This window comes from Brassica napus, chromosome C5 (genome assembly GCF_020379485.1).
Source record: "Brassica napus cultivar Da-Ae chromosome C5, Da-Ae, whole genome shotgun sequence".
NCBI classification, from domain to species: Eukaryota; Viridiplantae; Streptophyta; class Magnoliopsida; order Brassicales; family Brassicaceae; genus Brassica; species Brassica napus.
The window spans coordinates 15,997,126-16,139,636 of NC_063448.1; the positions used below are offsets into that span (position 1 = coordinate 15,997,126).

General features: G+C 38.0%; 13 protein-coding genes, 2 long non-coding RNA genes and 1 pseudogene across 42 annotated transcripts in view; 6 read left to right on the forward strand and 10 right to left on the reverse strand.

Moving 5' to 3' along the window:
• Positions 1 to 12,817: 12,817 nt before the first annotated feature.
• LOC125587111 lies at positions 12,818 to 13,992 on the forward strand. Its single transcript, XM_048757258.1, has 2 exons — positions 12,818 to 13,562; positions 13,715 to 13,992. Exons 1-2 carry the CDS (start codon positions 12,818 to 12,820, stop codon positions 13,990 to 13,992), a joined length of 1,023 nt encoding a protein of 340 aa, XP_048613215.1.
• Positions 13,993 to 29,317: 15,325 nt separating this feature from the next.
• On the reverse strand, positions 29,318 to 30,788 carry LOC125587658. The gene is made up of 2 exons (XM_048758535.1): positions 30,360 to 30,788; positions 29,318 to 30,042 (listed from the first exon to the last, which is right to left on the reverse strand). The coding sequence occupies exons 1-2, from the start codon at positions 30,462 to 30,464 to the stop codon at positions 29,428 to 29,430; spliced, it is 720 nt and encodes a 239-aa protein (XP_048614492.1). The 5' UTR covers positions 30,465 to 30,788; the 3' UTR covers positions 29,318 to 29,427.
• Positions 30,789 to 34,089: 3,301 nt separating this feature from the next.
• On the reverse strand, positions 34,090 to 35,047 carry LOC125587660. The gene is made up of 2 exons (XM_048758538.1): positions 34,756 to 35,047; positions 34,090 to 34,651 (listed from the first exon to the last, which is right to left on the reverse strand). The coding sequence occupies exons 1-2, from the start codon at positions 35,002 to 35,004 to the stop codon at positions 34,370 to 34,372; spliced, it is 531 nt and encodes a 176-aa protein (XP_048614495.1). The 5' UTR covers positions 35,005 to 35,047; the 3' UTR covers positions 34,090 to 34,369.
• Positions 35,048 to 35,057: 10 nt separating this feature from the next.
• Positions 35,058 to 37,162, reverse strand: LOC125587659. Of its 2 annotated transcripts, none has more exons than XM_048758536.1 (3): positions 36,278 to 37,162; positions 35,597 to 36,196; positions 35,058 to 35,528 (listed from the first exon to the last, which is right to left on the reverse strand). In XM_048758536.1, exons 2-3 carry the CDS (start codon positions 35,804 to 35,806, stop codon positions 35,157 to 35,159), a joined length of 582 nt encoding a protein of 193 aa, XP_048614493.1. In that variant the 5' UTR covers positions 35,807 to 36,196; positions 36,278 to 37,162; the 3' UTR covers positions 35,058 to 35,156. The 2 variants fall into 2 exon arrangements, with proteins under 2 accessions (XP_048614493.1, XP_048614494.1); XM_048758537.1 differs by lacking the exon at positions 35,058 to 35,528 and having other exon boundaries at positions 36,025 to 36,196; positions 36,278 to 36,484; positions 36,564 to 37,162.
• Positions 37,163 to 53,017: 15,855 nt separating this feature from the next.
• LOC125587112 lies at positions 53,018 to 53,873 on the forward strand. The gene is made up of 3 exons (XM_048757259.1): positions 53,018 to 53,118; positions 53,441 to 53,599; positions 53,675 to 53,873. Exons 1-3 carry the CDS (start codon positions 53,018 to 53,020, stop codon positions 53,871 to 53,873), a joined length of 459 nt encoding a protein of 152 aa, XP_048613216.1.
• Positions 53,874 to 54,362: 489 nt separating this feature from the next.
• LOC125587113 lies at positions 54,363 to 55,814 on the forward strand. The gene has a single exon (XM_048757260.1). The coding sequence runs from the start codon at positions 54,363 to 54,365 to the stop codon at positions 55,812 to 55,814; it is 1,452 nt and encodes a 483-aa protein (XP_048613217.1).
• Positions 55,815 to 62,483: 6,669 nt separating this feature from the next.
• Positions 62,484 to 67,539, reverse strand: LOC106401427 (disease resistance protein RPV1). Its single transcript, XM_048758534.1, has 5 exons — positions 66,959 to 67,539; positions 65,414 to 66,530; positions 64,939 to 65,346; positions 63,235 to 64,824; positions 62,484 to 63,161 (listed from the first exon to the last, which is right to left on the reverse strand). The coding sequence occupies exons 1-5, from the start codon at positions 67,429 to 67,431 to the stop codon at positions 62,502 to 62,504; spliced, it is 4,248 nt and encodes a 1,415-aa protein (XP_048614491.1). The 5' UTR covers positions 67,432 to 67,539; the 3' UTR covers positions 62,484 to 62,501.
• Positions 67,540 to 70,976: 3,437 nt separating this feature from the next.
• LOC125587114 lies at positions 70,977 to 71,826 on the reverse strand (annotated as a pseudogene).
• A 7,745-nt stretch (positions 71,827 to 79,571) lies between these two features.
• Positions 79,572 to 84,902, forward strand: LOC106446721 (U11/U12 small nuclear ribonucleoprotein 35 kDa protein-like). Of its 14 annotated transcripts, XR_007323938.1 has the most exons (12): positions 79,617 to 80,453; positions 80,528 to 80,647; positions 80,727 to 80,904; positions 81,109 to 81,155; positions 81,224 to 81,297; positions 81,625 to 81,691; positions 81,769 to 81,884; positions 81,971 to 82,172; positions 82,253 to 82,323; positions 82,445 to 82,538; positions 82,832 to 82,909; positions 84,378 to 84,902. XR_007323938.1 is itself a non-coding variant. In XM_048758540.1 (11 exons), the coding sequence occupies exons 5-10, from the start codon at positions 81,275 to 81,277 to the stop codon at positions 82,854 to 82,856; spliced, it is 594 nt and encodes a 197-aa protein (XP_048614497.1). In that variant the 5' UTR covers positions 79,574 to 80,453; positions 80,528 to 80,647; positions 80,727 to 80,904; positions 81,109 to 81,155; positions 81,224 to 81,274; the 3' UTR covers positions 82,857 to 82,909; positions 84,378 to 84,902. The 14 variants fall into 14 exon arrangements, 2 of the variants coding, with proteins under 2 accessions (XP_048614496.1, XP_048614497.1); XM_048758540.1 differs by having other exon boundaries at positions 79,574 to 80,453; positions 81,625 to 82,050; positions 82,165 to 82,172; positions 82,498 to 82,538; XR_007323945.1 differs by having other exon boundaries at positions 79,597 to 80,453; positions 81,224 to 81,691; positions 81,971 to 82,050; positions 82,165 to 82,172; positions 82,253 to 82,538.
• Positions 84,903 to 94,395: 9,493 nt separating this feature from the next.
• Positions 94,396 to 99,931, reverse strand: LOC106398772. Its single transcript, XR_007323948.1, has 2 exons — positions 97,496 to 99,931; positions 94,396 to 97,391 (listed from the first exon to the last, which is right to left on the reverse strand). It is a non-coding gene; the product is annotated as an uncharacterized LOC106398772 (long non-coding RNA).
• Positions 99,932 to 103,229: 3,298 nt separating this feature from the next.
• Positions 103,230 to 108,164, reverse strand: LOC106399518. Of its 2 annotated transcripts, XM_048758549.1 has the most exons (7): positions 107,511 to 108,162; positions 107,387 to 107,438; positions 107,219 to 107,308; positions 107,056 to 107,140; positions 106,906 to 106,970; positions 105,271 to 106,801; positions 103,230 to 103,817 (listed from the first exon to the last, which is right to left on the reverse strand). In XM_048758549.1, the coding sequence occupies exons 2-6, from the start codon at positions 107,426 to 107,428 to the stop codon at positions 106,718 to 106,720; spliced, it is 366 nt and encodes a 121-aa protein (XP_048614506.1). In that variant the 5' UTR covers positions 107,429 to 107,438; positions 107,511 to 108,162; the 3' UTR covers positions 103,230 to 103,817; positions 105,271 to 106,717. The 2 variants fall into 2 exon arrangements, with proteins under 2 accessions (XP_048614506.1, XP_048614507.1); XM_048758550.1 differs by having other exon boundaries at positions 107,387 to 108,164.
• On the reverse strand, positions 107,624 to 108,019 carry LOC125587115. Its single transcript, XM_048757261.1, has one exon. It carries the CDS (start codon positions 108,017 to 108,019, stop codon positions 107,624 to 107,626), a length of 396 nt encoding a protein of 131 aa, XP_048613218.1.
• A 4,392-nt stretch (positions 108,165 to 112,556) lies between the features above and the next one.
• LOC106397845 (tetratricopeptide repeat protein 38-like) lies at positions 112,557 to 121,148 on the reverse strand. Of its 13 annotated transcripts, none has more exons than XR_007323950.1 (14): positions 120,676 to 121,135; positions 120,449 to 120,601; positions 120,279 to 120,377; positions 120,104 to 120,205; positions 119,877 to 120,020; positions 119,702 to 119,796; positions 119,490 to 119,619; positions 119,298 to 119,405; positions 119,091 to 119,197; positions 118,963 to 119,014; positions 118,797 to 118,886; positions 118,609 to 118,706; positions 118,417 to 118,506; positions 112,557 to 112,831 (listed from the first exon to the last, which is right to left on the reverse strand). XR_007323950.1 is itself a non-coding variant. In XM_048758542.1 (14 exons), exons 1-14 carry the CDS (start codon positions 120,808 to 120,810, stop codon positions 112,748 to 112,750), a joined length of 1,443 nt encoding a protein of 480 aa, XP_048614499.1. In that variant the 5' UTR covers positions 120,811 to 121,148; the 3' UTR covers positions 112,557 to 112,747. The 13 variants fall into 13 exon arrangements, 8 of the variants coding, with proteins under 8 accessions (XP_048614499.1, XP_048614498.1, XP_048614500.1 ...); XM_048758542.1 differs by having other exon boundaries at positions 118,442 to 118,500; positions 118,609 to 118,693; positions 120,676 to 121,148; XM_048758541.1 differs by having other exon boundaries at positions 118,442 to 118,506; positions 118,609 to 118,693; positions 120,676 to 121,146.
• A 5,493-nt stretch (positions 121,149 to 126,641) lies between these two features.
• LOC106399271 lies at positions 126,642 to 127,797 on the forward strand. The gene is made up of 2 exons (XR_001279983.3): positions 126,642 to 127,180; positions 127,281 to 127,797. It is a non-coding gene; the product is annotated as an uncharacterized LOC106399271 (long non-coding RNA).
• A 10,081-nt stretch (positions 127,798 to 137,878) lies between these two features.
• On the reverse strand, positions 137,879 to 138,836 carry LOC106401988 (glutathione S-transferase U13-like). The gene is made up of 2 exons (XM_013842617.3): positions 138,466 to 138,836; positions 137,879 to 138,301 (listed from the first exon to the last, which is right to left on the reverse strand). The coding sequence occupies exons 1-2, from the start codon at positions 138,793 to 138,795 to the stop codon at positions 137,945 to 137,947; spliced, it is 687 nt and encodes a 228-aa protein (XP_013698071.2). The 5' UTR covers positions 138,796 to 138,836; the 3' UTR covers positions 137,879 to 137,944.
• Position 138,837: 1 nt separating this feature from the next.
• The window catches only part of LOC106401989, a 5,438-nt gene continuing 1,764 nt past the window's right edge, over positions 138,838 to 142,511 (forward strand). Inside the window, exons 1-2 of the mRNA XM_013842620.3 lie at positions 138,838 to 138,965; positions 139,368 to 142,511. The exon at positions 139,368 to 142,511 is cut by the window's right edge and continues 1,764 nt beyond it. Coding sequence (XP_013698074.2) covers positions 141,889 to 142,511 — 623 coding nt within the window. The 5' untranslated portion in view covers positions 138,838 to 138,965; positions 139,368 to 141,888. The remainder of the gene's footprint in view (positions 138,966 to 139,367) is intronic.

Here is a 142,511-nt window from a genome sequence, read left to right on the forward strand (position 1 = left end):
TTAAATTTTTACTTAGGCTAAAGCACGTTACGCCATCTTCGTGAGTTGCCTAGCGTGAGATAAAAGCATCTTCTCTAAATTCTGGCGCCACTTGCTATGGTATAAAAAAAAAGGTAATGTTATTGAGTATTTGATATGGAAAACAAATACACTTATTGCCGAAAATATCTTAATGATTGTTTTATGAATTCAATCATAATATACCATGTATTTATACTCTGTTTACATAAAGAAAATAAAATATATGCTAGCCCGATATATAGGGATTATGTAATCGTCCAACTATATAAGTGAAAATCAATTATGACTTACTTAAAATAGAGAAAGTTACATTCATACGAGACATGAATAATTTTGAAAACATCTTATCTTAGTGGACTGTTTAGTATGAGCCTATGGTTTAGTCTATGTAATACGTGTCTAGAAATAATAAATTTTTAAAAACACATTATAATCTTTTCCAAAATAAAAAGGATTTCTGGTAAAGTATATAATCAATCTCAAAAGTATATAATTTGCAGAACGTTCTTTCGAAGATTTTACAAGCATAATTTTAAATTAAATAACACATTAATTAGGATTTAGCATTTAGGAAGTAGGTTGAGTTTATAAATTTTTATAAATAATTTTAAAACATTAATAAATGATTTAGGAAAGTTAGTTTATTTTTTTTATCATAAATTTAAAAATATTTATCATTTAAAAGTAAATTTAAAAAACGTATTAAATTTATGATAGAGTTATAATTTCTCCCAGACTTATTTGTATGTTAAAGTAGTTATCGTAAAAGTTAATTTATATTTTCAACTTCTTAGTTTATAATTAAAAATATAATTATTGTTATATGAATCTTACCCCGCGCAAGAGTGCGGATAATTACCTAGTTTTCTATTATAAAGAGACGGTACGTAGAAATAAATTTAGTGGCTATAATGGAAACACCATAGTAGTCACATGATTTGAAATCATACTAATTAGGTATCTCGTCCGAGCATGTGGATATAAGTATTTATAGTTACTTATTAATACATACATCTATATTATTAAAACAGAAAGTCTTTTAAAGTCATCTTTTGTTTTGCAAGTATTTACAAGTGTGCGATTAGAATATATCTAAACATTAACAAACTAAATTGCTTACAATATCCTGACAAGATCTTTAGAATATTTTAACAAAAAAAATATTTTTTAAATAACTAAATGTCAATATCTTAAATTTTTAAATTTCCTAATATATATGGTTTCATGTATGATTTGCATTAGATATAGTATTTTTTAAGAAAATGTATATGTAGCGGTCCGTCAGCTTTTTTTTCTGTCGGACTTAGGTGATGATTAGTTCGGCTGTGGCAGTAAAAATTTAGTTGTAAAAGTTTAGATGTAAGTAAGTTGATTGTAGTTGTACAGTTGCTAATGTAGATTTTTTGCAGAGATTTTTGTTATAACTAAATTTGTTGTAACTGTAGATTATATGTTGTAGATATTTTAAAATAAAATATGTGAAATATGTGATATATATATATATATATATAATAATTGTTTTTATCAATTAAAATAATTTTTATTAATATTTTTATAAGTTATCAAAGTTTACTGTTATTTAAAATGTGCTATGTAAATAACATTAATGCTATTAGAAATATTTCAATAATTTTAAACACCCAAAATTAAATTAAAGTATTTATCGGTGTTTGTTATTATGATTATCTAATTTATTTGATATTTTAGATAGTTTTTTTCATTTTAAAGATTCTAAAGCTTATAAAAGAAAGATGTAAGGCTTTTTGCCTAAAATGCATAAGAAAACAATTGCTTATTTTTTTTAGTTGTAGCTTAAAAAGTAAAGCTAAAACATAATTGGTAAAAATTAATAGAAACTTGACGTATATTTTAACTTTTAAAAATAAAGGTACAACATGATGGTAAAGTTTAGTGCTTTAAAAATAATTAAAGCTAAAGTAGCTAGGAAGTTAAATTCCAGCCAATCGACCCCCTTACTTTTATTTCTGTTATTTAAATATATATTGTACTCATAATTAGATATGAATATAACATACACATATCAGTTTTTATTATATGAAAATATATTTGAAATCATATATGACACTATAAAATATGCTATTAATTTTTTTTACACATTCCAAAATAGGTGTTCAGTTTCTATTCTTAAATCAAAATTGGAAGTAATATGCTTAGAATTTTAATAAAATCTAAATTAACATTTCTAATAAATGATTTCTCGTCTAACTTAAAATTGGAAGAAAAATTAGAATATGTCACCTAAAATAACATATACAATTTGTTAAAACAGAAAAAGAAAAACGTTATACTTAAAAAAAGGGTCTAAATATTTAAATTTTCAACCCAAATTTATCAAAATAAGACCTCTAATCAAAACACGGGTCACCAGTCGCCAAAATAAGCCATTTAAAAAAATGTTACATGGAATCGGAAGCGGGGACGCGGAAGCGGAAGAATATGGAAGTGCAGAAGCGAGATTTTTCAAAAAATTAGGAAGCATATACGTGTTAGAAGCGTATATTCACACACTAACACACACACACACACACACACACACACATATATATATTAGAATATAATAAAATTTTATAAACTTTATGACTAAAACTTATATCATTCAAATTTAAGATAAATAATTTATTCATTTATAATAATTTCAGATGATTTCATACTAAAACTGTGAAATAAACATAGATAGTTTATATGAAATTGTTATATTAATTATTTTTAATATTTCATAAATAGTTTACACAATATATTTGAATATATTCTATATATTTAATAAGAACCTCAATGCATAGATATAATTTATAGTATTAGTTTTAATATTGTATATTTCTATTTTCCTATTTTATTACTATTAAGGTTTGGATTTTATATATAAAAAACATGATTTTATATTTTTATTGATTTATGACATTGTGTTATTAAAAGGGAAATTTGGACGCATATACATAGTACGATTTATATTGAGGCACTAACCAAAGGTAAAGTCATGCTATGATATGTTACATATTATAGCAAGTGTGGACAAAAATACCCTTACATGTGCGTAGAAGGGTGAGAACAATATTCTTTTATATTCAGGAAAAATGAGAGGTCGCAATCATTTTGTTAAGAATAGGTTTTCTCAGGAGAGAGGCAAAAATAGGAGGAGGAAGAAGAAGTAAAAAAAAAAGAAGAGACAAGAAAAAAAAGAAGAGGCGGAAAAAATTTCAAGAGAGGGAAAAAGAGGCGGAGAAAAAGAAGAAAGAAAAAGCGAATAGAAGGGAAGAGTTCAAGAACAAAAAAGAAAAAAATAAGGGGTAGAAAGAAAAGAGGGGGAAGGAAAGAAGGGAAAGGGGAAGAAAAAAAATGGAAAGAGAATAAAAGAAAAGAAATGAGGGGAGAGAAATGAAGAAAAGAATAAATGATGGAAAAATAAAAATAGGATCGAAAAAGAATAAAAGTTCTATTAGAGGGTCTAAAAGGGTATACCAAGAGCATATAAGAATAATTTAGAAGGATACCTAATGGGTAGAAAAAAAAGATGTAGGAAAAAAAAAGCAATAAAAAAGAATTTCTAGGAGGAAAAAAAAAATGGGAGGAGAAGAGTTTAAAAACAAAAAAAAAAGAAGAAAGACGGGAAACGAAGCAAGGATAGGGATAAGATTAAGATAACACAAAGAAAAAAAAGAAAGAAGAAAAAAATATTGAAGAAGAAAAAGAGGGAAGAGAAAGGAAGAAAAAAGAAGGATAAAATATGGAAAAGAAAAAAAGAAGAAATAAAAAAAAAAGAAAAAAAAAGATAAAAAGAATAAAGGAGAGAAAGTGAGAGAAAAAAAAAAGAAAAAAGGAAAAACGAAGAAAAAAATGTAAAAGGAAGAAAACAAAAAGAAGAAAAAAAAGAAGAAAAAGAAATAAGGGAATAAAAGATGTTAAAAGGAAAAGAAAGGGAAGCAGTAAAACATAAAAAAAAAAAGAAATAGAAGAATTAATAGAAAGAGAATAGGAAAAGATATTAGTCAGCATAAAAGAAGAAAAGAGGAGAAGTCAGAAAAAGGATAAAAGATAAGAAATGAGAATAAGAAGAGAATAGATGAGGAAGAGAGGAAAAAAAGAGAAAAAGTTAAAAAAAAAAGTAGAAAATTAAAAAAAACAAAAGTATAAAAGTGAAAAAATAAAAGAAAAAAAAAAAACAAAGAAAAAGGGAAACAATAGCTAAATGTATCAGGAATAAAGGATAAAGGTCGCGAATCAGGCTTGGTTGTGAAGTAAGAAGGGAGGACGCAGCACGAAACTAGGGGAATTTCAATGTAGGTGTGAAGTTTTCATGGAAGTTAGAAACCTTGGAAAGGATTGGAAGGAAGTATACCTCAATTCGCGGCTACAGAAACGAGAAAAGGTGGTTGAAAGGAGAAGCGGAGGCCCGACATATGGAGTTCAAGTGTTAGGGTTTTCACGGAGAAGACGCGTGAGACAAAAGCGGCGAGGAAAGGAAAATAAACGATTTCAATAGCAAATATGAACCGGGTTTTTGAGGGCTGAGTAACACAAAATCTTTTGTTGTTCAAAATATTTGGGAAACCAGATGATATTGCAGAGTAAGCTGTAGAATCAGTTCGACGGGGTGTACCGGACGACGGCGCAAGAGGGAATTTGCGAAGAAGAAAGGTATGTATGGGACCTGTTTTCAGTGAGTACTATACTATTCTATACTCGAAAATTGTATAGTATGTGTTGGATTAGTGTTACCTTGAAATGGATACAATAGTTGTAGTGGTATAGTTTTAAGAGATTGAAATGGTGAAGTCGGATAAAATATAACATATAGAAATCTAGTATAGTATGAAGAGGAGGTTTGAAACGCTGACGTTGATGGTTGCTGCTGTTGTATTATATAATGTAGGTTTCGTAGTGTGGGTTTGGACATATTTAGTCTATAGCAATGTTGCAGAACTGAGAAATGTATTTTTTTTTTGTGTAGGATGGAAGAATTAGGTTTGCCGGAACAGTTGTATCAGACAGGGTACAACCAAGCGGACGTAAAAGAATTAATAATTACTTCAGTTTAAGGTAGATAGACGTTATCAAAGAAGCACTATCTGATGCCACAGCAGGAGATGTTAGCAGAATCGCAATTCCGGCTGATAATGCTAATGGGGGGGGGGGGGATATACCTTTTCAGTTATGTTTGCACACCAGTTGTTTTTTCGTTAGTTGGTTACCCGGAAGAAGTATGAACTATGGTGTCGGTTTGCGGGAAAGCCAATAAGGTATGCAATAGGGGACTTCACTTTAGTGACTGGGCTTAACTGCGGAACTTGACGGATGATTCATTAGCGGTTGCGCCGAAGTCATATGCAGTTGCTGCATTCATAGCTTTTAACCCAGAAAAACTAGCGTAATTCTAAAATTATTGGGTCTATGTATTAGTTACTTTCGTCTGTTGTTTTACTTATATAATTTTCGGCACCAAAATTGTTACTTTGGGCTCCCTAAGTTTCGGGGTTCCCACGCAGCGTCTATGTTTTTCAACCGAATCATCTTACCTCCTTTCATTTGGATCTTTCATTTTTATGGTCTAATGCTTGCATCAAGGGGCTGTCTGTCCTATCGGCGAATGGTGCTATAATCAGATCCTCGAGGAATTAAGAGCTTTCCGTGTAGACCGTAATGTGTTAATAGTTAAAGACCAATGCAACGGATGCCTCCTAAGTTAACAGTACGATTCTATACTACACCGTATATAGTATGGAAATGTCAAGTAAGTGGCATTCCTCACATCTCTACCCCCAACACCCACCTTCCATAGTTCGAACTTTATCCCCCTCTTACATCGTTCTCATGCTGGATCCCAAATTTTATCCATTCGGGCACCAAGTAGGCCGACAATAAATGGTGTTGCATCATCAAGCTTTTCAGTTTCTTATAGGACATGATTCACACCAAAGTGTAAGCCACATTCGGGAAACAACGATGCAACCGATATGTTTCATATCCACTACACCAATTACACACACCCTGAACCGAAAGCGTAAAATATTATTGACTTCCAAATTATACTGCACCAATTGCACACACCCTCTGATAGTTTCTCTCTATTTTTATTGGAGAAGAATAGCACAAGTGATATTAATACCCATACTATAAATGCTCCGTAGTATAGCACCGGGTGGGAAAGGCTTAATTTCTAATTATTTGTGTTTAGTGATATGTTAGAGATTAGACTGGCTAAGTCTATGGCATAGGTTTGGTACAAAAAAATAGAACACATGGGTTTATAGTTCCTCCTCTAATCTCACGCTTCATGCGCGACCAGGGAGCGAAACGGGAAAACGTGTGCGTAATTGTCCCATCCCACCAACGATACTATTACATGGCTATATTCTTCATTAATGGGCTTCCTATGAATATTCAGCAAAATGACCCTTATTAAAAATGGAAGCGTGATTCCAAAACGGAATCATAAGCTTCCAACGTGTTTTTAAAGGTAATATTTTGGAAGCGCTTTGAAAGCGAGATTACGTAAGCTTCCACAAGGTTCAGATTCGATTGTGGTTCCGAAGCAGGAAGCAGATGTCCAATGAAGCTTCCGTGCAACCTACTTTAGATATATGGTATGAGAAACTCATTTTCATTTTGAAATCGATAATCCATATCAAAATTGCATTACAATAATGAAAAAAAAGTTTATAATAAAAATGCATATCATTTTAACATCTTTGAATTAGATTATAACATAAGAAAAACCTGCGCTTTCAACGCACGGATCAAAATCTAATGTTACAATTATTTCTAATGAGTTGTGGATAAATCCAAACTTAAATGACAATTTTTTAAATAGATAAAAATCAGGACTATAAATTAATAGATTAGATGTTGAAAACATTTCCAAAATTTATTAAATAATTGACATAATTACAAATTGTCTTGAACCTCCATAACATCAGGCAGCTGGTAGTCATCTATGCAGTCTTGGTTAAGAGCCACAACAACGGCCAGGATTACGCCTCTGAGCTCTCTGTTGGGTTGAGGTGAGAATGTGAGAGGGCCTTGTGAGAACCAGTCAGGGATTCTGTTTCCAGGTAAGCTCAGATTCACCATAATTTTAAAAGAAGCCTGCAGTGAGAGTTCAAAAGATTGTTAACAAACCTGAAATACAACTAACTGAGATGGTCTAGAGTTTGCAGAATCAGCTTGGAGAGTCTTTTCTTGACTGCAACAGAGAACCTAGAGTTACAGCCGCTCATGTATAATCTTTTCAGAGCCTTCAAGTGCTCTAGGCCTGGAACATCATCCACTTTCTCACAGTTGGTGAGATTGAAATCATCCAAGATCTGCAGCTTTGAAAGGTCGGATATACTCTCCAATGAAAAGCAGTTTTCCTGGTTTACCTTCTCCAGCTTCCACGGAAGAGGAGGGACACGCTTCAGCTCTTGGCAGTCATACAATGTAAATACTTTAAGATTCCATAACCCCTCAAGGCTAGATGGAAGACTGAAAATAGTTACTTATTATAGAGATAGTTTCTTAATTTAAATTTAAGCCAAAATATTTTGTGCATGTAGCTGTAAATTTTCTTGTTTTAGAATTATTTCAAAGATTTAAAAATACTAAATATAATCTGTAGAATAAAATAATTTCCAGAACTATCATATTTGTTTAAAAAAAAAAATTGAACTGTTAATTTACATTTTACTAAAACATGATTAATAATTAAATTGGCTCTGAAAGTTATAGTTGTGCAAGAAAATCATAACACTTACCAAATCTCTTAATATGAACATGAGTTAGGTGAATTGATTAGATTTTGACATCCATAAAAAATAAATAATAGAAAATATACCTAAATTGAAAAGGTAAAGTTTATTAATAATATATATTTCAGGATAACAAATGAAATGATCACAGAAATCATAAAATGACATTACATAATATACACTATATATTTCAATAAAAATAATAAACTAAGATGATTGTGATATATGTGAGATAGCCGGGGAGATTTTTACATGTATAAAAATTGCATCTTTAACGCACAAATAAAATATATAATTGTATAGATTAAATTATATAACTAAAGACAGAAATTAAATTAAATTCCTTTTTCTTTATTACCCAAACATGAGATAAATTAAAATTAAGTCTAACCAGATCAAACAAAAAAATGATGAGACAACAATTAATTTTAATAATAAACCAAATCATATATACTTTAACATAATTCCTAAATATAAGGCCACGTTTTTTTTTGACAACAAAAAGCTAGTAACCTAAGCAGATTCCAAACCCGTTAGCCACCTCGGGAGAACTGAATCAACATAAACCATAACAGAAGACAGATTCCGAGCACCACGTGCCAACTTATCTGTCATTGTATTTTTTGCCCTTGAAATATGTTGGAGAGAGAAAGTTTGAAAAAATTCCAGGCCACGTTTATGATGTACATTTTAATGAATTATCCTAGATTAGGAAACATATTTTTTTTCTTTCTAACAAAAAAACGGAATTTCATAAAATTAATGATTGTAATTTTCTTTTGTTACGAAAATATTTGTTACCGTAATTAAAGATGTCATCCAAGACCAAGATTCTCACACAAGGCCAAGATTCTCACATCTTTCGGTAATAATTGCAGTGGTCAATTAGTAATTTATTCTTTTAGCAATTTTTATTATTTTGGTAACATATTCAACAGTAATATTTGATATTTTTCTTTTTATTTTAGGTGGTCAAGATAGATTTTGCAAAATTGTATAAATAGGATTATCAAATCTAACAAACAATCACAAACAAAAAATCACAAACAAAAAATCATAGTACATAAATTCAATTAAATATGTGTAGTTCAGCTTTCATGGAGGTTTGTGATCATTTCATTTGTTATCTCGTTGCATGACACCATCTAAACAAGGTTTCACTGTGTCTTTCATCATTGCACAAGTGATACTACACACCATTTCATTTGTTATCTGGTTGTCTGACATCATCTAAACAAAGTTTCACTGTGTCTTTCATCATTACACAAGTGATACTACACACAATTTTAGCATGAAGAATTGGAGAAACAATGGTCATTAAAACGACATAAACTATGAAAGCTGATCTACACATATTTAATTGATTTTATGTAGTATGATTTTTTGTTTGTGATTTTTTGTTAGATGTGATTTTATGTAGAATCTTGGTCTTGGGTGACATCTTTAATTACGGTAACAAATATTTTCGTAACAAAAGCAAATTGCAATCATTAATTTTATCAAATTTCCTTTTTTGTTAGAAAAAAAAGATTATGTTTCCTAATCTAGGATAATTCATTAAAATATACATCATAAACGTGGCCTTATATTTAGGAATTCTGTTAATGTATATATGATTTGGTTTATTATTAAAATTAATTGGTGTCTGGTCTTTTTTGTTTGTTTGATCTAGTTAGAGTTAACTTTAATTTATATCTCAGGTTTGGGTAAGAAAGAAAAATGAATTTAATTTAATTTCTGTCTTTAGTTATATAAGTTAATCTATACAATTATATATTTTATTTGTGCGTTAAAGATGCAGTTTTTATACGTGTAAAAATCTCCCCGGCTATCTCACATATATCACAATCATCTTAGTTTATTATTTTTATTGAAATATATAGTGTATATTATGTAATGTCTTTTATGATTTTTCTGTGATCATTTCGTTTGTTATCTTGTAATTTATATTATTAATAAACTTTACCTTTTCAATTTAGGTATATTTTCTATTTTTTTTTTTATGGATGTCAAAATCTAATTGATTCACCTAACTCATGTTCATATTAAGAGATGATTGGTAAGTGTTATGAATTTTTTGCACAACTATAACTTTCAGAGCCAATTTAATTATTAATCATGTTTTAGTAAAATGTAAATTAACAGTTCAATTTAAAAAAAAAACAAATATGATAGTTCTGGAAATTATTTTGTTCTACAGATTATATGTAGTATTTTCAAATCTTTGAAATAATTCTTAAACAAGAAAATTTACAGCTACATTCACAACACATTTTGGCTTAAATTTAAATTAAGAAACTATCTATATAATAAGTAACTATTTTCAGTCTTCCATCTAGCCTTGAGGGTTATGGAATCTTAAAGTATTTACATTGTATGACTGCCAAGAGCTGAAGTGTGTCCCTCCTCTTCCGTGGAAGCTGAAAAAGCTAAACCAGGCAAACTACTTTTCATTGGAGAGTATATCCGACCTTTCAAAGCTGCAAATCTTGGATGAGCTCAATCTCACCAACTGTGAGAAAGTGGATGATGTTCCAGGCCTAGAGCACTTGAAGGCTCTGAAAAGATTATACATGAGCGGCTGTAACTCTAGGTTCTCTGTTGCAGTCAAGAAAAGACTCTCCAAGGTGATTCTGCAAACTCTAGACCATCTCAGTTAGTTGTATTTCAGGTTTGTTAACAATCTTTTGAACTCTCACTGCAGGCTTCTTTGAAAATGATGAGGAATCTGAGCTTACCTGGAAACAGAATCCCTGACTGGTTCTCCCAAGGCCTTCTCACATTCTCACCTCAACCCAACTGAGAGCTCAGAGGCGTAATCCTGGCCGTTGGTGTGGCTCTTAACCAAGACGTACTGCATAGATGACTACCCGCTGCCTGATGTGATGGAGGTTCAAGCACAAATTCTCAAACGTTAGGACCGGATCATGTTTTCTTATTCGGGCCAGGGCGTCGATTGCAGCTTCGATTGGGTCAGTCGGGTTTCCTTGGTGAGGAGACCTGGTGGAAGATTGGTCATCCCAGTCCTAAGGTGAGCAATTGCTCTTCGAAGCAAATTAATCTCCTCTTTTTATGCAGGATTTGAAGAGTATGCCCTAGGTTGTTGCTTTCACCGCAGCCCGTGTTAATGGATGTGTGAGTATTCATCCTTTAGTCATTGGATGTTCGCGGCTCATAATGTCTACTCACGGGTATGCTATCTCTACCTCCCTTCCATTCAGCCGTAAGAGCATAAGTTTCAGTAGAGAGTGACACGAGAAGTACCGGCATCCGAGGCAACGAGACGAGCGCAACCCGGTAATCATTGACGGTTGAGAACATGGATTGGTAATCTATGAATTTCGGATCTTGCTAGCTGAACGCGCCAGTGTGGTGGTTGAGCGAAGTTAGTTATGATATGTTTGAGTTAGGTCATTTTGTTAAATTTACACTTGTAATCAAAACTTGAATCCCTGATTTTTGGGTTGTTGAATAAAGTATATGTATATATGTATATATGTATATATATATATATTTTTTTTTTTTCTTTTTTAAAGAAAAATGTTTCACTTCTCAGAATAAACCTATGATGTATAACCTAATTGTGGCATTCTCTAGGGGGACGGTTTCTTTAACCTGTTTCTCTAGAGTGTCACTCTAGCTGGCGATTCCTTTGTCTGCGGTATTTAACACCTGAAATAGTATAAAAAGATATTTAAACAAAACATATTCCAAAAATCTTTAAAACATATAGAAATAACTGGAAACATTCAAAAATACTCAAAAAGTATTAAAAATACCAAGAAATACTAAAAAAAAATTGAAAGAAAACCCAAAAAGTTACTAAGTTATTCGAATTTATAACTGTAATTTTGGATGATTAGATTATTTCAAGTCTGAATATAACTAATTTTTTTGAACATGGTATACTCATTATCCGTAAGAGTTATTGATCGCTACAATTTGGGTACTGGTTTGAGTTGGTGAGATAATTCATTGGTAAAATCCAATGAATTATGGTGATGAAACCGAACCAGTAATAAAATGTATTAAAATCATGACCGGTTCACTTTAGATAACCGAAATGTCCGAGAAAAAGAGCCATACAAAGTGACGGTGGAAACACATAGCCCATACAAAATGTTATTCTATAAAAAGTTATTACGTCTTGTTTCTAGCTCGAAGATTTTCACTAGGGTTCCTTATTTCGCTGGTCAACCATGTCTAGTTATTCGGCCGCAGAAGCTAAATCATCGGGTAACAGTCTCTTACGATTTCTTATCTACTCGATTTTAACAAACATAGTCTCTTACTTGTCTGAAGAGGGTTTTGGTTTTACAGGCAAGCGAAAGAAGTCCGAAGATGATTGGGAGCCACGTTCGGGAAAGGAAGCTAATTTATTAGGTAACACTCTCTTACAATTTTTTCACTAATAACAAATCTACTCTGAATAGGAACCTTTTTTTTGTGTGTTTAGCGCAAGCTGGAAGATGATTTGGAGACCAAACCTATGATTCTGACGAAACATAAGGTAACCGTAAGATTTTTGCACGGTCCCCAGATTTTTGCTCAGATTTTTCCTTCTTACCGTCCTCCAGGACCCAAGTAAATTATTGATTTTCCATGTTAATATTTTACCTGATTGGTTTTGATGCCATTACACAATTCTAATGCTATTATATATGTAGTTTAATTTAGGTATTGCAAAGATCACAAAATTTGGTAAGAAGATTACATTCTAAGAACTTTTAATTATTTACCCTTTTGAGTGTCAATTGAAGAGATTATATGGTTTTTTTTTCCATGTTTCAGGAACAAAGAATACATTCTTTTTTTTGAAAAGGGGCTTTCTATTTAAAATTAAAACTAAAGAGTACGCTTACAAGCCATGATCCATGGATCATGCAGTGATATCAAAGCTTTAGAAAGACAGCAACGTGAAGCACTTAAGCCACGAACAAACATAAAGATAAGAGTAGACAACTGTGTAGAAGAGAAGAACATAGTAAATTAGCCTCCTCCTCCACGGCCTCTACGCCCTCCACGACCGCGTTTGGCATATAGATGATTGTCTGATGTTTGTTTCATCTTGGAGTCCTTCGCCAGTAATTGGTCTCCCTGAAATTTGTACAATTCCAGTTTGGTTAACCTTGAAGAACATTCCGTTCCAGTTGTATTCTATTAAAGGCATAGACTGGATTGCTTCAGGCATAGGAGAGCTTATGCTAACTAGTAAACCATGGTTTGATACAACTTTAGTGGGAGAAGCAAAGATTCTAGTGGAAGTCAAGTTAGACAAGCCCTTCCCTGTGAAGGTAGCTCTAGAAGATGAGAGTGGTTCTATCTCAATGGTTGATATTATGTATTCTTGGCTTCCTTCAAAGTGTAGTACTTGTGGCCATATTGGTCATAAAGCTTCTTATTGCCTTGGTATCTCTAATTCTGTACCAGCTGCAAAAACTTACCCTAATATCCCAACCTCTGACCCTCCCGCTACTAAAGATCATGCTGCTCCTATTGGATCTATAACTACTTCTGCAGATACTGCTATTGCAACAGCTACTGATGTGTCTGCTAAAACTTGTATAATGGAATCATCTAGTGCTCCGGCCACTCCTGTTTTTGGCTCGTTATATGAAGAATCTGTTACTGCTGGTGTTTCGGTTGTTGCATCCGTTACAACTTCGGCTCCTCCAGTATTTGTTTTTACGTCTGACATTTCCTCTCCTGATAAGAAATCTGAAACTCATAAACCTCCTACTACTAATGCCTCTAATGTGCTTACTACTGCAATTCCAGAATCTGATGGAGCAGTGGAAGGTATGTTTCCAGTCTTCCAGAGTTAGAAGTTTCACACGTTTCTGAGGTTGTCCTCCCCAGCAAAAATTTACCTGGAGTCATCGAGACCTCCCATAGCTCAGAAAAAGCTTCAATTAGTGATGAGTTTAATGTTGCCTCTTCTTTAAGAGAAGTTCCTATGTCAGATGGAATTTCAGTTGGTAAACATGTACATGGCGATGGTAAAGTTTTGGATAAGATTGTGGTGGGTGCGTATGGAAGTAATTCTTTTGCTGCTTTAGAATCTACTGGAGAAGATGTTTTCTCTCCTGATGATTCAGAGGAGGATGAATCACTTCCCGCTGAAGATCCTTTGACAGTTTCTGGTAAAAGGTTTTTGAGAGATCGCCCTGTCAAACCTTCTCAAAATTTTCAAGATATGTCCTCTTCTCCTTGTTATATATTCAAGTGAATGGGTGCAATATTATATATGAACCATTGCAATTGTTTATATGAACAATTGCAACTTTTGGTAATTAACCATATTGATAATTGTAACCCTTGGTGATTAACCATTGCAACTCTTTACTAACCATTGCAACTCTTCATTAACCTTTGCAATTTTTGGTTTAACCATTGCCACTATTGGTTACAACTCTTCATTCTCTATATAAGGAGGTGTAGGCATTGGCAAATGGAGATAGAAAAAAATCAGAAACTAATAGTTAGTAAGAAAGAGAGAGAGAAAAAGATTCATTGTTCAAAAATCATCAAAGACTTTGAAGAAACACATATAAGCACTAAAACTTTATTTGTTACTCTTATATCTTAGCCTAGAACAAGAGTGAGACTTTGATTGTCTTATCCTACAAAGGGATTTCGTGTAACCCAAGGTTTGAAATAGGGTCAAAATACTCTTTAAGGAAAGCACGACGATTCAATCATTATCCAAGTATATAATTCACAATTATTCGGGTTACAACCCAAATAACCAACAATCTTAAAGAGTATCTACTTGTGAATTATGGCTGGTGTATCGGTGCGAGAGAAGACATCAAAGTTTGGAAAGTTAGATAAGTTCGAAGGAGTAGATTTCCAGAGATGGCAAAAGAAGATGCATTTTCTCCTCACAAATCTGAATGTAGTGTATGTTCTAAACATGCCTATGCCTACTGTACAGGAGGATGCTGAGAACGATTCTCTGGATGAGACAAAGAAGCAACTTAAATGGGAAAACGATGATTACATATGACGTGGCCATATTCTCAACGGTATGTCAGATCCTCTCTTTGATGTTTATCAGAATGTCGAATCCGCAAAACAGTTGTGGGATGCGTTAGAATCAAAATACATGGCTGAGGATGCTTCTATTAAGAAGTTCTTTGTTAGTAATTTTAATAATTACAAGATGTCTGATTCTAGGCCAGTTATGGAGCAATACAATGAATTGCTTCGTATACTAGGTCAATTTGCACAACATAACATGAAGACGGACGAATCCATCTCAGTATCGAGTATCATCGATAAGTTACCACCTTCATGGAAAGATTTTAAACATATGTTAAAACACAAAAAGGAAGAGTTGTCTCTTGTACAACTTGGCAGCCATTTGCGCATAGAGGAATCTCTAAGGGTGCAAGAGGGAGAAAAACCCAAAAATAATGAGGCTGGTACTTCTTCCATCAATATGATGGAGGAAGGTGTGAGTTCTAAGAATAAGAATAAAAGGAAATGATCCTTTAATAACAACACTTACAATAGATCTAACAAAAAGTTTAAGAGCATTTGTTGGAATTGTAACAAGCCGGGTCACTTAAGTCGTGATTGCCAAGCAGAGAAGGATAAAAATAAAACGGGACAAAACCGTTTGGGACAAGTGTCTAAGGACCAAGGTCCATCCACTCATCAAGGATGTTGAAGTGGCATGGTGGATTGACTCGGGTGCAACAACACATGTTTGCAAGGATTGTGAATGGTTCACTACATATGAGCAAGTTCAAGATGGATCCGTACTTCATATGGGAAACGAGTCAACTTCCCCTATCCTAGGTCGTGAAAAAGTGGTGTTAGAGTTTAGTTCTGGAAAAACCCTTGATCTCAAGGATGTATGTACTTCATATACCTGGAATTAGGAAAAATTTAGTCTCTGGTAGTGTTTTAAATAAATGTGAACAACTGTATGAATCCGATAAGTATATATTATCGAAGTGTGGTGTATTTGTTGGATTTGGATATTTCTGTAATGGAATGTTTATGCTTAATATTAATAAAGTTGTCAATTCTGTTTATATGGCAAGTTCTAGTAAAAATGATTCATCTCTGTGGCATGCTAGATTAGGTCATGTACATTATAATCGTATTATTAATATGTCTAAAGAAGGGTTAATTCCTACTTTTGATATAAAGTTAGAAAAATGTAGTACTTGCATGTTAACAAAAATAATTAGGCAACCATTTAAAAGTATTGAAAGAAATTCTGTAGTGCTAGGACTTATACATAGTGATCTATGTGATTTGCATGCTACACCATCTTTAGAAAACAAGAAGTATTTTGCCACTTTCATAGATGATTATTCTCGTTTCTGTTACGTGTATTTATTACATGCTAAAGATGAGGCCCTAGATAAATTTAAGATTTATAAAATTGAGGTTGAATTGGAACAAAATGGTTTGATTAAGAAGTTACGCACTGACAGAGGTGGAGAGTATGATGATCTTGTATAATTCCAGTCCGTAGGCATTTTTCATAAAACTACGGCTGTAACATCCCCGAACCGTTCTAGACATAGGTCGAACCACCGGCCAACAATCAAACAAGAATATGACCGACGGCCCGACCATCTACCAAGGTTCGGGAGCGCTACAAGACGGGTTAACGGGCGCTCCAGCCAAGGTCACAAAAAGTGCAATTCATGACTAGGCCAGCCCGCCCACTAACACGTCCCGTCAGGTCAAAGCCTAAGGCTTCTCAACCCGTACCTCAACCTGACATTGTGTTAGCTCGGACAAGCTAATATCAGAAACAACAAGGCATTTCCACAAAACATCGATTTTATTTATCTTATATAATATCTGGTTCACAACACACAAAATATTATACAAGTAGTGTCATACCAAGCGAGAAAAAGTACATACTTATACTCTGAAAGTGTCTTAAGCAAAAAGTTGCAAATCTACACCAGCCGGCCTAGCTTTCCGCGACCTCTACAAGCTCACTACTGGTCACCTGAAAGAACAACGAGTGAGGAGTGACAAATCTAGCATTACTCAGCGAGTTACAATCCCCAACTAACAAATACAACCTCTCGCTATCCCACCAGCCATAGGACATGACCCCGTTCGTCTGAGTCTTCCCGATCCAGCGAATAAGGGGTTTCCTTAAACCCGATGGGTACGAGGTCTAAAGGAACACAAACTCACCCTTAATATGCCTAGCATTGTGGGTTACACAAATGATGTCGGCCAAAATATAACCAATACTAAACCCGGTAATATAACCAAGGTTCCAAGTAATAATCATAACACAATCAACCACATTCCATAATCTAGCATAAAGACTAATTCCAGAATACCTAACTATCCACAACTTAGCGATATCATCTAAGCATTCAGCATTCGCTAACTAACCAATCAACCTAACCATTAGCATGCTACTACGATTCTTAAGCAATAACAAGCATGTTATCAACTCAATCAACAAAACCTCAACTATTAACTAATCAAACCGTTACTCAGTTAGACCCGGCCTCCTGCCATGATCCAACTTCCAAGTGACGGGAACCTGCATGAAAACAACTCAGCAATCAATTGATCATAACTCACAGTTTTTGGTTAACCGCGGCCTTGACCCCAAACCCGACTTCTGCGATCCGAACCCTTTCCCGACCTTCTCAAGTAGACCCACGTCTGGACTGATCTTCACTCGACTGATCTTCAGCTGAACAGAACCTTCTCCATGTGCTGACTCAAAATCGGCAGAGTAACTGTTCTCCAAAACTGCCTAAATCGCTCGAAAACTATCGAAACTCGATCTTTCTTTCTTAGCTTTCTCTCTCACGTTTTAAACTGACTTTGAAGTGTTCTGGATGTGTTGAAATGAGAGGGGGTCGTGGGCTATTTATAGGAATCAACAACCAATCAGAAACAAGCCGTGTGGCAGCCCGTGTGTCGCTTCGCATGGCTCCGGACGCATGCGCAGCGGCATCTCGTGCTCCACTTGTCATTCAGCATGGCCTGCTCACATGCAAGGTGACACCACGCCCTCTACCTGTCTGGATGCATGGCCTGGCTCCATGCAAGGAGACACCACGTCCTTTGAAGTGTTCTGGATGTGTTGAAATCAGAGGAGGTCGTGGGCTATTTATAGGAATCAGCAACCAATCAGAAACAAGCCGTGTGGCAGCCCGTGTGTCGCTTCGCATGGCTCCGGACGCATGCGCAGCGGCACGTCATGTTCCACTTGTCTTTCAGCATGGCCTTCTCACATGCAAGGTGACACCACGCCCTCTACCTGTCTGGATGCATGGCCTGGCTCCACGCAAGGAGACACCACGTCCTCCACATGTCAGACCGCATGCTTCGGTTGCATGCATCGCGACATCTCGTGCTTGGCCGTTCCACCTCGTGCTTCTATGTGTCACTCCGCATGCTGTGATCATTTTTACTGCAACACCTCATGCTTCCCTTGCCACATACCATGCCAGGCAGTTTCCACCACGTCCTGATCTCATTAATAGAGCCACCTTGAGCTTCTCGGTCCATTCGTCCAATTTTGGCCTTTCCGGTGAATTTTTCATCCCGCGATCAAACCCAATATTTTTCGACGCCAGTTCTGATGATCTGAATATTTTTAATAAACTCCAAATGAATCCTGACCTGACGGAAAAATATTTCCCGAGCCTCCGGCTTCCCCGAAAAATTCATAATACCGAAATTAGGGTTTCCGCCCAACTTTGGGTTTTCCCGTCGTGCTTTGATCTCGTCCTGCTTACTTCTCGTCCTGCTTGGATTTCGTCCTGCTTCCGACTTATGACGTCTCCGAATTAATATTCCGCTGATACGAAGTTTCGTGGATTACTTCGTGGTTAAGAAACGTCGTGCTTCTAAAACGTCGAGCTTCTAAAACGTCGTGCTTCCAAAAATGTTATGCTTCCAAAACGTTCGTTTGATCAATCTAAGACATCTTTTAACTATGGTCGAGCAGCTTATTCGACTCATAGTTCACTCACGATGAATTCTTCGACCACCTCGTACTTCGAACCTCTCGATCGATCTAATCGCTCGCGACTTGACCACCAAAAAGACCATTCTCTTTTTTTTTTTTAAGAGTTTTTGCATTCTCCCCCCGTTAACAGAATTCGTCCTCGAATTCTAAGGTTCCGAGGGGCCTCCTTCTTCCATCACAACGTCCTCTCGGAAAAACTTCGGGTGATCGGCCTTAAATCTCGCTTCATCCTCCCAAGTAACATGAATCATGTTTTGTCTTCCCCAGAATACTTGTACTTGAGCAATCTCACGATTCTTCAGCTTCCGAATACGCCGTTCTCCTAATCTGATTGGTCCTTCCGGATACGTAAGGTTCGTCCCCAACTCCTCTAGTCGCTCGGGTTCAACAGCACTTGAATTCTGTATATGTTTCCTTAGCATGGAAACATGGAATACAGGATGTAGATGCATATCCTCAGGTAGATCCAATCGGTAAGCTACCTCACCAACTTTCCCGATGATCTTGTATGGACCAATAAATCTGACCGCAAGTTTCCCGACCTTGCCAAATCTGTCCTTCCCTTTCTGTGCAGTAACCTTCAAATAGACCAAATCTCCTATCTCAAAAGTTACCCCTCTTCTTAACTGGTCCGCGTACTTCTTCTGGCGGTCCTGAGCCTTCTTCATGTTAGTCTGAATCGTCTCTAGCTTAATCATGGTCTACTGAACGATAGGTGACCCAAACATTCTCCTTTCGCCCACTTATGTCCAACACATAGGTGTTTTGCATGGCCTTCCGTATAACGCTTCATAAGGAGATATCCCTATTGTAACACCCCCGAACCGTCCTAGGCATAGGTCAACCCACCGGCCAACAATCAAACAAGAACATGACCGACGGACGACCCACACCAAGGGTTGGAGATGAAAGGCCAACCGGCCAGCCAACAATCAAACAAGAACATGACTGACCGTCCAACCCAACACCATGGTCCGGAAGCGCTACGTGACGGGTTAGGGACGATCCGGCCAGAGTCACAAAATTTACTCCACGACCTCGACCAGTTCGTCCACTAACACGTCCCGCTGCGTCAAGGCACAAGGCTTGGCAACCCGTACCTAGAGTTAGCATTTTCCGTTAGATCGAGGCCTAAGACTTTTCAACCCGTACCACGACCTAACGTTGTGTTAGACCGGACTAGTCAAATATCAGAGTACTCATGAAGCGCATATAAAACAATTACTGTTATTGATTTAAGAAATATTCATACATTGAATAATTCAAGACTGGGCCCGGCCTAATGCCAAATCGAGTCAATATAACACAATTCACAATACCGTTTACAAAAGGCATGAAAATCTACACCGGCGGTCCTAACGTCCAGCACCATGCTATCCAATCATCCTTACCTAAAGCGACCTGCAAAAAGGACAACGGAGTTGGATGAGTAATCTAGTATTACTCAGTGAGCTGGCGGCCTCTACCCGCAACCTAGACTCTAACCCAGACAACCCAAAATAACAATCAATCTAGCCCTAGCATGCAATATAAGCTAAGGCTAAGCAAACCGTTACTAAGTTAGACTTGGCCTCCTGCCATAATCTAACTTCAAGTAACGGGAACCTGCATTTAAACAAGTCAACAACCAATCCCTAGTTAACCATATATACGCTTGAGTTCAGTACTCATGTAGTGTTAGACACTTAGACTATACAAGTATCATGAGCCGGTCGACCAACAATCAAACAAGAACATGATCGGCCAACCAATGATACCGCATAGCTTTAATATCCACCACCCTTCACAAGCAATCCCTCAAACACATACAGGCCAACGTCAGGCCTACACTAACAAAATACACACAAGCCTAATCCGGTACCTAAACCAGACTTAGGACTTAATGTCAGAACCTGCAAGCAAACAATCAACAACCAAACACAATCACAATAATAACAAGATAGTAACTACCAATGACTCGATCTTACTCGTAACACCGTATATCGGTGCTACATTAACTCGAGGGTTCCATAACCCTCTACGACACACTAACACAACACTCTAACCTGGGCCCTGGTGACTTCGTGTTCCTCCTCTCTATCGGCAATATCCTATCTCCCTACCACAAAGGCCAAAAGAAGGAACTTTCAACCGACCGCGGCCCACAGTCCTTCGGGTCACCGCGCGACAGCCCACAGTCCTTCGGGTCACTGCCACATTACACCGTCGTGTAATCACTCAGCCATAGGCCATGACCCCGTCTATCTGAGTCTTCCCGATCCAGCGAATAAGGGGTTTCCTTGAACCCGCTGAATACGAGGGCGAGGAAACACTAGTCCACCCCAAAACATACCTAGCATGGGCGGGTTTCGCACCTGCTGTCGGCATAACACACACTCGACACAAGACTCCAACCCAAAACTAAACAATATATAGGAGTCTACGAAAATATCAACTAATACTCGTAGTCCAGCCTATATGGCATAGGACCCGTAGTATCAACATCACAACCATGAGATCGGCCTATATGGCCAAGATCCCTAAACAACAACATTATCACTAAACAACTCAACCAGTTAGTCACTCCCTTACCAAGAGATGACTAACCTTATTCAACAAGATTAATTAAACGAACAAGCATTTAATTAAATCTACTCAATCAATCTACTCAATCAAACCGTTACCCAGATAGTTCGGCCTCCTGCTACGACACTATCTTTAAAGATAACGGGAACCTGCACTCAATCATATCAACACGCAAGAATAGAAAACATGATGCATCCTAGCCCTAGTCCTAGTCAGGTTACCAACTCAGTCTTAATTCCATTCATCTCAGCTTAGCCCTTGCTAAACTGAGTCCAATTCCATAAATAAATAACTCTAAGGACTCTACCATTCAATAGATTGATCATTCCAATCTATATGCTACTCGATCTACCCTATACAAATGGAATTCACACAAAACCAACTCACAAAACTACCCTAAATTCCAAGTGGAATTCAAACAAAACCAACTCACAGTGTTCTAGGCGAGAAGTAGCTGGTTGATCGGAGAGGACTTGGCCAAAACCCAAGGGAAGACTTGAATGGAGTGGACTGGACTGATCTCGACTTGGACTGATCTTGACTTGGAACGAGCCTCGGCTTCACCATGAAGAAACTGACAGGCCTCGACAAACTGATCTTGACTCGGACAGAACCTCCTTTAGCTTCTGGACAGTTCTTCGGACTTCCCGGCGGAGTATCGAGCATAACTTCGACTGATATGAACCCGTAGAACTGAACTAACTCCGGACAGCATCTCCACTTGATCATAAAAGGAACTGAGTGGCCTAGACGAATTCAGTTGGACAGAACCGTCCCTAGGCGCTGACTCGAAATCAGTAGAGAACTGACCTCGAAAACTCTCTAAAATTCTCGAAATAGCTCGGAATCACTTCCTTTCTTTTTCTACTTCTCTCTCACGTTTTTAACTTGGTTTGGACAGGTCTGGATGTGAAGAAATGAGCTGGGGTCGTGGGGTATTTATAGGAGACACCAGCCAATCAGCTTCAGGTTGGTGGCAGCCCGTGTGTCGCTTCGCATGGCTCCGGACGCATGCGCGGCGGCACCTCGTGCTCCACATGTCAGGCTGCATGTCCAGGACACATGCAGGACGCCACCACTCCTCCCACATGTCAGGATGCATGCCTGGAGTGCATGCAAGAAGCCACACCAGTACACACATGTCGATCAGCATGCTTCGGTTGCATGCGCGGAGACACCTCGTGCTTGGTCGATCCACCTCGTGCTTCTACATGTCAGGCTGCATGTACAGCTTCCATGCACGGCGACACCTCGAGCTTCTGGAGACACTCAGCTTGTTAGATGCTTGACACCACGTTCTGAACCCATGCAACGAGCCACCTCGAGCTTCTCGGTCGGTTTACGCGATTTTTTACCCTTCCGGCAAATTTCTGACCCGTGATCAATCCCGAATATTTTTCCGCTCCCGTTCTGATGCTCTAAATATTTTTAATAGACTCCAGATGAATTCTGATATCCTGTAAAAATATTTCCCGAGCCTCCGGCTTCCTCGAAGAATTCCATAATACCGAAATTAGGGTTTTCGCCCAATTTCGGGTTTTCCCGTCGTGCTTCGATCCCGTCGTGCTTGCTTCCCGTCGTGCTTAATTCCCGTCCTGCTTCCAACTTATGATGTCTCCAGAATAATATTTTACTGATATGAAGATTTTCCGAGAAAACTTCGTGATGAAGAAACGTCGGTCTTCAAAAACGTCGAGCTTCTAAACCGTCGTGCTTCCAAAATTGTTATGCTTCCAAAACGTCCGTCTGATCAATCTAAGACATCTTCTAACTATGGTCGAGCAACTTATTCGACTCATAGTTCACTCATGATCACTTCTTCGACCACCTCGTTCTTCGAAATTTCCCAATCGATCTTTACCGCCCACGATTCGACCACCACAAAGACACTCGACCATTCTCTCTTTTTTTTTTTTTTTTTTAACGGGTTTCTACATTCTCCCCCTCTTAATAGAATTCGTCCTCGAATTCTTAGTTGCGCAATTGCTCATCTTCGCGACATTCTCCACTCGTCTCCATAACCTCTTTACTCTGGCCACAATCGTTCCTTAAGTGTCCTCCTCAAGGCCTCCACAATCGTCTTCAGTTGAATGATCGCTGGATCATCTCTTACTGTTGCTCTGTCATAACACTCTGGTTCCCCATGATACGAACTTGTCCAGATTCCTCAAATCCTTCTCGATCTTCCTTTTCCCAAATACTGATGAAGTCCTTTCCCAACGAAGTCTTGTTTCCTCCCATCTGTCCAGTCCATACCACAGCCCAGTTCTCTGAATCTGTCTCTCCTCTTTCGCTTCGGGTTTGGGTTTGGCCTCGAACTCCCTCTACTTTAAGGTTTTCATCCCTTAAAGTTCCGATCAACGAACACACTTACTCGCTGCAATTCAAAAGAACACTTCACACACAAGTTAGTAGACAACTAATCCCAACAGTCTACTAACAACAACCTAGCAATGCTAATCAAACAACCTAGCAATGCTAACCAGCAACCTAGCAATTCTAGATTCCACTATTTCAATCATAATTCCTTAAACAATAAATCTTATTGCTGGACGTGACCGGTTTCCCTAATGCCTTTTGTGACTCATTTTGACTCGATAAATATTTAAAACCGATTAAATCATGAGTTCCGGAAGCATGGACGAAACCATGCTCTGATACCACCTCTGTAACACCCCCGAACCGTCCTAGGCATAGGTCAACCCACCGGCCAACAATCAAACAAGAACATGACCGACGGACGACCCACACCAAGGGTTGGAGATGAAAGGCCAACCGGCCAGCCAACAATCAAACAAGAACATGACTGACCGTCCAACCCAACACCATGGTCCGGAAGCGCTACGTGACGGGTTAGGGACGATCCGGCCAGAGTCACAAAATTTACTCCACGACCTCGACCAGTTCGTCCACTAACACGTCCCGCTGCGTCAAGGCACAAGGCTTGGCAACCCGTACCTAGAGTTAGCATTTTCCGTTAGATCGAGGCCTAAGACTTTTCAACCCGTACCACGACCTAACGTTGTGTTAGACCGGACTAGTCAAATATCAGAGTACTCATGAAGCGCATATAAAACAATTACTTTTATTGATTTAAGAAATATTCATACATTGAATAATTCAAGACTGGGCCCGGCCTAATGCCAAATCGAGTCAATATAACACAATTCACAATACCGTTTACAAAAGGCATGAAAATCTACACCGGCGGTCCTAACGTCCAGCACCATGCTATCCAATCATCCTTACCTAAAGCGACCTGCAAAAAGGACAACGGAGTTGGATGAGTAATCTAGTATTACTCAGTGAGCTGGCGGCCTCTACCCGCAACCTAGACTCTAACCCAGACAACCCAAAATAACAATCAATCTAGCCCTAGCATGCAATATAAGCTAAGGCTAAGCAAACCGTTACTAAGTTAGACTTGGCCTCCTGCCATAATCTAACTTCAAGTAACGGGAACCTGCATTTAAACAAGTCAACAACCAATCCCTAGTTAACCATATATACGCTTGAGTTCAGTACTCATGTAGTGTTAGACACTTAGACTATACAAGTATCATGAGCCGGTCGACCAACAATCAAACAAGAACATGATCGGCCAACCAATGATACCGCATAGCTTTAATATCCACCACCCTTCACAAGCAATCCCTCAAACACATACAGGCCAACGTCAGGCCTACACTAACAAAATACACACAAGCCTAATACGGTACTTAAACCAGACTTAGGACTTAATGTCAGAACCTGCAAGCAAACAATCAAAACCCAAACACAATCACAATAATAACAAGATAGTAACTACCAATGACTCGATCTTACTCGTAACACCGTATATCGGTGCTACATTAACTCGAGGGTTCCATAACCCTCTACGACACACTAACACAACACTCTAACCTGGGCCCTGGTGACTTCGTGTTCCTCCTCTCTATCGGCAATATCCTATCTCCCTACCACAAAGGCCAAAAGAAGGAACTTTCAACCGACCGCGGCCCACAGTCCTTCGGGTCACCGCGCGACAGCCCACAGTCCTTCGGGTCACTGCCACATTACACCGTCGTGTAATCACTCAGCCATAGGCCATGACCCCGTCTATCTGAGTCTTCCCGATCCAGCGAATAAGGGGTTTCCTTGAACCCGCTGAATACGAGGGCGAGGAAACACTAGTCCACCCCAAAACATACCTAGCATGGGCGGGTTTCGCACCTGCTGTCGGCATAACACACACTCGACACAAGACTCCAACCCAAAACTAAACAATATATAGGAGTCTACGAAAATATCAACTAATACTCGTAGTCCAGCCTATATGGCATAGGACCCGTAGTATCAACATCACAACCATGAGATCGGCCTATATGGCCAAGATCCCTAAACAACAACATTATCACTAAACAACTCAACCAGTTAGTCACTCCCTTACCAAGAGATGACTAACCTCAATCAACAAGATTAATTAAACGAGCAAGCATTTAATTAAATCTACTCAATCAATCTACTCAATCAAACCGTTACCCAGATAGTTCGGCTTCCTGCTACGACACTATCTTTAAAGATAACGGGAACCTGCACTCAATCATATCAACACGCAAGAATAGAAAACATGATGCATCCTAGCCCTAGTCCTAGTCAGGTTACCAACTCAGTCTTAATTCCATTCATCTCAGCTTAGCCCTTGCTAAACTGAGTCCAGTTCCATAAATAAATAACTCTAAGGACTCTACCATTCAATAGATTGATCATTCCAATCTATATGCTACTCGATCTACCCTAAATTCCAAATGGAATTCACACAAAACCAACTCACAAAACTACCCTAAATTCCAAGTGGAATTCAAACAAAACCAACTCACAGTGTTCTAGGCGAGAAGTAGCTGGTTGATCGGAGAGGACTTGGCCAAAACCCAAGGGACGACTTGAATGGAGTGGACTGGACTGATCTCGACTTGGACTGATCATGACTTGGAACGAGCCTCGGCTTCACCATGAAGAAACTGACAGGCCTCGACAAACTGATCTTGACTCGGACAGAACCTCCTTTAGCTTCTGGACAGTTCTTCGGACTTCCCGGCGGAGTATCGAGCAGAACTTCGACTGATATGAACCCGTAGAACTGAACTAACTCCGGACAGCATCTCCACTTGATCATAAAAGGAACTGAGTGGCCTGGAAGAATTCAGTTGGACAGAACCGTCCCTAGGCGCTAACTCGAAATCAGTAGAGAACTGACCTCGAAAACTCTCTAAAATTCTCGAAATAGCTCGGAATCACTTCCTTTCTTTTTCTACTTCTCTCTCACGTTTTTAACTTGGTTTGGACAGGTCTGGATGTGAAGAAATGAGCTGGGGTCGTGGGGTATTTATAGGAGACACCAGCCAATCAGCTTCAGGTTGGTGGCAGCCCGTGTGTCGCTTCGCATGGCTCCGGACGCATGCGCGGCGGCACCTCGTGCTCCACATGTCAGGCTGCATGTCCAGGACACATGCAGGACGCCACCACTCCTCCCACATGTCAGGATGCATGCCTGGAGTGCATGCAAGAAGCCACACCAGTACACACATGTCGATCAGCATGCTTCGGTTGCATGCGCGGAGACACCTCGTGCTTGGTCGATCCACCTCGTGCTTCTACATGTCAGGCTGCATGTACAGCTTCCATGCACGGCGACACCTCGAGCTTCTGGAGACACTCAGCTTGTTAGATGCTTGACACCACGTTCTGAACCCATGCAACGAGCCACCTCGAGCTTCTCGGTCGGTTTACGCGATTTTTTACCCTTCCGACAAATTTCTGACCCGTGATCAATCCCGAATATTTTTCCGCTCCCGTTCTGATGCTCTAAATATTTTTAATAGACTCCAGATGAATTCTGATATCCTGTAAAAATATTTCCCGAGCCTCCGGCTTCCTCGAAGAATTCCATAATACCGAAATTAGGGTTTTCGCCCAATTTCGGGTTTTCCCGTCGTGCTTCGATCCCGTCGTGCTTGCTTCCCGTCGTGCTTAATTCCCGTCCTGCTTCCAACTTATGATGTCTCCAGAATAATATTTTACTGATATGAAGATTTTCCGAGAAAACTTCGTGATGAAGAAACGTCGGTCTTCAAAAACGTCGAGCTTCTAAACCGTCGTGCTTCCAAAATTGTTATGCTTCCAAAACATCCGTCTGATCAATCTAAGACATCTTCTAACTATGGTCGAGCAACTTATTCGACTCATAGTTCACTCATGATCACTTCTTCGACCACCTCGTTCTTCGAAATTTCCCGATCGATCTTTACCGCCCACGATTCGACCACCACAAAGACACTCGACCATTCTCTTTTTTTTTTTTTTTTTTTTTTAACGGGTTTCTACACCTATGCTCGAATGATGACTGTTGTTACACGAGAACTCGACTAACGGTAGATGCTTCTCCCAATTTCTTGCCCAATCGTGAATACACATCCGCATCATGTCCTCGATGGTCCGAATGGTTCTCTCCGCTTGGCCATCTGTTTCTGGATGGAACGTCGTGCTTCTGTACAGTTTTGTCCCCAAATCTTCTTGTAGTGCTTCCCAAAATGATGCCGTGAACCTAGGATCGCGATCTGAGATGATGTCTGAGAGTACTCCATGTAACTTCACGATTAAATCGATGTACAGCTTGGCCAACACTTCAACTTTATCAGTGTCGCACATAAGCAACAAGTGTGTAACCTTGGTTAACCTATCCACAATCACCCATATCGAGTTGTTCGATCTACCTGGAGCGGTGGGTAATCCGGTGATGAAATCCATGGAAATAGAATCCCATTTCTATTGAGGCATTGGAAGACTCGGCAACAATCCTCCTGGAACTTGATGTTCGACCTTGACTTGGTGACAAGTTGCACACTGCGCGACCCATTGCGCTACCGATCTCTTCATGCCCAGCCAATGATAGTATCTTCTCACCTCTCGGTACATCTTCAAACTTACAGGATGGATACTAAGTAAAGAATGATGTGCAATCCTTAGTATCTCATCTCTCAGCCCTTGTCCTTTAGGAACCGTGATCCTCCCATTAATTAGCAAGGTTCCATCTTCCGCTAAGTAATATCCTGCATTATTGGGCCCGGCTTGTCCTTTGAGTTCTTCAGCGATCTTCAATAGCTTCTCATCCTTAAGTTGTTCCTCTCGAATTCTCTGAATCAAGCCGGCCTAATTCACCGCTTGAAGTCCCAATGGCTCACTTGTCTGCCCTTCCAAAACGACCAACTTCACTTGTTTCAACTCCTGGTTCAACAGCTCCACTTCTTTCTCTAAATCTGCGTCCAACTTTCTTTGACTTAAAGCATCCGCAACAACATTCGCTTTACGAGGATGGTAGTGAATCCTTAGATCGTAGTCAGCCACAAACTCCATCCATCTACACTGGTGCATGTTGAGGTCTGGCTGAGTGAAGAGGTATTTAAGACTTTGATGGTCCATGTATACCTCTACTTCTTCTCCATACAAGTAAGATCTCTAAATTCGCAAAGCGAACACCACGGCCGCTAACTCCAAGTCATGTGTACTGTAGTTATCCTCATGCTTCCGTAGTTGTCGTGAAGCATATGTAATGACTCGCCCATCTTGCATAAGAACACACAGCCTAACCCAACTCGTGAAGCATCCGTGTAAACCGTGTAAGGCACTACAGGAAATGTGGTTAGTAATAGCGGACGAAAAGCGCTATCATTTTGGTTTAATAGCGTTTCCTTGGACGCTCTGACATCACCCGTTATAAAAAGTCCAACCCTTTTAATAGCGATTTTCCTCTGTGCTATTACTAAGTGTATAACAATAGCGCTTTTGTGTTCGCAATTGTTAGTATTTATAATAACGTTTAATAAATGTTATTAGAACCAAATAATTTGATTTTTCCTAGTAGCAAAGATAGCAAATGTTTCGTGTTATTAATTAGTTTTATAATTATCCCAAAATTAATTAATAATAATTATTGAATTGATTTTTAAATAATTAATTCGAAAATATGAAATAAAAACAATATAAATTATTAAAATTCCAAAAATCAATATAATTATTCAAATCCCATAACACAACATTATCACATTCATACAAACCATCACACAAGCATACAACATATCATCAATCTACCACTAATAAACCTTCACAATCATCCCTAACATATACACTATCATCATCCATATCATCACCCATATCATCAACTTCTTGGACAGGTAAAGGAGCACCACCTAAATCCTCTTTTGTTTCCAACTCATGATAACCTCTAGGTGGTGCTCTCATAACAACATACCAATTTGAAGCATCATCCTCCCTAGAGTAGAAAACCTGTTTCGCTTGAGAAGGTAGAATGAATGGATCTTTCAAATAGGCTGCTTGGTTCATATGAAGGTTAACAAGAGTGAAGCCATCTTCTTCCTTCACACCATTCGCTGTGTTTGCCCAGTTGCATCTAAAGAGTGGCACTTTGAACATGTGATAGTCGATGACCAAAATCTCCTTTATCACTCCATAGTATGTAATCATATCCGCGACCTGTCTCATATCTCTTGCACTTGATCTACACATGCTAAAGGCTTCATAAGTTACTCCACTGTTTTGTGTCTTCAGCTTGACCGCATCAGTATGAAACCGTTGGCCATTGATGATGAATCCTTTATGTGCTAAAGCAACATTTCTTGGTCCAAATGCCAACCACCTTATCTCCTTAGAATGACTATCTTTTGAGTCTAAATGAATCTGCCGCAGGAAATCAGAGGATTATCATCAAGCCGAGGTACTTAAATTATAATCAAAACATGATAATATGTACCACGAAACCAATCATCAATCTACAAGCTAACCAGTCATAAAAATACTAAAAATCCAGACAGTTTCATCAAGCTATAAGCTACTCAGACATCAATTCGCTAAAATATGGACATGTTCTTCAAGATACAAACCAGGCATCATGATACAAGCTAACTAGTCATCACCAAACAAGCTAACCAGTCATCACCAAACAAGCTAACCAGTATTTACAATAATAATCAAGAAAAGAATTTGGAGTTTGTAACCTTATTTTTAAGCCATTCTGTAAAGTGTTCAGTATGGTTTTTCCATAACAAAGTTTCATTTTTAGCCAATCGAGCATCCTTAGCTTGCAACTCTTCCAAATGCATCCTGATTTTAAATTAAACAACAGTATATGAAAATGAAATTATGAGTAAAACAAGTAGAAGAAACATAGAGAATTACTTACTCAAGAAAGGGATCCAAAGATGCCATGTTCATTAGCACATATCGATGTGCAATGTCTCTATCTTTATCTGACAGGGTAACCTCTATACCCTTCTGCAGAGGTCGGCCTTCAACCACCATTCTATCAGCCTCAACATCTTCATTACGATTAACTGCTTCTTGAACTGGTACTGATTCTTTAAGGAACTCTAAACAAAATGCAACACATTCTCCAGCTAAATACGCCTCAGCCATACATGCTTCTGGCCTTGCATAATTCTTAACAAAAGCCTTTAGTGTTTTCATGTACCTATAACTCAGGAAATATGAATATTAGTCAAACATCATTGTGGGAAGTGGATATATTGAAGAGAGATGTTGATCAAACCTTTCGAAGGGATACATCCATCGGAAGTGAACTGGTCCTCCCAACCGTGCCTCTCTTGATAAATGTAGTGGAAGGTGAAACATGATATCAAAAAGGGCTGGAGGGAAGAAGCGCTCCAGCTGACACATTGTCTCCACAAACTCTGTCTCCATGGATATAAGTTTCTCTGGGTCAATGATGCGCTGACACAACCTGTTGAAGTAACTGCATAATCTATTTATGGCTATCCTAGGACCCCTATGTAACAACCCTCTTAATGCAGCTGGTAACAAGTTCTGTACTAAGACATGATGATCATGCGACTTTAAACTACCAATATTTGGAGGGTTAACTGAAACACTATTCGCAATATTACCACAATAACCATCAGGGCCTCTAAACTTAGCTAACCTTTGGCAGAAAATGGTCTTCTCTCTCTTCGATAACCAGTAGGCAGCAGGAGGTAAGTATGTTTTCTTTCCCCTCACCTCTGTGTGCAAGTGCTTTCTGATTCCAATATCTTCTAAGTCTTTTCTTGCTTTCAACCCATCTTTTGACTTCGCACTTTGCATCAACAGAGACAATATAGCATCGGACACATTCTTTTCTACGTGCATAACATCAATATTGTGACGAACAGGCAACTCCTAACACATTAAACAAGAAACTGTTAGACATATTGATCTCTTCTTCCAGTAATCAGATAATATAGGTCAGTTACTATAGTTTACCTTCCAGTAAGGTAGATCAAAGAATATTGATCTCTTCTTCCACCGCCATAGTTCATTTGATTCTTCACACTCTTCTTCTTGTAACCTCTCATCATCTTCCAACTCTAGTCTTTTCCTTTTTTTTCCTTCTCTAGAGGTCTACCAAAATCATTCGTAAAAGCTTGTAGTGTCTCATATATCTCAGCGCCTGTTTGTATCCTATTAGCATTCCCTTCCTCCACAGTGTTGTCAAACCAAGCTTTTTTATATCTGTAACGATGGCCAGGCGGTAGTCTCCTTCTGTTACTCATGTAGACAAACTTGCGGCTAAACTTAAGCCACCTTGCAGGTGTATCCTTTCCACATACATTGCAGGCTTGTTTCCCCTTTACTTTACATCCAGACAGTGTTCCTAAGGCTGGATAGTCACTGATACTCCAAAGCAGCAAGGCTCTGAGATTAAAGTTCTCCTTCGCAAATGAGTCATACACTTCAATACCCTCAGCCCACAAATCCTTTAGATCGTCTATCAGTGGTGCTAGGTAAACATCAATGTTGTTACCAGGAGCAGTAGGACCAGGGATCAACAAAGTCAGCATTATATTCTCAGCCTTCATACACATGGTTGGAGGCGTGTTATAGTTCACTAACAACACTGGCCATGTGCTGTGATTGGTGCTTTGCATGGAGAAAGGGTTCATCCCATCTGTAGAAATCCCAAGTCGAAGATTCCGTGGATCAGCAGCAAAGTCTGGCCATTTAGCATTCACTTGTGCCCAAGAGATAGAATCAACAGGGTGCCGCATTGTACCATCTTCAGTGGCATTGGTATAGTGCCAACGCAGATCTTCAGCCATCCTTTGTGATCTAAACATCCTCCTAAACCTGTCCTTGATTGGAAAATATCTAAGGACCTTTGCCGGAATCCCCACCTTTAACTCATTACTGTGCTTATCCATTTCCCATCTTGAAACTTTGCATCTTGGACAGCTTTCTAGGTTCTCATACTCCTTCCTATACAATATGCAATCATTCTTGCAAGCATGAATACTGTCGTAGCCGAACCCAAAGATCTTCAGAAATTTTTTGATTGCAGCTAAACTCTTGGGAAGAACATTGTCTTCAGGTAGCAAATCCTCAAGTAAAACCAACAGCTGATCAAAGTAGTTCTCCGACACACCACTTTTAACCTTGAATCTGTAAAGTCCCATGATAGCTGAAACCTTTGTGTGCTTGAGACAATCCGAGTATAATGGCGTTTGAGCGTCTCTGAGCTTTTTCTTAAACTCAATTTCCTCTGGTGCTTCATCGTCTTCGTTGTCAGTTGTCGGGTTTGGACCACCTTCGTCCATGGAGAATATTGTCTTAAACAAATCAAACGCCTCTGTTTCATATTGAAGAACACTGTCTTCTGCAGAATCTCTTTTTTCTCCATGAATACTCCAACGAGAACTCTTATACTTCTTATCCATACCCCTAATCACCAAATGCTCCACAATTTTATCCAGTGACTGATGGCTCAGATTGCGGCAGTCTCTACAAGGGCATAGCATTTCAGACAGACTTCCCAATCTTTTTGCGGACGAATTCACAAAATTAGTTGCTCCTTCTGAATACTCGTGGCTATTCCTACAAGAATCAGACAAAAGAAGTTAGCTTTATTTCAATCGGCGAGTAGAAATGAGATCGAGGGATTTTAGGTTATACCTTGGAAGCCAAATCCACGACTTATCCATTTGCTTACTTTCAATCGGCGAATACAGGAACAGCTGGTTTGATTTTAGCTCGAGAGATACATGTGCTTTCTTTAGGGTTTTTTCGATTTTAGATCGCGAGACAGAAAGGAGTTTCGACAGAAAGAGAGATGTTGTGTTCTGAAATTTTCCGAGTGCAAACAGAGACAGAAAAAAATGAACGGTTGTGATCAAAGATTTGGAGAGAAATCGGACGGTCTATGATTAATCCGAGTGCAATCTTAGTAGTTGCTCCTCATTGGCTCAAAAAATAAAAAGAATGGCTAAGATTGAAGTTGGGAAGACACATCCATCGGCATATGGTTTGCCACGTCTGCAATCTTGGAGGTTACTCCTTATTGGCTCAAGGTATTAATTTCGTTTGAAATCTGGAAATTAATATATAAATATGATTTTGAAGCAAAAAAAAATTAAATTAAATCTTAAAAATCAAATATTCAGTTTTCCAATTTTACAAAAAAAAATTGTATGAATATAAATTTTTTATGTGAGCTTTTATAAGATTGATCAATCTAGCTCATATGTTCATAAACACTACTACTTATTTGTATGTACAAAGGCTTAGGGTATAGGGTTTGAACAAATGAGTGTTTATAAAATTTATAACTAATCAGTTTTGTGAAATTAAGATTACAATATCCTTTTAAGAATGAACAAAATTGTGAAATCAAGTACAATTAGGGTATAGGGTATAGGTTTGTACTTTAGGGTTTAGGGATTTCACTTTAGGGTATAGGATTTTAATTTTTGGTCTTCCCGTCTGTGGATTTAATTTTTAAAGCTTATGGTTTAATGTAAAATTATGCACTTAAGGGTATAGGGGTTAACAAGCTAAACATTTTCACACATAACCTTATATCATAATATAACACATAATTTTTGTTTTTTTGTCTGCTAACTGTTACATAATATCATACATGATTTCAACCGAGTAAAAAAGTACCTAAACATTCGATCACACACTAGAAATACATAGCCGATGAGAACCAACTTGAAAAATGTTTCAGACGACAATTTTAGACAAACTTGATTTTGTCATTTGGCCATGCCACAACCGAACCCATTGCATCAGATATGTATTCAATCTCTGAATTTGGCCTCCAGACTTTTGCATCACCGATCTTAGCCACATCAATCCACACCTTGCTTGCATTTGGACCTAGGGGTACAAAGTGGCACAACTCATTCGGATCCGTTGAAGCTACCCTTCCTTCAGCTACCTTACGTCCAGAGTTGTTGCAATCCAAGAGAGTGCACTTCTGCTTCGGACTTCTGGTCGAACTAGTGCTGCCTGGACTCTACAACTCAAACAAGATGACAGAAGCAAGTTCCAACATCAATCAAGGACGCAACATCAATCATCAGGCAAATAAAAAAATTTAACTTCATGTCAATTACATACCACTGCTTTTTTCTTGGCTGGCTTCGAAGGTGATGCTATTTTCTTCCCTGCACATTTAGTTGGTGTTACTTCTGTAGCAGGTGTAGGCATGACTTCAACCTTTAGGACTGGCCATGCTATTTTCTCGCTAAGTGCATCACCAATCAAGAACATATCAGCGGTTGGCCTCCACAAATATGCTTGATCATTGAACACCTTCACTACTTCGACACTAACAGCATTGGGACCCAGAGGTATGTTGTTAACCATGTCTTTGGATTTTGAAGAGCACACGAGACCTTCAGCAATGACCTCGTCCCATCATTGGTCCAATCATATATCTTGCATCTTCGATATTCACCTTCCTTGCTTTGCTAAAACAAGATTTGAAATTAGAAATTTTAGTAATGATTAGAGATGACTCAATTGTTGTAAGAAGAAAACAAGATTTGAAAATTTACCATAGATAAATCTTCAGAACAGTTTGGATCCTTATCCAAAATCACTTTATCCATTGGCCAAGATATCTTGTATCCCACAGCTTCATCAAGAGTTAACACATCCGTAGTAGGCCTCCAGAGTGAAGCTGATGCGCTTAGTGCATACTTAACTACGATAGCCACTGCATTAGGACCAATTGGTATACGACCAATTTTGTACTTCGGTTCAGCAGAGCAGAATTCTCCTTCACCAACAACAACATCCTCTGATTCAATCCAATCCAGTATTTGTACTCTGACTCCTTCTTTGAATCCACCACTACTCTCAGATGTTTCAGCATCAACATTACTTTTCTGAGAAAAGGCAACGGAAATCGTAAATGTCTTAAAACTAATTGACCAAAGGTAATGAAAAGGATTACCTTCTTCTCAGCTAATTCTCGCACCATCCCCTTTAACTCTTCAATCTCACTTTTCATTTCTGCAATCTTAGCGTCTCTAAATTGCAGATATGCTAGCTTATTAGCTGTAATCCCTCTACCAAAGCCCCTTACTCGTCCAGGTTTGTCTTTTCCCAAAACCTTGCTCACAGCATCTTCCCTTATGTTATCAGCAGCTGATGTGGAGTCCATCCGACTGTCAAGTGACTGTATTTGTTCCTGATACAATCATTTAAACACAAAATCATTCATTGCCATAGTCTATTAACTATACACAATATACAACTTCCATAATGCTTACAATAGTCTCAGCAAACTGGGGCTTCACAGGTCTGCCATCAGCATGAGTGTGTCCCGCAATCCAAACCTTGGATCTACTCACCTTACTTGGGTCTTTACTCTTTTTTTTCTATATGAAAACAAACATATCTCACTACCATTTTAATCTAACAAGCTGATCTACAATATGTAGATGTTTGACTACTCTTTTACCATATCATCAGCTAAACGAAGCATTCCTTTGCGGCTGGTGGTGTGAGGAATCTGATTTCTTCTCATCGCTCTGTACTTGTTACTCGTTTCCTACAATATAAATATGACATTGATTATATCCATCAGACATGACCTTTAAGGATGAAACTTACTTAGTTGTAGATAACTCACTGTGAAAGATTTGGTAGTCTTACTCTTAACCCAAGTGTTCCACAGTTGAAGGGATGGGATGTTGCTCGGTTTTAAAGCTATTCTCTCAGCTGCAGTCTTCGCCACACGTACTTGTGACACCAGCCTTGACTTCCCAGCCCTCCACACATTTCCCAGCTGCTTGAAAATAACAGCTTTCTGCCACTCTTCTTGCAAGTTAAACCTCCCCTGCATCACAATAATCAAGTTAAACATGTTTATAATTTCATCTTGCGGTTAAACAAAACATACTAATATATATACAAACCTGAATTTCTTCCCACATTGTTGCTTTAGTCGCTGCATCAAGTTTTCTCCAATCGGCAAGTGTAACCGGAACATGTTCCCTCACAAGAGGACCAAGAAACGACGATAGGGTTACTGAACCAGGTCCAACATGCTCACCAATGTCATTGAATGTGACCATAATCTTATCATTGGGATTTTCAGCCACTCTACGCAACTTTGTAGGTCCTCTTTTATTTTTTTTGAAACTTCCTCCCCTGCTAGCTCAACTCCTTCAGTACTAGGAATCTCATCATCTTGCGCAGTGCCATCTTCTTCCATATCGCGAGCTTCTTCTTCGCAAGCTTCCTCTTCGTTCCCTTTCTCATTAAGAACTCCATCATCTTCCATATTGGCCGGTTCTTCTTCATTCTCTTTCCCATTGAGATCTCCATCTTCTTCATTCTCTTTCCCATTGACATCGCCATCTTCTTCATCCTCTTTCCCATTGACATCCTCTTCATCGTCTTTATCTTCTTCAGACATTGACTTCTCAGCCTGATCATCTTCTACTTCATCATCCTGAGCAGGTGTTACATCTTGTACTTCATCATCCTTAGGAGGTGTAACATCTTCTACCTCATCATCCTCAGAGGTGTTACATCTTCTATGTAATCATCTTCAGCAGCCACTTTCTTGATTCTACTACTTCTTCTCGTTGGCGTTAAAACTAAATTCTTTTTAGGGGAAGCCGTTTTCTTTGCTGTTCTTTTCTTCACTTTTAGTTGCGGTGCCTTGTCCTCTTGATCTACTACCTCCAAGCCTTGATTACGTTTACTCCGACGAGAACCAACTTGTCCTCTTGTCTTTGCCATTTCTGAAACTGATAAACAAATCCAAAATCAAATCAAGCCATTCGATCAAAAAATCTAAACCCAAAATCAAATCGAAACCTTCAATCATATTCAAAATCAAACTGAAACCCACAATCATATTCAAAACCTAATCGAAACCCACAATCATATTCAAAACCTAATCGAAACCTAATCGAAACCCACAATCAAAATCGAATCATGTGTTAACGCGGACATGCATGTGAAAAGAGATTTGAATCAAAGAGAAACCCAAAATCAAAGAGATTCGACTCGAGAGAACCAGTCTCTATTCTAAACTCAGAATCAAATCGAAACTCATACCAATTGAAGCTTCGACTCGAGAGAACTCTGAAGAACTTCGATGAGTCGGTTTTGATTTTGAGGAATGTGAAGAGAGTGAAGTGAAGAGAATGAAGTCTCTGTTTCGATTAATACTTAAGTTATTTTTAATATATTTTTCATATACGATAGCATTTAGTTTTTGATTTGCAATGGTAAGGCGCCTCCACTTACCAAATTAACGCGGCTGAATTATTTTATTTTCCCGCGACTACAAAGATAGCTTATACATTTCAAAAACGCTATTATAAAGGCCCGTGTTTATATACAATAGCAGAGAAGCAAAAAACGCTATGCTACGACGCTATTAATACCCACATTTCCTGTAGTGAGGTTTACCTTGCTCGGGCAAAGCTAACACATGTGCGGTTGTGAGAGCTTCCTTCAACTTCTTGAATGCCTTCTCGGTTTCTTCCACCCATAAGAAAGGAACTCCTTTACCGGTAAGTTTAGTTAAAGGCTTTACAATGGAGGAAAAGTCCTTAACAAACTTCCGAAAATATCCCGCAAGTCCGAGAAAACTCCTCACTTCTGTCACAGTGGTAGGTTGAGGCCATTCCCGTATGGCTTGGATCTTTTCTGGATCAGCAGCCACGCCTTCTTCTGATACAATATGACCAAGAAATCCTATTTCTCTCTTCCAAAACGAGCATTTGCTGAACTTGGCAAATAGCTTCTGATTTCGTAACCTCTCCATAACCAGTCTCAGATGCTCACTATGCCTTACTTCTTGAGTACACCAGGATGTCATCAATGAAAATGTTCACGAATTTGTCAAGGTAGTCGTGAAACACTTCATTCATCAAACACATGAAAGCCGCAGGTGCGTTTGTGAGACCAAAGGGCATAACTACAAACTCGTACTGCCCATACCTCGTCTGAAACGCCGTCTTCATGATGTCTGACTTGGCAATAGGAATTTGATGATACCCTGATGCCAAATCAATCTTCGAAAACTAACTAGCTCCCTTTAGTTGGTCTAACAACTAGACTATCCTCGGAAGAGGATACTTATCTTTTATCGTGATGTTGTTGATACCACGATAATCGATACACAGCCTCATGCTTCTGTCCTTCTTCTTCACAAATAGCAAAGGAGCTCCCCAAGGTGAAGAGCTCGACCGGATGAATCCCTTTTCCAATAGATCTTCCAATTGCTTCTTTAGTTCAGCCAACTCTGCAGGTGCCATCCGATATGGTGCCTTAGCTATAGGTTTTGCTTCAGGCACCAAATTGATCGTAAATGAATTACTCCGAGGTGGAGGTAATTCCTTTAGTGGTGCAAAGATATCCTCAAACACTTGGACCACTTTTATGTCTTCGACCTTAACTTCATCATTAGTGGCTCCTCCACTAACCGATAAAGTTACCAAATACACTTCCCATCTTGAAACAAATCTTGTACTCTCATTGCTGCTACCAAAGGCACGGTCATACTAGGACTGATTCCATAGTATACCATCTCTGGTCATTTACCTCTGCCAAACAACAACCTTCCCTTTCCACAGTCGATCTGAACTCTGTAGCTTGATAACCAATCCATTCCAAGGATTACTTTGTACCCTTCCAAAGGCACGATTAACAAATCTGCCACAAACTCTTTGCCTTGAATGACCAATGGAACATTCTTGATACACTGATCTGCTTGAAGGTTCGGTGATGTGGTCATCAAATCAGCAACTGAACCAGAGGTCAACCCAAAGCCCTACTCAACCAGCCAAGGCGCCAGCCAGGACATACGTGCACTAAAAATGACATATATTACAAACCAGGAGGTTTTAAAAGACGAGGCTAATTTTTATTGATTATAAACTCAAGAAGGAGTTCAGGTCAGTTGGAATTGGGCCAAAATATTCACGGAGACAGAAGATATGAATTTTACAAGTCAGAGGTTTCTCAGCCCGTCCATCTGCGAGTACCCAACTTTAGAAGGAGATTAAAGCTCAAATAAGGAGCGTCCTGAAGCAAAGCCCATCATAGGAGTCAAGAGGAGTTTATCAGCTTTCCAGAAAGCCCAATATCAGGAGAAATGGCCACGGAAATTAGGAGTTATGATCAATTCCACAGAACCGGCCAAACCGACGTCATCTATGGAAAGTCTCCAACCAATTCAACTTGGTTCGACCCAGAGATATTTATGGGAACCAGGACATCATCTTAACCAATCAGGAGGTATTCCAGAAGTCCTTTGCTGCACCAGAACCCAGGAGATCAGTTGGTTCAATGGAGAATCACTTAAACCTAACCGGAGCTATTTATGGAAAGATTGGACAATCTTTCGGTTTGATCCTTTCCAAGCAATTCCAATCCAACCAGGAGAACCAGACGACGTCCAGACAAAACCAAGATATCCAGGAGACATTATACATGAGCCATAAGAGTTCTACAACTTCATCCCATGCACCAGCCCACATAGGAATAAGAAGATCCCCATTATCACCAAACTGCCTTATTTGGAGTCACAAGCATTAAAACTCCAACAGCTCTTTTTCCTTCAGTCTATGCGCGACATCAGCACCTTCCAGACCATTAAGAAGATTCCCAGGAATCTCACTTACCCCCTCAAACCGTCCAGATACAAGGAGGACACCATCTACATTCATTTGGCCAAGATTCTCATCATTAAGCCTCCAACGGCTAGTTTTCAAGGAGCCATCAATTCCTTTGCTTCCAAGTTTATTATTTCGATTTTATTTCTTTCCTTATCTCATTTTATGACTGTTAGAGAGTCCTTGGTCGAGCCTATAAAGCTCTAGTCTTTGTTTCATTGTAAATCACCCATTTTTGAAAGTATTATGAATTATTCAGTTTTTCTAGTTTTGTCAAAACTATTGTTCTAAGTCTTTTGAGTGTGTGAGAAACAACTCTGGAGCAACTTGACTTATCAAAGCCTCCTTTCACAGAGCTTTGTGGCGTCCATCATCCCATCTCCATCCATTAATCGATCTTGAGAGTGATACACATCCAGCAAGACCGGTTCCATCTTCATTCATCTCCCATCCATTGATCCTTGTTGAGAGTGATACACATCCAGCAACAAAGATCCCATCTCCATCAATCTATCCCTTTTCTATTTGTTTTTATTCATATTATCATTTTGATTCATATTCATATTTGTTTCTGTTTGCATTATAAAACTCTAAAAACTCATAAAAAATCGGTTCTCTTTGTTTTCAGGTTTAAACCTTGGTTCCACCATTCTATCAATTCGTGGGTTACCCCCCTGTGCCTACAACATTTTGGTATCAGAGCTTAAGCTCCTGACTCAGGTGATATCTATCCTTGCATCTCATACTTGCTTGCATTTGTTTTTCCATTCATAAACCGAAAATCCATAAAAACTGTTTCTTTTTGTTTCAAGTTTTGTTTCTGCATATTTTTGTTCTTTCTGTTCATCATACTTTAAAGCCACGAAAAAGAAAAGAAAAAGTTTTGTTTGATTCATTTAAAAATCGAAAATCCCAAAAGAAAGTGTTTGCATTCATTAGTTTCCATAAAAGAAAATCCCATAAAAATTTATGTTTTGAATTTGATTCCTTTTCATTTTGCATTCATAAATTCAAAAGCCAAAAGAAATCATCCTAGTTATTGTTTCATACTATTTCTACTTGTCCATTTCGTGATTGCATCAGAAAAGAAAAAGAAAATATTTTTAAGCTTTAGTTTATATCATTTGCATATTTAATTGTTGCATTTCATCCAAAGAAAATTCAAAAAAAAAATTCAGCATTAGTTGCTTTCCATATTTTCTTTTCATTTGTGTTCATTTTCATTTATTATTGTTTCATTTCGAAATTTGCATTAAGAAAACCAAAACAAAAATCATTTTGCATAATTTATTTCATTTCGGTTCAACATTGCATATTTTCTCGGTTTAATTTTAATTAGCTTGCATTTTTGGTTCTTATTTTGATTCGACCAGGATTTTCCATACCTTCACTTGATCTTTGAGAGTGTTTTCAGGAAGCCATGGTAGGAAAAACACACGGCCAAAGTCAGATGGCCAAACAGAACCAACAGTTGACAGCTTTGCAAGAGATCAATGATCGGATTGCTCAGTTGAGGAAAAGAAACAAGGCACGAGTCCAACGTCCACAGCAAGGATAAAGGAGATTTGGAGACTCACCAGAGGCTGTCTATGTCGAGCCCAAACCACCAGATCCTTCAAGGATCAATCAACATCCAACTTCTCAAACCCATACTCATCATGTTGCTAATTCTCGGTTTGATCATAAATCTTTTGCTGATAAAATTGAACTCTTTACATTTTCAGGAGGAAGAAGTTACCTATTTTGGGAGAGGAACCTTGATGAATGGTTTCACTACAACAACATTCTGAAAGAAGAAAGACTATCTTATGCCATTGATCAGCTAAGAGGTAATGCCTTTAAATGGTGGGTACAAGAAGAAGATGATAGATGGTTTTACAAGGAGCCAGCTATCAAAACGTGGAGAGATCTTAAGAAAGTCATGAGGGATGAATTTTCACCAGAACTCACAAGATCTAAGATCCAAAAGATATACCCAAGGAGGTATCTAACTCATGGTTCCAAAGAAAAATCAGACAAACCGATTTTTCAAGAGAAGGCCAAGGTAAGTCCTATACTTGATAAATTTGTTTATAAATCATCTTCCACTGTTATGAGTCACTTGTCTTTGTCCAAGGATGATAAGACAGGTCCTGAAGTCAAGAAAGACACGATCTCAAAGTCCTTGTTGGATTTAAAAGTTGTTCATGATTTAAGTCCAAGGAATGATGAGATTTCAAACCCAAAGAAAGAAGAGGCATCCAGCCAAGGTAAGTCTTCTAAATTTAAAGATTTAAAAGATCAGACAAGTTCTAGATGTCATAAAAGAGGACACTTTGCTGTAGTTTGCCCTACCAAAAAAGCATTGATAGAAACATCACTAGAAGAGAAAACAGAATTATCTATGAAAAGTGATAGTTTTATTCAATCTGATATATTGGTTCCAAATTCTTGTATAATGCACTTGTCTTTCTCAAAGGGTGTCGTAACAGGACTTAAGGAGAAAGAATTTAAGGAAGAAGAAACACCAGGCGTGACTCTTGTGATGGACCAGAAGATTGTTCAAGAGACAATGCAGTCCATATTGCTTAAAGAAGCAAAACCAAAACATTACCAAGGTAAGGCTTTAGAATCTCAAAAAAGAATGAAAGCTGACTTGCTCTATCTTGGTGCAGATTATACAGTTTCGAGGTTGAAACCTTTTCAAGAGGGAGGGGATGATGTGGTCATCAGATCAGCAACTGAACCAGAGGTCAACCCAAAGCCCTACTCAACCAGCCAAGGCGCCAGCCAGGACATACGTTCACTAAAAATGACATATATTACAAACCAGGAGGTTGTAAACGACGAGGATAATTTTTATGGATTCTACACTCAAGAAGGAGTTCAGGACAATTTGAATTGGGCCAAAATATTCACGGAGACAGAAGATATGAATTTTACAAGTCAGAGGTTTCTCAGCCCGTCCATCTGCGAGTACCCAACTTTAGAAGGAGATTCAAGCTCAAATAAGGAGCGTCCTGAAGCAAAGCCCATCATAGGAGTCAAGAGGAGTTTATCAGCTTTCCAGAAAGCCCAAGATCAGGAGAAATGGCCACGGAAATTAGGAGTTAAGATCAATTCCACAGAACCGGCCAAACCGACGTCATCTATGGAAAGTCTCCAACCAATTCAACTTGGTTCGACCCAGAGCTATTTATGGGAACCAGGAGATCATCTTAACCAATCAGGAGGTATTCCAGAAGTCTTTTGCTACACCAGAACCCAGGAGATCAGTTGGTTCAATGGAGAATCACTTAAACCCAACCGGAGCTATTTATGGAAAGATTGGACAATCTTTCGGTTTGATCCTTTCCAAGCAATTCCAATCCAACCAGGAGAACCAGACGACGTCCAGACAAAACCAAGATATCCAGGAGACATTATACACGAGCCAGAAGAGTTCTACAACTTCATCCCATGCACCAGCCCACATAGGAATAAGAAGATCCCCATTATCACCAAACTGCCTTATTTGGAGTCACAAGCATTAAAACTCCAACAGCTCTTTTTCCTTCAGTCTATGCACGACATCAGCACCTTCCAGACCATTAAGAATATTCCCAGGAAGCTCACTTACCCCCTCAAACCGTCCAGATACAAGGAGGACACCATCTACATTCATTTGGCCAAGATTCTCATCATTAAGCCTCCAACGGCTAGTTTTCAAGGAGCCATCAATTCCTTTGCTTCCAAGTTTATTATTTCGATTTTATTTCTTTCCTTATCTCATTTTATGACTGTTAGAGAGTCCTTGGTCGAGCCTATAAAGCTCTAGTCTTTGTTTCATTGTAAATCACCCATTTTTAAAAGTATTATGAATTATTCAGTTTTTCTAGTTTTGTCAAAACTATTGTTCTAAGTCTTTTGAGTGTGTGAGAAACAACTCTGGAGCAACTTGACTTATCAAAGCCTCCTTTCACAGAACTTTGTGGCGTCCATCATCCCATCTCCATCCATTAATCGATCTTGAGAGTGATACACATCCAGCAAGACCGGTTCCATCTTCATTCATCTCCCATCCATTGATCCTTGTTGAGAGTGATACACATCCAGCAACAAAGATCCCATCTCCATCAATCTATCCCTTTTCTATTTGTTTTTATTCATATTATCATTTTGATTCATATTCATATTTGTTTCTGTTTGCATTATAAAACTCTAAAAACTCATAAAAAATCGGTTCTCTTTGTTTTCAGGTTTAAACCTTGGTTCCACCATTCTATCAATTCGTGGGTTACCCCCCTGTGCCTACAACATTTGGTCTGCGGGGGTCAAGACGGCCACATTTACCCTGTCAACCACAAAACAATCCCAAAACTGGACATCTACTTCAGGGGTCACAAAGCTATGTGTTGCCCCCGAGTCAGAACAATACATGTGTGGGTTTACCAGCAACATGTATGGTTTCTGCCACAGTAACCCAATCAACAATATCTCAATCACAAAAATACTAATCAAAATTCTCACAACCATCACTCATCATCCAAAATTTCTAAACGCGCAACCTAGCGATCAAGCAATCTATACTTAACCAGCAGACTAACTAGATTCCAACAACTAAATTTAGTTCAATAAAAAGAGGAGGTTAAGCACCCACAATACCTGTGATGGGACCGCTTGACGGTCCTGCATTGTCTGGGTTTTCCACACCTAAGGCATAAACCCTACCTCCTAGGTTTTGCTTCTTTGGTGCTGGCTCAATTGTTGGACGGTTCACGAGAAGGGTCGCATGGATTGGTTTGCTTGTACATGACGATGCATAATGGTCCTTCCTTCCACATAAGAAACAAGTGACATCTTCCACCTCAACGATGAATAACCTTGTTGGTTACTCCGTTGTCTGTTGGGACAAAACTTCAAAATGTGTCCCGGTTGATCACATATGTAACATACTCCGGTGTTACTGCGATAATTAGTTTGGCCTCCAAATTTTTGCCCTTTGCCTTTGCTAGACCTTGGACCCTTGTTGAAATTTGGTCTTCCTCCTTGGCTAAACTTGGTATGTCTACCAGAATGCGGTATGGTCTTCCTTTCAGCCTCCAATACAGTCTCAACATTAATAGCTTTTTCCACCAGATCCGATAAGCTGCTAAAGTTGCTTCTAGCTAAATGACTTCCAAGCTTCGGCTTCAATCCGTACATAAAGTTACGGATCATAGTTGCTTCATCTTCGCGCCCATCAAAGACATGTTGCCTCAACCTTGTGAACTCTGACTCATAACTCCTTACGGGCCTATCTCCTTGAATAAGGTTCATGAACTGGTGCTCCAACCGATGCTTCGCTTCTGGAGGAAAGTACTTCCTCTCAAACTCTCCCTTGAACGATTCCCATGATGTGATTGTGTGTCCACACTGCATGTCTATACTGTCCAACCATCCTGTTGTGTCTCCTTCCAAATAGTACACATCGATCTTCTTCTTGTATTCCTCTGAGCACTCCATGGCTTCAAAATTCTTCTCCATCATAGTAATCCACTTGTCGGCTTCAATAGGATGTGATCCTCCTTTGAACTTGTAGGATCCGATATTCTTCATGGTAGATAATAGCTTGGAAACTTCTGGGGTATGAGTACGCCTGCCTTGGTTACCAAGTGCCTCGATCATCACGTCATGTAAATGCTTCAGGGTGTTTTCGGTTCCTTGATCTTGTGGTCCTTCAGTGGCACGGTTCTTATCTGGCCTTGGGTTTGATTGAACGGATTGATCATGTTGATGTCTCCGGTGCCAAATACGACTTGGACTAATGCTCGCCATACTGTCTTCTCTCACTCTAGTCATGTTACCGTAAACAGGAAAATATCTGGTTCTCTGTAGAGGGCTCCTATCATGTCCAAACATCTCACTAACGCCATTTCCATCATCCTGATCAGATCTGTAGCCCAATCCTCCGCATGTCCAATCCATACCCTCTCCCCATATCCGACCTCCTCCATCATCACCTATCCCGCGATTAGCCATCTGCACACAATCAAAAGGGTAAGTCCTATTCCTATTAAACCTATTACGGGAAGCGGCTGGTTTCCTAAACATCTTTTTGCGACTCCTTTGACTCGATAAAATTGTTAAAAAGCACTTGTGTCACGCATGGACGAAACCATGCTCTGATACCACCTCTATAACACCCCCGAACCATTCTAGGCATAGGTCGAACCACCGGCCAACAATCAAACAAGAACATGACCGACGGCCCGACCGTCTACCAAGGTTCGGGAGCGCTACAAGACGGGTTAACGGGCGCTCCAGCCAAGGTCACAAAAAGTGCAATTCATGACTAGGCCAGCCCGCCCACTAACACGTCCCGTCAGGTCAAAGCCTAAGGCTTCTCAACCCGTACCTCAACCTGGCGTTGTGTTAGCTCGGACAAGATAATATCAGAAACAACAAGGCATTTCCACAAAACGTCGATTTTATTTATCTTATATAATATCTGGTTCACAACACACAAAATATTATACAAGTAGTGGCATGCCAAGCGAGAAAAAGTACATACTTATACTCTGAAAGCGTCTTAAGCAAAAAGATGCAAATCTACACCAGCCGGCCTAGCTTTCCGCGACCTCTACAAGCTCACTACTAGTCACCTAAAACAACAACGAGTGAAGAGAGTGTAATCTAGCATTACTCAGCGAGTTACAATCCCCAACTAACAAATACAACCCCTCGCTATCCCTCCCCAAAAAATCTAAAGCGAGAGGTTCACCTAACAACAATTCAATCCAATTCAACGAATAATAATAAGCAATATCAGAAATACGCAGCAGGGAAAAAGATAGCAAGATAACAAGCATTATGCTAGCTCACCACCAAACTCAACTTCGAAATAAATTAGGGTTTAACAACCCAAAACACGATATAATATATATAACTATCTCGGGCCCCGGTGACGTTAGGTTCCTCCTTCACTATCGGCAATATCCTATCTCCCTACCACAAAGGCCGGAAGAAGGAACTTTCAACCGACCGCGGCCCACAGTCCTTCGGGTCACCGCGCGACAGCCCACAGTCCTTCGGGTCACTGCCACATTACACCGTCGTGTAATACTCAGCCATAGGACATGACCCCATTCGTCTGAGTCTTCCCGATCCCGCAAATAAGGGGTTTCCTTAAACCCGCTAGGTACGAGGTCTGAAGGAACACTAACTCACCCTTAATATGCCTTGCATTGTGGGTTACACAAATGATGTCGGCCAAAATATAACCAATACTAAACCCGATAATATAACCAAGGTTCCAAGTAATAATCATAACACAATCAACCACATTCCATAATCTAGCATAAAGACTAATTCCATAATACCTAACTATCCACAACTTAGCGATATCATCTAAGCATTCAGCATTCGCTAACTAACCAATCAACCTAACCATTAGCATGCTACTACGATTCTCAAGCAATAACAAGCATGCTATCAACTCAATCAACCTAAACTAAACTATTAACTAATCAAACCGTTACTCAGTTAGACCCGGCCTCCTGCCATGATCCAACTTCCAAGTAACGGGAACCTGCATGAAAACAACTCAACAATCAATTGATCATAACTCACAGTTTTTGGTTGACCGTGGCCTTGACCCCAAACCCGACTTCTGCGATCTGAACCCTTTCCCGACCTTCTCAAGTAGACCCACGTCTGTACTGACCTTCACTCGACTGATCTTCAGCTGAACAGAACCTTCTCCAGGTGCTGACTCAAAATCGGCAGAGTAATTGTTCTCCAAAACTGCCTAAATCGCTCGAAAACTATCGAAACTCGATCTTTCTTTCTTTGCTTTCTCTCTCACGTTTTAAACTGACTTTGAAGTGTTCTGGATGTGTTGAAATGAGAGGGAGTCGTGGGATATTTATAGGAATCAGCAACCAATCAGAAAAAAGCCGTGTGGCAGCCCGTGTGTCGCTTCGCATGGCTCCGGACGCATGCGCAGCGGCACCTTGTGCTCCACTTGTCTTTCAGCATGGCCTGATCACATGCAAGGTGACACCATGCCCTCTACCTGTCTGGATGCATGGCCTGGCTCCATGCAAGGAGACAACACGTCCTCCACATGTCAGACCGCATGCTTCGGTTGCATGCATCGCGACATCTCGTGCTTGGCCGTTCCACCTCGTGCTTCTATGTGTCACTCCGCATGCTGTGATCATTTTTACTGGAACACCTCATGCTTCCCTTGACACATACCATGCCAGGCAGTTTCCACCACCTCCTGATCTCATTAATAGAGCCACCTCGAGCTTCTCGGTCCATTCGTCCAATTTTGGCCTTTCCGGTGAATTTTTCATCCCGCGATCAATCCCAATATTTTTCGACACCCGTTCTGATGATCTGAATATTTTTAATAAACTCCAAATGAATCCTGACCTGACGGAAAATATTTTCCGAGCCTCCGGCTTCCCCGAAAAATTCATAATACCGAAATTAGGGTTTCCGCCCAACTTCGGGTTTTCCCGTCGTGCTTTGATCTCGTCCTGCTTACTTCCCATCCTGCTTGGATTTCATCCTTCTTCCGACTTATGACGTCTCCGAATTAATATTCCGCTGATACGAAGTTTCGTGGATTACTTCGTGGTTAAGAAACGTCGTGCTTCTAAAACATCGAGCTTCTATAACGTTGTGCTTCCAAAAATGTTATGCTTCCAAAACATTCGTTTGATCAATCTAAGACATCTTTTAACTTTGGTCGAGCAGCTTATTCGACTCATAGTTCACTCACGATGAATTCTTCGACTACCTCGTACTTCGAACCTCTCGATCGATCTGATCGCTCGCGACTTGACCACCAAAAAGACCATTCTTTTTTTTTTGTTTTTTAAGGGTTTCCACAACGGCTCCATATACACCACAACAAAATGGTGTATCAGAAAGGAAAATGGAATCCTGAAAGAAATGGTTAATTCCATGTTATCTTACTCGGGATTAAGTGACGGATTTGGGGGTGAAACCATGTTAACAGCTTGCTATTTATTAAATAGAGTTCCTATCAAAAAGAACAAAATTACCCTTATTGAACTTTGGTATAAGAGAAAACCAAACTTGAATTATCTTCGAGTTTAGGGATGTAGGGCTGTTGTAAGACTACACCAACCCAAAATTAAAACTTTGGGAGAGAGGGGTATTGATTGCATTTTTATTGGATATGCAGAGCATTCCAAAGCTTATAGGTTTTATGTAATAGATCCTAATGATTCAGTAGCAGTTCACACTGTAATTGAATCAAGAGATGCAATATTTGATGAAAATCGGTTTTCATCTATACCTATGCCAAAAGATTTGGTACCAAGTTCAAGTAGAGCTAATAAAGGAGACGACACTTTAGTGCCTCCTGACATGTCACCTATGCTCCGTAGGAGAAAACGAGGAAGGATTGAAAAATCATTTGGTCCTGATTTTCAAATATATTTAGTTGAAGGATCAAGAGATGAGATTGGTTTCCAACACTCATATTGTTATCATATTGATAATGATCCAAGAACTTTTAGTGAAGCTATGAATTCTCAAGATGTTTCGTTTTGGAAAGAAGCAATAAATGATGAGATGGACTCCATCATGGGAAATAATACTTGGATCTTGTCGGATTTCCCACCTGGTTGCAAGCTTTTAGGCTGCAAATGGATCTTCAAAAAGAAGATGAAAGTTGATGGAACAATAGACAAGTTTAAAGCACGATTGGTTATTCAAGGCTTTAAACAAAGAGAAGGTATTGATTATTTCGATACATATGCTCCAGTTGCTAGGATCTCTTCTATAAGATTATTAATTGCTTTGGCAGCAATTAATTACCTTGTGGTTCACGAAATGGATGTTAAGACAGCGTTCTTAAATGGTATTTTGGAAGAAGAGGTGTATATGAAGCAACTTGAAGGTTTTGTTATGCCTGGTAATGAGCATAAGGTGTGTAAGTTGATCAAATCATTGTATGGGCTAAAGCAAGCACCTAAGCAGTGGCATCAAAGGTTTGATGAGGTTGTCTTATCAAATGTTTTCATGTTAAACCAATCGGATAAGTGTTTATATAGCAAATTTGACGAATCCGGTAACGGAGTAATCATTTGCTTGTATGTTGATGACATGTTGATCTTTGGTACTGACCTTAGACAAGTAGAGCTTACAAAAGCATTTTTGTCATCAAATTTTGCAATGAAAGACATGGGGGAGGCGGATGTGATTCTTGGAATTAGAATCAAACGTGAAACTAAAGGACAATCTTTGACACAATTTCATTACATTGAGAAAATTCTTAAGAAGTTCAATTGTGAGAATTGTTCTCCAATGAGCACTCCCATGGATGCGAGTGTGAAGCTTATGCCTAATGCAGGACAAGCAGTATCACAACTCGAATATTCACAAGTGATTGGCTACTTAATGTATGCCATGACGAGCACTAGGCCAGATATAGCTTACGCTGTAAGAAGGTTGAGTATATACACTAGTAATCCTAGTACTCAACATTGGCAAGCCTTAAAAATGGTGCTCAAGTATTTGAAAGGAACCATTAATTATGGTTTGACATATGTCGGATTTCCTTCGGTGCTAGAAGGATATTCAGATGCAAGTTGGATTACCAACATAGAAGATCATTTTTCTACAAGTGGTTGGGTGTTTTTGCTTGGGGGAGGTGTCATTTCTTGGGCTTCCAAGAAGCAAACTTGCATTACAAGTTCGACTATGGAGTCGGAATTCGTAGCATTAGCAGCTGATGGTAAAGAAGCAGAGTGGCTAAGAAACTTAGTGTACGAGATTCCATTGTGGCCGAAACCAGTATCACCAATTTCTATCCGTTGTATAGTCAAGCTACCTTGGCTAAGGCCTATAGCCAAGTGTGTAATGGTAAGTCTAGACATTTGGGCGTTAGACATAGCACAGTACGTGAGCTGATCACTCACGGGGTGATTACAATAGAGTTTGTTCGGTCTCAACAAAATTTAGCTGATCATTTGACGAAAGGATTAGCTAGGGACTTAGTGATTAAGTCGATTAAAGGGATTGGTTTAAAGTCCATTTTAAATCTTTAATGGTGGGATACCCAATTCCCCTCTAATACGACGTTAGAGGCTGAATTCAATGTGGAAAGCCTACACTTAAAGATTGAAGCACATTTTTTTTTTTTCATCCCAAGGTATGTACTTGGACCTGCAAGAATGAGATATGTTGAAATATTATTCTTAATAAATACTTTGAAAAAATGCATTTACAGGTGCATGAGTGAAAGTATTTACCTATATGAGTGTGAAGTGATGCCGCTTCAATAAGCTGGGACTTGGTTTTGTACGCACTCAAGAATGGATTGGGACACATGACTAATAATAGTGTCAAATATAAACATTTAGAGTAGTGTGGAAACACATGTGTATATTATCTTCATATGCCCAAAATGGATTGAGGAATTCAATCCGTAGGATATCCTGATTCTCAGACATTTAGAATGTGTAATACACTAAGATGAAAATTCAATTCTTCGAACATTTTCATTTATGCATGAGTTTGATATATGTATGATTTATTTAATGAATCTATGATTACACTATTAAATGTGGGAGGATTGTTATATATTGAAGAGAATGAGTGTAATATTATATATGAACCATTGCAATTGTTTATATGAACAATTGCAACTATATAATGAAACCTTGCAACCATTAATGATTGCAACCTTTGGTAATTAACCATATTGATATTTGCAACCTTTGGTGATTAACCATTGCAACTCTTCATTAACTTTTGCAACTTCTGGTTTAACCATTGCAACTATTGGTTGCAACTCTTCATTTTCTATATAAGGAGGTGTAGGCACTGACAAATGGTTATAGAAAAAAATCAGAAACTAATAGTTAGTAAGAAAAAGAGAGAAAAAGATTCATTGTTCAAAGATCATCAAAGACTTTGAAGAAACACATATAAGCACTAAAGCTTTATTTGTTACTCTTATATCTTAACCTAGAACAAGAGTGAAACTTTGATTGTCTTATCCTACAAAGGGATTTCGTGTAACCCAAAGCTTAGAATAGTATCGAAATACTCTTTAAGGAAAGCACGGCGATTCAATCATTATCCAAGTATATAATTCACAACTATTCGGGTTACAACCCAAATAACCAACACTCCTTTCGGTAGAGGTCGTGCAAACAAAGAATACATTCTACGAGAAGAAGATGAGACACCTCCCAATTTTGTTGAGGTACCTCTTCCCGTTACCTTCAAAATCCTTCTGACAAGTCTGCTATGTTTTGCTAAGTCCTTTTTCTACTTAGAGTCGGTCCTAACACACTAGCCTGTTGAATGCAGAATGTTCTCTTTGTTTCCAATCTCTCTCCTCAGACGAAACTATTTCATATGTAAGTATAGCCTTTGCTTTTTTCCGCTTCCATTGCCTGATATATTTTGGATTACTTAAGCCTTTATTCTCCTCTTTTTACAGCATTGATTACTTCAGTTATGTTGGAGAAGTTGTTAGTGTTCGACTTATTGTTAATCCCGAGGGTAAGAATGTGGGCTATGGGTTTGCTGAAACTAATGAATGGTGAATATTTGCTTGAGCACAAAAATTTTCTTGATGTTTCTAAGCTCCCTCTCTACCATCTCCAACCCAAGTACAACCTTGCAGAGAAGCTCTGGTCAGATTTAACTATTTCTCTCATGTTTTTTTTTTCTTCTTTTTTTTTGTATACATGGAGAGAGACCACTTTGGTTTTCACAAAATTTCAGTTATGAAGACTAAGATGAAGATGAAGATGAAGATGAGACAGAAGAAAGACTTTATGAAACTTCCTATGAAGAAGATGATCCAGAAGGACTTGATGAAACTCCAAGTTTTGTTGAGGTATTCACGGAACATTTAGCCTTTAGAGCTGCCAAAATGAAGCTTTAGATGAGGCTACTTTTTTGTGTGTTTCCTCCTTAGAATCGTGCTAACACACTTTGGTTGTTAAATTCAGGCAGTTTCTGTAAGAAATAAGACTCTCTTTGTCACCAATCTATCTTGCCCAACCAAAATACAAGAAGACTAACATTATTATCATTATTTTTATTTTTGTTAATTAGGTATTGCATCGATCACCAAGTTTGGTAAGAGATTTAACTATATGTATTTAAATCGAATTTCTTGGTATGCATGTTGATCACATGGAATTTTGATCTTCCAGGTACGAAGACTACCTTGCACGAGAAAACCGTTTGATCCAAGAAGATGAGGCTGTGGAGGAAGGTTTTGATGAAACTTGTGATTTTGCCGAGGAAGTAGCCTTAAGAAAAAATAGAATCTTTGTTTATAATCTCCCTCCCAGAATAAGAAAAAATAATCTGTAAGTAGTACCACTTTGAATTACCTTTTGAGCAAGCTTTTCATTACTGATATTTTGCCCGCCACATTTACACAGCATCCTTTACTACAAAGATGTTGGAGAAGTTCGTCGTGTTCGTCTTGTTGTAAACCGCGAGGGTGAGCATGTGGGCTGTGCCTTTGTTGAGTTTGCTTCTGCTGAGGAAGCAAAGAAGGCGCTGGTGCACGAGAGTAAAACTCTGATTATTCTTTCCGACGTGGTTGAGATGGCTCCATACCCTATCCGACCCAAGTAAATTGATTTATACTTTTCTCTAATTTTTTTTTGCTATGTATTTAATTTCCTTACATAAGACTAATGCTATGGTTTTGTAAACAACACGTTTTTTTGGGCTCTCTACCGGAATTCTTTTCCGATTTGGTTTTGCTTTTCTGTCACGGTGGTGGTGTGTTTCCTTTTTTGGGTCGCCTTTAAATTTTGGGTGAGAATTGATTGTTTTTTTGCGTGATTGAAAAATCAAAGGGTCTGAACTCCCTTTTTCTTCCCCATTATTTCTCCCATTTTCCCAATTTACTTTGTCCACATTCCTTATCGCCTCATCACTTTCCTTTTTGGTTTCCGTTAATTAATCCTTACATAATCAATTCCAATGATTTCCATCAAAATCATCACTGAATATTGCAGTCTTAATAGCAATTATAGGTCGATTTGCGTAGACCTTCTCCCCAAACTCGACTTGCATCGCCGTCGGAGAGCCAAGGAGTTGTGTTTTTGTTTGACTGGAATGGCGGAAAATCTTCAGAAGGCAATCAACGCCTTATCGTTGCACGATGAAGAACCGGTGGATCTGCCTGATAGTCCTAGATTTCATGTGTTCGATGAAAACGCAACCAGTCTTTTGGGAAGACTCTTGAACCCTGAATGTCAAGCTATGGACAAGATGATCGAGAAGATGCCTAGGATATGGAGAGTGTATGAAAGAGTCCGTGGAATCGCCTTGTCGCGTGACAAGTTTCAGTTTATTTTCGAAAGGGAAGAAGACTTGTTGATGGTGTTAAAAGACCGACCTTGGACCTACAATAACTGGACCATGCTGCTTGATCGATGGATCCCGTCGCCGCCGGCGAATTTCTTGACTAGTGTGGATGTATGGGTTCGAATCAGTAGAATCCCGGTGAATCACTATCCTCTGGAGACAATGGACTTCTTAGCATCCAAAGTGGGAAGAGTGATTGAGATCGCTTATGACCCTAAAGCGTCCCAAAAAGAAGCGTACATTCGGGCCCAAGTTCGACTGGATATAGCCAACCCAGCAATCGCTATTAAACCTTTAAATCTACCAAAGGGGGGAAGAGTGATCATCGAATATGAATATGAGAAGTTGAGGAAACGTTGCTTTCATTGTCAGCGCTTAACCCATGAACGTCCAAGCTGTCCTTTCCTCAAAAACAGGGGACCGCTTCCAGCCAATAAAGACGCTGTTAAAGATTCACGTGTTAGGGAGAAATCTGATGCTATTGGTGGAAGCTCGAAGCAGATGCCTTTACTGATCGAACATCCAGTAGTGCCTCCTGGGTTTGCTCTGCTATTCCCTGAGATGCCTCAGAAAGAAAGAGACATGGCCTTGCAGTACATTTCACATAGTGATCCAACGGAGAGACAGGCCAGAATCACTAGAGTGCAACAATCTTTGCAACCAGGGTTTGAAGATAATCTGGGTAGTGCACCGCGCATATCTCATGACATTAATAAAGGGAAGGGCCATGCTTTCAACTTTCAAGAACATGATCGTCCAGGTAAACGAGTTGCAGTGACTAGAGAACGTTCAGCCTTTTCTGAGGCTGACTTGAAATCTGTAAAGGATCGGACAAGCTTCCCTTCTGACAACCTGGAAGTTTCTTCGTCTTCTTCTTCCCTTGGTCCAACGGTCTTTAGAGTGGGAACCTCTACAGGTAACCTATGTACCGGGGCTAATGAGGCTGTTAAGAAAAGTCGTCGTAGACCTCAACGCTGGAAACGCATATGCAGTCAGCGCCCTTCAGGTCAGGCTCAGGACTTAGACCATACGGGCAAGAGAGACAGTCCAGTGGGTGATGGAGAAGAATCTACTGCGACTCTTGGTGGGAATCAGGCTAAGCGAAAGGCTCCTGTGAATGTTGGAGAACATTCTTCAAAATCTCCAAAACCCCTTCAACCTACGGTGGCTTCCGATTTGAAGCCGCTGCTCCCCCAATGAGCATCATGAGTTGGAACTGTCGAGGAGCTGGAAGCGACGAGACAGTTCACCGTCTCCATGAAATGAGGAGAGATCATTTCACGGATTTTTTATTTTTGATGAAGACAAAACAAAAACGTGAGTACATGGTTGGGTTACAGAAAGAATTTGGTTACGATGAGTTACTTACTGTTGAGCTGGTGGGTCTGAGTGGTGGCTTGGCAGTGTTTTGGAAGAGTAGTTTTGAGGTGGAAGTTTTAGAGGCTGATAAGAGGATTATTGACTTGAAGGTGAGGATGGGTTCTTTGGCATTTTTCCTCTCCTGCATATATGGTGATCCAGTTAGAGCTCGTAGGAAGGCTGTTTGGGACAGGCTCTCTACCGTTGGGATGGTACGGAATGAGCCGTGGGTTTTGGTGGGTGATTTTAATGAATTGCTCACTGCGGCAGAGAAGGTTGGTGGTCCGGATAGACATGACTCAACTTTCTGGGATTTTCGGAATCTGGTGGACAACTGCAAGATTAAGGAAATCAAAAGCTCTGGGAACTGTCTGTCATGGTCTGGTAAGAGAGATAATGTTTGGGTGCAATGCCGTTTAGATCGCAGTTTTGGGAATGATGAATGGTTCCGACTGTTCCCCAGAGCTCACATGGAGTATTTGGAGATGCTAGTCTCTGATCATAGACCCATTTTGATCAAATTTGCATTGGAGGAAAGAGAAATGGGGAGAGGCCGCTTCGGTTTTGATAAGAGGTTAGCAAAGCAGAAAGGCGTGGAGGAGATAGTCAAGCTTGGTTGGGGGGTTGACGCATCAGAAAACGAGACACCTTTGTTGGAGCGAATCAACAGGTGTAGGAGAGAGCTCGCCAAATGGAAGAGAGGCGCTGGAGAAAGAAATATCAAAGACAGCACCTTGCTGGCAGCGGTTAAAAATGCTAAGACGAGATTTGTGTAAAGCGTACCGTGATGAGGAATCCTTTTGGCGGCAACGTAGTAGGGTGAGATGGCTTAAACTTGGTGACAGGAACACCAAGTACTTCCACCTCTGTGCCAAAGGTCGCAAGAACCGGAATAACATCCTTTTGCTTAAGGATTCCCAGGGTAGAGAACACTTCTCTGAAGGATCGAAGGGTAACATTGCAGTGGAGTACTTTCGTGATATTTTTACAAGTTCAAATCCTTGGGACTTGGAAAGTCTGTTTGAAGGGTTCCAAAGTAGAGTGTCTCCTGCAATGAACACGATGCTGACGGCTCCAGTACTTTCTGAGGAAGTTAAGAATGCGGCCTTTTCTATCAAAGAGGATAGTGCTCCGGGGGCTGATGGATTAACGGGCACTTTTTATAAGCGGTTCTGGTCTACGGTGGGGGCAACTACAGTCCGTGAGGTACAGGGTTTCTTTCAAACGGCGATCTTACCCACTGGTTGGAATCATACGCAAATCTGCCTTCTGCCTAAAATCACTAACCCATCAAGGATGACAGAGCTGAGGCCTATCAGTCTCTGCTCAGTACATTACAAGATCATCTCAAAAATTCTTTGCAATAGGCTGAAAAGAATTCTACCAGAGATTGTCTCAGACACGCAGGGTGCTTTCGTTAGTGGTCGCCTTATAACAGACAATATCTTGGTGGCACATGAGATGGTACATGCTTTAAGGACGAAGGATGGCATCGACTCAAACTTCATGGCCATTAAGACAGATATGTCTAAGGCATATGATCGCGTAGAGTGGTGTTTTGTGGAGTGTCTACTAGAGAGGACGGGCTTTGATAGGAAGTGGGTAACATGGATCAGCGCCTGTATTAGCTCAGTCACATATTCGGTGCTCTTAAATGGTAGTCAACATGGGTTTATCAAACCGGAGAGAGGGCTCCGTCAAGGAGATCCACTATCTCCATTTCTCTTCATATTATGTGCGGAGGCTTTGGTGAGCACTCTGAATCAAGCTGAGTCCTTGGCAAAGTTGAATGGCATCCGTTTATCAAGAGAGGGTCCTGCAGTGCACCATCTGATGTTCGCCGATGATAGTTTGCTGTTATGTAAAGCAACAGGGGAGGAAGGAGCAGGGTGAGTAAGGAGGCTGAAACTATATGGTGATGCGTCAGGCCAAGTGATAAACACCTCCAAGTCTTCGATAATCTTTGGCTCCAAAGTTCCAGCTATGTTCCGTAATCAAATGAAAGAGGTGTTGAGTATTGATGCGGAGGGAGGTGAGGGTTTCTACCTGGGACTACCTGAATGTTTCAGTGCATCTAAGAGTAAGCTTCTAAATTTTATACACGATAAAGTTCAGAAGAGACTCAGAGGAGGGGGTTCGAAAATATTGTCTCAAGGAGGAAAAGAGATTATTCTAAAATCTGTGGGGATGGCTCTGCCAGTCTTTGCAATGAGCTGTTTCCGGTTACCTAAAGATATTTTCGCTAAACTAACGAGCATTATGACTGAATTTTGGTGGGGAGGTGATGCAGAGAAAAAGAAAATTGCATGGGTAGCTTGGAAGAAGCTATGCAAACCTAAGGAACTCGGTGGCATGGGTTTTAAGGATATTGCTTGGTTTAATCAAGCCTTGTTATGCAAGCAGGCATGGAGAATCTGGTCTAACCCGCAATCCCTTCTAGCGAGAGTCATGAAAAGCAGATACTTTAAGCAAGGAAACTTCCTTGAGTGTTCTGTTGGATATAGACCATCATATGCTTGGAGGAGCATTATGCATGGTCGTGAGCTACTATCACAAGGGCTGCTTAAAAGAATTGGGAATGGTAAGGATACGCATGTTTGGTATGATAACTGGATCCTTATGCCTATACCTAGACCTCCTAGATATAGAACAGATGAAGTAGACCTTACGCTTAAAGTCTCAGACCTTATTGATGAGAGGCATGGAACGTGGGATGTTCAACGGGTACGTCATCTGTTTGTAGGGGAAGATGCCAATCAGATTCTGGAAATGAGGCCACAACTTAACCGTCATGATACAATGGTTTGGGGCTTCAGCAGGAATGGTTTGTATGACTCTCAAAGCGGATACAAGCTTCTGCACCTCCTACAAATTGTTGAAAATCCTCTAGCCGCACCCTCCTTGCCTCCTATTGAGAAACGGCTCTGGTCTAATTTATGGAAAGTGAAGACGATGCCTAAGATCAGACACTTCCTGTGGAGAGCATTAGCCGGTGCCTTAGCCGTAGCTGAAAGACTGAGATCGCGAGGGATCCCGGTGGAAACGACATGTAAGTTATGTCATGCACAGCCTGAGACTATTTGTCATGTGCTCTTCCATTGTCCGGTAGCGAAGGAGGTTTGGAGACTATCAGAGTTTCCTATGCCAGCAGCTGGCTTCTCTACAAACTCGGTTTTCCTGAACTTTCATCACCTGTTGGAGACATGTAAGCGAAGTAGGTTGGAGGAGAGAACTCACTTGGTATTTCCATGGATTCTTTGGAACATATGGAAATCTAGAAACAAATTTGTCTTTCAACAAGTGAACGTAGGGGCAGAAGAGATATGGAGAAAAAGTCAGTTGGAGTTTGAAGCTTGGAATGCGGCTAACGTGGGTGACAAGGAAGACATTGATGAGAATGTGGGTGAATCTGCTTTAGCTTGCTGGCGAAAACCATGTCCAAGTTTCATAAAATGTAACGTTGGTTCGTCTTGGGCAGATGCAAACCGAAATTGTGGGGTCGCTTGGCTGACACGGAATCATTTGGGTGTCTCGCTAATCCACAGCCATCGCTCATACTCAATGGTGGCATCACAGCTAGAGGCTGAGTTGCTAAGTTTTCTGTGGGCCGCAGAGAGCCTATCGACACTGCGACATAAGAATGTGGTGTTTGAATCTTCATCATATTTGGCGGGAGAAGCAGTTTTGAATCCTGATAATTTTCCTATGTTTCATGGGTTGATTGACGTGATAAGAGAGAAGCTGTCTAGGTTACAACTGTGGTCTATAGCTTATGTACACAGCGGAGCAAACCAATGCGCGGAGGCCATTGCTCGTAGTGTGACAAGGGATCAGCGGTATGCTTCGTATGTGGGGAAAGATGGACCTTCTTGGTTATTGCCTATGATTCTTGCAGATGCTGTTCGAGCAGACAATGGATACTAAGAAGGATCTTGAGTCTTGTTTACAGCTCATTTGAAGCATTTCATTATCCTCTCAACGGTGATGGATGCAAACAAAGGAGATGATGTTGGTTTTTAGTAGTTTTTTAATTTCTGGAGTTGGGGGCCCTGTTGGTTTCACCATACTCTGTTTCTTTCAAGAATGTTGCCCTGTTTTTTATAAATCGATTACAAAGCGTTAAAAAAAAAGACTAATGCTATTTGCCTTGTTGATTAGGTACATCCTCGCAGAGACCCTCTGGTAAGGGATTTTACTATTTGCCTTTTGAGTCCTTTGGGTTAAGCTTTTTTTTTGGTATATATGTTGTGATAACAAGTTTTTTCTATATTCCAGGAATGAAGAATACCTTGAACCATTAAGCCTTCCGATAAAAGAATATTATTTGGGGAAACAGGAGGTAACTAAGTTATTCTGCGGTAAGAAGAAAACCTTCTCTGAAGATGACTGATAGAAGAAGATAAAGTTATTTGTGTGAATCTATTTTAAAGTATTGCCTAACCTGTGATGTTTTGTTAAGTCCAATCTTTCGTATCTTTTACCAAAGTGAAAAAGACTAGTGGTAGAATCATTTAGATTAGTAGTTTAATGGCTTCTTAGTCTTAGATTATCTAAAGCACATTTGCTATCTATACTATAAAATATATACTTTACGAACTATTGTACAAACATGTACGAAATATCTCTATGTGAAGATTAGATTTTGAAATCATAAAATCTGGTTCAATGACTGAACAATCTAAGTGTACATGTGAAATATCGTGAAACTCAAATACACCATTGTTTATTAAGTTTTCAGCAAACACAAATAACCGAATTCCAATCGGGTTAACTCAACAACACGATATATAGAAAGTTGTGCTTAATTTACTAGAGAAAATATCATCGATCTTTCTTCTCATTTTATTGCCAGGACTCGTACTATCTAGGGTGGTAAGAGTAAAAAGGCTTGATAATAAAAGCTACGAAGATGTCTATCGCTTCTTTTGTCAAAACATCTCCCATAAAGAACTTTATTTTGAGGATGAGTGATCTTTAAAAATGAAAATTAAAAGATGAGATTGTCTAAATACAAAACCTTAGATAAATGTTTGAATTTTTTGTATATTATATTTTAACAATAATTATTTATAAGTACTATATTCTTATAACTAAATAATAAATACAATTAAAATGTAAAACACAATATTTGTTAATGTGCCTTGAATTTAGATGTTACATCTAGTCGATAGATGTTACGTCATGTACATCATACTTACTGGACTAATTTAAGCAAATGATCAAGTTGGATTATAGACGACATTTGCCATGAAGAAGAATTTGGTTTGAAGAAGTCATAAAATGATTTGATTGTGGATTGACTTGAGATGGTGGATGTGTTACATTGTTTTTAGTCTGATGCAAATCTTTTGATGTCATGTAAGATTACGAGGTTGATTATTTTCAGTTTTTAGATTAGTTTTTTGGTTTTTGTTTCTTCAGAAACCATTTTCCTTCCAATCAAATTTTGATTTCCTAAATATTAGGAAATTAGTTTTGCAAAAAACTTGTTTTATAGTCAATCAAGATTTTGACAAAAAAGCTTTCCTATAAAATGAGAAAACAGATTTTTAGATGTTTTGATCAAATTTCAAAAAAAAACCAAAATCCATGTTTTGGTGGTATTGTAAAAAGTGTACGACTACTCATATATATTTTATCTTTTTCTTTTTGAACAACTCATATATATTTTATCTTTTTTTTTTGTAAATATCAACACAAAATACATGATAATTAAACGATATACTCACTAACTTTTTTTTTCAAAATACATGACCATTATATATATACTCACTAACTTTTTGTTTTAGTAATTTTATTTTATTATATATTTTTCAATATGGACTATTTTGCTAATTTCCCCTTTAATAATGTGATTTTATTGTGTGTCTCATATCTAAATGTATAATATGAATTAACTGTAAACTAATTGTAAACAATTAGTTTTTAAATTATATAAATAGAATTATTGAATAATTTTAATAATTATTAGACACATCAAACAATAACTAAAAATTATAAAAACATAAAATATTATTTAATAAAACATTATAGTAATTTTAAAAAACAAAAAAGTTGCCATTCAGGTTTTAAAATTAAAAAAAAAAGATGTTTTTATGATTTATATTTTAGTATAATGTAAAAAAATTTTAAATGTAGTAATTAAAAATATGTTGATGTATTTTTATATTTTAAATCAAATTTAATAGTAACTTCTAAATATTTTATTGCTTGTTTGTTGTATTGCTTTAAAGTAATTCATTAGTTAAAAAAAAAGTAATTCATTAGTTATTTCTCGAAAAACTAAAAATATAATAAAATCCAAAACCAAAAATCAAAATCTAAAAACTAAGAACTAAAACTGAATATAAAAATCTAAAAACCAAAAACTATTAAAACAATCATCACCTATGTCACAATGATATATGCTGTTATGCATCTTTGTGATGATAAAGATACAATGATGTCAATCATTTCACACCATAACATCAACATATTATTGTTTTATGGTTTAATTATCATACAAATATGAAAAGAGTATTTTTTAAATTAAAAACACCATCCAACTTTGATCAAAAAAAAAAAAAAAAAACACCATCCAACAAAACTTATCAACACCACCCATAACAGTAAGAGAGAGACTGAAGTACTGAACCATCTGTTGTGAGTATAAGCAGATTCACTTTCTGAGCTGGCTTCACCTTCTTCAAACGACCTGAAAAAATTGGCAAGCTTCTGAGAGACAGTGAGCTGTGTCTCGTTCAATACATGTTCTTCACCTTTAAAATCATCATCCCCTTCATAAACAAAATGAATCCCATGCATCTTTAGCTCAACGCCTTGTTTGATTGGTGGTTCCCGTTTAACGACTTGTATGGTGTACCCATCTTTAAACGTCCAAATCATCGGATGCAAAGTTGAGTATCGGCAGATGTGGAGCTGATCATCACTTGTTCTTGGAACTCCAGAGAGGTGCAATGTGTGGGTGTATAAGGGTGAATCAAGTTTGAGAATTTGTGCTTGCACCTCCATCACATCAGGCAGCTGGTAGTCATCTATGCAGTCTTGGTTAAGAGCCACAACAACTGCCAGGATTACGCCTCTGAGCTCTCTGTTGGGTTGAGGTGAGAATGTGATAGGGCCTTGTGAGAACCAGTCAGGGATTCTGTTCCCAGGTAAGCTCAGATTCACCATCATTTTCAAAGAAGCCTGCAGTGAGAATTCAAAACATTCTAAGTTGTTAACAAAACCACCTGAGATGTTAAGGAGTTTGCAGAATCACCTTGGAAAGTCTTTTCTTGACTGCAACAGAGAACCTAGAGTTGCAGCCGCTCATGTATAATCTTTTCAGAGCCTTCAAGTGCTCTAGGCCTGGAACATCATCCACTTTCCCACAGTTTGTGAGATTGAGCTCATCCAAGATCTGCAGCTTTGAAAGGTCGGATATACTCTCCAATGAAAAGCAGTTTGCCAGGTTAAGCCTCTCCAGTTTCCAAGGAAGAGGGGGAACACACTTCAGCTCTTGGCAGTCATACAATGTAAATACTTTAAGATTCCATAACCCCTCAAGACTAGATGGAAGACTGTGAAAATAGTTATTCCCCAGTTCTAGTTTCTTGAGAGATGAAAGGTTCCCAAGATCATCAGGGACTTTACCCCATATCCCCCAACCTCTAGCATCTATCTCCTCAAGTGACAAGAGGTTTGAGAAAGAGTTTGGTACTTCAACAAAAGTAGGTTCTTCACTTGTACCTGGAGAACTTCTAAAGAGAGGCTTCTTCAGTATCTTCAATACCCTTAGATTCGAGAGATTTCCAAAACTTTCTGGCAGCTCTACCACCGAAGTTTCCTTCATGTACAGACCGTGAAGCGATTTCAAGTCTCCAAATGATTCAGGAAGCCTCTTGATCATTTTACAGTTGTCCATTCGGAGTGAGACTAGGTTTTCAAGCTTGCCAAAAGTTTCAGGCAGTTTCTCAATGTTAGAGCCTGCAAGGAACAAGCTATGGAGTGTGTCCATGTTTCCTATTGATTCAGGCAGAACCTTCAGAGACTTGCAGTTCCTCAACCCAAGTTTTTGAATAAAGTGCAAGTCACCAATCTCTGCTGGTAGAGTCTCAATTGGTGTCCAATCCAACTCAAGTTCGAGAAGAGAGTTTAATCCACCGATGGAACTTGGAACATGCTTCAGAAGTTTACATCCTCCTGCTGAAAAGTCAGTCAAACATGGCAGTGAGCCTAGGCTTAGAGGCAGCTCCTCCACTGCACTTCCGTAGATGAATAGTTTCTTCAATGATTTGAGCTCCTTAATAGTGTCAGGTATCTTAGAAAGGGATGCACAGTGCATCAAACTCAGCTTCTGGAGATTTTTTAAATTTCCAATAGAACTCGGAAGATTTTGCAGTGAAGTGCTACTCAGATCTAGTTCTTCCAGTGAGGTCAATGTTCCTATGCACATAGGAAGCTCTTGAATAGATCTGCAGCTCTTTAGGCTAAGCTTTTGAAGATTTTCGAGGCGAAAAATAGAGTCTGGTAACTCCTTTATCCCTGTTTCATCAAGGAAAAGCTCTTTCAAACATGGCATGAAACCAATGTTTTCTGGTAAGACACTCAGATTTGAACAGCCAGAGAGGTAAAGCTTTTCAAGACTCTTCAGTCCAGAAACATCCATAAGAAACTCAGTGAGGTTTGGACAGTTTCTGAAATCCAGGTGAAGTAATGTTCCCAAATTACCAACTGAACTTGGAACTTCCACCAGACGCATGCATCGTTCAAAGACGAGCTTCTCTAAGGACTTATGGTTTGATAAATCAGGAACGGCTTCTAAGCTGTGACAACCACGCAAGTTTACAACCTTCAAGTTTCTATCCACCTGAAAGAAGTTTCTTAACAGTGAGACTTTGACTCAAACTACAGTAAGAAACTTTATAAATCAATAAACACGTTAAATTAATAAATTAATACTCAAACTACAGTAGAAGCTTACCCCTTCGATGTGCAAACTCTGGATGCGTCTTATTGCACTCTCTGCAAGATCAAGAACAGCAAGTTGCCGAGCAAGAAGATTCAGTGGTACCTCCTTTAATGGACAGCCTCTCCACTGTATCCACTTGAGTTCAGATGGAAGACGTTCAAGATTCCCTGCCAGCTCCACATGATTAATCTGAAGGAGTCTCAACTTTGTCATTGGTACAAAAGGCTCTACAGGAATGGTGATCTCAGAGCTTTTTGGCTTTTCCTCTGCTGGAAATCCTACAAACTTATTCTTCAGGTAACTAAACACAGCTCTGATGCCTGGATTGTCATGTAGATTCCCCAACGCAATGTTCTCTGCACTTGGATCCGTTGCTAACTTTTTAAAGTCAAGTACAATTCCTTGGATGGATGATGTTCCCTATCATCCATTAGAGAACAAACATGAGAATGCAAATTATATATAATTGTAGATTTAAATAAACTACCTTCATATTGTTCAATACAGTCATGATTTCAGCACGGTCCCAGAGTCTACTCCGCATTCTAGCATCCCCAGGGGTTTCTTTAAGGTCTAACTGCCTTCCCATGTCTCGAATCTGATCATGCATCCAAAGATTCTCGTCTGACAAGAACTTAACAAGAGACTTCTGTCTGAGGACACTGAGAGCAGCCTCGGCGTTAAACCCACAACCATTCAGTACGTTGACGATTTCTTCTTTCGTTATCTGCATTTTAAGAAAGAGACAAGCAATATCCAGGAACACATTCTTCTCTTCATCGTCTAAAGAATCAAAACTCAGCTTCAGAACATCCTGAAGATTGCCTGGTTGAGTGTTTTTGAGCTTCTCTAGCTGAGTTCGCCATTCTTTTGCCTCCTTCTTGTCATACAAAAGAGATCCAAACACTTCAAGTGCTAGTGGTAATAGTCCTGATATCTTGACAATCTTCTTGGACAGCTCTAGTAAACTCTCTGTTGGTTTTTCTTTCCTCAGTGAATGATAACTAAACAGCTTCAAGGCCTGCCCCTCATTCAAGCACCTGACTTCATACTTTTGCTTCACTAAGACCTTACTCAGAATATCTTCATCTCTTGTAGTGATGACTATAAGACTTCCTTCACTATACCAACTTCTTTCACCAACCAGCGCATCAACTTGGTCTACCTTATCAACATCATCTAAAACCACAAGAATCTTCTTCTCATAAACGCTCTCTCTTATCTTGTCTCTCCCTCGGTTAACATCTTCTATTTCAGGTTGCGAACGGAGAAGCCCCTTGATCAAACTCTTTTGTAGATTGAGTAAGCCGTCATGGTCTGATGATCTTTCTCTAACGTTTGAGATGAAAACTCTATGCTCGAAGTCTGCAACGATCGTGTTATAAAAGGCTTTTGCAAGGGTCGTCTTCCCAATACCACCCATACCGTGAAGCCCCAGGATTTGAACGTCAGAGGTGGATTTAACGTCGACCAGATTCATCAAGTAGTCGACACGTGGCTCCAAACCAACTGTGTATTCTCCAACGTTCTCTGGCGTATTGCTCACTTCGGATAAAACTCTCTTCACCAAAAGACCTATCATCTCATCATCAACAGAGTCTTCTCTGCCAAAATCCAAAACAAAAACAAAAACATAGAATTTTAGACAAAGAGCATTCACATCCAAAAACACTGTGTTTTTAAAATTGGTCTAGACAGTGTTCTAGACTGAAAATTGCCCTTATTCAAAACAATTTCTTAAAAATCTATTTTATACGATTCAAATCGGTTTAAATCGACCTAAAATGGTTAAAGTCAGTACAAATTTATCTAATTTTTGCTATGTTTTATATATCTAACTTTATAATTCATCAAAATTATTTTATAACTAAATCCAAAAATTAAAATACCGTATAAAATGCAAATATATAATAAATCGATAATTTCACTGCGGCTCTATAGGTTCCTAATAATTCTCCTAATTGCTAATCCAATTCTAGCAATTTTCTTGAACATCGCAAAAACATAACTCATCTTTGTAACGGAATCCTACTTGCAAACAAATCCCGAGAGGTTTCCGACCAAAGTCATAGCTTTTCTCCACCGCTGTATCTTCTCCTCCTTAAACCTTTTAGCATGTGCTTCAAAGTCCTTAGCGAAATGATCGTTCTGTTTACGGACATGCGAAGGATCAACCTCATAGAAGATGGGTATCATCGGGCGTTTCAGAGACGCTCGCAGATCGCAGAGGGTAGCTAGCTCGTCTAGGCACCAGTGCGAGTCAGCGTAGCGAGGGGATAAAACGACGACGGAGGCTGCAGAGTCTTCCATGGCTGCGACGAGGCTTGGATTGATCTCGTCGCCTCGTTGCATACCTTCGTCGTCGCGAAAGACGCGGACTTTCTCTTTTCGGTGGAGAGCGTCGTAGACGCGCTCGGTGATGGTGTGGCGCGTGTCTTCGCCTCGGAAGCTGAGGAAGACGTCGAACTTGAGTCTGTGCGGTTTGGTGATAACTTCGGTCTCCATGTCTCCGATCAACTCTGGCAGAAAGGTTGTTGGTGAAGTCAAGAGAGAAAACTTTCGGTGGAAGAGGGACCTAACTTTTGAGCTGTTTTTTGAAGTTGTGATGCCATTTCTTTTATTCTTACAGTGGGACAAAAGCTTAGCGTTGGCTGTGACCGTTTGTCGGTAGCGGAGACCAAAGTCAAGCGAAAATTGATTAATTAATAGTCTAGTCTCATGTTCAATTATGAGAAAGCCAGTCGAAAGACACTAGACGCATCAGAGGGTTTGGGACGTCAAGAAGTGATCTACTAGGTAGAGATTATTAGGCCCGGGAATTTTACCCAGACCCGGGTCTAGCGACCCGAAAAATCCCGACCCGATCCGAAACCGACCCGATCCTTTTACCCTATTGGGTCATGTTGTGAAGGACCCGCGGATCTTGGATCCGACACGAGCCGAACCCGTGACCCGAGTGAGGTACCCAAAAATCTGAAACTTCTAGTATAAATTAGGTATATGTGGATGTTTCAGTTTCTTTTTGGTATTATGGATATTTTTTAAGTTTCAAATTTTAGTTTTTGGGTATGGTTTTGGGTTTCGGTTAAAAATTTAGATTTTCAAAAATATAATTGAAATAATCAGATAAAATTTCAGATATTTTTCATGTCATTTGAATCAGATTTTAGATTAAAAAATTTCATATTTCTGAGTATTTAAATATTTTCAGATATTTTCTGCGTGTTTTAGGTATTTTTTTAGGTTGGATCCGACATGACCCGGACCAAACCCGATCCGTAACCGAACCGAATCCTAATCGACAAACTCTAATTACCCTATTGGATCTAACTATCTAAGACCCAACCCGACCCGAACCCGAGAAGACCCGAACCGAGAATTTCAAATTATCCTATCAGGTCCTAAACTCTTAGACCCGAAGTGATACGCCCAAATTAGGGAAATGATCACTCAGCCGGACTAAGGGGATATGAACTCGCCAAAAGGGAGAACTGGTGGATTGAATGGTGACACAAGAGGGGCAGAAAGTCTCTTGATACTACCAGACTTCAGTTGTTGCTTTCCAACAAAAGAAGGATTTCTAAACGTTGCTTGATATGACGCATAAATCCAACGAAATAGAGAATGTTTACTTGGAGGAAACTCAACAAGAAACAAGAAGTGTTCTACAAAGAACAAAGAGATAAACTCATAAAAAGGGAAAAAATCATTGCTTTATTTCGTGGCTCTTAGGCCTTATTTATAGGATTACAAGTTGTAGAGATCCAAAGAAGAATGTTCTAAAAACAAGACATTGAAAATAGAAACAAAAAATTGACTAAATAAAGTCTTTGACTGAAACTTGGACTGCCTCTTGATATAGCCACGACCAGGACTTTGAAAAGTGAAGAATATGCTCCTGATATGGGCCAAGACATATCCCTTTGAGGCCTGGTTGAAATCCATCTTTTTTCTTTAACCAATTTTTATCGGTTTCTTCATTTGGCCCAAACAAGTCTGTCTTTGAATCTTTTTAAAAACCATCAAGCCCAAGGATTTCTTGGACATTTAGAACATGGATAATCACCTTTGGCATGATTGAATTGGTTTTTGGTTCATCAGAAAGAAGGTTAGCCATTTCCAGCTTCTCGGGTGGTCGAACCAGCTCGGAAGATTGAACCTGCTTGCTCAGCTTGTCAAAGTGAGTGTCAGTCCTGCTCAGCTCGTCCCGGATAGTGTCAGTCCAGCTCACTTGAGCATTCAGCTCATCCAAGATAGTGTCACTTTGATTTAGCTCGACCAGCTTGATCTGGGGCACATCACGAAGGATTCGGACCCACAACGATCCGATCCGAGCCCGATCCGAGGATCCGAATGCCCAAGCCTAGTAGAGATCATTCAGTCTTACCCAAGTGAAACAGAGGATGTTTCTCTCGTGTGTAAGAATTGAGAAACAAAGAGAGACGAGAAGCTAACTGAGTTTTTGTTCTTTAGTAAAGAGGTTGTTGTTTTGAGTTCATAAGACTCACCGGTCTCATATTTTACATTTTCAATCTCCTATTTATGTGTGTGTGTGTTCATTTGTGGAGAAGATGTTAAATGTTAGTACTTTTACATGAAGCTCTAGGTTAAATTCTCACAAAACAGCATAAGAATTCAGCTTGTAAACGAAGCTGAATACTAATCTCTTCTTCTCTACTGTTCTACATTAGTTGGTGAAAAGAATTTTGATAGGAGAAATCGGTTACATACACTGTTTTCTTGAAAGTAGCAAAGGATGTTGAGTCATAAGAAATGAAAATGAGGAGATTGATTCTCAAGAAACATACCAAAAACACAGGATGATCCAAGATTTGAAGAAAGAAAAGAAGGGGACAGCTAGATCAACAATTAGTTTTGATGTTGGTGAGTTGTGACTTGTGACATGTCTTAGATGAGATGTATATATCAAAATCTATACCAATCATATGATGCAACATGTTGTCTAGTATTATATAAATATGCAGAGGAATAAGACTGAAGATGAAGATACGGGAGTCCTCATGTACCTGTAACCATAGCTGGAGATATGTCCGATTACATTCATAGCTCCCCTCCATCTTTCTATCTCCTCCTCGCCGAATCTTTTCGCGTGCTCTTCAAAGCCTTTTTCGAAAGGACTCTGTTTCCAAAAGTGCCATGGATCAACCTCGTAAAAGATTGGTAATATAGGACGACCCAGTGATGCTCTCAGATCCCAGAGCTTGGCTAATTCATCAAGGCACCAGCGAGACTTGGCATAGCCAGGGGATAAGATGACAATGAAAGCCACTGAATCCTCTGAAAAGATTACTCAAAGAAGACTAGAATGGTTAAAGATTGAAGCTTTTGTTTCATTCATTTCGCTTAACGGCATTGTTACATGGATGTTTCTTATTTATACATAAACCATGACTGCCCTACTACAGAAGCCCTAGACAGGTGTCACCATCTCCTCTTCCGCAAGAGCATCGTAACGGTTCGATGTATCAATCATCCAGCTCGTCTTTTTCGTATGTATAGCATGCTCTCTGCTTTTGTCCTGTAGCAGTGGTGATGACCATTGTTCTGGTTTTGCTTCTTGAGTGGGCTTTGATTTGGTAATGGGCTTCGTAATGACTATCTCCTTGGGCTTCCACACTTGTTTGATTGAAGTCTGCTTCACTTGATCCATTTCATTGACAGCCCCCCTCAAACTTGGTGTCGGAGGAATTGTGACACCAAGTTTGGTGCGTAGCCGAGTGAAGGGAACCTGAGGTAGAGATTTAGTGAAGATGTCCGCTAGCTGCTGGCTTGAAGGAACATGCTTAACGACGAGAGCTCCTAGTGCTACGCGTTCTCGAACATAATGGTAATCAATTTCAAAATTTTTAGAACGACCATGAGACTTCGGATTTGCCGTGAGGTACACGGAAGACAAATTATCACAGTACAGCTCGGGTGTTTGATGAAGCGGAACCCCCAGTTCTTTCAGTACAATACACAGCCAAGTGATCTCAGAGGCAGTTTCTGATAGGGATCTATACTCTGCTTCAATTGAGCTTCTTGACACAGTAGGCTACTTCTTGGAAGACCAAGAGATGATGTTATCACTAAGAAACACACAGCATCCCCCAATGGAGCGCCTGGTTGTTTTACAGTTGCCCCAATCACTGTCACTAAAAGCTGTGAGTGTGCAATCAGTGTTGTTGTTGAAGGAAATCCCCATGGTTATAGTTCCTTTGATGTAGCGCATAATTCGTTTCAGGAGATTGAAGACTGATACAGAAGGAGCATGCATCTTTTGACATACAAAATTGACTGCAAATTGTATGTCAGGACGTGTTAGAGTTGAGTATTGCAGCTTTCCGGCAAGACTTCGAAAGTATGTAGGATTAGAGAACAGTCCTTCTTTATCATCTGGACGCTCTGGACGCTCTATTTGCAACGGAAATGGCGTCGGCATTGGGGAGCAGTCTTTCATGGCTGCAATGACTAAGAGATCTTCTGCATTTTTCTGCTGAGACAGGAAGAGCCCATTTGCGTGATACTGAGCTTGGATACCGAGAAAATAGCTCAGTTTCCCCAAATCCTTCATTCTGAACTTTCTATTAAGTTCTTCAAGTAGACATGTCTGAGCTTGTGAGTTGTTCCCAGTGATGACCATGTCATCAACATAGAGGAGAAGATAAATAACTGCCTTATCTCGAGCATAGATGAACAGAGAGGGATCTTTCTTGCTGCATACAAAGCCAAACTCAAGAAGAAAATTGCTGAATTTATCATACCATGCCCGCGGAGACTGTTTTAGGCCATAGATGGACTTGTGAAGCAAACAAACATGATCCGTTTTGTTGGATCAACAAAGCCTGCAGGTTGTGTCATGTAGACAGTCTCAGTCAGGTCACCGTGCAAGAAGGCATTTTAAACATCCATTTGTTTGATGTCCCACTTCATAGTTGTGGCAATGTGGATAACATACCTTACTGTTGGTGTTCTGACTACAAGGCTATATGTCTCAAGTTAATCTATCCCTTCTTCTTAGCCACAACCTTTTGCCACAACTCGCCCTTTTAGCTTGTCTAGAGTTCCATCAGCGTTAAGTTTGGTGCGAAATACCCATCTACTGCCAAGTACGTGCATATCAAGAGTTATTGGTACTAATGTCCATGTGCATGCCTCCTTGCAGTTCACCATTTCTTCTGACATAGCACCATTCCAGCCTGGGTGACGTAAGGCTTCTGCCACAGTTCGTGGTTCAGGGAATTCAACCTTGTGAGTAAGAAGGACATATCTTGGGTTTGGTTTTGTAATAACAACTTTGGCTCTAGTGATCATAGGGTGAGAGTTTTGGCTTTCAGCTCTGAGAATAGGATTTGTAACTGATCTTGTTTGTCTATTATCACTATCTGTCCTAGTAGGCGAAGTCTGAGCGCTGTCGCCTATAGGAACAGGGTCTAAGCCTGCCGTACGCCCAATACACTCAGCTTCCACACTAGTAGACAATGATTTTTGAACAAGTTGTTGTGTTGGAGAAGGAGCTGGGGTTAAAGCTACAGACACTGGAGACTGAGAAGATGTTGGTGGAGTTATTTGTTATCTTGTAACTGTAACAGACGCAGGTGATGATATAGAACGAGTTTGCTGGTTTGATGCTCTTAGTGGCAGCTCAGATAGAGGAGGAAAGTCACTTTCAGTGAAGATAGATTGTTCTCCATAGTGGACTGATGTAGGTGTTAGAGAGTCTGATGAGGAGCAATCTCTTTCTTGAACCGGTGAACGTGCATCAGGAGAAGCGGCTTATGTGACTTGATGGAGAACGATGCAGGTTCGCATAGCTAGTTTGAAAGGGAAACATGTTCTCATCAAAGATGACATGTCTACTTATGTAGACTCTACCAGTTGGTGGATATAGACTTCTGTAACCTCTGTATTTTTCGCTATATCCAAGGAACACACAAGTGAGGGAACGAGGATCAAACTTCGTAGAGATATAGTCACGCAATGTCGGATAGCATGCGCAACCGAAGATGCGAAGGGCTGTGTAGTCAGGTTGTTTTCCATTTAACTGCGCAAAGGGAGACTTATTATCTGCTAACGTTGAAGCAGGGAGCAGATTGATCAGAAAATTAGCAGTAAAGAAGGCTTCAGTCCAGTATTGAAGTGGAGCTTTACTCTGAAACAGCATGGCGAGCCCTAACTCTGTAACGTGTCTGTGTTTATGCTCGGCGAGGCCATTTTGTTGGGGTGTATGAGGGCAGGAGATAAACTGTTGAATCCCACAATTTTGAAGATGAGTTAAGAGTTGTTTACTAACAAATTCACCACCCCCATCACTCTGAAAAATTTTGATTTTATGACCAAACTGATTCTCAACCAAACTTTGAAAAGTAAGAACGGTTGAATAGAAATCAGATTTGAGTTTTAAAGGAAACAACCAGCTAAACCTTGAGTAACTATCAACAAAGATTGCATAGTATCGAAAACCCTGAACAGAGATTACAGGAGAAGTACCCCATAAGTCACAGTGAATTCTCTCTAAAAGCTTTGAAGATACGGAAGTTGAAGGAGTAAAAGGAAGCCGATGACTTTTGCTCAGTTGACAGGCTTCACAAACTGTCTTGACAGACTTATTCACCAGGATAGATTTGCTAGCTGAGAGAAGCTGGAGGATACTTGTATGAGGATGCCCAAGGCGCCTATACGAAACTTCATCACTAGCAGAATGTTGTCTTGAAGCATAGAAAGACTTTAAAGGTGGATCCTCCAGCATGTAAAGACCATTACGATAAGGGCCCATAACCAACAACTTCTTTGTTTCCTTATCATTTATACGAACCATATCACAGTCAAATTCAAAACAGCAGGGATATTCTCTTGTGAGTTTTGAAATAGATAGCAGAGACTTAGTGATTTCAGGACACACTAAAACATCTTTAAGAGGGATCTTACCCGAAGTTGAGGCGATGGAAGAAGAGCCCGTGTGTGTGATTGGAATAAAGCTTGAATCACCAATCATCACTGAATCATTGCCTTTATATGGTTGAGACTGTTGCAGGTGGGCGGTTGAGTTGGTAACATGAGCAGAAGCACCTGAATCAGCATACCAATCTTCTCCACTCTGTTCAGTCACATCTGTGATCCTTAAAGCCGCAAGAGCACTGGGAAGCTCTTCGTGTTGGTAACTGTTATTGAAGCGATGCCAACATTTAAGAGCAGGATGACCATTTTTTCCACAGATCTGACACACCACATACTGTTGCTACCGTAAGAGCCTGATGATATCTGTTGATGAAAGCCCCGTCCTTGGGTGGAGAAAGAGCCCTTACCTCTGCCATAAGGTCTGACATATGAGTTGCGACCACGGTTGTTGTATTGTCCAAAGGCGCGCATTGTGTTGAAAGCAACACGAGGAGAGACAGCGGTATCTGTAACATAGCTTTGTAAACGATCATCAAAGCATGTAAGCTTTGGAATAACATCCTCAAAGGACGGCATAGGGACGCTATGAGTAGACTCTATACTCGTCTTAATAGGCTCATAATCACGACCGAGACCATGAAGGGCAGCAAAGATTTTCATATCTTCACTCACAGGACCCATTGAAGCAAGCTGGTCACACATGGTTCTCACTTCTTTCAGATAGTCAGACATGGACTTTTCGTTCTTTGTCACGGTTTGAAGCTTTCTTTGAAGTTCAAACAAACGTGAGGAAGATACGCGAGCGGAGTGTTTTTCCAAGGTGGACCAGATATCCTGAGAAGTTGAACAGCTTACAGTGATACTGAGAATGTCGTCAGAGAAAGATCCAAGAAGCCAAGCCTTGATGGTGTTGTCAAAACGGCACCAGGTGGAGAAGTCTGGGTTGGTGACATCTATCGACGTGTTGTTGATTCCAGGTATGGTGAGAGTCTTTGCTGGAGGTGGAAGCTCGCATGTGATGAAACCGAGATAACCCTGACCAGACAAGAACGACTCAAACTGGACCTTCCATACCAGATAGGTACGCTCAGTGAGCTTGACCGCACGCAGTTGTTGATGCGAAGGGAAGGAATCGAAAGAGAGTCCATGGATCTGTGTTCCTGAAGCTCTGATACCATGAAAAGATTACTCAAAGAAGACTAGAATGGTTAACGATTGAAGCTTTTGTTTCATTCATTTCGCTTAACGGCATTGTTACATGGATGTTTCTTATTTATACATAAACCATGACTGCACTACTACAAAAGCCCTAGACAGGTGTCATCATCTCCTCTTCAGCAAGAGCATCGTAACGGTTCGATGTATCTATCATCCAGCTCGTCTTTTCCGTACGTATAGCATGCTCTCTGCTTTTGTCTTGTAGCAGTGATGATGATCGTTGTTCTGGTTTTGCTTCTTGAGTGGGCTTTGATTCGGTAATGGGCTTCGTAATGACTATCTCCTTGGGCTTCCACACTTGTTTGATTGAAGTCTGCTTCACTTGATCCATTTCATTGACACCCAGCTTCTGATCCTTGCGTCCCACGTCACCGCTCCTTACCCGGACATGTGCCTTGATGAGCGCTTCATAGAGACGATCCGTGAAACTGTGGTTTCTGTCTCTTTGGAAACTGAGGAATATGTCCCACTTGAGCCTCGAACGAGGATCAGAAACAGCTCCGGTCTTCATCATCTGATTCATCTTCAATCTTTTCCACTTCGAGATCAAGTTTGTAAGATGGAAAGTAGTGCAGAAATCCTTAACGTGGATCCTACGAAAGAGACATAGTTCTAGTGTTCAGCTCAACAAACGCAACCGCTTTTATCTACTTTCAAAAGGTAGAAGCTGTCATATCTAAAAAACTACGGACATGGCTCTTCTCCAAACCGGAAACGTCAACGCAGTTGCATATGTATTGTAAATCAAAACAGCATCTATATTATTAAAACTAAAACTGAAGTATTGTTTGTAAACAATAGCAATATAAATGAGAATTTTTTGTAAACATGGATAGCAGTATAAAAAAAATATAAAATCTTTTTAATAATTTCATTAATATAATTATATTAATTATATTTTCATATTTTATTCAGTTTAAAAATTTCATTAATCGTATTACAATAACAATACATCACATCATTAATTATATTACTAAAATAATAATGTTGCAAATTTTTATTTATTAATTAATCAACATTAACTTTGTGTCAATTATATAATCAAAAATGTAAAATAACTGAGTTTTGCATATGGTTAAACATTCGTTTTAGTTTGTTTTACTAATTTTTTTTAATTTTAGTTTCAATCGGCAGAAAATTACATAGCTAAATACATAATTCAAAAGACATGGTTTTTAAATAAAATAATAACTTAAACCAAAATAATAAAAATGTATTCACTTAATTTTTCATTCATATGATTATTTTACTAAATAAAAACTCTTTCTGTTTTATTTAATTTAACCAAATACATAGAAGGAGTCTTCTTAATTAGTTTATAAAATCAGTTGAGCATGAACATTAGTTATCTATTTAGGTACGAGTTATTTTTTTGGGTATCATTTTTCTTTTGTTTTGAAATTAGGCCCGTTTGAATATTATAAATTTATGTGTGGGTTTTGAGTTGAGTTTTTATGGGTCTGGATGAGTTCGGTTATGATGTAATGAATCTAAAAATATCTAAATAACAAATGTATCTGAAACGGGTTCGGATATTTGTACTAAAAATAATCATATTATCCGATTCGGCCAAGGTCTATTAAATACAATTAGTTATATTACAATTCATCTAAAATATACTAAAACAAATACCAATATATAAAAATGTAAGAACCAGTATCCAATCTCTATTATATTTTTAATTTTCATGTTTGAAATGTGTATATGTCCGTTGGTGCTAAACCACACTTACTGCTTGCTATGTGATTCAACCGCCATATTAACCGGAGCACTAGAATATTGTTTCAGAACCCACATCATAACATTTGTGATAGACTGGTAGTGTTATCTCTACATCACCATCCAAATTCAAAATTAAATTATGTATGTTGAAAACATTTCCAAAACTCATTATATAATTGACATATCCCCTTAATATTAATAAAGAAGCAATCGGTAAGAATAACCTTAAAATAGTACATTTATATATGCTATTTTGCTGACGTGTCGCTTTCCATTAACTTACCACCGAAGTTTGGTGATAACGCAAGTAGTACCTGCAAAAACACAAGTTGGAACATGAGAAATATAGCAAAAGCTAATGAATTCAGCACCGACATAAAGTTATAAACATAATTTAGTGAAAGATGGGATCGTCCTTTGGCCAACTTTAATAGATTCATGTTTCACGAACATGAATATCAATAGATCAAACTAACAATTTTTCCGAGCAACATGGAACTTTGTGAAACCATTGATGTTCTTTTGGCCAACTTTTATAAATTCATGCTTCACAGACATGATTTTTTTGTATATTAGAGCATAGAATAGAATGTGTGGTTAAGATTTTATATTCCCTGTATATAATATGCCATTATATTGGAGGAGATGAACATGGTCACTGACTCACTGTTAAATAATTTCCTAAATTATTTATTCGAGTCGTGGATTGTTTACAAATAATAGCTGTTAAATATGTGAAAGCAAAACCATACATTTATCTTTCTCAAAGAAAAAAAACGATGCATTTATCGTGAATCGAGTTTGCACGATATAAAAACAGAGTTCTATATATCTTCAGCTTAAGAATCTCATTATTCCACGTAACATAGTGCATGATAATGTTTGTAAAGTAGTTCTCATTTTTATGTATCGGAAGTTATATAAAAAAGATGACGAACATCCATTTTTGTGAAATACACGGTCACTATAAGGGTTACTTAAGAAAAAATTAGTCCACTAAACATAGTGCATGATATAATGTATGTAAAGTTGTTACTGAACTTTTCAACTGCTATTTTTATGTCCTATACTACGTTGCACGGAAGCTTCATCGGACGTCCGCTTCCCGCTTCGGAACCGGAATCGGAATCAGAACCTTGTGGAAGCTTACGGAATCTCGCTTCCAAAACGCTTCCAAAATATTCTTTTTAAAAACACGTTGGAAGCTTATGATTCCGTTTTGGAATCACGCTTCCGTTTTTTAAAAAAAAATACAAGGTTGAATATCAATAAAAATATAATTGTAGTTATTAATTTCTGTAAAATCAAAATTTTAATAGTAATGAATAGAAAGGATATAAATATATAAATATTAAAATTAATACTATAAATTATCTTTATGTATTGAGGTTTTTATTAAACATATATCATATATTCAAATATATTGTGTCAATTATTTATGAAGTATTAACAATAATTAATATAATAATTTCTTTTAAACTTAATTTATGTCTATTTTCACAGTTTTAATATGAAATCATTACAAAATTATTACAAATGAATAAATAATTTATTTAAATTTATAACATATAATTTTTAGTCCTAATTGTTTTAAAAAAATCTTATATTTTAATATATATATACATATATATACATACATATGGATATACGCTTCCAATACGTACCCGCTTCCTAATTTTTTAAAAAATCTTGCTTCTGCGCTTACATACGCTTCCGTTTCCGCGTACCCGCTTCCGTTTCCATGTAACATAAGTCCTATAAAAAACGATTTCTAAAATATCCAATCGTTATATGTAATTGATGATATCTGACTTATTTGTTTTGTTATGCTTTTTGTTTATAATTCTTAAAGGGAACCATTTTTGGTAATCTATATGTAATAAATAAATAACAAAACTTAGATTAATATGCCACATAGGTTAATAATAAAATACATTAATTTTTTTTAAAAAAAAATCTAAAATAATTATAAAAAATAATGACGTCAATTTTAATGACGTTAACGCCATTAACTAAACCCTAAACCCTACACTTTAAATTCTAAATTCAAACTCTAAACTCTAAACTCATACCTTATATCTTAAACCCAAATCCTAAACCCTAAACCCTAAGCCCTAAACCCTACACCCTAGATTCTAAACATAAACTCTAAACCTAAACCCATACCTTATATCTTAAACCCAAATCCTAAACCCTAAACCTAAACCCTAAACCCAAACCGTAAACTCTAAACCCAAACCCTAGACTTTAAACTCAAACCCTAGATTCTAAACCCAAACCTAGACTCTAAACCCAAACCTTAAATCCTAAAAGAACAACATCAATATTAACCCAAAATTTTAGGGTATAGGATTTGGATTTAGAATTTACGATTTAGGGTTTGGTAATATTTTATTATGCTAATAATAAAGAAAGAAATTATTTTATTATGCTAAGAATTTAAACCCTAAATCCAAATTTTATACCGTAATTATTTTAGGGTATATTTCATTATTATTTAAATTACTTTCTATATTATGCTAATACTTTTGGTTATAAATAGGTTCATCGCTAAAAAGTACATATAACATATTAACACAAAATTAAGTATCTTAAAGTTCATAGCAGAAAGAATGGGTTCTCTCTCTTCCTCCTAGAGAGAGAATTCTTTTTTTTCCGATAAAAACAAAAATTCTCTATTTTTCTTCTTTTAAGAGCATTTCCAACTCCATTATATTTTCCATTTTAAAATAGAGTTTAGAATAAAAATATTTCAATAATACTCTATTTTCACTCTATTAATAGAATAAAAAAATAGATAGAGTAATTTTTTATTTTTTTTGTTCATTACTCTACTTTTTACCCTAAAATAAAATATCATTGGAACAACGTCCAATTCTATTATAGAGTTACTTTGTTTTAGAAGAAAAAATAGTGTAAACCATCTAATCTATTAAAACAGAAATAGAAAAAGAAAATAACTTTTAGTTTTTCACAAAAATTACATACATATGCCAGCCACTAGAATTAAATTAAACCACAGCGTTTTAACTAAACCTGTTTAAACCTGCCATGTTGCCCAGATGATAACGGCGTTCGTCGAGCTCTCTTTAGCTATAACGCCGGCCTATGTAATCTCTCTCTCTCTCTCTCTCTCTCTCTCTCTCGCCGGCAAAGTTGATTTTTTTTTGTATGTGATTTGGGGTTTTGAAGATAATCCCTCTGGTGATCCAAAGCAGCTGGGTCGAATCTCTCAGCTTACTTCGAAGGAGACTCTTCGTGAGGTAAGAGTATGTGTTGTATACGTGGAGTTAGACCATCTCCATCGGCCACTTCTTAAGAAGGGTTCTAAAGAAAAGTGAAAAAAAATAAATGAAAAGGGCTTAAAAACAAAAGAACCGATGCTTAACTTGGGCCTTTAAGGATTGGTAAGGACCCTTGCATGTCACCTTTTTAGTGGACCTCCTCTTTATGTCTCTCTCTCCTTCTCGTTAGGGTCTTGATCTGAAATCACATAGTTTCTCTAACTCCACTGAAGTCGATCACTTCATCTTCTCTCTCGATCGAGTCTGATCTGGAGAGATTGTTTTGATAAGATTGAAGATTGAATTGAAAGTTTTGAAATCGATCAACTCTGTTTCTGAGTCTTATGTGGTATCGCAGCAACTGTTTTCTCCATCATCATGTACGCTTCTCCACTCTCAATCATGGTAAGAAATCACTCAAGACGTGTTTCTTCAACTTTGGCTCTGTTTTTTTTAAATGTTTGATTTTTGATGAACAGAGATTGGTGACGAAGACAAAGAGTGTAGAGTATATGTCATTCTTTTTATCACTCTTTGTGTTTCTCTGTGGAACTTCTTGGTTCATCTATGGTCTTATCGGTCGTGACCCTTTTGTTGCAGTAAGTTTAACTTTACTTCTCCCTTCCTTAACTGAAACTTGATTACTAAACATTGAGTTTTGTTCTGTCTTGTGTGAAGATACCAAATGGGTTTGAATGTGCGTTAGGAGAAGAAATCAACAGATGCTGAAAAGGATGAGAAGAAGACGGTGGAGATGAAAGATGAGGAGAAGAAACAAAATGTGGTTTATGGAAAGCAACAAGAGCAGCAAGTTTAGATCCTTTTGAATGATTTGTTCTGTGGTTGTTCTAACGTGGTAGGACAAAGTATTATTAAGATTCTATTCGTTCTGTTTCCATCTCTAACAAAGCGTTATGTTAGTATATAGATTAAGAAGCCTGTCGTCTGTGGTATTGCTTCTCTCGGTTATGATCATACAGAGATTCTTGGATAGTCTCTTTTGTCAGGAAAAAAAATGAATCCAAATGTTTTTTTTTTCTAATCAGTTGGTTTTATTTAGGACACACGCTTGCTGAAATTTCTGCAGAGAAAGCTGGTATCTTCAAGGTAACAACAAGAAGCTTTTGCGTTGCTTCGGTTTGAATTTCATTCTTATTGATTTGTCTGTGTTGCAGAGTGGAGTTCATGCTTTTACAGTTAACCTGATGAAGCAATGAGTGTACTTGATGAGAAAGCTTCAGAATTGGAGGTAAATGACTATATACAAAACAACCTAATCACTAGACAGATGTTGAGTTGAATAGCTTTATGATTTGTAGTTGTATCTTTTGATTTGTAGCTTTATGTCATTTTTATTTAAAATTTTATGTTATCAAATCTATATCATTCAACTTAAAAAAAAAAAAAAAATATTTAAGAACCTCCCATTGGAAGAAGAAAAAATTATTTTCACTAACTAAGGTTCTTAACTTCTCATATCACCTTTAAAACTACTAATTTAATCATTAGAACCTATCAGTAGTTCTAATGGATGGAGTTGCTCTTACACTCTTTCGTTGCACGAGTGATCATAAAGGTTTCTTCTTTACATGCTACGAGTAAATACGGCAAAGTTAAGAGCTTGTGGTTGGTCAGACACATTGGTAAAGGCTTTGCAATTGCTCTGTAAATGTGTCGATTATACATTATGTATTAAACTAATGAGTGGCGGCGGAAACAGAGTATTCTACGCGAGATCGTATCATCCCATTCAAGCCGGAAGTATTGACGGAACCAACGTTGCGGCACATGATAACGGTGTCCGTCGAGCTCTCCTCTGTTACAGCACCGGTCTATGTAAACTCTCTCTCTGTTCTTCTTTCAAAGTTTATCGCTTTGTTTCTGAATCTACAAAGCTCATTGATTTGTATGTGTTTCGAAAGATGATCCCTTTGACGATTCGAAAGCCGCCGGAGATCCTTATTGTACCTCTCATCTTACTACAGAGGATACTCTTCGTGAGGTAAAGTGTATGTTGTGTTCGTGCCGTAAGTTAACACTTTTAAGTGATCATGTGTGTTTCTCCTTTACATGCCATGAGTAAATATGGCAAAGTTAAGAGCTTGTGCTTGATCAGACACATTGGTAAGGTTTGGTTCTTCCAAGATATTTTCTTAGCATAATTGTTTGATCTCAACACTATGGCTTTTTTTTCCTTTCTATAGTGACGGGTGCCTCACGAGTATATGCTTTTGTGGAGTATGAGACTGAGAAGGAGATGCATCGTGCTTACAAGGTACTTCGGTGATGCTAACTTTTTTTTTGTTCTTTAGAGCTGTTTGAAATGTATATTTTCTGTTTCAACAGTGGAGTTTATTTTCCGGAAAGGAATGTTCTTTTGTGGTGGTTTTTTACAGGATGCTCATCATTCATTTATTGATGGTCGAGAGATTATTGTTGATTATAATAGGCAGCAATTGATACATGGATGGAGGATACCAAGAAGATGAGGTGAGTGCCATTCATTCTCTTACTCTCCCTTAGGATTTAGATCTTCATCATCCCTTAGTTTAATCTTTCTTCTTCTTCTCTAAAAAAGGAGGTGGAGTTAGTGGTAGGAAAGAATCTGGACAACTTAGTTTTGGAGGACGAGAAAGACCTCTATGTGTTCCTTTTTTCTTTGCTATCCAGCCTATCCTCCTGTTAGCATGTTCCAAACAACTATAACCAGCAGACTATAATTGTTATATATGAACCTTCAAAACCATGTTTAACTGTGCATTCTGTTTTTTTTATAATATTAGAAGCCGATACCTCATGAAGATTTGAAAAAGCCTGGGATCCAACTTCCACTAGAGGGAAGATACATGTCACGTACTCAGGTCTACTACCATTTCATTTCTTTATCTTGATTAATATTTTATCTATGTTTTGTTCTGATACATATTCGATATTTAGTTCATGTTTCGTGTGTTAGAAGTGGCATGATTGACGTGTTGTTCAATATGTCTTAGAGAAATAACTTATTGGTCAATCCTGAAAGCTTTTAAATCTTTATTTCAATATTTTCAAACCAGTACAATCCTGAAAGATTTTTATCAAAAATTCATTCAAAAATATACTTATAATCAAAATTTAATTTTTACTAACATATTTTCCAATAACCATTATAAAAATGTTTTCAATATATATAAGATACGATTAATTATATGATAACACATATAAAATACGATTAATTATATAAAATACGATTAATTATATGATAACACATATTTTTGTAACCTATGATGACACATATAGGATATATAATAGTGATTAGGGGTAGGCGTTCGGGTTCGTTTTCGGTTATGTTTGGGATTTCGTGTTCGGTTCATATCTTTGAGGATTTGTTTCGTATTTAGATAACCAATTTAAATTATTTTAAAAAATTTTAAATTTATTATGTGCTTTAATTTTAAAAAAATCTATAAACATTACATATAAATTTGAATAACATACGTTAGAGTACCTAACTTAACATATAAATTGGTTTGGTTTAATGATAGAGAATTAATAATTATTTAAGTATTTTTGGAGTTTTGAGTATATTTTAACTATTTTAACTATTTATGTTTGATTATTTATATATATTTTCAAGTATTAAACAAACTTAAAAGTATTATATATATTCTGGATGTTTTTATATATATTAAATCTAAAAATAATTAATATATATAAGTATATAAATCTATTTTGAATTCGGTTCGGACTAAAATTTTGAATAATTTAGATATTTAATCAATATCGGTTTAGATTTGGTACTATTTATTCATAGTAGGATCGGTTCGATTCTTCGAATTCGAATTTTTTACCTAATCCTAAATAATAATATAAAAAGCAAATAGCATCATATTTTTAAAAAAATATATCCATGTCCGTACGAGCGGGTAAAAATCTGGTAGGAGATCGTAACACAAACATCTTTTAAGAGGGGGAAGAGTCTTTGATGTAAAAAGTTTGTTTTCGATCAAAAGGTCGACTTTTGATTCCGCTTTGTCGGATTATATATTTTGCTAGGCGATTTTGTTGTGTTCTTTCAACCCAAGACAGATTGTTCTTCATGGTTTTCTCTGTTATATAGGGATCTTGGGTTGAATTTAATAAAGGCTCTATGGAGCTCTTCTCTTTGAATTTCTCTTTCGGGTGTTTACTTGAATACCGATTAGCTTGAATTGGGCTACTTTCATCATAAGATATGCTTCAGTTCTTTGTCTTGGAAGTCAGTCTTTGCTGTCTCTGTTTGCCGGTGAATTGGCATATGGTAAAGCTTTCCTGTTGAAAAAGATGATGATGATGGATTAACTTCGACAGATTCGTAAGGGTCTCAGTAGAGTTGGCGTTCATCTGAGCGGTCCGACAAAGATTCCTCTTGTGAATCGACTCGAGTAATTTCAGGATTATAATCCGAAGATGATTGGTGTTCCAATAATGGCGTCGGTGGGGAGCGAAGGAGGATTCCGGTGAGGCTTGATATTTCCGGCGACGTTTGACCCTTTCATCCGACGAAGAACCGGTGGTATTGTGTCAGAAACCACAAACTCGTAAGCACTGAAGTTGGACGCGTGTCGTTACGCAAGAAAGCGGTGGGACGCGTGGTGTGGTTTAATCGATCAACATAATTGGGTCGGTTATTGGGCTTAGTTTAAATTGTAAACGGGTTGGGTTGGGTAATTTAATATCTAAGCTCACCTTGTTATGGCCCGCGGGGCTTTTCCATTAATGAAAAGAGTTAACAAAAAACAAAGAAAGAAGAAGAATGTCGAGGCTGATCGCTGTTTTTGTCATATTCAGTTTCTTGTCCGCTACACAATTTTCTAATGTAAAGATTTTCTTTTTCTTTTCTTTTTTTTTCCCAAATTGAAATTAATTCATAATCAAAATACCTCTGTTCAAAAACGTGGGCGCCTAGCCAAATAATCGGCGGCGAATAAGTTCAAGTCGGCTTATTTAATTGGACCCCACTAATCCGGCCGCGTAATCTGATTAATCGGTACTATAAGGATTTTTAACCGATTATTTCCGCGTAATTTTAAACTTTATTGGAAGTTATTGGGCTTTATTAGCCCAGCTTGTAGTTTAACGAAGGGAGCTTGAGTTTATTTATAGATGCCTCGAGAAGTGTTTTTGTTTATAATAGTCGATGTGGGACTTTAGGTTTTCAAGTTTTTCCGTTTTTTCTTTGCTTAATATTTGCTCATTTGACAGGATTAGAATACATCACACTAAATACTTGTGTTCCAATATTTTACATTTTGACCGATCTTATTGGTTCAGTTTTTACCAATAAAAATCTAGAACGTGTGACTTTGATGATATTATACAAATATAGTATATTTGTACAATGTATGTGAAATTAATTTAGTTTGTTTGTCTTAATATTTGTAACTGGAAATATACATTTATTTTAACAATTAAATTTTGTTAGAATTTCATATATATAGTTTTCAGTATTAGTATATACCCAAATTATCACATTATAATATATTTTATATTATATATTGGATTTTAAATACAAATGGAATAAAATTTATTAATAAACTAGTCCCCGCGTATACCCTGCTTAATCTCCGATTTTTTTATAATTCGCTAGGCCCGAGACTGCCGCCCGACTAGCGCCTAGCGTAGTTTCGAACATTGCAAAATACTAATATTCATACAAAGCTGGCGGCAAAACGTAATAGCCCCGAGAGTTACCACTGCTGCCCAAAGCCCGCCACCCGGTAACCTCCACTTCTGCACCCAAACGCCTCTATCGCTGCTTCCTTGCCCGCCAAACGATAAGACCAAGAACCAGAGACTTCATAACTCGACAAGGGGAACCGCTGAACGGTCCACACACCTTGGATACATAAACAACTGAAATCCTAATAAAGAAGCTCATTCAAACACCATGAAAATGAAGCCTTGCCAACCGAACCTCTCCTGGTACACTCACGGGAGAAGAAACAAATGCCAAGCAACCATTGGACACATAACCCCTAGAAGAAAGACTGCTAAGCCACAACCAACGGAACACTTACTCCCTTTGCGCAAATCGATCAAGACTCTCAAACCCAAAGTTGCTAGGCACGACATCAACTTTGTTGCACTAAAACCCCAAAGAACACAAACCTCTTACCACGACAAAGAAAGAGCCGGTTCACATCCCCTTTAATGGACCACTAGAACAACAAGAAAACGGGTTCGAGAAGCTAATGCATCGCTAACCAAACATCGCTGTCCGAAAAAAATTGAACCTTGACAACTAAAACGGGATCTGAACACCTATTCGCAGTTTCAAGAGGTGTAGACAGTGTACCACCAGCATGACTAGGGATCGTCACCGGCACTGGGAAGAACATTTCCACCGTGCGTCATCCACAAAAGCCACTTCTCTGGTTGACTATTCCGTCGAAGTAACTGCTTACCGCATGTTATCTCCGCGAATCGAAGAAACCGAACCTCTTTACACCGCCCGTCACACCGTATCTCCATCCATCTCACCACCGCAAGGGAAGGTAGAACCGGAATCAAGGACCCGTCTTGCCTCGTCATGCGTTATTACCGTGAAGACTTCGCCGTAGATCGCTGAATGGGAAACCGGATCTGACAAAGTCTTTGTTGGGCCTAATTATTAAGCCTAATGACTCAAATAATATATGGCAAAATGTGAAAACGAAATGGGCCTATGGGTTCTTATAAAAAGCCTTGTTGGCTTTAATGAAATGAAGTTAACAACATCCCACATTGGTTGGGAGAGTTGATTTTGAGGAGTATATATATGTCTTCATGACATGAGAGGTTAAACAGCTCAGAGGAAGAGAGAGCTCCCCACACGCGCGCCGCCGCCGCCGTCTAGCCGGCTCGGCTCGGCTCGGCGTGGGCGTGGGCGTGGGCGTGGGCGTGGGCGTGGGCGTGGGCGTGGTCTTGGTCTTGGTCTTGGTCTTGGTCTTGGTCTTGCTCTTGCTCTTGCTCTTGCTCTTGCTCTTGGGTCTTGGTGTCGGGCCTCCGGCCCGATAAGAATATTCTTTTTGGACCAAGTTAAGCTCAACGTTTTATTTTAAACAACACGTAGTTCGTTTAAAAACAACACGCTGTCTCTCTTCTTGACGATAAGTTTAAACGAGAAAAGATCTTGCGGAGGAAGTTTCGTAACGCCTTGCCTCCGAGATCCTCGCGAGATTTCCGCCAACGTGCGCACGTGCGGCATTAGTTACGGAAAATGGCTCGTCTTCTCTTCTTTATAAACTCGTCTCCTCCTTCATTTTTCTTTAAGTTTTTACGCAACAAAAAATCACCAGATCCCTCAACGTAAGTCTAGAGAGTGTTTCGTAGAGTTTATAGTTCGATAGGGCGATCACGAGTGAGGCGTGATTCGTCTGCCATGGTTGTATCCTGGGACTCTATATTCGTACAGTCCCGTCTCACTAACGGAACGAATATTTTGAGTTAAGGAAAGAGATCATATCTCGACTTCATGTCTCTTTGCGAATACGATTTCTTATCGTTCTTGTATTCGTCTTTTACATTCGTTTATTTCCTTAACATCGCTTTTATTCTATCGTTTATGTCAGTCCGGTTTTCCGGCTTCTACAATCTTAACTCAAAATAGCTTTATGTTTAAAGCTTTAATCGGGTTTATAAACGATTAATAGAAACGGGTTTTGGAACCGTGTTTGCGATTTGCTTTCTAGCATTTCCGCGAAACGTTTTGTTCTTATCTCACAACGATGTTTGCGATTTGCTATACGCTTATCCGCGAAACGTTTCTGCCTAAATGTGTTTGCGATTTGCCTTAGAGCACTTCCGCAAAACGTTTCTGGTTTATTTCATTACGCTTTGCGGATTTCTTTCTAGCATTTTTCGCAAAACGTTGATACATTCTTCAAACGTTATATACATGAATCGTTTCAGTAACCGTTTTCTTAAGCGAGTTTGTGAAACATTCTAAGTCTATAAAAATGGTTTCTGCGAACGCTTTTAAGCGAGTTTGCAAAACGTTTTTTCCAGACTTATATCGATATGATTTGGTTCAAATACCAAAAATGAACATCGATTTTAGACTATTATTTTCTTTAAAATAATATGTTATTTGTTGAATGGAGTACTAATCCGTTTTTTCATGTTTTCTCTACAGAAAAATGACAAACGATAACAACACCCCCATTGACACCACGGATGTCATTCAGACTCCACTCAACGCTGCAGCAACTGATGCAACTGGCGTGACAACCGCTACGACAAACATCACAGCATCTACCGCTGCAGCAACAACAAGCACTATCCTCCCTGCGGGAAATGCTGCTGATGAAACCACTCGCCGTAGCCTATTTGGTGCTGGTCTTTATCAGACGGGTTCAGTATCAGCATCTGCAAGTGCTCCGGTGGCAGTTCAAACTCCTCCGGCTGTACCTAGCTTGTTCACTCAAGGACTGATGCCAGACAAGTTTGATGGCAAAGGCTTCAAAACGTGGCAGAAGAAGATGATGTTCTTTCTGACAACGATGAAACTGGACAAGTTCATCCAGGAGGACAAGCCCCTGATTCCGTACGGAATAGATGATGTTCACAGTCTTGCAACTGTTGACATATGGGTGCATTCCGACTTCATCTGCAAAGGTTACATTTTGGGTCGTCTCATTGACCCATTGTACCGTGTCTACTGTGAGATCCCCACGGCGAAAGAGCTATGGAGATCACTGGACAAGAAGTACAGAGGTGAGGACGCTGGCTGCCAGAAGTATGTGGTCTCAAAGTTCCACGACTTCAAAATGGTGGATTCAAAACCCATCATGGATCAGGTGGAAGCGCTTCAGCTCATTTGCCATGAAATCGCTGCTGAAGGAATGTCCATCTGCGAGACATTCACAACTCTCAGCTTCATTGAAAAGCTTCCTCCAAGCTATGCGGATTTCAAGAACTACTTGAAGCACAAGAAGAAGAAGATGGGGCTCGAGGAGCTCATCATGAGGCTTCAGATGGAATCCAGAAACCGAATTGCTGACAAGGTCACTGCTAAGGAGCACAGTGTCAACATGGCTGAGCACAAAGGCAAAGGAAAGGCACACGCCCATTCTCCTGCCAAGCCTTCCAAAACTGCTGCAGCCCTGAAGGCTTCGGGAAAAAACTTCAAGAACAAAGGCATTGAAATCAATGCGAATGCGAATGTGGAGAAGTTCAGGGGGAAATGTCACTACTGCCACAAAGTGGGGCACAAGACTGTTGAGTGTCGCAAAAAGATCAAGGATGAGAAGGCTCAGGCAAATCTCACAGAGGAGGATCTCGTTGCTGTGGTGACTGAAGCCAACATGGTTGAAAGCAACAACCCCAAGGAATGGTGGTATGACACTGGTGCAACCACCCACATTTGCACCGATAGGGCGATGTTCAGCACCTATCAGAAAAGCATGACTGAGGAGAAGCTCAAGATGGGAAACACTGCAGTCTCCAAGATTGAAGGACGCGGCAATGTGATTTTGAAGATGACATCTGGACATGAGGTCACTCTGATGAATGTGAAGCATGTGCCTGACATGAGGAAGAACCTGGTCTCGGGAACCTTGCTCAACAAGAATGGATTCGCCACAAATTTTGAGGCGGACAAGTTCGTGATTACGAAAAATGGGATGTATTTTGGAAGAGGGTATGTTAAGGGTGGACTTGTCAAGTTGAATGTAATGACAGTCCCTCCGAAAGTTGTAGCTTCAAAAGTTTCAATGAATAAGAAAGAGCCAGTTGCTTATTTGGTTGAGTCTTTTAATATATGGCATGAAAGATTAGGCCATGTAAACTACAAATCTATACAAAGATTAATGAATTTAAATCTAATTCCTAAATGCAAAACAAGTAAACAAAAATGTGAAGTATGCGTACAGGCTAAGCTCACGAAAACGCCATCACCTCGTGTTGAAAGAACTAATAAACCTATAGATTTAATTCATACAGATTTATGTGATTTAAAATACTTACAAACTAGAGGTGGTAAAAAGTACTTTGTGACCTTCATAGATGACTGCACAAAATATTGTTATGTATATTTATTACATAGCAAAGACGAAACCTTAGAAAAATTTAAAGAATTTAAACTCGAGGTCGAAAATCAGCTTAAAACAACTATTAAAGTAGTTAGAAGCGACAGAGGAGGCGAGTATGATGGTCCATTCAATGCATTCTGTAAAGAACATGGAATAATCCATCAAACTACAGCTCCTTACTCACCAGAATCTAATGGAGTTGCTGAACGCAAAAATCGAACTCTAAAAGAGATGATGAATGCAATGTTGCAGGAATCTGGGTTACCCCAGAACATGTGGGGGGAAGCATTGCTTACCACTAATTATATCCTCAACAAAATTCCACACAAAATAACTGGCAAAACTCCATATGAATTATGGAAAGGTAATTTACCTTCGTATAAATACCTCAAAGTGTGGGGGTGCCTAGCAAAAGTTGCAGTACCGCCACCAAAGAAGGTCACTATTGGACCTAAAACAGTGGATTGCATCTTCATCGGATATGCACATAACAGTAATGCTTATCGATTTCTGGTACATAAATCTGAAATATCAGACATTCATGAAAATACAGTCATGGAATCAAGAAATGCATCTTTCTTCGAAAATATTTTTCCATATAAGGAAAAACAAGGTTCAAAACGAACTCGAGAAGAAAGAGACAATGACAAAAACTCAGAAACTGAGACAAACGTCGAGATTTCTATAAATGATATTTCAGAAAATGAAGAAAAAGATGAACCTCGAAGGAGCAAAAGAGCTCGAAAAGAAAAATCTTTTGGAGAAGATTTCCTAATGGCATTTTTAGTAGAAAATGTTCCAAAAACTTTGGCAGAAGCCATGGCTTCACCAGAAGCTCCATTCTGGAACGAAGCGGTCAGGAGTGAATTTGATTCGATCATGCAAAATTATACTTATTACATAACGGATTTACCACCTGGCTGCAAAGCATTAGGGAATAAATGGATAATGACACGAAAACCTGGTGGAAAATACAAGTCTAGGCTTGTAGTTCAAGGATTCCGACAAAAGGAAGGCCTTGACTATTTTGATACATATTCTCCAGTGACGAGAATAACATCAATAAGACTGATGATAGCAATCGCAGCCTTAAGAGACCTAGAAATCCATCAAATGGATGTAAAAACTGCTTTTCTAAATGGTGATTTAGAAGAGGAAATTTACATGAAACAACCTGAAGGTTTTGTCATTCCCGGACAGGAAGACAAAGTATGTCGACTTGTAAAGTCACTTTATGGGCTTAAACAAGCTCCTAAACAATGGCACGAAAAATTTGACAATACAATGATGTCAAATGGTTTCAAAATAAATGAATGTGACAAATGCATATACTACAAAACTACCAAAAATGCGTATGTTTTGCTATGTCTATATGTAGATGATATGCTCATTATTGGAAGCAATAAAGACATTATCAATCAAACAAAGAACATGCTCAAAGGGACATTTGAGATGAAAGACTTGGGATTAGTAGATGTAATTCTCGGGGTTAAAGTCACAAGAAATTCAAACGGAGTTATCTTAACCCAATCTCATTATGCTGTAACAATATTAGAGAGATTTAAAAATTACTCTAAGAGTACGGCAAAAACTCCGTTAGATCCCCAAATGCACTTGACAAAGAATTCAGGTGAAGCGGTTTCACAGAACGAGTATGCACTTGTGATTGGAAGTCTCATGTACTTGACCAATTGTACTAGACCAGATCTAGCGCATGCAGTAAACGTACTTAGTCGATATACAAGTAATCCAGGTCATACACACTGGAAAGCTATAACGAGGGTACTCAATTACTTGCGCTACACCAAAGATTTTGGGCTTCACTATGGTAAAAAACCAGCAGTTTTAGAAGGATACAGTGATGCTAACTGGATATCAGATTCCAAAAACTCAAAATCCACGAGCGGATATGTCTTTACACTAGGAGGAGCAGCAATATCATGGAAATCTACCAAACAAACAGTATTAGCCAGATCTACCATGGAATCTGAGTTCATAGCCTTAGACAAAGCAGCAGAAGAAGCTGAATGGCTTAGAAAATTTTTGGAAGATATTCCTATGTGGGAGAAACCTGTGCCAGCCATACGCATACATTGTGATAGTCAATCAGCAATAGCTCGGGCTCAGAATAATCTCTACAATGGTAAATCTCGTCACATCAGAAGATGACATAAAACCATTAGACAACTTATCTCAACTGGTGTAATCACAGTAGACTACATCAAATCGGCTGACAACCTAGCGGATCCATTTACTAAAGGTTTGCAACGAGATGTTGTTGCTAAATCATCAAAAGGAATGGGTTTAAAGCCTATAACGAATGAGGATGCGTGATTGCAACCCTACCTATCATGACTGGAGATCCCAAGACGTAGGTTCAAAGGGAAAACAAAATCAACCAGAATCTAACCAAAGCACTTGAGACAAAGTAGTCTCTTCCCAGCTCCTAAGATGAGAAAAGTGCTAACAAATGTGTAAAGGATAAGCATAAGCTTTTAATGATTCCATAGCTTCTAAGCGGAGTATTACTCAATAATTTTCATGGTCAATCACCTAATGAGTGTGAAATGGGGCCGTTTCTAGGAAGATGAATGCAAGGCTATATTCTCTAAGTTCACTCATGAAAACCAGGAAAGTTTAGGGCCACAATGAACACAATAGAGAACTAAGTTCTACGAGAAAATGAAGCTGCGTTATGCCTGTTGTCTCGGTTTACATAAAACACCGGTTGGTTCAAGACATCATGTTCACTTTCTGGTAAAGTAAACCCGACAGATATTAACTATGAGTGGTTCAAGGCTTAAAAATGCCACCAACTCAAACACAGTGAATTTTTCGCAAACACTCTCGATAAGTTTGTCTAGTCTAGTAAAGATTAGAATAAGTGTAGTTTTTAGAGTCTATCGAGTCTGCATTTAGTCTGCATATGTTTTAGAAGAGTCATTTCTACTCATGTGGGGGATTGTTGGGCCTAATTATTAAGCCTAATGGCTCAAATAATATATGGCAAAATGTGAAAACGAAATGGGCCTATGGGTTCTTATAAAAAGCCTTGTTGGCTTTAATGAAATGAAGTTAACAACATCCCACATTGGTTGGGAGAGTTGATTTTGAGGAGTATATATATGTCTTCATGACATGAGAGGTTAAACAGCTCAGAGGAAGAGAGAACTCCCCACGCGCGCGCCGCCGCCGCCGTCCGGCCGGCTCGGCTCGGCTCGGCTCGGCGTGGGCTTGGGTCTTGGGTCTTGGGTCTTGGGTCTTGGGTCTTGGGTCTTGGGTCTTGGGTCTTGGGTCTTGGTGGAGGGCTTCCGGCCCGATAAGAATATTCTTTTTGGACCAAGTTAAGCTCAACGTTTTATTTTAAACAACACGTAGTTCGTTTAAAAACAACACGCTGTCTCTCTTCTTGACGATAAGTTTAAACGAGAAAAGATCTTGCGGAGGAAGTTTCGTAACGCCTCGCCTCCGAGATCCTCGCGAGATTTCCGCCAACGTGCGCACGTGCGGCATTAGTTACGGAAAATGGCTCGTCTTCTCTTCTTTGTAAATTCGTCTACCAGATCCCTCAACGTAAGTCTAGAGAGTGTTTCGTAGAGTTTATAGTTCGATAGGGCGATCACGAGTGAGGCGTGATTCGTCTGCCATGGTTGTATCCTGGGACTCTATATTCGTACAGTCTTCGGTTCTAAAAGCCGACTCTCACCCTACCACCTCGCCTTGGGTCTCGTCGTATCTCCATAAGAAACCGAGAACATCACCGTCCGACACTAAAGATCATCCGGAGAGCTCTTCAGCAAACACAGAAATCCATATATATCAACCGAGGCTAAGACATGGTAGGTTGAAAGCGATTGAAAACGAGAGAAAGTAGAAGGAATACGCCTCCGGTGCCGTTAAATCCGACCACCGGAGCTAGGGTTTCACTGTGCGGCGTCTACACGTGTTTCACTCACACTATCAATAAAGTAGATTTTCTTTTTCTTTTGGTTTATGATTTTATAAAAAAATCACTTTTTATATTCATATATGTTTTTTTATATAGGCTGAGGAACTCGAAAATCCATCACCTACTTTTTGAGCATTTTAACATGGACCCGAAGACCCGAACCAGAACCGACCCAATAATATCCGATCCGGAACCGGACCAAAAATTTACAAGTACCTTTTGGGTCTAAATTTTTTTAACCAAAAAAAAAACGATCCGAATAGACCCGAACCCGAAAAAAACCGATCCAAATAGACCCGACCCGATAATAACCGATTTGTACCCGACTTAAAAACATGTATATGATGTTTTTGTGTTCTATTTTATATATATTATTTTATGATTTAGTTTAAATATCTTTTGTGAACAACATTTGCTATTATTTTTTAACATTTTTTAAGTAATATAAAGCTTTAAAATGTAAAATTTAGAGTTTTAAAATGTTTTATTTTAATTATTAATAGTTTCATTTAAGTTGTTTTATAAAATTTTAGATATATATGACAAATATTCAACTAAAGTTGATGAAATTTGGTATATCATGTTTTTTTCAGATTCTAAATACCCGAACCCGATCCATACCCGATATGGACCCAAGAAACTACGGATATTTTATGGGTATTTTAAATATAGACCCGAACCGACCCGGACCCGAGAAGAACCGATCCGAACCCGAACCGAAAATTTTTAAGTACCTATTGAGTCTAAATATTTATGACCCGAAAAGATCTGCATCCGAAAAGAACCGGTCCGAACCCGACCCGAAGACCCGAACGCCCATGCCTAGCCCATACTGTATATCTTTATAAATGATAAAATCAATGTATATAATAATATAAGAATGGATCTGTATTTTATGTCTGTGTAAATTATACTATGCTCAATTTGTGTCATTAACAAACTAATGGGTGTACCCAAAATATTTCAGATGGTAGGAGAGGGTTCACTCTATAGAAGGTAAAATTGTTTAAAATTATATTTACTCTAGTTTTTATACTATTAACAAATTTTATAAAACGAGATCTTTTTTAAGAATTTCAAATTTATCTAAATATTTTTGTGAAGGATGTCCGAAAGCATGTGATTTTCGATATTCAGCGACATCTCATAAGAAACCATGTTTATTTTTCTGCAACTATTGTTGTAAAAAATGTTTGTGCGTACCGTCAGGAACATATGGAAATAAAAAAGAATGTCCTTGTTACGATAACCGGAAAAACAAAGAAAGTGGACCAAAGTATCCATAATCATCAAAAAAAAAAAAAAACAGAAAATATATGTTACAGTTTTCTCTTAATATAAGTTCAAAAGATAACATGTTATAGTTTTTCTTTTAATAAAATCTATGTATTTGTTCATGCTTATTCTTAATATATATATAAAATATGAAATCGGATTCTATTGCAAGACTCAAGTTATGAAGGCATAAAAATGGGTTCTCAATAGTCCCATATATGCAAACATAGCCTTTGCTTCTTTTTACTACAGATTTCGTTTTGGTAAGTCATGAGTTATATGTTCTATAGAGGAACATGAGTCTATGCTCCTTGGACTAGTATATATGTGCTTGGATTCGGTTTTCCAAGATCTGAAGAACTTAGAGCATCTTTATCCTAATACTCATTAAGGGTCTCTTAGTTGTTTTTTAATAGTATTTAAGGAATAAAGTTGATTAAGAGACTTAGTTAAGAAACTTAAAAAATTTATGTCTTCATTGCAAGTCTCTTATTTTGGGTTCTTAAAAATAAAATAATATTACATTTTTTATTAAAATTGAAAATTTTGTTATTAAATAAAACATAGTAAAATATAACATTTTAAACATAGATTTTTTTAAAAAAACATGAAAACAAAATAGGGGAAAAAAAAGTATTGACAATTGTAATAACTAGCTATAAGCAAAGTGATCAACTATCTGATAATCAAAGATATACTTTAAAAGATGGATTATATAATAGTTAAAAATGATCAAAATGATTTAAATTATCAATAGAAGATATGATTTTTTCTATTAATCTTGAAAATATACTCCTTCATATCTGAATGTGGTAAAAAGAGACGTAGGAAGATATGATTTTCTCAAATATATAATTAAATCTAACGAACAAAAAGTATGTGAACACTTGTGCCTGGATCAAATATTTTAATGTTAACATGTCTTTTACTAATAATAAACCATAGATAAAGAAAAGAAAAGGCTCACTAAGTTTACGAATCTCAGTCTGAGCACAAAATGCGTCATCCATATGAAGCAAAAACACCAGGAGAAGAAGAAATAGCATTGAAGAAACTAGAGAAGACAACATCTCTAATAATTAACAAGTCTCTCCTATATTGATCTGATCACTATGACTCGCAATGATACGTTTATATATAGAATAGAGAGGCAGAGAAAAGGGAGAATTAAAACATACGGTAGAGACTTACTTAATTAAGCCAAATAAAGAAGAAGAAAGGTCGAGATAAGAAAGAGAGTGCTGAAGCTGTCTGTGGTCGACTGAGTTGTCACTAGTTGGTTTTGGTTTCAGTGGTCTCCTTACACCATGGTTTAGTAAACTCGGTCAACTTGTCACTAAGAGACAGTATGGGAAAGTAATACACACATTCAAAATGATAAGATACGTTTATAAGAGAGACAAAGACCAAGTCTCGAATCCTCGAACAAACGGCCATTTATGAAAAAAGGAGTGAACCATATTCGCTTTGAATATTCCGTATTTTGGCTGGCACTGTCGCTGGAAAACGACGCCAGAACTATTATTTTCGTGAAAATATCCGTTTATAGTGGACAACCCTTTCCGTTATTACATTATATGATGATCGAAAAGTTGTGTGTAGTATGCACTCCTGATACTGTCACACTTAATTGTGTACGAGCAATATGCAACGTTATGCCTTTTCTCCCAAAAAAAAAATAGCAATATGCAAGGCTTTGTGTAAATTATTTCAGTTCAGCCAAAAGCATAAATTCCATACTAATGATGTAAACTCTTTCTTTCTTTTCTAATTCAGCCAATAGGTTACCACTTGTTCCAGCCTCAAAACTGAAAACGGTTGAAAATAGTGTCAAAATGTTATTCTCAAAACTATTGTTTACTGGCTACAAGTAAAAGTGTTTCTTCTTTACTTTTAAAAAAGTATGTACACCACACTTATTCTAAAGGATTTTCCTCTTTTATCTTAGAAACGTGTAAGCACCTTATTAAGTTATTATCAAGAAGAAGAAGAAGAAGCAGAGTTAGAAATAAGAAGATTCAAGCTTCTTAGCTCTCTCTCTCCTGCACTCTCAGCCTCTGCATCGCCTACCATGGTATAACTCTTCTCCTGCAACCACAAACACGACATAGTTTTTTTCTCATCACCAAATTCCATTGACACATGATAAAACTATGTGAAATCCTGCCTGAGAATGCATTGTTATATTTTACCAGCAAACGCCACATGAAAGGAACACCATCTCTGACCTTGATCCTCTCTCTTATCACTTCTTTGGCTTGCATACATCATAGAGTCATAGTCAAGAGCGTTCATTGTTATATACTAAACAAGATAATTATTTAATGAAACTGATTTAAAGACTCTACAACAAGCCGTACCATTCTTGGATTGGCCTGTCTTAAGCAGCAGCTGGCACCACATTTCGTTGAAAACATCAATCTGTTCATCTGATGCCCCAATGACCTACCATCAACCATCAAACAGTTAAAACAAAAATTATAATCAATTGTGTTTAAACCAGAGAGTTTTTGAGTTACTAGATGGAGTTATTTTTACCTTGTAACCAAAGGCGTTAAAATCTGAACCAAGTAGTTCTAGAGCCTGTTTTTTGTAGTTACCCTTTGCGTATTCACAGACAGCTTCTCCGAGCTGATATGAAAAGAAAACAAGAATCATATTGAGGAGTTGTTTGGATGGAGAAGAAGATCAAAGATGGGAAAACAAATCTGAACCCCTTTCTGCATCACTTGTTGTTTCTTCTTGTTCATCTTCGATAATCTGCAACAACAAACACAGATTCACAACAAATCTGGTATCAACTAGACACTGTACACTAACATAAATTCAAATCTTGAAGACTCTCCAACCTTGGCTAATCCCCAAACTATCAATGTGACAAGGTGCCATGACATATACCAGTTTTCCTAAGATGTTAAAGCCGAGAGACCAACTGATCATTCCAAATATCAATAAAACCAATTGAACAAAGGAAGACATATCATCCCACTAGTGAATAGCTTACCTGATCAGTCAAACGATCTGCAAGAAGTTTAAGACGGTCTCCAATCGAACCTTTAAGAGCATCTCTTACATCCAAGCGCAATAACAAACCAATAGCATTGAGATAAACCTATATAGATGCAGACATTTGAGTATTGGATAGAGGGAAGTAAAAGCATAAAAGTTCCCAATCCAAAAAGGATTACTTCAGGAAGAACAGCGTCGTCTTTCTCCAGTTCTTTCCAGATGTGATTATCTTAAATCTCCTCTATTTTGCTCATTGGTGACCCTCCTTCCAAGTAACAGAGAGCAAGATGCCACCAATTATGTGTATACCTGAAATTTTTATACATGTTTTAATGTTTATCAGCGACTCTAGATGATAAGAGAAGAGCTTTGTAACATGTGACAGAGCCTTAAGGAAATGCTTTACAAGAATGATGAGCAAGAGTGCCAAGATTCTGCGAGTTCTTCCATGAACTCTACTGCTTCTTTAAACTGACATTCATGTTCAAGAACATGACACAACTGCTTCAACAAAAAGTATGATAGATAAAGAACAACTGAGTGATAAGTCTTACATGGAAATTGAGAAAAATAGATGCAAAAATGTTGAATTGTTTGAGATACTCACACAGTGATGTGCCCAGGCACCCTTTTTGTTAATCTCATAGCCTTTTCTGGAAGCTGCAGCATCTTCTTCCATTCGACCAAGTTCTAACAATGGGAAGGCATGCATACCCTGTATGTAACTTTCTTCTTGATTCATAGGTAGAACCTACAAATATTAACCAGATAAAATCTATGTATTTGGTCATGCTTGTTTTAAGTATATAAAATATCATTGCAAGACTGAATTTATGGCAGGCATACAAATTGGCTCTCAATGGTCCCATAAATTCAAAAATAACCTTTGCTTCTTTTTACTACATATTTTGTTCTTCTTTAGAGGAACGCGACTTTTGTGCTTAGTTTCGATTTTCCAAGATCTGAAGAACTAACTTATGCATATATATAGCTCGACTTACCCCTCGTTAATTGGAAAACGTTAGTACTGGGAAAGATATAGCGTTTCTGTAACATTCCGATTTCTGGTATTTGTAAAAAAGTTTAAGAAAATTGATTTGGTTACCTATGTCATCAAAGTTGATTTACTTTTTCCGTTACACATCCGTTTAGAACTTTATGGTTAAACGTGTTTGGGCTGGAATAGTGAAAGGATAGGTAACCTATCAAAAAGTGATTCGCGATACGCGATACCGTTCGAGTGAGGCCAAAACACGGAAAAATGTCAGGTGGTGATTGCAGGGTCAGTAAACAATAATTTCGAACCTTCGAAAAAATTAATGCACCCCCTCCCCCCCCCCTCCCCCCGTCGGACGGGATAAGGCCACGGGCCGAGAGAGCGGGGGTAGTGGCCCATTAGCCATTGACTGAAAATCTTGTAACGCTCCGACCGCCCACGGCTAGTGGGCCACCCACCTCGGCCCGTGGACTCCAAACTATCCGACAGACGGTGCGTTAATTTTTCTAGGACCTGGATGTCTTGTTTATTGACCCTGAAATTATCATCCGACTTTTCTCCGTGCTTTGGCCTCCTTAGCTCGCACGGTATCGCGAATCGCTTCTCGATAGGTTACTCATCCTTTCACTACTCTAGTCCAACTACGCTTAATCTTGGAGTTATAAACATATATGTGAAGAATAAAATAACTCAACTTTGGTGACATAGTTAGTCAAATCAGTTCTTTTAAACCTTTTCACATATACTAAAAATCGGATGTTACAGTTTCTTTATCCACCGAGATTAGCCATGTATGGTCCATAGATATAAAAGTGTTATAATCTTATATATCCAACTAACAACGCCAACATATAAAAAGTTCAACGGATACTAACATACCAATGATAATTCGCATGTATGTGCGGTGTGAGTTTTTTATACTAATTTTTGTTTTTTAATGGTTTCAACATTTTTCAACACTACAATTTTTATCGATTGTAAAATGAAGAATATAAATGTTGGTTTCTTAAATGTATCATCATTGTTGAAGACTTAAATTATTACAGCTCATTTTAATTATTTTTAAGATTTCATATGCACAAAAGAAAATTAAGGTTTGTGGTTTACACAAATCACCAAAATTAGATAGGCATCATTGATTGTAAAATGACAAAAGAGGATTAGGTTTTATGCTCTCGATTTTTTTACTATTGACTCTTCATAAGTTATTTCATTTTTACCTCTATAAAATTGTGCTTTCGTTCTTGTTTTTGTTTCATTAATATAAGTTTTGTTTCTTTTTTAACTTCTTTTGTGAATTTGGTGAATTACATAAATGTCAATTTAAAAAGATAGAGATTTATAAAAATTAGCTCCACTCTAAATACATATTTAAGAATTATTTTTTTGAAGAAAATCACCGGCAAACTCTATTCACATGTTAGTGTTCAAATCTAATATATCAAGTTGTTATAAAATATAAGTATTGACTCAAAATATAAATGTCTATCTAGTATAAATTCACCAGTTAGGTCTAAAAATCATTTAATTCTAGAACAACAATAACATTACTTATCTTCTTAACCTACGCTTTTGAGGTTTAGTTACTCAAAAGTATACCGTTAAAAATATATATAATACTTTACCATTCTAGTATATGTAAACTATGTATAAACTAAAAACTGTTTGATTTATTAAATGATAAACCAGAAAACCTATAATAAATAGTTTAAATCTCTCATTGTTATAATTATAATAGGTAAATAGGGTATTAGGGAGAAAGAAATATTAGACGAATTATCAAATCTCTCATTCTTCGAACAAACTCAAAAAGAGGTGATTAGAATCTTGTCATGATATTTAATTAAAAGATTTTTAGGAATAAAAATCAAGACAAAATTATTTAATATGAATGAAATAATATATATATATATATATGTAGTGCTTCCAATATTAAAAATCACTTAAGATTTGAAGAAGTGTATTTTCGAGATTGTTAGGATCAAATAACATATTAGAAAATAACTATTTAAAAATAATTTGTATACATAAAAGTATATACATTAAAGTAAGCACATAAATCAAAACCAATACCTTTTGTTTGTTTACAATCATGTTTTTGGTAAATAAATCAAAATAATCATTTTATTTACTTTATATGGTATATAATTAAACTTTCATGATACTGACATAGATATATAATAAATTTTAATATAAATAATTTATCATTAACACTTCCTACTCATATGATTTTATTAATATTTGTATATTTGTTGTAACAAAAATTTAAATCGTTAATCACAAAAAAATTTAATGTGAGATTTTTAATACAAATTTTAAAATTAAAATATTCAGATCTCAATATTTTTTCAATGCAAAATTTTAAATTAACATATTTATATATTTTATATAATATATAATATATAATTTAATTTAAATGATATTAATATATACATATACATATAATATAAATATTTATTAATGAGACTTCATATTCATACAACTTATGATCATTTGTATCTTACTTGAACAAAAAAAAGTTAAACTATTGGTCACAAAATTTTCAATGTGAGATTTTTACCATTTTTAATAATTTATAATCAGAAGATGGTTTCGGAACGAGAAGAATGGCCAGTATTTGTAAATTATTTGGAAGATATTAAAACTCTGAAAGAAGGTTTCACACGATTAGAGATTATCTATGTACCAAGGACGCAAAATTGAAGAGTGGATAGCCTAGCATGCAGTGTCAGGAAGCAACCGTCGTTTGTTGTTCACATGGATCAAGAACCTACAGAGTGGTTCACAGAGTGATGTCTAAAAAAATAATAATAATAATTTATAATCGTTTTAAAAAATTCAAAATATAAAATATAAGAAAAAAATTAATTTTTTATTATATACTTAATGTGATTGTTTAATATTTTTAATAATATAAAATTAAAAAAATACAAAAATTGTTATCAAATATGTATCATTCATAATCATTAATTATCATATATATATATATATATTAATCAATTTGATAATTAGTTTAATAAAAAAATATAATATATATTTATATACACCAATTTATTTTTCTAAAAATTCTAATAATCATCCTATTGATGACAAGTGGCTACGAAAACACAAACATGTTAGTAATACTTCGGGATTAATATAGAGAGAGGATATATCATACACAAGGGAAAATGGCATATTCCTATATAAACTAATTGTTCCCGGTTTTTTCACACACGAACTTTTAAGTTATGCCAAAAACTACATGAACAGCGGAAAAATGGTTTATTCCCCTATGAACTACTTGTTCCTGGTTTTTTCACACACAAACTTTAATCCATGCCAAAAACCACATGAACAACTCTATTTTTTGAATTACATACACAAACTATCGATTTTAAATTAATTCCCATGAAACCGTAAACAGTGCTATTTAAACGTCAACTTGATTTATGACAGGTGGAGAGCCAATTTATTCTTTTTTTTCTTTTTTAGTCAACTGCTTTTCTTCAGAAATCGTTTTATCATCGATTGGGGATAAAATTTATTATTCTGCAGAAGAATAAAACGTTTTACATGATGCATAAAGAAATAAGAGCATCAACTACTAGCTTACCAATCTCCATGTATTGCCACAAGGAACTATAAAATCGATGCAGTATCTCCAATTGATGTTGGAAAATAAAACGATTTATGAAGAAAATGAGCAATTGAAAAAAAAAAGAATAAAACGAAATAGTATTTTTTTTTATCAACTCAAATTAAACCGGTTCTCCATCTGTCATAAACTAAGTTAACTTTCAAATAACACGTTTACGGTTTTAGGGGAATTAGTTTAAAATCGATAGTTTGTGTATGTAATTCAAAAAATAGAGTTGTTCATATGGTTTTTGACATAATTTAAAAGTTCATGTGTGAAAAAACCAGGAACAATTAGTTCATAGGGGAAGAACCAATTTTTCTGTTGTTCATGTGGTTTTTGACATGACTTTAAAGTTTGTGTGTGAAAAAACCGGGAACAACTAGTTTATAGGGGAATAGACAATTTTCCCTCATACAACAAGTATCAGATTTTACATCTGATAAATGATAAATCTAAAATATATATGACAATACAGCACGAAACATATGTATTGAAACGGAGAACCATAGAAAAAAAAATAAAAATAACACGATATATATATAGTTTGAAGTTTTATAATCTGATCAATGGCCAGGCTGTATGCGTGTACATTTCTCGGAGCGTGTGCACGTAGGTGTTGAGCCGTTGATGGATTGACAGTGTACGGTGGTAACGCAACTAAAAGAAAAACAGTTGAAGGAGCGCGGGGGGCAGGGCTGACAGGGAGAAGACAAGTATACTCCTGAAAGAGGACGGAACTGACCATGGCCAGGACGATAAGTGGTCGCCATGTTTTTAAATGTTTTGGCGAGGCCCTTGCAACGCTTCGTTGTGCTCCCTCCAGCCGCCGTTTTGGAGCTTCTGTTTTCACCTCCTTCCAAAATTCTGATCTTCTTGACCGACTCTTCTGCATCACGCATACAAATGCAATTAATAGCACCAACAAGCCTTTTTATAATATCTTTGGTAAATAAAAGCTTTCTGTATATTGAACTAAAGTAACAAAGTGAAATAGTAAGTACGTAACTAAATAACATACTTCACTTGTGTTACAAAAAAAAAAAAAATACATACTTCACAAACAACGAAATTTTAAAGAAATCACATATATAGATAGAAGTTAGAACTATATTTTATAAAAGTTAAAACAATGATTAAAATTTAGGTTATTATTCTTTAATACAAGAAGATATGTTTTTTATTAATCTGGAATAAACGACTTATTAGAATATGGTTTTGAAAAAGCGATGTAGGAAGGTATGGTTTCCCCAAATTATAGAATAAATCCAAAGAAAAACGTATGTGAATACTTGTACCTGGATCAAAATCTTTTAATGTTATCGATTAACATTGTCTTATACTAGTAATAACATTTAGGGACAATTTGTTGGATATATTCATAAAGGGTTCACAAAATAAAGAATATACTCATTTTACAGTGTTTTTTTTCGATGTGATAATTATAAGTAAAGTTGGACCACTTTCTTTTTATCTACGCATCTATTGGAGTATGTGAAAATAAAAAAATAATACTATACTATATATGATAATAAATAGTTTATATTGAACTATATACTATATACTATTTGGAGGAGGAATACGAAAGAAGAGGAATGAGGAAGATGATGAGGAGGAGGAGGGGGATGAGAAGGGGGGAAGGGAGGAGGATGAGGGGATGAAGGAGGAGGAAGATGAGGGGGAGCGGGGGAGGAAGAGGGGAATGGGAGAAGGGAAGAGGATTTTAACATTCTATACTATATTTATAAAATATAATAGTTTCTTCGGTAAGTACAATAATTGTTAAGAAAAAATTATATATTTCATCTGAGATGTATTATTCTTTGCATATAGTAAAGTTTGAGATTAAGAGATTTCAACATGATGAGATTGTCAAAGAACTACCCATGAAATAATGTTAACATATGGTTATTTTTATAAAATTATATTTTTATTCTATGTTTTTTTTATAAAATAGAACACAACAAACAAGTTATGAAAAAACAGAAATATAATTTTTATGAGAAATATATGTCTGTTTTAGAAAAAAAATTAGTTATATCATATAATATAGAAAAATGTATATGTTTTTATTAGCATAATTATTTAAATAGATTATATTTAATTAGATAGATACATATCAAATAAAATGAGAAGGGAAAGAAAAAAACAAAAGTACATGTATGTGAGCAACTGTTGGGAATGTCTAAGAGTAGAAAATGTCTTATTATGTAAAATATTTAGAATATCATAACCAAGTTGTTCTTATGGTTATAACATTAGTTTTCTTTTATCTTATGTATATGGAACCCAATTCCCCTAAATGTAAATAAGTAAAAAGATGAAGAAAAGAAAAAGCTCACTAAGTTTACGGATTTCAGTTTGAGCACCAGATGCGTCATCCATATGAAGGGAAAAGACCAGGAGAAGAAGAAATAGCACTGAAGAAACTATAGAAGACGACATCTTTAATAATTCACACGTATCTCTTGTAACCTGGCTGATCACTATGACTCACGTTGATACGTTTATATATAGTATAGAGAGGTAGAGATAAGAGAGAATTAAACATATGGTAGATACTTATTTAAGCCAAAAACAAGAGAGTGGTCGAGATAAGAAAGAGAGTGCTGAAGCTGTGTTCGACTTGTCACTAGTTGGTTTTGGTTTTAGTGGTCTCCGCACACCATGTTTTGGTAAACTCGGTCTCAGTGTGTTGCATTGCATTGTACTTTCCTTTTTTTTATGGTTATAATTTGTTAACTAACAAAATAAAGGAGTTGACGCTTGACTTGAGAATTATTACGTATAAATATAATTATATTTGTGTTTTTATTTGAATAAAAATATTAGTTTTGAGAGAGATAGATTATTCAAGACGTACACGAGTTTTGAAAATGTAGTATCTTACTTCATATAATTTACACATACCATTTAGAATGTTGTAAATTTCAATAGGATTATCAGTCTCAAGTTGTTTTGCCACAAAAATAAATACTAATACGTATTTATATACTGATCGTATTAGTATTACGAAAATGTTACACAACCTTAGAAAAAAATACATTTTAAAACTAGACTAAATCTAAAAAAAATCAAAAGAAAAAGCAAGTGTCACTAAGAGACAATATGGCAAAATAATACACATGTTCAAAATGATAAGATACTTCTATAATTTTAAGAGAGACAAAAAGACCAAGACTTGAGTTCTCGAAAACACGGGCTGTAAGTGTAAAAAGGAGTGGACCTGACCATATGCACGTTGAAAATTCTATCTGAAAAGATCCATATTTTGGCATCTGCTTATGGCTGGCACTGTCGCTAGAGAAAACTCCTCCAGAGCTATTATTTTTCGTGGTAATACCCGTTTCTAGCTAACAATTCTCTTATATTATTACATTAGAGTATGATCAAGAGTTGTATTGTTAGTTTATGTAATCAGTTCAACCTTTTGATTAAAGTTGGCTGTTAGTTTGTAAAATGTATGCATGCACTCCTGAATCCTGATACTGTCACACTTGATTGTGTAATAGCAAACCTACCAATAGGAAAAACTGCTGTTTATTGTTATAATGGAGCTAAGCATTGTAATAGAATTGAAGATTGTGGCCATAAGATAGATCTTTTAAGCTATAATATATATATAAAGATCACATATGGATTTACAGAAAACTTAAAGCCACAAGTAAAAGTCTTTCTTCTTTACTTTTAAAACAGTATGTACACCACACTTATTCCAAAGGATTTTACTCTTCATCTTAGAAACGTGTAAACACCATATTAAGTTATTATCAAGAAGCAACAGCATAGTTAAAAATAAGAAGATTCCAGCTTCTTAGCTCTCTCTCCTGCACTCTCAGCCTCTGCATTGCCTTCCATGTCACAACTCTTCTCCTGCAACCACAAACACGACATCGTTTTTTTCTCATTATCAACATCCATTGACACATGATAAAACTCTGCGAGGTCCTGCTTGAGAATGAATTATTATGATTTACCAGTAAACGCCACGTGAAAGGAACACCATCTCTGACCTTGATCCTCTCTTTTATCACTCCTTTGGCTTGCATAACATCAGAGCCAAAAGCGTTCATAGTTATATACTAAACAAGTAATTACTGTTTTTAAGATTCTACAACAAGCCGTACCAGTTGAGGATTGGCCTATCTTTAGCAACAGCTGGCACCATATTTCGTTGAAGACATCAATCTGTTCATCTGATGCTCCAATGATCTATTATCAACCATCAAACAGAATCAATTGTGTTTGATCCAGAGAGTTTTTGAGTTACTAGATGTAGATTTATTTTACCTTGTAACCAAAGGCGTTAAAATCTGAACCTAGCAGTTCTAGAGCCTGTTTGTAGTCACCCTTTGCGTATTCATACACAGCTTCTCCGAGCTAATATGAAAAGAAAACAAGACTGATATTGAGGAGTTGTAAGAACAGAGAAGAAGTTCAAAAACGAGAGGAACAAACCTGAATCCCTCTCTTCATCACCTCTTGTTTCTTCTTGTTCATCTTTGATAGTCTGCATGAACAACACAGGTTCACAACAAATCTGGTACATCAATTAGAAACTGTTACTTAGCAAAACCCTTGCCTTGGTGCTGGTCTCCACGGTTGTTGACGTAGTTAGAGGTTTGTCCAGGTGGGACGTTACCTTGCGTAGTGCCAGCGTGCAGGACTTGAGGTGAAGTGCTCTAGGTATGTTTGTTAATCATGGACTGACATATCGCCAATGGTGAGAGATCGAAGTTCGTTTTCAAGTTGAATAGCACGGGCCTCTTTGTTGTCGCAGAAAAGATTCTCAATAGTGACCCATAGATCACGAGCAGAGCAGCGAGTTTTGAGGACTGTATCGAGGAGAGAAGAGGAGATGGTACCATAGATCCACATCTTGACGAGACCATCACGTTCCTTCCATGGTGTGTCTTCAGCATTCGTCGGTAGAGAAGTGCCATCGAGGTGGCCAGAAACACCAAAGCTGAGACAGTGGGTCTCAACTAATTCACGCCAAGCATCATAATTCATCTTCTGCATATCTAAGACGATAGGGATGTAGGACTTGATATGTGTAACGCCAAAAGATTTTTCAGTTGTAAGAACCATGATTTTGAGAAAGAAGAAGAAGAAGATACGAAGAGGAAGTAGAAAAGAAGAGAGGGCGGCTAGTAGGCTTCTGATACCATGTTACTTGGCAAAACCCTTGCCTTGGTATATTGCATTATGTAAAGTATATATACAATCGTATGACTAGGGCATCTATACAATATATGGAAAGTACAATATTTCTAGTCTATCAGAAACTGTAGACTAATATAAAGACACACCAACCGGAGCTTCAGACCCTCGAGTAACTCATGAGCTTTTGAATACTCTCCAACCTTGGCTAATGCCCAAACTATCAATATGTCAAGGTGCCATGACATATACCAGTTTTCCTGATCACTCCACATATCAATAAAACACATTGAACAAAAGAACACATATCATCCCACTGGTGCATGGTTTACGTTTACCTGATCAGTCAAACGAGCTGCGAGGAGTTTGAGACGGTCTTCAAACGAACCTTTGAGAGCATCTCTTACATCCAAACGCAATAACAAACCGATAGCATTGAGATAAACCTATATACATGCAGACATTTTGAGGATTTGGATTAGAGGGAAGTAAAAGCATAAAAGTTCCTAATCCAAATAAGGATTACTTCAGGAGGAACAGCGTCGCCTTTCTCCAATTCTTTCCAGATGTAATTATCATAAATCTCCTCTATTAAAAATACCAGGAAAAGAAGAAATAGCATTGAAGAAAGTAGAGAAGACAACATCTTTAAAATTCACAAGTCTCTCTTATATTTGCTATAATCACACTATGACTCGCAATGATACGTTTATATATAGTATAGAGAGGTAGAGATAAGAGAGAATTAAAACATGCGGCAGAGATTTAATTAAACCAAAAAGAAGAAGAAGGTGGTCGAGATAAGAAAGAGAGTGGTCGATTTAGTTGTCCCTAGTTGGTTTTGGGTTTCAGTGGTCTCCTTACAGCATGCGTTAGTACACTCGATCAAGTTGTCACTAAGAAACAATATGGGAAAGTAGTACACACGTAGAGATGTTAAACAGGTTTACCCATCACGTTCCGTCCCGTACCGTAGCTGTTTAGTCGTAGAGCGGGGTATATCGGGCATGTTCCGCGCGGACAGCGGTCTTCAAAATGTCGGTCCAAACCCGTACCGCAGAATATATAGACCTTCGCGGACCATCCCGCGGGACGCTTCCTTATCAAACCGTCTGCTACACCTTCTTTCATGAATGTTCAAGTAGAAGAGTTGTATAAGAGAGCTCATTAAGCTTCACTAAAGTCTTATCAAAGTAAATGCCACAAAGCTCCGTTTGTGCTTGCGTTCTTGAGTTAAAAAGTCTTATTTTGTTACCAGCATAAGCTTTTGTTAAGTTTGAATCTGATTGAGTTGTTGTCTTGGTAATAATTTGGCTCAAGTGTTGTATGTCTTCATCAAACCATCTCTCTTTTTAATTATTTGGATTGCAAAAAAAATTGTGAATCATTTTGCCAAATTATACAAGTGACGTGATATACAACTAACTTTTCTCCTAAACAACACCATTGTAACCAAATTTAATTTAAGAAAAACACCATTTCACAGTAATGAAAACAAAACAAATCAACTTAAACAAGAAATATCACATTGTAATAAAGCAATTCATAGTTGTGTGTAATAAAAAGCGAAAACTAAATCAAAACACCACCAGAGCTCGAATCGTCATCGCTGGAGTTGGAGTCGTCAACGCCGAAGCTCGAATCATCATCGCCGGAACTCTTTATGTTTTCTGGGGGAAAATTCACAAGAATCGCTTTCTTCTCACTTTCTTTCTCGTTTTTTCATGTAAAATAAGAAATGAAGAAAAAAAAAATGCGGGTTCATGTAGTCCCGCATGACCCGTTTCGGTTCATCCTGCAAAAGGTCCAGTCCCGCAAAGACCCGTCCCGCGAGGCTCGCAAATTTACGGGCCTAGAAAACCTCGTCCCAATACCGTTCTGCGACAATCCTTTACGGGTCAGGCCCAAGTCCATAATTGCCATCTCTATGCACACGTGACACGTTCAGAATGATAAGATACGTTTATACGACAGACAAAGACCTAGTCTCGAATTCTCGAACACACGGCCGTATATGCAAAAAAGAGTGAACCCTTTTCTTTTTTTTTTTGGAACAGAAAGTGAACCATACTCACTTTGAATATTCCGTAGGGAAAAAAATATCCATATTTTGGCTGGCATTTTTGCTAGAAAACGACGCCATAGCTATTATTTTTGTGAAAAAATATCCATTCCTAGTGGACAATTATTTTCTGTAATTACATTATACTAAAATAGAGTTTACAGTAAAAATATTTTAATGGTATTTTAATTTATTCTTCACTTTATATTATTTTTTATTTTATATATAGAGTAGTTTGTGTTTTTCTTTTTCATTATTTTGTTTCTCAGTCTAAAATAGAATAGCACTGAAGTGAAACCTAACTCTGTTTTAGAAAGAAAAAAAAATACAGTAAAACCATTGGAGACTGTCTTAGTTTGTATAATCAGTTCATCCTTTTGATCGAAGTTTATATGTCCCTACACGTTCAGAGTTGGGTTTAAGATGTATGCGCTCCTGATATTGTCATACATGATTGTGTAATAGCAAAACTACCAATATAAAAAGGGCTATTTGTCGCAATGGAGCCAAGCATGATAATAGAATTGCAGATTGTGCCCATATAGCAATGTTGAATATCAATCTGTTAAGCTAGAGCATTAAGATCACATATGGCTTATCATACCCGGTACTTTCCGCACACCATGTTTTGGTAAACTCGGTCTAAGTGCGTTGCATTGCGTTGCATTGTACTTTCCTTTTTCTATGGTTATTATTTGTTAACTAACAAAATAAAGGAGTTGATGCTTGACTTAGGGCTGGACAAATAAACCGAACCCGAAAACCCAAACCGAATCCGATCCGATAAAAATGAATCCGAACCGATCCGAACCCGACATAAATACCGAATGGATCTTGTTTTGTGGTATTTCGGGTTATGGGTATTATCCGAACCGAACCCGAATCTAAATGGATATCCGATAGAATCCGAAACATTCAAAACCTTGAAAAGATCTTGTACCAAACATGATCTCAATTCCTAATATGTATTCAAAATACACTAAGAAATATTGAACATCTAAAATACTTATCTATTACATGAAAGTTGTTTGTTCTATTACATGAAGGTTGATGGTTGAAGATGACCGTTGAATCTTGAAGTATTTAGATTTTGATTTTGTTTTCGTTAAACAATGTTTCTCATTTCATGAGAACTTGGTTTTCGTTTTATGCTTTTATTTATTTGGTTTTCTTTTTATCAGTAAATATGTTTACTTTTCGTTTGATTTTGAATGATCACGGTTGATGTTCCTTATTTTTGAATCGGTTTTACTTAAGTTTTGGTTACAAAATAGGTACAAATCAATTATTTTAAAACTGAAGAACCGATTTTACTCATGTTTTGGATATAAAATAGGTAAAATCAGGTACTTTTAAACCGAAAAACCGATTGGGACCCAAACCCGAAAGTATATTTGGTTGTATCGGTTCTTTGAAGATTTACTAACCCCGACCCGAACCCGATAGAACCCGAACCGATCCCGAACCAAACTTTCATATAATCCGAATGGGGGTGATTTTGATAAAACCCGAAAAACCGAAACCCGATTGGATAAAACCGAAATCCGATTGGGACCCCGAATGCCCAGGCCTAGCTTGACTGAGAATTATTACGTATAAATATAATTATATTAGTGTTTTTTATTTGAATAAAAATATTAGTTTTGAGAGATAGATGGATTATTCAGTACACGAGTTTTGAAAATGTAGTATTTTACTTCATATACTTTACACATATAACATTTAGAATGTTGTATATTTCAATATGATTATCAGTCTCGAGTTGTTTTGCCACAAAAATATACTAATACGTATTTATATACTGATCGTATTAATATTACGAAAATGTCGTATAGCTTTTACAGAACCTTAGAAAAAAAATACATTTTACAACTAGACTAAATTACAAATAAAATTCAAAAGAAAAAGCAAGTGTCACTAAGAGACAATTTGGCAAAATAATACACACGTTCTTTTTTTTTAAGATACTTCTATAATTTTAAAAGAGACAAAAAGACCAAGACTTGAGTTCTCGAATACACGGGCTGTATGTGTAAAAAGGAGTTGACCATATGCACGTTGAAAATTCTATCTGAAAAGATCCATATTTTGGCCTCCGCTTATGGCTGACACTGTCGCTAGAGAAAAATCCGCCAGAGCTTATTATTTTTCGTGGTAATACACTGTTTCTAGCTAACAATTCTTTTATATTATTACTTTATAATATGATCGAGAGTTGTGTTATTAGTTCATGTAATCAGTTCAACCTTCAGATCAAAGTTGGCTGTTAGTTTGTATAATGTATGCATGCACTCCTGATACTGTCACACTTGACTGTGTAATAATAGCAAACATACCAATAGGAAAAACGGCTGTTTATTGTTATAATGGAGCCAAGCATGCTAATAGAATTGCAGATTGTGGCCGATCTTTTAAGCTATAATATATATTAAGATCACATATGGATTTACACAAAACTTATAGCCACAAGTAAAAGTGCTTCTTCTTTACTTTGAAACAGAATGTACACCACACTTATTCCAAAGGGTTTTCCTCTTTTGTCTTAGAAACGTGTAAACACCTTATTAATTTATTATCAAGAAGCAATAGCAGAGTTAAAAATAAGAAGATTCCAGCTTCTTAGCTCTATCTCCTGCACTCTCAGCCTGTGCATTGCCTTCCATGGTATAACTCTTCTCCTGCAATCACAAACACAACATTGGTTTATTCTCATCACCAAAATCCATTGACACATGATAAAAGCTATGCGAGTTTGTAACTTATGAGGAAAGGCACCCACCTATCATCTATCAGTACTCGAGTAGGGTTCGCAAGTGTTAGGAGGCCTTAAAGACTAATAAAGTAAAAGCCCAAAGAGTAGAGAACTTGGCGGGCAAGTAGTACGGTAATAAGTAATGAGGTGGCATTAGGATAAGGAGACCGACGCACATGGGGTGTTGGATCGGATGCTTTAGTGACGATTGAGGAATATCTCCTTAAATAGTCACAAGAGTTTGTCTAGTAGGGTATCAAGTGGTTTGATCATCAAGTTCATGTAAAGAGAGTGACTCATGTGTCCTTTCTAGAGTTTGTCTTTTGATCAATAAAACCTTGAGTATTTTCTTAATCTGAGTTATTTACAAAGATAAAGAGAGTAGTCGTAATAAACTTGGTATCAGAGCATTTTCCGATCCTGAGAACTATGCCGCCGAAGAAAGTAGATTTGGAGCAGACTCTCGAGCAACTGCAGATAGATCTGTGAAAACTGACATCATTGGTCGTGGAGCAACGACAAAAACAACGTCAAGAGGGAGACCATGTAGGGTTGTTGGAGAAGACGGTTGATGCGATCCAACAACGAATGGCAAAACTCAGCTTACTCGAGCGACTCGAGCAACGATTCCTGGAGGAAGATGAGGCCAAGAAACACTTGCTCGAGATCGATAAAGGAAAGCAGCATGATACCGCCGAGATCCTTCCGATGGCCATGAAAGGCGGTGAGACCAGTGCGACGGGAGCGGTGAAGGAACCCACACGCTACGTCCCACCGATGAGACAGAGGGAGAGTGGGTCAGAACGCAGCGGGTCTATGGCGAACTCGTCGGAGAGGTTGGAAGAAACACCGCCGGCGAAGCCTAAACCCCCGAAACGCAAACTGGAGCTTCCGGTTTTTGACGGAGAAAACGCGGAAAGCTGGGTGTTGCGGGTCGAGCAGTACTTCGAGGTCGGCGACTACACAGAGGAGGAACAACTCCGTTCCTTACGGATGTGTTTCGACGGCGAATCTCTGCTTTAGTACCGTTGGGAACGAGATCGGAACCCTTTCCTTAACTGGAACCAACTCAAACACCAGTTACTCGAGCAATACGCAGAGACCCACGACGCCACCGCTGGTGAAAGGCTGTTGTCGCTTAAACAGGAGGGAACGGTACGAGAGTATTGTCGGGAGTTCATCGCTTTAGCGACAAACGCCGTCGGTATACTGGAGAACATTCTAGAGATGGCCTTCATGAATGGGTTGAAACCCAGAATCCGAGCCGGCGTTAAAATGTTTGAGCCTAAAACCCTACAGAAGATGATGGACACGGCGAAACTGGTGGAGGACTGGGCGACGGAGGACAGTCCGGAGACAAGTCCGAAGTCGGCGAGTGAAAGGTCACGCGACAAATCCAGTAAGGCTACAAGCCCAATTCTCTCCACGAGCCGAACCCCGTTCTCTAAGCCCAATATCTCGAAGAACGGCCCAAGCCCAGGAAATACCTCCACCACAACTAGGACACAAGGAAATCGACCCCAATTCGCGCACAACCGTCTGAAGCCTCCATTCCGTCGCCTTACGCCGGCTGAGGTAGCGAAATGGCAAGCGGAGGGACTTTGTTACAAGTGCGACGAAAAATACGATCGCAACCACGTGTGCGTGAAGAAGGAGTTGACGGTCCTAGTGGTTCACGACGATGGCCGAGAGGAAGAGCTGACGGAGGAATACGGAGATGGGGAGGAGGAAGACACCGCCGAGGTCGCAGAAATCTCAATGAACTCGGTGGTCGGCTTGCCGTCTCCACGAACGATGAAGCTCAAAGGGAGAATGGGAAAAGAGGAAGTGGTGATCCTCATCGACTCTCGGGCTTCTCATAACTTTATCTCGGAGAAATTGATGAGAAAGATGGGAGTGACTCTGACAGAAACGGCCAGCTATGGAGTATTAGTGGCAGGCGGAGTGCGAGTCAGAGGAAAAGGAGTCATCGAAGGGATCGATCTTCAAGTCCAGGGCTATACAATCAAGACCAGCTATTTACCTCTAGAACTTCATATTAGGAATTCAGTGGTTGGATACTTTGGGCGAGACTCGCTTCAATTGGAAGCAGCAGTGGATGAAGTTGAAGGTGGAAGGAAAATTGATCAAACTCGTTGGAGATCTGAGCTTGCACACCGCAGCAGTCTCATTGAAAGCAATCTGGAAGGCGATGGAACAGGAGGGAGAAGGAATGCTGGTGGAGTATGGAGGATTACAAGCTGAGGATGATGACACCACAGTGGTGTTTCCAGAAGAGTGGAGTGCCTTGCTGGAGTCTTATGCTCAAGTCTTCAGCGAGCCAACAGGATTACCACCAAAGAGGGGAAAGGTACACACCATTACACTCAAGGAGGGAGAGAATCCGGTAAGCGTGCGACCATTCCGATATCCCCAAGCTCAGAAATCAGAGATAGAGAAACAGATTGGGGCAATGATGGCTGCAGGGATTATACATAAGAGTAGTAGTCCCTTCTCAAGCCCCGTCTTGCTAGTAAAGAAGAAGGATGGGAGTTGGAGGTTTTGCATAGACTACCGAGCCCTGAATCAAGTAACCGTGGCAGATAAGTACCCCATTCCGATGATAGATCAACTCCTCGACGAGCTGCACGGAGCAAAGGTGTTCTCCAAGTTGGATTTGAGAGCAGGGTATCACCAAATTCGAGTGAAGGCGGAAGACGTGCCCAAGACTGCTTTCAGAACGCACGACGGTCACTACGAGTTCCTCGTGATGCCGTTCGGCCTCTCCAACGCACCGGCGATATTTCAGTCCCTAATGAACGATGTCTTCAGGCCGTACCTGCGGAGGTTCGTGTTAGTCTTCTTCGACGATATTCTCATCTACAGTAAGTCGAGGGAAGAACACGAGAAGCACCTGGAGATTGTGTTGGGATCATTGGCTCAACATCAGCTATACGCGAACTTGAAGAAGTGCTGTTTTGGTACATCCAGAGTGGAGTACTTAGGCCACATTATCTCAGCATAGGGAGTATCAGCTGATAGAGAGAAGATTAGAGAAATGGAGGATTGGCCACAACTGAAGAATGTCAAAGAGCTGAGAGGGTTCTTGGGACTAACGGGCTATTACCGTAAATTCGTAAAAGATTACGGGGACATAACAAGACCGTTGACCAGTATGCTCAAGAAAGAACAATTCAAATGGGGAGTGGAGCCAGGGAAGGCATTTGAGGAGCTTAAAGGAGCAATGTCTTCAGTACCGGTTCTAGCGATGCCAGACTTTGATGTGCAGTTCGTAATCGAATCAGACGCATCTGGAATTGGGTTAGGGGCGGTGCTAATGCAACATCAGAGGCCTATCGCCTTCTTCAGTCAAGCACTATCCGACAGACAAAGACTCAAATCAGTGTACGAGAGAGAGCTCATGGCCATTGTCTTTGCGATACAAAAGTGGAGGCACTACTTGATTGGGAGGAAGTTCGTGGTGAGGACTGATCAGAAGAGTCTGAGGTTCCTACTCGAACAAAGAGAAGTTAACTTGGAGTATCAGAAATGGTTGACAAAGCTACTGGGGTTTGACTTTGAGATCCACCACAAACCGGGAATGGAGAATAAAGCCGCTGACGCCTTGTCCAGAAAAGCAGTCGTGGCAGAGTTGTTGGCAGTTTCAGTACCAACAGTGGTGCAATTGGAGGAGATTAGTGGAGAAGTGGAGAAGGATGAGACACTTAAGAAGATAATTGAGGATATTCAACAGAACTCTACGCAGCACGTGGGATACTCGTGGGTTCAGAACATACTGCTAAGGAATGGGAAACTAGTAGTTCCACGACAATCTGCGCTAACAGGGGTGATCATGCGGGAGTTCCATAATAGCCAATTAGGAGGTCATGGGGGAGTACTCAAAACACAGAAAAGGATTGTTGAGGTGTTCTTTTGGGAGGGATTGATGAGTGATATACGGAGATACGTAGCCGCTTGTCATGTATGCCAACGCCACAAATACTCCACGCTCTCTCCCAGCGGGTTGCTTCAGCCACTGCCAGTGCCTGAGAAGGTATGGGAAGACATATCTCTTGATTTTGTGGAAGGATTACCAAAATCAGAAGGTATTAGCGCAATCTTGGTGGTGGTGGACAGGCTGACCAAATACGCACATTTTATTGGAATGAAGCACCCCTTTGGAGCAGTTGATGTAGCAGTGAAGTTTGTGCAAGAGATTGTGAGGCTGCACGGGTTCCCTATAACCATAGTATCAGATCGAGATCGGGTGTTAACTAGTGCATTCTGGAGGGAGTTATTCAGACTATCAGGGACCACTCTTAACCTCAGCACAACTTATCACCCACAGTCAGATGGGCAGACTGAGGTGACAAACAAGGGAATGGAAACGTATCTCAGGTGTTATGCGAGTGAGAAGCCCAGGGTGTGGGTTAAGTACTTACCTTGGGCAGAATTAAGCTACAACACTTCATTCCATTCAGATATACAGACAACGCCTTTCCAGGCTCTGTACGGGAGAGAAGCTCCAACCTTGCTGAAGTATGAAACGGGGTCGACTAACAATGCTGAGTTGGAGGAATGATTGAAGGAGAGGGATCGCATGTTAGTCTTGTTGAAAGAAGACATGCATAAAGCGCAGCAGGTGATGAAACTGAAGGCTGACAAGCATCGACGAGAGGTTGAGTTTGCAGAGGGAGATCGAGTCTATCTCAAGCTCAGACCATACCGACAACAGACAGTAGCGCGCAGGGTCAATGAGAAACTCTCTGCGAGGTTCTATGGGCCGTTTGAGATAAAGGCTCGTGTGGGGAAGGTGGCATATAAGCTAGAGTTACCAGAAGACTCCAAGGTGCATCCCACCTTCCACGTTTCGCAGCTAAAGAAGGTCGTGGGAGACGCCACCACAGTCACGCAGTTACCGGCACAGCTAACACAAGATGGGGTTTTGGAGATGGAACCAGAGGAGGTCCTGGATACTCGTGTCAACGATAAGACAGGTCAACAAGAAGTTCTGGTCCGTTGGAAGGGAATGCCCGAGTATGATTGTTCATGGGAATGGAAGTCGACAATGAAGGAGCAGTACCCTGGCTTGGACCTTGAGGACAAGGTCAGTTTGGAAGCGGGAGGGAACGTTACTTATGAGGAAAGACACCCACCTATCATATATCAGTACTCGAGGAGGACTCGCAAGTGTTAGGAGGCCTTGAAGACTAATAAAGTAAAAGCCCAAAGAATAGAGAACTTGGCGGGCAAGTAGTACGGTAAGAAGTAATGAGGTGGCATTAGGATAAGGAGACCGACGCACATGGGGTGTTGGATCGGATACTTTAGTGACGATTGAGGAATATCTCCTTATATAGTCACAAGAGTTTGTCTAGTAGGGTATCGAGTGGTTTGATCATCAAGTTCATGTAAAGAGAGTGACTCATGTGTCCTTTCTAGAGTTTGTCTTTTGATCAATAAAACCTTGAGTATTTTCTTAATCTAAGTTATTTACAAAGATAAAAAGAGTAGTCGTAACAGAGTTACTGCCTTAGAATGCATTGTTATATTTTACCAGCAAACGCCACATGAAAGGAACACCATCTCTGACCTTGGTCCTCTCTCTTATCACTTCTTTGGCTTGCATATATATACATCAGAGCCAAAACCGTTCATTGTTATATACTAAACAATATAATTATTTAATGAAACTGAACTTAAAAATCTACAAACAAGCCGTACCAGTCTTGGATTGGCCTGTCTTTAGGAGCAACTGGCACCACATTTCGTTGAAAACATCAATCTGTTCATCTGATGCCCCAGTGATCTATCATCATCAACCATCAAACAATTATAGACAAAAATAAATAAATAATCAACTGTGTTTGATTCAGATAGTTTTTGAGTTAATTGATAGAGATTTGTTTTACCTTGTAGCCAAAAGCGTTAAAATCTGAACCAAGTAGTTCTAGAGCCTGTTTGTAGTTACCCTTTGCGTATTCATACACAGCTTCTCCGAGCTAATACGAAAGAACACAAGACTGATACTGAGGAGTTGTAAGAACAGAGAAGACGGTTAAAGACGTGGGAACAAACCTGAATCCCTTTCTGCATCACTTGTTGTTTCTTCTTGTTCATCTTCGATAGTCTGCATGAACAACACAGGTTCACAGCAAATCTGGTATCAATTAGAAACTACAGACTAACATAAATTTCACGCTAACCGGAGCTTCAGACCCTCGAGTAATTCACGAGCTCTTGAAGTCTCTCCAACCTTGGCCAGTGCCCAAACTATCAATATGTCAAGGTGCCATGACATATACCAGTTTTCCTAAGATGTTAAAGCAGAGAAACTAACTGATCATTCCAAATATCAATAAATCCCATTGAACAAAAGAACACACATATCATCCCACTAGTGAATATCTTACCTGATCAGTCAAACGAGCTGCAAGGAGTTTAAGACGGTCTTCAAACGAACCTTTGAGAGCATCTCCTACATCCAAACGCAATAACAAAGCAATAGCATTGAGATAAACCTATTTAGAAGTGCAGACATTTTGAGGATTTGGATTAGAGGGAAGTAAAAGCATAAAAGTTCCTAAATCCAAAAGAGAATTTACTTCAGGGGGAACAGCGTCGCCTTTCTCCAATTCTTTCCAGATGTGATTATCATAAATCTCCTCTATTTTGCTCATTGGTGACCCTCCTTCCAAGTAACAGAGAGCAATATGCCACCAATTGTGTGTATACCTGACCATTTTTATACATGTTTTGAGAAATAAAAAATAATAATGTTTACAGTATGTGATGAGTCTTCAGGAAAATGGTTTACAAGAAGGATGAGCAAGATTGCCAAGATTCTGAGAGTTCTTCCATGAACTCCACTGCTTCTTTAAACTTACATTCATGTTGAAGAACATGACACAACTGCAACAAACACAAAAAGTACAAGATAGATAAAGAGCTACTGAGTGATAACAGAGAATAACATTGTCTGAGGTACTCACACAGTGATGTGCCCAGGCGTCTTCTTTGTTAATCTCATAGCCTTTTCTGGAAGCTGCCGCAGCTTCTTCCATTCGACCAAGTTCTAACAATGGGAAGGCAAGCATACCGTGTATGTAACTCTCTTCTTGATTCACTGGTAGAACCTACAAATATTAAGCAGATACAATCAACTTTAATAGCCTTTAGACCGTGAATCTGATCATTCGCTGTGGACTTAAGTACTTACTTGCTGAACAAGACTCAGAAAGGGAGCAGGCTGTCCCATGTAGAAGCATAACACCTGTGCTCTCTTCAGAGAGGCCAGATCCTTGGGGAATCTTTGAAGTAGCTACAGAAACCACAACGGCTCAGAGATAAAAACAAGAGTGTGTAATAATGTTTCAGGTAAGTAAGAAACCAACCTGGGTGTGCAATTCAAGAGCCAAGTCATAATCCCTGTCCTCGGAGATGAGATAACTAACAGCCTCGAACACAGCTTTCTCATAAGGTGTAGATTGTTCCTGAAGAAAAATGATTTGATACTAAGAAAGAACCAGAACTAGAAAGCAGTGAATATATAAAAAAGACTCACAATATTGGATCTTGCAGCTTCAACATAGGTATTAGCTTTGGAATGATCCGATGAGGAAAGGTAATGAGCAGCTAAAACGTTGCCCAAGACACAATCTTTGTCGTCGAGTGGTGCTTCTAGAATCACTTTCCAGTTCCTCCCATAACTAAGAACCTGACCAAAAAAATACACGATCAAAACAAGAATCACTGAGATGATCATATTACAAAGATCGAAACTTTAAGCACCAAGAGCCAGAGAAAGCACATCAGAACCATAAAATCTTCTGTCTTTGTTAAGTTTGCAATGAAAGGGTGATAATCGAAGAGGAACCTGATGAAAGTATGAGTCAATTGCGTTGATGCATTCATCGGAAGAGGCATTAACCTCGTAACCCCACCGGACACATCTCAGTGTCTTGTCCATTTTAAAGAGAAATTTAAGAGAAAAAAAAAAGACAGAGCTTTAATAAAAACATGAAGGAGACAGCGAGATTTGCATTTTACTTGTTTCCATCAATCATTCAAGTAACACGAGTTCGTCTCTTGCGGATCATGTGACGTGTTGCACTTTGGTTTTTCTCTCGCCTTTTTTGGATAAACGAATTATCCGTTCTCTCTCTCTACATGTGGGATTATAAAACCGAACCAGATATTAAACCGGTTAAGTTTACCGGTGGCGGTGACCACGAAGACAATGACTACGACAGGAATGATCAAGGATGAAAAGAGGTTGTCAATCCAAAAGAAAACAGTCGTCTAGATTAATATGACTGCTATAGTGGCAGAAAGATATAATGTTAAGGAAGAAGATAAACAAGAGTAAATAGAATAAGAATATTCTACATATGGTATAGTTCATATCAATGAAATTAATAAGGGCTGACTGTCTAACACTCCCTATAAAGACAACAACCCTATCTATTCCCACCTATACTATTTGCCTCTTGAGAAAACCACCCAGATATTTAATTCTCTTCATATATCTACCTATTCTTTTTAACTCTGCCCAGATCCCCTCTCTAATCAGATCCGAAAATGCAATTAAAAATTAATAAATCGCGTTTTGTAAATAGATTATCCATTAATTATGATCCGATCCGACCCTGCAATATAGACCCGACTTAACTTTAAAAAACGAAATCGATTTGGGGGAAACTCAAAATTAGGGTTCGTGTGTTTTCATGTTACAGAGAAAAAAATGGAAGAGAGCAGAGAGACGTAAAGAAAAAGACGATGAACAGTAAAACTATGGAATCAGGTGAAACAATAAAGATAATCGTTTAATTTGTTTCATCAATGGAACAAATCCCAATTACATAGATGATCTTAAGAAGAACCCTAAGATGAAGAAGAAGTTACACCACTATTTTTCTAAATCTTTCTTCTGCTAGGGAATGCTTAAGACATGAGTTTGACTTTGTTTGATTGTTATGTTTGTGTTTATGTTTTAAACAAGAGTTCTACATTGTCTGATTGTTATGTTTGTTGTGTTTATGTTTAACATGAGTATGACTTTTTCCGATTTTTATATACGTATATATGTGTAGTTATGTTTAAAACATGAGTTATGGTTAATGCATTTCAAGATAAAGAACGTAAACTTTAAAAATCAGGTTTCCTGGTTTCAAAGACTTTAACACAAAACAACACCAAGTCTAAGAGAATTTCAAAGCCAATAATACAAAATAAAGAGAGCATAGACTCAAAACTCGTCTCTTTGTGCCTCTGTTTCATCCATGGCACCTTTCGTCGCTGTCTCTCTATCCTCTGTACTGTTACAGGAAAATATAGCGAAGAGCTGTTGAGAAGATCGTTACATAGTTTATTGTTCATGTCTTCTTTGTTACGTTTCTCTGTAACATGTACGTACTCTATGCTCTCTTCCATTGTTATTCTTCTTCTCCTTCTTCTCTCTCTGTCATCTTCGCGTTGAAGACGAACCCGAACTGAACTCTCTCTCACGCTTGCTTGCTCGGTCATCCCTCTCACTCTTCGCCCTCGTTTCTCTCTCTCTGTCCCTTTGTTCTCTTCGTCGTCTCTGTGCCGAGACCTGAAAACACACGAACCTAATTTTGAGTTTTCCCCGAATCGATTTCGTAGGGTCTGTTTTGTAGGGTCAGGTCGGATCATGATAATGGATAATCTGTTTACAAAACGCGATTTATTAATTTTGCAATTGTGTTCTCGGATCTGATTAGAGATGGGGATCTGGACAGAGTTAAAAAGAATGGGGAGATATTTGAAGAGAATTAAATATTAGGGTGGTTTTCTCAAGAGGTAAATAGTACGGGTGAGAATAGATAGGGTTGTTGTATTTACAGAGGGTTTTAGGCAGTCAACCTAATTAATAATAGTGGAAATAATGCTTATTTTATGTCAACCCAAAATTTACATAAACTAAACCTAAAACACTAATCACTAAACCCTAAAATAAAATTTAAACCTTAATCCTAATATCAAAATATGCAAACAGTACATAATATGAATCATTATTAAAATAGAGTAGTAACAAACGAAATAGCATAGTACATATTAATTTTCTAATTTTGAAATGTTTTATGATTGCAGTGAAGGAGGTAATGCTTACCCCAAAGTCAACCCAAACTTTTCATAAACTAAACACAAAACACTAATCACTAAACCATAAAAGAAAATATAAACTTTAATCCAATATCAAATATGCACATAGTACATAATATGAAGCATTATCAAAATAGAACAGTAACAAACGAAATAACATAGTATATATTAATGTTCAAATTTTGAAATGTATATGAAGTAATGCTTACCCCAAAATCAACACAAACGTTCCATAAACTAAACTCAACACACTAATCACTAAACCCTAAAAGAAAATATAAATCCTAACTCAAATATCAAAATATGCGCACAATACATAATATTAAGCATTATTAAAATAAAATAGTAACAAACAAAATAGCATAGTACATATTGTTCAAATAATATAGTACTATCGAAAACTTACATGACAAACGAGGAAGCCTCGACCGTAACACCATCGTGATCTGCAGATTTCAAAAGCGGAGACGACATATCTAGCATAGATTATGGATTTGGTGATGGTTGTGATTGCTATATAATTGGAGATGATCGTATTGTAATGGTGACAAAGGATAAGTGGTGGTAGTTGATAATAGAAGAAGAAAAAAGAGATATTTTTCGCTTTCATTAACCGGAGAGTGAGGGTAATATAGTATATAATATAAAAATAATAGAGGTACTTTTTTTTGTTAGCTACTTAATTATGGTTTATTTTGTAGTTATACATTCCAATTTCCCAAATAAAAATAAGGATTAGTACCAGAGAAGTTTTCTTAGATAGTCTTTTTAGTTTATTTTCACAAAAATAGATATCCAGTGAAAAGAATGACCAAAAGTTTTTTTATTAAAGAGTAAATATGCATTTAGGGTTTAGAGTTTAGAGTTAAGGGGTTGGGTTCTAGGGATGGGTTCAAATTTTTAAAAATGAAAAATAAATATTAAAATTTTCAAAAAAAAAAACTATTTTCGTTATTTTATTTTTTTTAAAGCTGTTTTTGTAACAAAAACTTAAAAAGTGTTATTTGAGATAATTACCCACAGTACTAACCACCAAAAAAAAATAGGGATAACTCAGAGATGTATCTAGAGCATCCGTCGTTTATATGTTCATTGAGATTAATTAGTACTAACCACCAAGATTATCGTGTAGTATCATGAATCAGATTTACACTGCTATATATACAAAATAAAACAAAAGTGAATTGACAATATTGACTAACGCACACACATAAACAAACCCAAATTAATCATATTAGATGAACGCACGGAGACAAAGTTTCAGTAATTATATTTATATAGATTAAGATCCGCGCGAGGCGCGGAATGAACATTGTATATATAAATATATTTTACATATTATATGTTCTCTTATATATTATAAAATAATATATATTGAATAATAAAAAAATCAGTAACTATTACGTATATAATTAAATTGGTGTGAATACGTAAATAATTTTTATTAATCCAAACATTCAGTTTTTCTATTTTTTATTTTATATAATTAAATTTACATAATATATACATAGATAAATAGTATAATTTAATATTGATATATTGTTAAATGATGCGTTCTACTTATTTGAATCTTTTATAACAAAAAATTAAATCGCTGATAACAAATTTTTATTGTGCAATGTTTTTGAAAGTTTTAGTAATTTATAATTTTTATAAACATTTAATGCAAATTTTAAATATTAAGTTATGAGTATTTGTTCAAATATTTTATCAGAAAAATTGTTCATAAAAAATTTCAAAATTAAAATCTTTATGTATTTTCTAAGGTATATAGATTATTTAAAAGATATTAATATATATGAGACTTTCTACTTACATAATTTTGTAGTAAATTGTATCTTGTCATAAAAAAAATTAAATCATGGATCATAAAATTTTTAATGTGAAACTTTTTAAAAAGTTCGAAATATAACATATACGGAAAAATATTTTTTTTATTAGATGATTAATGTGATTTTTTTATTTATTTTAATAACTTAAAGTTAAACAAAAATGATAGATAATACACTAATTTGTATCAAATCTTTATGATTCAAAATCATTAATTGTCATATATATTTTAGGCACATTAGGCAATTTCGTACATTTTTATTTAAGGAAATAATTGATAATATTAATAATTAATTTATGGTTAGTTTAATAAAAAAATTATTATATATTTAGATTGACCAACATATTTCTCTAAGGATTCTAAGAATAATTGTGGTGATGACATGTGACTACCTCAAATGTTGTAATGCTTCTCTTTATCAAAACTTAAGTACATTTTAAAAATCATCTTTAAAATATTATTTTATTTACGTATAAATGCCACCGAATTAATATCATAATATTCTTACCAAAATTATCAAAAACAATAATGTGTTATAATGTAACCCATGAATACTTGTAAAAATTCAAACTAAAAGATATTTAATTAGCCATATATGATTTACGAATAAATAGCTAAAAATGTAGAATTAAATATTTAGTAATCAAAATATTCTTTTAACAACTAAATCTTGCCATATCAAATAACTCTAAATACACTACTATATATATTTACAAAAACATTAAAAAAATATCGACCAAAATATTTCCATATAAAATTACATGCATTTTTTAATAAATTATTTAAATTTGTATCACTAAAACTTAAACCCATTAATTATATAAAAGTATTATTGACATTTAACAAATGTTACTATTGGAAATTTTCATAAACAACTTTATTTGTAAAAAAACTTTGTCTAGGTATTTGCATTTAATATTTTCTTTATCTATATGTTCCAAATTAAGCAATCGGAGAATATTATGTCTCAAAATTGAGTAGTTAATGTATTTTAGGATTTTTTTTTCTAATAACTAAAATGTAGAGGATGATTGGTTGTGGATGTAGATGCTCTGAAAAGTCAAATTTAGTCTAGAGTTATATATGTCAACCAATCAAGTTTTTTTTCCTTAAAAAACTCACAGCAAAAAAATCTCTGCAAAATCAAAATATGGCTGTAGAAAGCTTTATTTTTAGAACAAACAATTAGTGATTTAGAAAGCTACAGCAATGAAAGCTACATATAAATCTACATATTAAATTTTACAGCAAAAAATATAAAGCTACAGCTCTTACCAATCATCCCCGTAAAAAACATGTAAATTATAAAATTTTAAACATATATTAAAGAGAAATACCCTAGGATAGCACTAAAAAGGTTTTGGTCACAAAAATAGACCACAAGGAGGAAAATGACCAAAATGTTTTATTAAAGAGTTAAAAATACATTTATACCTTTAGGGTTAACTAATCTAAAACTTAGGGTTTAGAGTTAAGGGGTAGAGATTTGGGATTGAGGTTTAAAATTTTATAAAATAAAAAATAAATATTAAAATTTTATAAAATAAAAAATAAATATTAAAAATTTGAAAATAAAAATTTTAAAAATAGTTTCAAAAAGTATTTTCGAATTACAAAAAGAAAATTTGAAAAAATAAATAAAAAATAATTTCGAAAAAATAAATATTAAAAAAAGAATTATAAAAAAGTTCGAATTTGAAAACATATAATCTAAAACTATAATATTTTTTTTTAATTTTAATTTTTAATTTTTTTTATATCTAAGGTATTAGTGTCATTTTACCTATTAAATGAAACATTTTGATCATTTTTCTCCTTATGATCTATTTTTGTGACCAAAACTTGAAAATTGTCTATTGAGGAGAATTGCCCTATATAAAATATAAAATGATTTTTAAATATGCTATTTCATGCATTTTTGTATAACTATTAGTCCAATACAAATCCAATTAAATAAAAATATATAAACAAACAATAATTAAAATGATTGGATATAAAAAAAGGTTTGTTGTGTGTATACATGTTGTATTAGAATAATATATGTCTTATGAAAAGGTTAAAAATATATATTACCAAATATATAAGAAAATATCGAACATACAAATTTAGATGGTTATGATAAAAAAAAGATCTCTCTCTTCTTTTAGAGAGAATGTTTCTCTCTTTCCTTGTTCTCACATCTTTCACAAAGAGAGAGATGAATTTTGTTTTTCAGACGCCGGTCCTTTTCCGGCTTTAGGACTTTGGGAAGCGGTAGCTACCATAGCACTAGCTTCGCCGGCTTTTGTTTCCGGAAAACGGTAGCTCCCACAACACTGTCTTCGCCGGCTTGGTTTTCTGGTGATGTACCTTCCTTTCGGTGTTATTGTTGGTTTCTCTCCAGTTTAATCCGGATTTGTTTTTTTCTCTCACCTTGATCTTCGCTTATCTGGTTTTTTAGATTTGATTGTCGCTCGATCTTAACTTCCGATTGGTCTTTCCTCCCCTTAGTACATGTGGTTTCATCTTTGCGCTTATTCGTATCTCCAAAGATAACTGGTTTGACTGTGCATGAGTATTGAAAGTTATAGATTGTTGCTTGAGTATTGAAAGTTATAGCAACACATAGATTGTTGCTTGCAATTGATTTCTCAAGTTGAAGCAAATATATGTCGGTTTATAGTTTTAAGGGATAGATCTTCTTGCGTGGTCTCTCTGATTTGATCCTGGTGATAATCTCGGTTTCTCCGGCGTTCTTCTATGTCGATGGAGGAAGGATGATAATCCATGTGTCGTCACATGTCTTTTCTGGCCTTAACCTTCGTCGACACATGTTCGGTGATGGATCCCGTGCTGGCTTTTTTTCCTCTTTAAGTTTGTCTATCGCTGGGTCTTTTATGTGTGGACATTTTCATGCTTCTTTGTATAATATTTATCTTTGAAGTTAATAAAGTTTTTGGTCAGTGAAAAAAAGAATATATAAGAAAATATCAATCAATCTATACTATTATTTGAGAAGTGAATTTGCTGATTTGTCATAGAGTCCATGATTTTAGTTAATTTGCTTATTTGTCATATTTTTATTAGGTTTTAGCTAAATCATTGATTTATTATTAGTTTTTTAGCTGAGTCACTAATTTATTAATTTAAAAATACTTTTAATGAATCTTATATATAATTAAAACGAATTTTAATTTCAATAACATTAAATTTATATGTTATATTAAATATTTAGTTAGTTTTTCTTATTTTTCATATTCTTATTAGGTTTTAGAATTTTAACTAGGTTACTGATTTATTATTAATTGGGAGAATTGCCAAGTGTGACTCAAAACTTAGAGTCAAACCCAAAACAATACCCCAAGTTGGGTCAAAGGCAAAAGTAACCTAAAAGGCTATTGAAATTACAACTATCCCCTTGTGACCAAACAAAAAAACGGAATTTTTTTTACGTTTCTACCCCTCGCAAGTCGTCTGTTTAGACGACTTGAAAATAAGTCGTCCAGACGACTTAACTGAAAGTCGTCTGGACAGTTAGTCTTAAACATAATTTAAAAATTTTGTAAAAAATATTTTGATAAGTGAAAAATGGGAATTATGTAATTAACATATGTCTTAGGAGGTATAAATTAAGATATAACAAATTTCAATTGTTTTCAGCATAGATGAGTGAAAGTAGTGAGTCATGATATTCTTTAGTTTATGTTTCATCAACATATGTTGTAGTATTGTATGTGTTCTTAGGGTTAGATTTTGGAAAGCATTAAAACCGTTTTTGAAAATTTTTAAAATTACTTATGCGTGTTCATTTCTGTGTATAGTAAACACTATTTAAGTATAATTTGATTTTATAACGTGGTTAGTTAGTTAATCTAGTCATTTTAGTTTAGGGGTTCATTTTAGGGTCTAGGACGACTTAATATTTTGTCGTCTGAAAACAGACGACTAAATATTAAGTCGTCTGTTGTACATTATCAGCCAGAATAAGTCGTCTAAACCGGACCAAACCTTAAAGTTTACCAATGTACTTTTAAAGCTAACCGGATTATTTACCCAATATATAAGGTGATTTTTATTTTTTTTGTTTCATTTTTCGCGAAATTCAGAAACCCTAACAGTTCTCTCTCAAAGGCGATTTCGAATTCCCACGATTTCCGAACAAACCATCGTTCTCAACGTCAGCTATCTATCTCACTTCATTCTCACCGTTGTCGCCGCAGCTTCTTCTAACCCTAGCGCCGCCGATTCCTCTAAACCCTAGCGCCGCCGCTTCCACTATTTCCGAACAAACCGTCGCCCTCGCCACCGTGGTCACCAACGTTCTCACCGCCGCTTCCTCTAAACACTAGCGCCGCCGCTTCTTCTAAACCCTAGCGCCGCCGCTTCTTCTCTGTAAACCTTAGCGCCGTTTCTCTGTAAACCCTAACGCCGCTAAGTCATCAATCTCGAGGAAAAGATGAACATAAAACGTTGTCTCTATCAATTTACTCATTCTCACCGTTTCACGTTTATTTTTTCAGATCTATAACCGCAATGACGAGTACTCCAACTCCTTCTGCGACTGGAAGACTTGTAAGTAATTTAAGTCGTCTGGAAAGTCTTCCAACTGGACGACTTAGTAGATGACTTAAATATAAGTCGTCCATTTGGAAGACTTTCCAGACGACTTAAATTTAAGTCGTCTACTAAGTCGTCTGGACTTATATTGTTGTCTTTGATTATTTTGCAGACAAAAAGGATGGATATTCCAGAACTCCCCCGTAGGTTATACACATCAGGGGAAGAGCCAGAAGCCCACAATAGCATTTCGTATCATACGGATAACAGCAAGTTGCATACTGCTCTTAGGAAAGCTCTTACTGATGACGAATTTGAAGAGCTCAAGGAGTCGAGTTTGGGAGTTTTCATCAAGTTCAAGGAGCAGGGATTTGGTTGGGCTTCAAGGCTGGTTCACTACATGCTCAGTTTCAAGCTGGACATTAAGAAGAAGTATGAGATGTGGTCTCTCGTTGGTCCAGAACCTTTGAGGTTTTCACTGTTAGAGTTTGAAAACCTCACTGGTCTAAACTGCGAGTACATCGAGGACCTTGAGACACCAAAATGTGACGTTACCCCAGAGATGGTTTCTTTCTGGGGGATGCTGGGAGTTCATCTGGAAGCTGGGCCAACTACTGATCAGATAATAGCAGCACTGAAGAGATGCGGGGATTGGTCCAGGGAAGATCGCAAGCGGCTCGCGTACCTCTCCATCTTCACTGGATTCATTGAAGGGAGAAAGTTTTCAACCGCTACACGATCTACTCTGGCAAGGCTAGTGATGGATTTAGAACGGTTTGAGAATTATCCATGGGGGAGAGTCGCGTTTAAGGTGCTGATGGACTCTTTGTGGAACAAAGAAATTGCTGGCTGTTACACCGTGGATGGGTTTATACAAGTTCTTCAGGTCTGGACGTACACAGCTATGCCGGAATTGGGTGCTAGTATTGGTGGTCCCAGAGCAGACAGTCCGTCTCCACCGATACTGGCTTACGAGGGCAGCAGAGGCCGCAGATCAATGAAAGCTGCTATCTTGAGTCAGGTATTTACTTCAATCCAAAAGACTGCGCAGACGACTTATTATAAGTCGTCTGGAAGGTCGTCCAGCTGGACGACTTATCGGACGACTTATAATAAGTCGTCTGGAAAGTCTTCCCAGCTGGACGACTTATCGGACGACTTAATTAAGTCGTCTGGAAAGTCTTCCATCTGGACGACTTATTAGACGACTTATTATAAGTCGTCTGGAAGGTCTTCCAGCTGGACGACTTAGTAGACGACTTATAATTAAGTCGTCTATTTAGTATTTTTTTCAAATATCTAACTCGATTCTTCTATTTACTGCAGACCCGCGTGATCAACTTTGTTGAGAAGGACATTAGTGAAATGTGGCCAAAATGGGACTCTGAGGTTGAGGACCTGCCCGCGGAGAACATCATTAAAGTCATGTATGAGCGGAGACCGTGGAAGTGGACCATGGATTGCTGGGAAGTCACTGGTACTAAGGTCAATACAAAACCTAAGGTTGTGACTCCATCGAAGAAGGCCAAAGAGATGGTTGTGTTGGAGGAGGAGGAGGAGGAGGAGGAAGACAATCCAAGACCTCGGAAGAAAGCTCGTAAAGAGGCTCCTAAAGTGGCTAGTGAAGAGGCTAGAGAAGAGGCTAGAGGGGTGACCAGAGAGGAGTTGGAAATTATGTTCAAGGGCGTAGCTGACTGCATGAAAAAAGGGTTTAATAAGTGCATGAGGGAGTTTAGGAAGTTGTCCGATAGATTGGAAGCTGTGGAGAAGAAGGTTGGTGTCACCAATCAGGCTACCCCTCCACCTCTAACCAATCAGGCTACCCCTCAAGATAAACAGCCTACCCCTCTTGCCAAAGAAACCGGGGGTAGAAACAAACAGGCTACCCCTCATGCCAATGAAACCGTGGTTAGTAACCAGCCTCCTCCTCCTCAAAAGAAACAGCAGCAGCCTCCTCCTCCTCATCAAACCAAACAGCAGCCTCCTCCTCCTCAAAAGAAACAGCAGCAGCCTCCTCCTCCTCAAAAGAAACAGCCTCCTCCTCAAAAGAAACAGCCTCCTCAAATCAAAGAGGTTAGTATCAAATCCAGGGTTAACTAGTTGTCCAGACGACTGTAAAAGTTGTCTGGACGACTAGTTGACCCTGGACGACTTAAACGTAAGTTGTCTGGACGACTAGTTGACCACGGAAGACTTAATTTTAAGTCGTCCAGGGTCAACTAGTCGTCCAGACAACTTTTATTTAAGTCGTCCAGGGTTAACTTGTGTGCAAATTTTATTGCAGAGATGGTTGCCGGAGGATACAGCAACCGAGGCGAACTCGGTAAATAAGATCTTGTCGGAGGATAAAGCAGATGGTGTCACCTCCAAAGAGATTGTTGCTGTCACTTCCACCGATCACCAACCGAGCCTCGCTTCCACCGATCAACAACCGAGCCTCGCTTCCACCGAGCCAAGCGATCCAGTTTCAGAACCGAGCCTGGTTGTATTGGACAAGCGTGCAAAGAGTAAACGAGCGAAGAAACCTGCTCCCACTGTGAGATCTCCTTATACGGCAGAGAAAAAAAAAGATAAAGTGGCAGCCTATAATCCATTTCCGCCAGTAAACAAAGATAAGTTGAAGGAACTCGCTGATTGGTTGAAAACTGATCCGTAAGTGATTGCTTTACCCATAATAGCTTGATTTAGTCGTCCAAAACTGATTGCTTTTTTGTTTGCAGTCATTATTTAACTAAGACCGAGGACAAACCACGTACATCACCAACAAGGTGGTACCACTTCCTCCGGACAGCCAGAGGATGGCTGGAAGACTGCGTAAGTCTTCTGCACACGACTTATATTTAAGTCGTCTGGTAACTTCTAACTTGTTATATTTAATATGCAGCATATAGATGCTTGGATTAATGTGCTAAGGCAGAGGTATCAGGAGAACCCACAAGCTTTCAGGAGCGAGCGAATGTGCTTCCTGGATCACAACTTTTCCCAGTCTTGGAGAGAGCAGTATCAGCTCTTCAAAACATCGGAACCTGATCACAAAGGTTTAGGAAGAGTTCTACCTGGTGGGGCGTCGAATTTTTATGACGGATCAATACCTTCATTTTGCCAATCAAACAAGAAGTGGGGGGAGGACATTGATGATATCTATGCGCCAGTGAACTTGGACGACAAGCATTGGGTTGCTATTTGGATATCGATCCCTAAGAGGCACATAGTCGTCTGGGACAGCATACCTTCATCTAGTGTACCAGACGCATGGGATGCGATAATGGAGCCTTTTCTCCAGATGGTCCCTTATCTGCTTGTTGAGTGCGCAGCCACCGACGAAATACGGGTCAAATACGGGTTGGAGCCATACACATATGAGAGACCGCTGAAAGGTGTACCCACGGCCAACAATGGTGATTGTGGCGTGTACGCTGTAAAGTACATTGAATGTCATGCTCTTGGGGTCTCCTTTGACCCTAAAGACTTTGCTAGGTGCAACGCGAAGAAAATGAGGGATAATATGGCGGTGGATATATGGAAGGAGCTTGTTGATCAGCATCTGAAAGAAAATGTGGATGGTGATAAGTTCGTGGGCATGTATGATTAGATGTATTTGAACATGATTTTTGAACTTGTCTTTGTATTTGAACATGATTTTTGAACTTGTCTTAACGAGCGAAGTATTTGTATTTCAGCTTGTCTTTGTATAGATTTGTAAATATATAAGTTGTCTGGAAGAAATAAGTCGTCTGGAAGGTTTTCCAACTGGACGACTTACAAATAAGTCGTCTAGAAGGTTTGGACGACTTATTATAAGTCGTCTGGAAGGTTTTCCAACTGGACGACTTACAAATAAGTCGTCTAGAAGGTTTGGACGACTTGAAGGGATAGTAGAAGGTAGTCTAAAAATAAAATACACTTGAAGGGATAGTAGAAGGTCGTCTAAAAATAAAATACACTGGACGACTTAGTAGAAGGTCGTCTAAAAATAAAATACACTGGACGACTAAAAATTTAGTCGTCTGGACGGGTAATCAAGACTGGACGACTTAAATTTAGGTCGTCTGGACAACTAGTCAACTGGTTGTGTACATTGTGGTTTCGTATGGCCAGTTTCCTTGCAGTTTGAGCATCTCCGTGCCCTGTGTTTCTTCCTGGGTTTGTGTCCTCTCATCCTAGATAGCTCCAACCAAGATTGCCATCTTGATTTCTTCGGTCTCCCCCGACCACGCTTTAGTTCTGGAGGAAAGCATTCTCGTTCCTCAATATGTTGTGACACGATAGGATATATATTCTCTGAGTATCCTGCATACAGATAATTCTTTGAGTACAGTGGACATACAAGTGTGGAGATATGCAAACCAGCATGTATTCCAGCAGCTATAGCATGAGAGCAAGGTATTTTCTCCACTCCATAGACACCACAATCACACTTTGCATGTTCCAAATCAACCACACAGTCCATTTTGCCACCTTTGACAAAGAAATGCCATCCATCAATTGGTTCGACCGTCATCGTACCCGCTATCTCTTCTCGAACAGCAAGCAAGTATTCAACACCCCCGCTATGTTCAGTTGTGAGACTCAAAGCATCTTGTCTCCTTTTCCAATACCATTTTCCTAACTTCTGCCTTATGAACTCCAGCAGGAACGTAATCGGAAATCCTCTTGCTCGCTTCAGTGCGGAATTAATAGATTCAGCAATGTTGCTTGTTTTTATGTTGAACCTGTTCCCCTTACAATAAACCCTTGACCATAGCCTGACGTCGGCTTTCTCCAAATACGTTGCAAGTTCCGGGTTTGCACTCCGTATCTCAGCCATGTACCGGTCAAAATCGTAAACCGTGTGAGCATAAGCAGCCCCTTTCACCAAGTACATGAGATGTTTCCCTTTAAACTTTTTGACAATGTTATCTTGAAGGTGATAATAACATATTCCTCGGGTTGCCCAAGGAAACACCTTATCACACGCACTTTTAATGGCCTTGTGCCGGTCGGAGACTATCACCAGAGGCTTGTCATGAGATATACAACTAGCCAATTTTGTGAAAAACCATTCCCAAGAAGGTATATCTTCCTCATCCACGATCCCAAAAGCCAATGGGAATATCTGAAAATTGCCATCTTGTGCGGCTGCAACTAACATAGTTCCTCCATACTTTCCACTTAGGTGAGTTCCATCCACCACAATGACCCTTCTCTGATACTTAAAACCTTTGATAGAAGCTCCAAAAGAGAGAAATAGATACTTAAATCTTTTCATAGAATCAAGTTCTATCGCCGTGATAGAATCAGGATTTGCAATGGAGATTTGCTCGAGATATGATGCCAGACGCGAATACCCTTCTTCTGCTGATCCTCTCACCAATCTTTGTGCATATAACAGTGCTCTGTATGAAGTGGTGTAATCAAGCGCCATGCCAAACATGTTCCTCATTGCATCAGTGATATGCTGCGGAGTTATCCCATCAATGATTCCAACACGATCAATGAAAAGACTACCTACATACTTCGGAGTACAGTGTCTCCGCTGAGCGATTCGGTCTCCCGCTGAGCATAAATGTTTTTCCACATACTTTGTTACCCAAAACGTGTTTGTCCCATGTTTGACACTCGCTCTGACCTTCCATCCACAATAGCTAACCGGACATGTTGCCACAACGAGAGTTTTCGTTGATTTGTATAATCTGAAAGAAAACTTACCCCTCACTGCTGCCAACCGCAGCTCTGAAAGCAGTGCACCCTTGCTAACAAAACTCTGGTTGACATAGATACTGGTACCATTCGATTTTCCTCCTTCAATAGCATTTGTCTTAGCATATGTCTTTTGGATTTCTTCAAAACAAATATTATCATCATCTTCCTCGTCCTCATCTGGAACCTTTCCATAAAGACTGTAATCCCCACCATTCTGATCCGTTTCACCAACAATAGAATTATCAGCATCCTCCTCCCCATTTTCCTCCTCCCCATCTTGATTTTCATCTTCAACAAACTCATTATCACCAACATCTTCAAAACATTCATCAGCTTCATCATCATCACCAACATCTTCTTCCCATTCACCAGCTTCATCATCATCACCAACATCTTCTTCCCATTCACCAGCTTCATCATTATCACCAACATCTTTTTCCCATTCACCAGCTTCATCAATATCCCTTTTCTCTGAAACCGTTTCGACCTTGCTGCGGCTTGATACACAAAGACATACTCTATGGGTTTTGAGTATCTCCAGCAAGTTTCGAACTTGTCTATCACTTGTAACATGAATGGGAAGACTGCCTGGAGCCATCATCATTTCTGCTGGTAATGAGTAGCTAATCTCCACACTCACTGTTCTCATGTCCAGGTTATAATCTTCTTGAGCCATTGCAACAAGTTCAGCATGTGTTGAATCTTCATTCAATAAAAACAATCTTGCTCCTTTGAGATCATCAACCACAAAATCCCAACGGAAATCTCTCAACAACCATTCTCCATACACTGCATGTAACTGAAAAATCATCTGCAAATATTCAAAATAAAACACATTAGTAAACATAGAGAAAATGAAGAAGTTCAATAAACATTGCCGCAGACGACTTAGCATTAAGTCGTCCAGAAGACTTAAAGGTAAGTCGTCTAAAGAGGTCACTTTTGCAATTGAAAATTAAAAGGGACGACTTAATTCTAAGTCGTCCGGCTTTGTTTGTTAAAAAAAAAACTTCAGACGACTTATATATAAGTCGTCTACGAGAAACGGGCTAGTTTTGCATTTGACCGAATCGTGTCAGATCTTTGACTATTTCTGGACGACTTATAATTCAGTCGTCTCTGGGAAAGTTAAAATTTCAATATTTTATGAAAACTTGACGACTTACGTGTAAGTCGTCCTAGGTTAGTTTTGTAATTGAAAAATAAAACTTGAAATTTAACTTTCTCCAGACGACTTAGATGAAAGTCGTCCAGCTAAACGACTTAATTTAAGGTCGTCCGGGATAAGCAAGGTTTGACCAGAAAATTGGGAAAAATTCTGGACGACTTTGCTTTCCCCGGACGACTTTAAATTAAGTCTTCTGGAGGGACGACTTTATATTAAGTCGTCTGGTTAAAGTTAAATTATGAAGTTTTATTTTTCAATTACAAAACTAACCTAGGACGACTTACACGTAAGTCGTCAAGTTTTCATAAAATATTGAAATTTTAACTTTCCCAGAGACGACTGAATTATAAGTCGTCCAGAAATAGTCAAAGATCTGACACGATTCGGTCAAATGCAAAACTAGCCCGTTTCTCGTAGACGACGTATATATAAGTCGTCTGGAGTGTTTTTTTTTAACAAACAAAGCTGGACGACTTAATTTAAGTCGTCCGTTTGACCAGAAGACTCATCAGTAAGTCTTCTACATACAGATGACTTACTAGTAAGTCTTCTACGCGAACAGATCTTGAAAAAAAATTCAAATTCGTACCTTAAACTAGGTGAGATGACTTCGTTTGCACACAGGGTCTTCTCCAACCACCCAGAACCTCAAACGAAAGCAACCGTAAGTCAAAACGAAAGAAATATGGCTCTGTCAACCATAGCCCATATTTTGAATCAAAAGCTTGAGTTTTTTGGATGAATATAGAGAGAAAGTGAAAGAAATGTTGTTTTTAGTTCATAACAATTGAAACAGAGAGAGTGTAAAGAGATTTACGTGCATTAAAGGGCATTAAAAGCTCCAAACAGTTCGTACAAGGTTGTTGCCACTATTCATTGCAGTGGCAATATTGTAAATACTTGAAGAAGATGAGGTTGAGACAGTAAAGAAGTCATTTTCGAAAAGAAAAAAAAAAAATGTTAATGGCATTTTCGTAGATAAAATGCAGGTGTGGGGTTAAAATTTCAAAAAAAAAAAGAGTCAAAAGAAAAGGTTAGTTTTCTGTTTGACTTCAAGTTTTGAGTCACTTTTGCAAAAAGCCCTTATTAATTTCAAATTGATTCGCTGATTTATTAATTTAATAAAATACCTTTAATGAATTTATATATAATCAAAACGAATTTTATCTTAATAATATTAAAATTTTAATATATTATATAGTAAATAATTGATTATAAAATAATATAATAAAATTATCAAAATATATTTAAAAAATAAGATAATTCTTATATATATTGTGTTGCTATCTGAAAACAATATTTTTATTATAAAAATTAAAAAAATTAAGATACAAAACAGTTTATAATTAAATATTAGTCAAGGAAAAATATTTATATAAAGATATTTCATAGACTATTTCTAAGATATGAATGTTTTGAGAAATTAAACGCAATAATAAGTATATATTTTGATGAAAAATATTTGACATATATAAATACTTATTATGTTGGTTTTAGATTAATAAAATATAAAATAACAAACATTTTTAAGAAGATTATGCATGTATGTGCAGGTAAAACACCTAGTATAAAAGTATAAAGGAACACTCAGTGCGCCCCCACGGATCAAAACACTACTTGAGAACTTAAAAGAAAGAAAATCTCAAAGACAACAAAACATCATTCATTCATTATTTCATCCATTTAAAACATTTTCATACATCCCTTATCCAAGCATATCACTCAACACCAAACTTCTTCTTTGCAAATGCAATGAACTCTTCCACGGTTGGCATGTAAGGCTTGACAGCTTCATGGGCCCTAAACTTCTCGGCCCATTGGATCAACCCAGGTGTTGTTTCTTCCCGGAGAAACTTGACGCCGGAAAACGCCTCGATCACAGAGACTGGTCCCAAAATGGTCCCACAAGCAATGTCGAGGAAGCCAATGTTCTCTCCTCCGAAGAACCCTAGCCCTTTGCTGCTCTTCTGAAACGCCTCTTCAAGCGTCGCCAAACACTCCATCAGCTTTCCCGCCGCCGCCATCCTCCCTTCGTCGTCTTTTGCTCCGCCCACCGCATCCAACGATCCAAAGATCTGATGAAAAAAGTTTCAAACTTGTGCAAAATCAGATATCAATCCAGACAGATCTATGTTCGAATATCAACTCCAAAACATAAAGTCTCAACCTTTAGTCAAAATCAGAGCATTTGTAATAAAAAAACAGAGATCCATGGAGTTTGATCTAAAGTCTTTAATACCTTGTCGTCTACGAAGAGGGCCCAGAAGCGAGCGTTGGCACGTTCGTAAGGGTGAGAAGGCAGGATGGAAGGACCAGAGGACCAAGCTTCATCGACGTACTGAACGATGTTGAGTGACTCGCAGATGGAAACGTCGCCATGGATGAGAACAGGGACTTTCTTGTAGATGGGGTTGGACTTGAGAAGGAGTTCGCTCTTTGAGTTGAGAACATCAGGTTCGTCCAAGTACTCGTACTTGACAGATTTCAAGTGTAGAGCCACTCGAGCCCTAAGGGCATAAGGGCTCGACCAAGAACCTATGAGCTTCACCGTATCATTATTCTGAGCCATCTTGAGTTCTTTTTTTTCTTATGGTTTTTTATCGATCTAAAAGTAATATTTTCACTTGCGTGAGTGTGTGTGTGTATATAATAGAGTGAGTTGATGGGGCTTGAGAGAGAGAGAAAGAATAAAGAAATGGAATAAGGAGACGTGTTTCTCGTTGGTATGTCGCATGGCAGGTGAGTCAAACGTGGTGTTCTCGTACATATTTGATTTTTCTATTCCTTACCAACTAAATAATAGTGTGATGGCTTAGATGTTTACGTTTCAAAATGTTTTATGTTATAGAAGTTTCGCACAATTAAAAACACATTTTAAAATATTATAAATGTACTGTTTTTAGATTAATTATTTTCTATAACCTTTAACCAGTAAATTTTTAATAATACAATTAACTTTTAAAAAATTTACAATTTACTATTATTACTAAATAAAAATGTTTTAAATTTTAAAAAATATATCTCTAGAAACAAATATTCTTTTAAAAACATTGAACCGTATGTGACAGAACAAGTATTATCTTATATTTTACTCACGTATAGTCTTAGGGCATCTTTAACGTGGTATCTGATGTGCCCCAGTCCATGGACCAGGCCGATCAGAACGTTCCAGACGTCCCAGTTGAGGTTCATCCTTCCGATCAGATCAGACAGACCAATCGGGCCGTGTACCGGTTCGACCCGCAAACGTCCGGATTGGAGCTTCGTCCAAATCTCCGACCAGATGATCGAACTGACCGAATTGAAGCTCATCTTTCCCGGCCAACTCGACAAGCCAAGACTGATGGTCAAGCCAGAATCAACTCTGATTCAGACCATGGCTTCTCTCTTTTGGCTCGTTTGGCTCGTATTATATGTACCGACGACCGTGCTGATGATCTCTCTACCTTGTTCGATCCGATCATGGACTTTTCCTTTGGATATTTTTCTAAGGCAAGGATACTTAAGCTATCAGAAGACTTGGGCTTTGTTGGAACGCAACTTGTCCGATCAGAACGTCCCGCGGCCCTTCATGATCGTCCCGCCTATGTACTGATCCTTACCGCTTTGGACTTAGCCGGTTCGGATGCATCTGGACAGAAGCCGAACGGTCACTTTGACTAGTCTTCTCTCTTTATTTCCGTGTATTGACTAGATCTAGATCAAGATCTACTTTTCTATTTAATGCCTAGACCTACAAAACTCTGTAAGTATGTAAACTCTTCATTTGGAATAATTAATCGATTTTGTCTAAAGCTTTTGAGTTAAACTCTTTGTTCTTTGTTTAGAACTTGTCTTGTTTCTTGGTGAGTCATATCCAAGCAAACACCCCTCAAACTCGTTGGTCTTGTGAGTCATATCAAGCAACGGTTCGAGATTCTTCTTTTGGTGGTCTTGTGAGTCATATTAAGCACCAACTGAAGCCGAGGAATATCGAAGGTCATTCCGCAACCTTCGTGCGACCCTTCAGTCCATCTAGTTCTCCATTCGGAGTTCATATCCAGATCTGATCCATTCGAGTGAGCCGGTCTTAGGGTCCTTCAAGTGGTATCAGAGCCGCTCGTTTGGTATCTTCTAAATCATTCATCTTTCTCATCTTCCATTTCTAAATCATAAACACTTCTTCTTCTATCTATCTTGAATCTGGGCCCCTCATTACCATCCTCTATCTATAAAAAAAAGATCTATCTATATAAAAAAAAAATTGAAAAGTTTTCGTTTGGGGATTGGTGGTGGAAGAGAAAGTCTGCTGGCTGAGGAGAAATCTAGCCTTTGAGGTGGTTAAAACGGATTCCCAAAATAAAAAAATCTCTTATCTTTCTCTCTTTAAAAAATCCCTAGTGTTTGCTTGGATTTTGTCCATTGAGTTTCTTAGATTTGTTCTTCTTTGAACTTTGAGTGAAAACTTGTTGTGTGATCATCCAAATTCTGAGAGAAACACGTGTGTGGGTGAGGATCAAACACTTGAGAGAGTGAGGATTTTTATCTAACGTTTTGTGTTTAAGAAATTTCAGAAACTATGAGTAATGATGATGAACGGAACCGTCCCGGAAACTCAGTTGCTGGATTGTCTAACCTTCAAATGTGTGCCTTGAATGATTATATGTCTAACATGTTGAACGCAGGTTTATATCAGATCCACCAGAGGCTTGATGAGATTCAGGCCAGCAAATCTCCTTCTAGAGCCGGAGCAAGAAGAGACCGTCCGCGTAGGAACACTCGGTCCGACGATGAGATCCGAGAGGAGGATGATCAAGAGAACGAGGCCAGATCAGCATACCGTCCAAGAAGAGGTCCTAGAACCCGAGATTAAGGTGATGTCAATCCTTTTGCTAGAAATGAACGTACTAATGATAGCTTAAGTGGATTGAAACTAAAAATCCCACCTTTTGAGGGTAAAAATGATCCTGATGTTTTTCTTGAATGGGAAAGAAAAATTGAACATGTCTTTGATTGTCAAAACTTTTCTGAACTTAAGAAAGTTAGACTAGCTGTTACTGAATTCTCTGGCTATGCTATTAATTGGTATGATCAAGTTGTGACCCACAGGAGGAGAACATGTGAGAGACCGATTGAGACATGGGATGAGTTTTCCATGCTGATGAGGAGACGATTTGTTCCAGCTCATTATCACCGAGACCTCCACCGGAAACTCAGGCGCTTGCTTCAAGGCACTAAGTCCGTGGAACACTACCACCAGGAGATGGAAAATTTGATGATCAAGGCCAAAGTAGACGAGCCCATGGACGCCACTATGGCAAGGTTCCTCTGTTCCCTTAACCGAGACATCCAAGACTGTATGGAGCTTCAAGAGTATGGTAGTGTGGAACAGATGCTACACAAGGCCATCTTGATCGAGCAACGAGTTAAGAGGAAGAGTTTCTCAAAGCCGGCCATTACCTCTAAACCGGCCTACTCCCCTAAACCGGCCTTTGCTCCTAAGCCAAGCTATCAAGACAAAGGTAAGTCTCCTTCCACAACAAATAATGCTTTTAAAACTGATGTCCCTGCTCGTGATGACAAAGGAAAGGCAGTGGAGGCTTTTAGCTGAACAAGAGACATTAGGTGTTTCAAATGTAAAGGTCTAGGACACTTTGCCAAAAACTGTCCTAACCAACGAGTGATGATTCTCATGGAGAATGGAGAAGTTGAATCTGAGGATGAACTGGAGGACAAAGAAGATTTTGGTCCGATCTTTGATGAAGAGGACGAATCCTTTGGATATCCGCATCACGGGCCACTACTTGTTGCTAGGAAAGGCATGGTCGAGTCTATCTTCGATGAGACGGACGGCCGCTTGGTCGATGTTTCCGATCCAGCCTTTGATGATAAGTCCGATCCGATCTATGATGAGGAGGCTTGCTTCGACTATCCAGTTCATGGTCCTCTACTTGTCACAAGAAGATCTCTGAGTGTCCAACCCAAAACCAATGAAAAGGAACAAAGGGAGAATCTCTTTCATTCTCGTTGCTTAGTTTCTGAAAAGGTTTGTTTTTTGATTATTGATGGTGGGAGTTGTACTAATGTTGCTAGTGACACTCTTGTCAGGAAACTAGGACTTGCTACTCGGCCTCTCTCTCGTCCTTTCAGGTTGGAATGGCTAAACGAGGCTGGAAAACAATATGTGAAAGAGCAAGTTACTGTCCCTATTACCATTGGCCGATATAAGGACGAGGTCGTTTGCAATATCCCTCCTATGGACGCATGCCACATTCTCTTAGGCCGGCCATGGCAATTTGATAAGAG

Coding starts and splice junctions, on each gene's coding strand:
- LOC125587660 (XM_048758538.1), bottom strand. CDS start 35,004: ATGGTTAACAACATACCTCTGGGTCCCAATGCTGTTAGTGTCGAAGTA. Junction 34,652..34,755: donor CAGCCAAGAAAAAAGCAGTG/GTATGTAATTGA, acceptor TTTGAGTTGTAG/AGTCCAGGCAGCACTAGTTC.
- LOC125587112 (XM_048757259.1), top strand. CDS start 53,018: ATGAAGATGAAGATGAAGATGAGACAGAAGAAAGACTTTATGAAACTT. Junction 53,119..53,440: donor AAACTCCAAGTTTTGTTGAG/GTATTCACGGAA, acceptor TTGATCTTCCAG/GTACGAAGACTACCTTGCAC. Junction 53,600..53,674: donor AGAATAAGAAAAAATAATCT/GTAAGTAGTACC, acceptor ACATTTACACAG/CATCCTTTACTACAAAGATG.
- LOC125587658 (XM_048758535.1), bottom strand. CDS start 30,464: ATGCATTTGGAAGAGTTGCAAGCTAAGGATGCTCGATTGGCTAAAAAT. Junction 30,043..30,359: donor CAGAATGGCTTAAAAATAAG/GTTACAAACTCC, acceptor TTCCTGCGGCAG/ATTCATTTAGACTCAAAAGA.
- LOC106446721 (XM_048758539.1), top strand. CDS start 81,275: ATGAGAAAGCTTCAGAATTGGAG. Junction 81,298..81,624: donor AGAAAGCTTCAGAATTGGAG/GTAAATGACTAT, acceptor GTGATCATAAAG/GTTTCTTCTTTACATGCTAC. Junction 82,324..82,444: donor AGATGCATCGTGCTTACAAG/GTACTTCGGTGA, acceptor GGTTTTTTACAG/GATGCTCATCATTCATTTAT.
- LOC106401988 (XM_013842617.3), bottom strand. CDS start 138,795: ATGGCTCAGAATAATGATACGGTGAAGCTCATAGGTTCTTGGTCGAGC. Junction 138,302..138,465: donor CCCTCTTCGTAGACGACAAG/GTATTAAAGACT, acceptor TTTTTTCATCAG/ATCTTTGGATCGTTGGATGC.
- LOC125587659 (XM_048758536.1), bottom strand. CDS start 35,806: ATGGACTCCACATCAGCTGCTGATAACATAAGGGAAGATGCTGTGAGC. Junction 35,529..35,596: donor GAGAATTAGCTGAGAAGAAG/GTAATCCTTTTC, acceptor GCCTTTTCTCAG/AAAAGTAATGTTGATGCTGA.
- LOC106401427 (XM_048758534.1), bottom strand. CDS start 67,431: ATGGAGACCGAAGTTATCACCAAACCGCACAGACTCAAGTTCGACGTC. Junction 66,531..66,958: donor CTCTCGGGATTTGTTTGCAA/GTAGGATTCCGT, acceptor GGATTTTGGCAG/AGAAGACTCTGTTGATGATG. Junction 64,825..64,938: donor AGAGTTTGCACATCGAAGGG/GTAAGCTTCTAC, acceptor AACTTCTTTCAG/GTGGATAGAAACTTGAAGGT.
- LOC106397845 (XM_048758541.1), bottom strand. CDS start 120,810: ATGCCTCTTCCGATGAATGCATCAACGCAATTGACTCATACTTTCATC. Junction 119,620..119,701: donor CAATCTTGCTCATCCTTCTT/GTAAACCATTTT, acceptor AAAAATGGTCAG/GTATACACACAATTGGTGGC. Junction 118,507..118,608: donor GACAGGCCAATCCAAGACTG/GTACGGCTTGTT, acceptor TATATATGCAAG/CCAAAGAAGTGATAAGAGAG.
- LOC125587115 (XM_048757261.1), bottom strand. CDS start 108,019: ATGGTTCTTACAACTGAAAAATCTTTTGGCGTTACACATATCAAGTCC.
- LOC125587113 (XM_048757260.1), top strand. CDS start 54,363: ATGGCGGAAAATCTTCAGAAGGCAATCAACGCCTTATCGTTGCACGAT.
- LOC106399518 (XM_048758550.1), bottom strand. CDS start 107,428: ATGAACAAGAAGAAACAAGAGGTGATGAAGAGAGGGATTCAG. Junction 107,309..107,386: donor TGATGAAGAGAGGGATTCAG/GTTTGTTCCTCT, acceptor TTTTCATATTAG/CTCGGAGAAGCTGTGTATGA. Junction 106,971..107,055: donor GATAGGCCAATCCTCAACTG/GTACGGCTTGTT, acceptor ATGTTATGCAAG/CCAAAGGAGTGATAAAAGAG.
- LOC125587111 (XM_048757258.1), top strand. CDS start 12,818: ATGTTTGTTTCATCTTGGAGTCCTTCGCCAGTAATTGGTCTCCCTGAA. Junction 13,563..13,714: donor ATCTGATGGAGCAGTGGAAG/GTATGTTTCCAG, acceptor CTTTAAGAGAAG/TTCCTATGTCAGATGGAATT.